The 144,179-nt window shown below is 45.6% G+C and overlaps 1 protein-coding gene across 1 annotated transcript; it reads right to left on the reverse strand.

Annotated features, from left to right (window-relative positions):
• Positions 1-3,562: 3,562 nt before the first annotated feature.
• LOC146797732 (uncharacterized) lies at positions 3,563-101,106 on the reverse strand. Its single transcript, XM_085627641.1, has 3 exons — positions 100,997-101,106; positions 93,041-96,180; positions 3,563-3,593 (listed from the first exon to the last, which is right to left on the reverse strand). The coding sequence occupies exons 2-3, from the start codon at positions 96,136-96,138 to the stop codon at positions 3,563-3,565; spliced, it is 3,129 nt and encodes a 1,042-aa protein (XP_085483767.1). The 5' UTR covers positions 96,139-96,180; positions 100,997-101,106.
• Positions 101,107-144,179: the final 43,073 nt, after the last annotated feature.

The following is a 144,179-nucleotide window of genomic DNA, read 5'->3' on the forward strand; positions in this document are numbered from 1 at the left end:
ATGCTGCTTCCCTTCCCAAATGAGTCAGATAAACTGGGATCTCATGCTATGAAGGAATGTGCGATCTGGGTTCCAAGGGATGTTTCTGAATAGATATAGCAGCCGAGCTAGGACCACCATTTTCTGGGGGTCTCTGAAGTATAGTGTGATGTCGTCTGCGTATAACAACACTAGGACTTGCCTGGAGGGGTGCATATTCCCAATGATGTTGCCTAAGTAGAGCCGCCAATGGTTCTATCGCAAGGGCGAAGAGAAGAGGGGACAATGGGCAGCCCTGTCTAGTTCCTTGGGTGATGTTAAGGGCAGGGACTGCTCTCCATTGATAGATAGCTTCGCTGATGGTTTATGATATAACAGTCAAACCCATTCCCTGAATCACAGGGGAAAACCCATGCGTTGCAATAACGACATCGAAAATCCCATTCCAGGGAATCAAAGGCTTTGGTAGCATCCAAAAAGACCGCCACAGCATTAGGTTCTGGGTCTATATCTTGTCAATATTGAAAACAAAGTCCGTAGATTATATGAGGTGGCCCTGCCTGGAATGAACCCAGCCTGGTTCGGCCGCACTAGTCTATCCATCAATAGGCTGAGGCAGTTCGCCATTAGTTTTTCCAGTATTTTTACCTCCCAGTTTATTAAGGACAGCGGCCTGTATGACTCGCTATCTTTGGGGGGCTTGCCTGGTTTTGGGATGGATATGATCAGCGCCTCTCTCATGGGGGGGTGGGGGGTGGAGTGTACCAAGTTGCAACGCCTCTTTGTATACATTTTTCAAGAAGGGCACCAGAGTATCAATATACGTTTTATAGAATTCTGCAAGGAGTCCGTCTGGTCCTGAGGCCTTTCCTGAGCCCAGCAGCATGATATCAGCTCTGATTTCATTTTCTTCAAAGTTCATTGTGAGAAACTATCTTTGTGAATCACTTAGCCTTCCCAGCTCTACATTCGCTAAGAAGGAGAATGCATTTATTGGGGGCAGTTCTCCTGGTAGCATATATCGATGAGTAGTGCTCCCAGAAGGTCTGCAGTATCGCCTTGGTATCTTTTTGGGGCTGCCCTGTCGAGTTTTGAACCTCCAACACATTGTTGGCAAATCTGGGCGTCCTAGTCCATTCCGCCAGTGCCTTTTCTGCCTCTCCCGTTCTCCGTATTTTCTCTCTATACAATATTTACCACGGAAGAGGCATTCCCTCTCTGCTGTGTTTTGATACTCGGGAATCATTTCCCTTATTTTTGCCCTTACCTTCCCTCCATTAGTTGTGGCTAATTCTGCTTCTAAGTCTCGGATATTCTTCTCCAGGTTTTCCAATATGTGTTGTATGTCTCTAAGTATACCCCCGGCTTTTGCAATGAATATGCCCCATACGGTCACTTTTAGAGCTTCCCATACCGTTGCCAATGTGGAGACTGTATCTATGTTGCGTTCTAGGATTTCCGCCAGCTCTAGCTCTAGTTCTGCTCTAAAAGGGGCATCCAACAGCGACTGCATGGGAAGTCTCCAGGTCAAATAGCAGGGGGATCCCATGGTGGAGACAGCTGCATGAGTCCTAGTATGTGCGCGCCAAGTGCTGTGCATATGTTATCCAGGTCCCAAGACCTCTGGAGACCAAACAGTAATCTATACAAGACCAACTGGAGTGTGCAGAGGAGTGGTGGGTGTCTTTCCTGGCTGTATGATGTGTATCTCGCCATACATCAATTAGTCAGTGTTCGTCCATGATCTGTTGTATTTGATGTTGGGCCTTCGTGAAGTGCTGTGGCTGTGGGTGGGAACGATCGAGAGAGCTGGTCGGATCAAGAGATTGAAATCCCCTCCCCAAATGACATGCATTGAGCCGATGCTTATAAACAGCCCCCATAGCCCAACATAGAATGCCTCGTCATCTACATTAGGGCCATAGCAGTTTACTAGTGTGACAGGATGTGACACTAGTCTTCCCCAGGTCACGCTATATCTTCCCTGCAAATCATTCAGGGATCCCTCCTCTATATAGGGGGTATTTTTTCAGATAAGGATGGCAGTTCCCATTGAGTAGGAGGAATACGAGGAAAATTATCTGTGTGATCCCAGCGCATTGTATAGGTAGGAGTTGAGGCCGTAGTTGTGTGTGTTTCCTGTATCATGGCTATGTGTATATTGTGCCCGTCTAGGTAGGCAAGAAGGTGTCGTTTCTTGCGCAGGTCTCCTAATCCACGTTAGGAAGTTTAAACTTAATTGCCAGCTATCATTCTTGCATGCTTGGGCATGATGGGTTGTTGCTATTCCTGGGTTCTAAGGTCCTCTGTCTAGATGCCTTGAATAGTGTACTGTGTCCTTGCTCTGTTTTCCTGTGTTGTGTTGTCTGTTTGCCACCCTCCCTCCCTCTCACACCGGCTTCCCCCAGCTTGCCGTGAGAATTCCCTCCAATCCTCCCACCCCCAGGCAAGTCCCAACTGTCCCCACCATGGACCAAAAACCCAGCAAAATATGACAACTACAATTGTGCTCTATCTCTGTAGGCATCTTGGTTTCTGGGGTTTGCAACTTTGAATTAAAGTGGGAACGTAACTTAGAAAGAAGAGAGAGACCAGCGGAGAAAAGAGAAAGAAAGAACAGCTCTGACAGAAGACCTTCAAAGAAATCAGGTCTAGCATTTAGTCCGTTTCACCGCCATCTCAAAGCACTTTTCCGCCCGCCATATTACAATGGCAGGCGGTGTACTAGCGGGCGCAAAGTCCGTCCGCCACAGGTCCGCCACAGGCAATCGTTACGATTGCCTGGCAAATGCTCCAAGCATCTCTAAAATGGTGGTGGCGCCTAGCAGGCACCATCCACCAAATTACGATGCAGTATCCATGCCAGCCAAAAGGCTGGCGGGAATTGCACTTGGGGGCCCGTTGCGGGCCCCCCTTGTGTTGGGTGAGGTGGGTGTGCACTGGGGATACTTATGCTACCCCCCTACATTTCCCTGCACCATGTGGCAGGCATAGCATGTTGCCTTCCACGTAGTGCAGGGAAACGCACAACTTGCATTTTTAGCTTTGCGGCAGGTGCTGCAGCCAATAGCACCAGCCGCAATGTTAACCATGCATGAAGCAACCACCGCGGTGGCGGTCGCATCGTAATCGGATGTGCGGGACCACCGCCTTACAGGCGAGCGGTACCACTCCCTGCATCGATGGCGGACAGACGTAAGTCCATCTGCCATTGTAATGAGCCCCTTAGTTCTGAATTAGAAGTGGTGTTAGAAGGTAATGCCTCTTTGAAGAAACTTTCTATGGTGACACGGGTGGTTAAAGGCAGTGAGAGCAGTTTGACAGATACAAAGATTGAATCCTTATCAATAACTGTCTTGGCTGAAATAAACCTTAAACCTTGCCAAAAATACCTAGCTCATACTTTGAGTAGCAGCATGGCAGAAATTGAAGAGAAAATTGAGACTTTTCGGGTACAATTGAAAGGAATGACTACTAGAATATTGGATCTTGAAGATACCTAAAGTCATTTGTCTAAAAAGAACTCTATTCTACAAAAGGAACTAATCTCTGTGAAACAACAGTTGGAGGACCAAACAAATCACTAAGGTCTATCCTTAGATTTGTTGGCATACCTGAAAGGGAGGAGGGAAAATTTGTGACAACAGTTGAATACATGAAGGATTTGATTCTCACTCATCTCATGATGGGCAGTAAAGAGGACCTGACGATAACTCGTGGACATCAAACACTGTTTCAAGAGTGTCTGGATAGATCCCGTACTCTGTATGATGCTGGTGAATTTTGGGGACTGTAGGATGAGTGAGAAGGTGTCCAATAGTGCCATAAAACACAGAAGTACCAAAATTAGAGATCAGTTTGAAATGCAGGTTTATTGTGGCATTTCATATGAGACCTCAAAGCGACGAAGGGAATTTTGGGAAATGCTACCTCTATTCCAAGCTGCCCGCGGACAAGCTGAGATTTTACAACCGACTAGACTCAGAACTTTGTTTAAGGGGGAATTTAAGACGTTTAATGATACTCAGACGGCACAAAACGTTTTGTATGAAATTCAGACGTAGGTCAACTAATGGGTTATTTTTTAAATCTGTCTGCTGAAATTATGAAACTTTTTTTTTCTTTATACTTTTGTTTTTTAGTTTAAAAGCTGGATGTATTTCTTGCGGTAAAAAATTCAAGCTACCATAATGTCGAGTTAAAAATATTGTGCAATGGAAATATCAAGTGCAAGAATATCATTGTCAAGAATATTGATTTGGATGTAAATATTATCGATTAAAAAAATATAAAAGTTATTAATAACGTTTGCAAAAATATAGTTGTTTCAAATATCGATTTTTCAATTAGTGTAATGTATTTTAGTATATATTTTAAATGTATTGTTAATGTTTTTTAATATATGTGTTAAATGTTTAGCAGTAATTAATTTCATTTTAATTAAGTTTTGCATTTCTTAGTTCTGTAGCGGGTTGTGGGTTTATGGGGGAAAAGGGTGGGAAGTATTTTCATTATAATATATTAATGAATATTTGTTATTTAATAATACTTAATTGAGATTTTATAATGTTAATTGTGTTGCTAGGTTTTTTTGGTTAATTTTAGGTGCGGGTTGTGGGGTTTATAGGGGTAAAGGGTGGTAAGTAATTTATTTTTAATTAATTAACAAATAGGGGTCTATTAGGATGGTGGTCAGATGGACGCTGCCGGGCCAGCGGTGGCAACCGCTGGGCTGCTGGCGGTCATCCGCCCTGTGATCGCAACCCAGAAAACCGTCGATCCCATTAGCATGACAGTGATGACCGCGGCGGTGAGATGGGGCCGGTGCAGGGTCAGGCTCCGCTGGCATGATTATGATGCCGGAGGTAGCCAGCTTTTCCGCGGCAGTGGAACCGCCATGGAAAGGCATGCGGAGAATGTCTCAGGGAGCCCATTGCGGGCCCCAAATGTGTTTGGGGAGGTGTGGGTGCATATCCCTCTACCAGGTGGCAGGCACTGTGCAGTGCCAGCCACGAAGTGCAGGGATATGCTGGACATGCTTTTTTGGACATCGCGGCGGTGCTGCTGGCAGCAGCAACCGCTGCAATGTTAAATGCCGCGGTCGTACCGCCGCGGTCGGATTTTGTCTGCGGAGCATACTAATTGGACCGGTGGTTATGCCGCGGTCCTAGCGGGCGGTGTTTTCCCGCTACCATGGCGGTCGGAGTGATTTTCCGACCGCCATCCTAATAGACCCCTTAGTTGTTAATTAACATTAATTAATCAATTGACAATTAATCATGGTAATTGTGTAATTATTTTAGGTGCGGGTCATGCGGTTTATAGGGGTAAAGAGTGGGAAGTAATTTATTTTTAATGAATTAATAAATAGTCATTAATTAATATACATTAATTAATTGACAATTAAATATGGAATTTGTGCAATTAATTATAGTTGCGGGTTTTGTTTTTTTGGGGGGTTTTTTGGTTTAAAGGGTGGGAAGTAATTTATTTCTAATTAATTATTAATTAGTGATAGTTCATATTAATTCATTGATAATTAATTAGGGTAATTGTTTAAATGTTATTTTTTATCTGTGGGTTTTGGGTTTATAGGGGTGAAGGTGGGGAGTACATTATATTAGGTACTTTATAATTAGTTGTTAAACACTATTAGTTATTTTATCTTTTAATTGCGCAATTAATTCTTTTACAGTTTCATTTTAGGTATGGATTGTAGGGATTATAGGAGTAAAGGCTTGGAAGTTAATTACATTTTATGTATTTGTATTTGTTTTTTAATTAATAATATTTGTTAATTATGCAAATATTTGTTTTATTTTCAGTGTGTATTGTGAGTTGTGTGGTGTTACAGGGTAGGAAGCAAATAGACAAAATGTATGTAATGTTTAATGTTTTTGTTAATAAATAATTTTAAATACAAAATGTATGTAATGTTTAATGTTTTTGTTAATAAATAATTTTAAATACATATATTTCTTTGTTTGAAAATTATTTTTTATTTTATTTAATATAATATTTTTAGGTATTTGTGATATGTATTTAACATTATAATACGTATTTATTTTTTAATATTAAAATATTTTTCTTTTAAACACATTTATATATTTTTTAATTTACTTAAAAATATATTTTATTATGTTGACAATTTTTGCTTATTTTAAATTTTTTTACTAACTCGAGTGAGAATAGTAAATTTTACCCCTCCGTAAATCGACACTTTCCCTATTGATGCACTGACTGGAGTGGGAATAATACATTTTATTCCTCCACTAGCCAACACTATCACTAATGTTGCACTCACTGGAGTGGGAATAGTAAATGTTATCCCTCTGCTATCCAACACTTTCCCTACTGTTGCACTCACTGGAGTGGGAAAAGTAATTTTTACCCCTCTGCTATCCAACACTCTCCGTATTGTTGCACTCACTGGAGAGGGAATAGTATTTTTTACCCCTCGGCTATCAAACACTTTTCCTACTGTTGCACTCATTGGAGTGGGAATATTAATTTTTACCCCTCTGCACTCCAACACTTTCCCTACTGTTGCACTCACTGGAGTGGAAATCATAATTTTTACCCCTCTGCTATCCAACACTTTCTCTACTGTTGCACTCACTGGAATGGGAATAGTAATTTTTACCCCTCCGCTATCCAACACTTTCCCTACTGTTGCACTCATTGAAGTGGGAATAGTAATGTTTACCCCTCCGCTATCTAATACTTTCCCTACTGTTGCACTCACTGGAGTGGGAATAGTAATTTTTACCCCTCCGCTATCCAATTCTTTCCCTACTGTTGCACTGATTTGAGTGGGAATAGTAATTTGTACCCCTCTGCACTCCAACACTTTCCCTACTGTTGCACTGACTGGAGTGGGAATAGCATTTTTTTTTGTTAATTATAAATGTTATTGTTGTGTTAAGTGTAGTGGGAATAGTCCATTGTAATATTTTGTAATGTTATATTTTATGTAATTTTATATTTATTGTAGTTAGAATAATACATCTTATTTTTGTGTGGTGTAAAATATTGTGTTACTGTTGTGCTGTGTTAGGTGGGAGTAATTATTTGTATATGTATTTAGTAGAATTTATTTTTCTTTTTAATGTGGTGAGAAATGTATATGTATTTATTTTATTTGTAATAATGTATTTTATGTTGTAATTTATATAATTTAGGGGGTCATTAGTATGGCGGGTGGATACCCCCGGGAAACGGGACCGCCCGCAATGCATGCGGCGGTCCCACAACTATAATTAGGATGCGCCCGACATACTGGCGGGCGCATCCTGCATTCATGACATTGCGGCGGGCGGTGCTGAAAGCACCGCCCGCCGCAATGCCACAAAAGCAAGTTGTGCCTTTCAATGCACAACGTGACAGGCACCGCGCGGTGCCTGACACGTTGTACATTGAAATGCAGGGGGTTACCATGGGTACCACCCATGTGCACCCCCCAGAATACCTGGGGACCCGCTACGGGTCCCCAATGTCGAAGTCCGCATGCGGGCGGATTGCCTATCTGCGGAAAACCGGCGGACGGTCTTTCCGTCTGCCGGGGTCCCCCGCCATAGTAATATGGCGGGGGGGAATTGGCATGCGGGCAGGAAAGAATGTCGGGCGGATCGCCACGCCATGCGGACGGTGGCGATCCACCCGACATTCTAATGAGCCACTATGTGTTTGATTTATTATAATAATATTATAATTTGCAATATTGTTTGTTTGTAACTTATTTTTAATTAAGTTGTAAAATATGTGTGTTGTTTAATTTTTATTTTAAATTGAACTGATTCCCTTTTTTAATATGTTATGTTATTGGTATATTTAAATATGTTTACATATATGTTTGATAATATTGTGCTATTTAAGATTTTTTAAATTATATATTAATTAAAATATTAGTTTATATTTTACATGTTACATACATTTAAGTATAAAAAAATTATATATTAAAGTTAGTATTTAAATTTGGTTTATTTTAATATTTTAAAAATCGATATTCAATAGAACTATATTATTGTAAACAATAATTATTTTCCGATATTTTTGTACTTACCTGTTTAAATATAAAAAGTCAATATTTTTGTATCCTATATTTTTGACTCGATAATTTTTACATCGATATTTTCATTGTCTATGTTCTGTCAGTGAAACATTTCTTGCTTTTAGAGAATGAATTTAAGTGTAAGCCTGGTTTAGTATAAAGATCGGGGGGGTCGTCAGGGAAACTAAGGTCCAAAGCAAGGTGCTTGCAGCGCAGCGTTTGCAGGTAGGAGGTGATGTAGTTGAAGGGCGACATGGTCGCAAAAGCGGGTTTCAGGACACAGGGGTGTGGATGAGTGATAGTAGTAATGGGCACAGGTTTGTGGAGTTGGGGAAGTGTGGCACTACACTAGTACTTAAGCGGGCCGGTGCGAGCATTTACTGGGGGAAAAATTGTTTCTTTCAGTGATGGGCTAAACCAAATGAATCAAGCAGGGAGAGTAATGGTGATCGTTTGCCAAAGTTTCAAGGATCCCTAGCACGGACTACGTTAAGTAACGTTGGCCGAGGTCTGCGCACGCGCATAACGGACTATGTCAAGTTGCCAGGACATAATTGCGGCCGCTATTATTAAGAGGTTTTAGGCAAATGTATCACATAGTTGGATAGATGTGATGAACATAACTGGAATCAATTAATGATTATTGAGTCCAAAGGACGGTGATTAGTACCGTTAGGATGTGCTGCTAACGTTACTTAACGTAGTCTGTGCTAGGCGTCCTCAATACAGGACTTGGCCCGACAACGATGCGTCGCACGAGCATCGAGTAAGTAATACTATGGTGCCGATCAAGATCCTGCAAAAACCGGGTACGAACCGTCGGACGGAGCACATTCTCCGTCCGACGCGTACCCGGTCGACAAAATATACAAACATGGAATTACGAATCGCACGGAAACACAATTTCCGTATGAATCGTACAAACCCCCGACCGACGAAAAGAAACATACAAATGCGATCCAGGAAAGCGCCGACGTGACGTCGGGACGCACGCAGCCTGCCATTCACGAACCAGGAATTACGATTCGAACCGACGTCATCCCGCACGGACAATATTTTCCGGCTGCCAAAAACGGGAAATCAGGACGACGCGAACAAGGAGAACCTGTACGCGACGGACAGACATGGACCCGAACCTACGTGTCATCCCGGCCCTCATAGCAGTCGACCTCCTCTACAGGTTCCGACGCAGACGCCGCAGAAGGTCAGAACAACTAAGGGAGGGGGGGAAAGGGGGGGGGCAAGACCAGGGGCAGGCCACAAAACCACCACCAAAGTCACACAGCACACATGCCCTGGACATACCTGACCCCCATGCCCTGGTCACCACGAGGGGGTGGGGGCGTGTCCAGCAAAGCCAGCGTCCACTGCAACGGAAGTGCCTGACGACGCGAACCGGCAACACAACTATACAGGTACGTCCCGTACCCACGCCTTAAGAGTGTGGGTACGAGTCGTACCACGCCCACACCCACGTCACCCCAACAATGGCGGGACGGCTCGTACCCACGTGGCAAAGGCCTGGGTACGGCCCACACAAGCATTCCACAGCATGGGTACGGATATGTACGGACCGTACCCCCACCCGCGTTTGCATGGAGCGTACCCCCCATGCCAACAGTGTACGTACGGACCGTAACCCCACCCGCGTATGCATGGAGCGTACCCCCCATGCCAACAGTGTACGTACGGACCGTACCCTCACCCCCGTACGTATGGAGCGTACCCCCCCACCCCAACCGTGTATGTACGGACCGTACACCCACCCCAACAGTGTAAGTACGACCCGTACCCTCACCCGCGTACGTATGGAGCGTACCCCCCACCCCAACCGTGTATGTACGGACCGTACCCCCACCCGCGTATGCATGGAGCGTACCCCCATGCCAACAGTGTACGTACGGACCGTAACCCCACCCGCGTATGCATGGAGCGTACCCCCCATGCCAACAGTGTACGTACGGACCGTAACCCCACCCGCGTATGCATGGAGCGTACCCCCACCCCAACAGTGTAAGTACGACCCGTACCCTCACCCGCGTACCTATGGAGCATACCCCCCACCCCAACCGTGTATGTACGGACCGTACCCCCACCCGCGTATGCATGGAGCGTACCCCCCATGCCAACAGTGTACGTACAGACCGTAACCCCACCCGCGTATGCATGGAGCGTACCCCCCATGCCAACAGTGTACGTACGGACCGTAACCCTACCCGCGTATGCATGGAGCGTACCCCCACCCCAACAGTGTAAGTACGACCCGTACCCTCACCCGCATACGTATACGTCCCACCCCAACAGTGTAAGTACAACCCGTACCCTCACCCGCGTATGCATGGAGCGTACCCCAACAGTGTAAGTACGACCCGTACCCCCATCTCATATGCATGGAGCGTACCCCAACCCCAACAGTGTATGTACATACCGTACCCCCACCCCAACAGTGTAAGTACGACCCGTACCCCACCCGCGTAAGTATGGAGCGTACTCCCACTCCAACAGTGTAAGTACGACCCGTACCCCACCCGCGTACGTATGGAGCGTACTCCCACCCCAACAGTGTAAGTACGACCCGTACCCCACCCGCGTACGTATGGAGCCTACTCCCACCCCAACAGTGTAAGTACGAACCGTACCCCCATGGAGCGAACCCACACACGTGTATGTGCTAAGCGGACATATTGTTAAATAGGAGGGGTGTGTGCCTATCACTCCCAGCAGTGCCCAGACATAAGAGGGGTGGGTGCCTAACACTCCCAGCAGTGCCCAGTCACAGGAGGGGTGGGTGCAGAGTCCTCCCAGCAGTGCCCAGAGTCAGGAGGGGTGGGTGCAGAGTGTTCCCAGCAGTGCCCAGAGACAGGAGGGGTGGGTGCAGAGTCCTCCCAGCAGTGGCCAGAGTCAGGAGGGGTGGGTGCAGAGTCCTCCCAGCAGTGGCCAGAGTCAGGAGGGGTGGGTGCAGAGTCCTCCCAGCAGTGCCCAGACACAGGAGGGGTGGGTGCCTAACACTCCCAGCAGTGCCCAGAGTCAGGAGGGGTGGGTGCAGAGTCCTCCCAGCAGTGGCCAGAGTCAGGAGGGGTGGGTGCAGAGTCCTCCCAGCAGTGCCCAGAGTCAGGAGGGGTGGGTGCAGAGTCCTCCCAGCAGTGCCCAGACACAGGAGGGGTGTGTGCAGAGTCCTCCCAGCAGTGCCCAGTCACAGGAGGGGTGGGTGCAGAGTCCTCCCAGCAGTGCCCAGAGTCAGGAGGGGTGGGTGCAGAGTCCTCCCAGCAGTGCCCAGTCACAAGAGGGGTGTGTGCCTAACACTCACAGCAGTGCCCATGGAACGCAAAGGGTGGAGTAGCCACAGATACCATGCCCACAAATTTCAGTCAGGTGCACAAAGACCCTGCAGTACATGTACCACATGTGTGCGAGGCTGGGAGTATACGCATGCATAGCGCAGAAAAGAAAACATGTCCACATGAAGTCATGTCAATAGTCCACATACACAAGTACAATGACTACCAAGAATGCCACGAATGATGCAGGTGGAGACATCGCTCAGCATGCATGTGCAAAGTAGAAGGAGTCCGTCACACACCCAGCTAATGTACACACAGCTCAGCGCTAAATATTGGGAACACCCTGCAGGGAAGATGTCAGGGTACACAGACGAAGGAATACACCTTTGGAAAATTTCACCATGCAGCAACTGCTTACATGAACACAGAAACCTAGCTAACACCGTGTGATGGCACACAGATCCCAGGGTCCCCCCTATGAGCAGCACACTACTACATTTCCCACACACCCAACACATGAACACCACCCAAAACCATGTAGCAGCCCCACCAACAGCAATACCAGCAAAGCAGAAGTGTTCCAAGGGGAAAAAAATAAATTGCTTTATTCAGCATGAACCAAAAAATCTTGTTTGTAGGAAGTTCAATATTTACAAAGCCCATAGGGCAGTCCAGAAGTCACAGCTGGATGGGGGACACAGTGGGATGCGTGTCCCCTAGCTTGCCTGAACAGTTACATTCCGTCGTCTTCCACAGGGGTGAGGGCATCATGTGGGGGGGAAGAACCAGGCACCACAGGGACAGGAGGGTGAAGGGTAGGCGTCGTGGGTGCAGGGATGGAGGACTCCACCACAGGGGGTGGGGCAGGGCCAAAGGCGGAGGCCAGGATCTCGCTGCACACCTTAGCAAGGTCCTCCAGGGAATCCCCTGCACCCGAAGGAACCACAGGCCCCAAGGAGGGGGGGGGGTCAGAGGGATGGGTCGCAGCGCCACTGGGGGAGGGTGTAGACAGGGGGGGGGAATCAACCACCCTGACCGGGGACTTCCTTGACCGCTTGCGTGGTGGTGTCACTGTGGGGCTCAGGGACAGAGCGGCCATGAAGGAGTCTTTGGGGGAAATGTGGCCAGGAGAGCTGAGGGGAGGGGATTTGGAGGGAGTGGATTGGGTGGAATGCGGACTCCCACTCTGGCTGCGTGTCACACGTTTGCCCCCCGACCCAGTGGGTGTGCCTACTTCACCCTGTGTGTGCGTGTCAGGACAGGAGGTGTGCGGTGGACCTTCCCTGCTGGTGTGGTGCCTGTGTGTGTTGTGGTGGGTGCATGCTGACGTCTGGGTGTACGTGGGACAGGCATGGGAGTGGGAAGTGTGGATGGGGCAGGGGTAGGGGGTGGGACGTAGCGCTGCAGGAGACCCACTGCTGCAGTCAGTGTTGAGTCTATCGACCTCAGCAAGCTGCGTTGGTCAGCCTGCGATGAATGAATGCCCTCCAAGTATGCCTCCATGTTGTTGAGGACCTGGCTGTGGCTATGGAAGACATTAAGGATCGCAGCCTGACCAATCTGCAACTGCCGCTGGATGTCCACAGACTCGGCATTGGCGGCAGCAGTGGAGACAGGGGCAGGGGGTGCGGTGCCTGGCAGGAAGGAGACATGTGGTGACCGGGCACGTTGGGAAGGGACACGAGCAAGTGGGAGGCGTCTGATGGCAATGGAGGGGGCGGGGTGCGATGTTGTGCCGCTGTCAGATGGTGGTGCAGCCTCCGCCCACTCGGAGAGATCATCCTCGGACCCGTCAGCTTCATACTCTGTTGTGCCAGTCGACAGGTCCCCGGCTTCACTCTCCTCCGCCTCAGTCCCACTTGATGTGCCAGCCCCGATGTCACCGCTGGCACTGGTGCTCGGTCCCTCTGCTCCGTCTGTGCCCATGTCTCCCTCCGTGTCCCCCGACGATGCTGTGGGCAGGGTGAAGAGACAGAAATTAATCATACACCTGTATACATATGTCACATGAGTCCAATCTACATAGGTCACAGTGCATAGCCTGAAACAAAAGAAGAGTCACATCTACAAAACAAGGTACATATGTAGGGCATGCAAGACACAGTTGTTTGACCCACCATGCCACTGAAAAACTATGGAGAGCATGACACAATAGCAAATGAGATGGAATGGAATTTTGACTGAGGAGCAAGGCCCTGGGGACAATCCAGCACTGCAACTGCACCACACAGCGTGGCAGGAAATAGGGATGAGCAGGGACCATATCCAGGAACAAGAGGCACATGCAGCATAGGTTATACTGAAAACATGCCCACCATGACTGGCCCACTGCACCTTGAGTGCATGTCCAGACATACATCACACACTGGCCAGTCCTAGCAAGGAGATATCAGGTTGTGACATGAAGGCAATGCCCGCACCACCCACCCCCTACATGAGACAATTATTTGGAGACACAGGAAGCACTTACATCCCTTAGTCTGGGATGCAACAATTCAAGATTGCAAACAAAATACCCAAGGTGCGCCTGTCCAAATAATCATGTACAAATGGGCATCATCAGATGATTGTAACAAGACACACAGGCAATGTCCACCGTGAGTATGAACAAGGAAAATCAGGTCAGGCTGTACAGTGGACACTTGTACTACATTTCATGTCAATATACATTTGGCCAGGGGACAATGGCACAGAACACAACCTATGCTGTAGACACAGAGATTGTCGACATATTCGGATTACACACATGATACCTAGGAAAATATGCCCCTGGGGACAGTAGTGGCCACACAACTCCATGCTCCTGAATGGGAATGACTGCAACACACGCTACCATCCCCGCACTATGCGTACCGCACACTCATGCACATCATGTCACAGGCCACCACATAGGACATGCGTGCTGTAAGGCCTCACACTTGAGAGACTAACTCCCATGTCTGGACTCAGCATTAGTGCCAACTGACATGGAACCCACAAGACCAGAACTGGACAGGGCACAGGCAAGGTCCCAAAACCTGTTACACACCACCCCCACACATGATGCTGCAGGCATTGTACACGTGGAGAAGGTGCCAGGCTACATAACCTTGTGACGGAGTGACTTCACACAGACCAGGGAACACATTGCAAGGAGAGGAAGGGAGGCAGGAGAGCACTGCAATACAGTGGGTAACAGGATCTTCACAGCACCATTAAACCCTGGCAGTGTATCCATGGAACAGTGCACTTACAAATGCTGGTGAAACACAACAAACACACATGTACCTACCCCCTTCCTGCTGCTGCATCTCCTGTAAGCGCCTGTCCAAGTCTGGAAATACCCCCGCCAGCACACGCTTGTGGATGTGGGAGAGACGGCGGCGCCCGCGGTTCTTATGGCTCTCAGGTGAGTCCCCCAGCAGGACCCGTGCGATCCTCCGCGTCCAGCACCGGATATCCTGCCAGCGTTTCCTCACCTGGGACAGGCGCCGCTTGCGACCATCCGCACTCCTCACGGCACTGACGGCGGTCAGCCAGATCTGCTCCTTGGCAGAGGCGCCTACCTGTGAGGATGAACAAGTGACACTACATCAATACACCTGCAACATGTCACAGAGACACATATGAGAACAAATTAGCTGGTTACAACAAGGCATGTCATGCAGCCAACGCATTGCACCTTTGCCATAGGGACATACTCATCTGGGGAAGGGCAAAAGCAGTACGTGCCAGTGAAAGTACACAGGTGGAATGAGGACAAAGACACAACCAATTATCAAGGCTCACACTGTGCATCACACCCACCCCTCCTGCGTCTGGGCACTGCTGGGAGGACTCTGCACCCACCCCTCCTGTCTCTGGGCACTGCTGGAGGACTCTGCACCCACCCCTCCTGACTCTGGGCACTGCTGGGAGTGATAGGCACCCACCCCTCCTGCGTCTGGGCACTGCTGGGAGGACTCTGCACCCACCCCTCCTGTCTCTGGGCACTGCTGGGAGGACTCTGCACCCACCCCTCCTCACTCTGGGCACTGCTGGGAGTGATAGGCACCCACCCCTCCTGCGTCTGGGCACTGCTGGGAGGACTCTGCACCCACCCCTCCTGTCTCTGGGCACTGCTGGGAGGACTCTGCACCCACCCCTCCTGTCTCTAGGCACTGCTGAGAGGACTCTGCACCCACCCCTCCTGCGTCTGGGCCCTGCTGGGAGGACTCTGCACCCACCCCTCCTGTCTCTGGGCACTGCTGGGAGGACTCTGCACCCACCCCTCCTGTCTCTGGGCACTGCTGGGAGGACTCTGCACCCACCCCTCCTGTCTCTGGGCACTGCTGGGAGGACTCTGCACCCACCCCTCCTGCGTCTGGGCACTGCTGGGAGGACTCTGCACCCACCCCTCCTGTCTCTGGGCACTGCTGGGAGGACTCTGCACCCACCCCTCCTGTCTCTGGGCACTGCTGGGAGGACTCTGCACCCACCCCTCCTGACTCTGAGCACTGCTGGGAGTGATAGGCACCTACCCCTCCTGCGTCTGGGCACTGCTGGGAGGACTCTGCACCCACCCCTCCTGTCTTTGGGCACTGCTGGGAGGACTCTGCACCCACCCCTCCTGTCTCTGGGCACTGCTGGGAGGACTCTGCACCCACCCCTCCTGCGTCTGGGCACTGCTGGGAGGACTCTGCACCCACCCCTCCTGTCTCTGGGCACTGCTGGGAGGACTCTGCACCCACCCCTCCTGTCTCTGGGCACTGGCTGGGAGACATCAGGCATTCCCCCCCCTGGGACCCCCCCTACAGTACATAGCATGTGTGTCACACCTGGACACAATGGCAGAAGTCACAGTCACAAAAAAGGGACACAGTCTGTGCTAGTAGCCTCTGCACTCACCTGATACCCTGGTCGCCCATACAGCAGGGGGTACTGTGGGAGGATCACATCCAGCAATGCCAGGTTCTCCTCCAGGGTGAATGGCTGTGACCTCTCCACAGACCTTGACATGGTTCCAGGGAATCAGGAGCAGCAGCAGTGTGGTGGAATCGAAATATGTGCAGGCAAGTGATCCCTCATGGGACCTGGCTGCCTTATATCTGCCTTGCTGTCCTGTTTCATGCACAGGAGTACAGAGTGATTGGTCACTCACATTTGCATCCTATGTTTCCTCCAATCCCTTCAAACCTAGCACAGTCAGTGGGTTCTTATTGTGTTTTTTTCTTCAGCATGATGTCAACCCCACAAACACATTGCAACAAAGTAGATTCATTCCAACTGACTTCTGCTGTGCACCTTCCAGAACAAATTCAAACTTAAAACTTGGTCTCCATGACAACCAGCATGCATGTAGGCCTTAATACTTGTCCCTCATGTGTCCCCTATGTGAATTTGAGCTTCACACACACGTACGGTGCGTTCCGGGGCCCTAGGGCACCCCAAATGCATAGCAACGGCCCGTACAGGCATGTGTACGGGCCTTACCACTATGAGTACGCATACGCAAGAACACCCATAGTGGTACGGCCCGTACACGCGTGCGTACGTTCACTATCACTATGGGTGTCCTCGCGTATGCGTACTCGCAGTGGTACGGCCCGTACACACGCCTGTACGTTCACTATCACCATGGGTGTCCTCGCGTATGCGTACTCATAGTGATAGTGAGCGTACAGGCGTGTGTACGGGCCGTCTCACCATGGGTGTCCTCGCGTATGCGTACTCGCAGTGGTACGGCCCGTACACACGCCTGTACGTTCACTATCACCGTGGGTGTCCTCGCGTATGCGTACTCGCAGTGGTACGGCCCGTACACACGCCTGTACGTTCACCATCACCATGGGTGTCCTCGCGTATGCGTACTCGCAGTGGTACGGCCCGTACACACGCCTGTACATTCACTATCTCCATGGGTGTCCTCGCGTATGCGTACTCGTAGTGATAGTGAGCGTACAGGCGTGTGTACGGGCCGTACCACTGCGAGTACGCATACGCGAGGACACCCATGGTGATAGTGAACGTACAGGCATGTGTACGGTCAGTAAGTACGCATACGCGAGGACACCCATAGTGATAGTGAACGTACGCACGCGTGTACGGGCCGTACCACTATGGGTGTTCTTGCGTATGCGTACTTACTGACCGTACACATGCCTGTACGCTCACCATCACTATGGGTACACATACGGCAGCACTCCCATAGTGATATGGGAACGTACACAGGCCCTCTTAGCAGCAGTACGGTGGTTTTCACACATCACAGTGGTGACAGGCAGCACACAGGAAGGAATAGGGCTGACATACTTGTCCATGGATGGACATCAAGGCATTGTCTGGGCAGTACTACATGTGTGGGGCACAGGTGTGAAAGGCTGTGATGTGGCACATGACTCCTGAGTCGAGAAGGCACCAGATGTATGATGAGATGTGTACACATGTAATGTGTGACGGTGCGATGTGTGCCAGGCATGCCCTTGACTCCTTTGACATGTGTGCATGTCGTACTGCACACTTGTGATGAGCGTCACTGGCATGGCACAGACACCAACACACGGAAGTGTCCCCTGAGGCCCGGTACAGGGGTGACCACACCTGACATGTCACTACCCACGGTGCACGATGTGACTATGTCATGTATGTGTGGGGGGTTCAAATTAGGTTGATGTTGGAGCTCCCTCAAAAGCTGCAGCTGTTGCAGCAACCAACATGTGTCTGTGTGTAGATTGACATTGCACACTGTTCCGCACACCATGACACATGTGGTATCGGATGTGAGGTGCGTATGTATGAATGGGACATGGAGTAGCGTAACAAGGACATGTCTGCATCCTCTCTATGAATGTGTGGTGAGTCATCACATGTACACCTTCATGGCAAGGTGTGTGGGCTGTCCTAGTGTAATGTCATGTGACCTGTGGCTCTAGTGTTCCGCTACCAGTCTCTGCAATCTACATCCTACTTCTGCTGATGTGTGGATGTATGTCACTCCTGTCTTGCGTCTGGCTGTTCACTTGCACTGGGACACAGCTAATCCCATGCCATGGCATGTGGAGGTTCACAATCTCCGTGTGTAGCTGGGTCTTGGTAGGAGTGTCACCTGGCAGCCATACGTGTCCAGGGCATGTGGCACATACCTGACTCCGTATGTAGCATATGTGTATAGACAGATTAACATGTGCTCAGTACTAATTAATTGTTGTTGTGGTGCACTCACTCTTCCTTGTCACTTCCAAATTACTGCAGAGCGCCGCCTCTTGCCCGACCAATTCCGGACTTGGCTGCCATGCGGGAGAATGACTGTATCCGGTGCTACCGCTTCCCCCAACGGTTGATTCTGGATTTGACGGCGAGACTGGCACCACACCTGCAACCGCTGCACAGGTATCCTACGGCACTGACACCCAAGCTGAAGGTAATGGCAGCCCTACATTTTCTAGCCACGGGTACCTTTCAAAATACCATAGCTCATGTTGGTGGCATGTCCCAGAGCATGTTCTGCCGTGTGCTGCATGATTTCTTAGAGGCCATGTTGATTCACCTGGATGACTTCATCCATTTTCCTACCCCTGAAATGTTGACTGGGGTCAAGCGTGGGTTCTATGCCCTGGGAGGGATGCCCCATGTCATTGGGTCCATAGATGGGACACATGTGGCTTTGGTACCACCACAGGCACAGGAGGTAGCGTACCGGAATCGCAAGCACTACCACTTCATCAATGCCCTTGTGGTGTGTCTGTCCAACATGGTGATTTCACATGTCTGTGCTCGTTTTCCAGGATCAGCACACGATGCTTACATCATGAGGCGTAGCAGGGTGCCTGAAATGATGACGCAGCTGCGCAACGAACGAGCATGTGTTGTTGGTGGGTACAGTCTGTCTGTCCTGTATTTTGCGTAGACTTCCAGCACGACCGCTTCTCCTGTCCTGCTTATGTCCATGTGCTTTCCATGTAGGGGACGCTGGCTATCCCAACATGCCATGGCTGATCACACCTCTCCGCAACCCCATCACGCCGGCCCAGCTCCGCTACAACACCGCCCATGGCCGGACAAGGCGAGTGATAGAGAGGACGTTTGGCCTCCTGAAGAGCCGATTCCGATGCCTTCACAAGACCGGCGACGCCCTCCCATATGCCCCGGCGAAGGTCTGCAAAATCTTCATGGTCTGCTGCATGCTGCACAACATGGCAGTTGAGAAAGCTGTGCCACTCATCATGGATCAAGATGACCAGGACCATCCACCCGTGGAGGACGAAGGGCTTGGCAATGGGGCTAGTGATGTGGAGGATGTGGAGCCGCAAGAGGACATCCGGACTCGGCTCATACGCGACTTCTTTGCTTAGTGGTGAGTACCAGTGTCTGAGTGTGCACGCATTGGTCCCCGTGTGGCATGTGTTGCGATGTGTGTCTCCACCTGCATGTATGGCACGTGAGTCAGAGGTGTGTGTGGGTGTGTCACTGGAGTGATGGTGCCAGTGATGGTTGTATTTCCCCAGTCATAATTGTGACCTAGCATGTTGTCATCCATCCATGTGTCGAGTACATGCACATGCAAGTGGCTGTGCTTTTTGTGGCTGACTTCTTGTGTGTCTCTCTTCCCCAGGTACTTGCGCATGCCGTCTGCTGGTTGCATTGTTGTGGCACTGCTATTCCTCATGGACACGTCATCGTGTGCTGACTCTGCGTTACAGGCACGGACACGTTTGGAAGTCACCTTAGGGTAAGGGATGCATCAGGGGTGTATTGGGTGTGGCAGTTGTTCACGATGTATGCACACTGCCCCTGTCGATGTTTGGTTCCTCTGCAGACATGTAGCATCACCATGGTACACATTACATGCAGCTGGGTACACCTGAATAGATGGTCAGACTTGTTGACAGTCATCAGTGATGGGATTGTGGAATGTGATGATGGCATCAATGTGTGTAACACTGCCCTCGGACACATACGGTTTGCATTGGCTTGACATGCTGTGGGACTTCCACATCAGCGGATCAATGGTGTATGGCAGGCTCTCCGTGAGCAGCTGGGGGTGTTTAGCTGTTAGCCGACACTTGTGTGCCAGTTCCATGGCTATCACGCATTTGTGGTGCAGAAGGGGGGTGCCAGTGTTGGACCCACATGTTACTCCACATGAACTGTTCATGTGTACTTCGAGTTGCCTCTGCAATCCCGAATACATGACTAATAAAGGTGTCCCTATGCCTCCAAGGTGCCTCTTCTCAGTCAATGCTGGTGTGTTGCCACGGTGCATCCGGCATGTCTGGCATGGTTTTCCGTGATAGTGGCTATGTGTCTATGTGTAGAGTAGCAAGATGCAAGCTGTTTGTGTGGGATTAGACTGTGTATTGTGCATGATGTCCATGACTGTGTGGGTATTGTGACATGTGCCATCCCCATGCATCCAACGTTGGCCAGGCCATCATTCTCTGCATCCACTGGACTCAAGCTTGCAGGACATGGTTCTGCCACCTGTCTACACATACCTGGGTGCCCCCCAGGACACTCCACATGATCCCTGACCTCTGCGCATGACTGTTGCTGTACTCAATATGTCTGTCGGCACGGTTGTGCGGCCACCCCCTCAGCTGGTTGGCCACATCACAGGTGTGTATGGTGCTCCATGTCTGTCTTGCCTAATACACTGTGACCCATGTGTGTCCTGTGCCAGACTCAGGCCCCAGGGTGTGGATGGTTGAAGTCAAAAGAGAACTCAGGCATGGTTAGACTTTACAAGACACATGTAAGGTAATAATGCAACCAGCAGGCATCTTCTCTTCATGGTGTGACTTTTTATTTTAGTGGGGGGGGGGGGGGGGTTGACATGAGGGGCTCTCCGGGTGTGTGGAATCCAAAGTTCACTAGGGGAGTTGGTGTCCTTGCCATTTGAAATCCTCAGAGTCCATGCCACAGTCTTTGTCAACATTGGTCAGACAGTGACCAGCAAGGCCATGTGGCAGAAAATGTCTTTTGATGCTGTGATGCTGTTGCTCCAGTGGGCCAGGTGCCAGGCCAGGTGTCCTGGGAGATGGTGCTGTAGCGCCGACCCTCACGGTTGTTTCCGTGGACGACCCGGCCTCCTGCGGGGACCCTCAGAAGCAGGCCGTGACGATGCTTGGGATGCTCCATCGGATGTTTCCTCCTCCTCCTCCTGATCCCTCCCTGTGGGTGGTGATGTTCTACGCCTTCTGGCACAGGGAGGGTTGGCCATGTTGTCGGCCATCCGACGGAGTGTAGTGTGAATTCCCGTGAACACCGTCACGAGCTCAGCCTGTCTGTCCTCCATCCTCCGTTGGTGTTGCAGTAGACAGGCATGTAGCTCCGCATGTTGCTGGGCCTGCTGGGTCTTGATCCCCTCGAGGACGGTCACAACCTGGGCCATGCCCGTGGTGTCCTGCCGGTATGTGTCCAGGATGTTTCGGACATGGGCATATACCGGTTCCCCAGCCAACTGGTCAGGCTGGCGCCTCCACCGTCCTCCACTCCCACCACCCCTGCCCACTTGCGCCTGGCCTGCCGTTGTGGGCACATCGGGTCTCCGGGACCCCTGAGGGATGGCATTTGCGGTGTTGCCTGCCTCCTCCTGGGTGCCCGGAGAACCTTGTCCCTCCTGGACAGACTGGCTGCTTTGTGGTGGTGGGGCAGGGATCCTGGGTGTCTCCTGGGATGTGGCAGGAGTGGGGGTGGTGGTTGGCCCCGTTGTACCTGACGCAGGTGCTGCAGGTCGTTGGACACCAGAGGGGCCAGGTTGGTCGGGGTCGTCCACAGAGTGGTGAGAGTCGTCGCTGCCGGTGGGATCGGCCTCCCGCAGAGCAGGGTCCTGTGAGTCTTCCCCCCAGTGTTGGGGGGTGAACCACGACGTTGACCTGTGTGTGAGAGAGACAATGTTAATTTTGTTCCATGCAACATCCATATTTCATTAGTTTCAAAGTTGGAACATTTCCTCTGGGAATTTGGATCTGTCTAGCATTCCACTCACAGTGCACTTGTGCATGGGTATGTCCCTTGGGCACAGCTTTGGCGACTTTAACTATGTGTGGCACAGTCTTACTTGCTGCGTCAAGTGGGACTGCAGTCAGCAGTGGAGTGGGCAGGTGTGGCGAGCCGTGCATTGGCGCCTTCCGTGTTGCACTGTATGTGGGCACATGAAGTTGTTCCACACACTTCAGTGATGCAGGTAGCTGTCGTTGTGCTCGTGCACAGGTTGTGACATGGCCCTGTGTTTTTCCATGGAGGAGAGGGGGGGGTGCTGGCACTGGCCACCCTTGTCTACATGCACGCAGTCCACCTGCTGATGAGCAGACATTCCCACACACCACAAGGCTGATTTGCTCTCCCTGTGTCTCCCTCCCTCTCTGTCCCCCTCTCCCTCCCTCTGTGTGTCGGCCTCCTCCCTCTGTCCGTCTCCCTGTGTCTCCCTCCCTCTCTGTCCCCCTCTCCCTCCCTCTGTGTGTCGGCCTCCTCCCTCTGTCCGTCTCCCTGTTTCTCCCTCCCTCTCTGTCCCCCTCTCCCTCCCTCTGTGTGTCGGCCTCCTCCCTCTGTCCGTCTCCCTGTGTCTCCCTCCCTCTCTGTCCCCCTCTCCCTCCCTCTGTGTGTCGGCCTCCTCCCTCTGTCCGTCTCCCTGTGTCTCCCTCCCTCTCTGTCCCCCTCTCCCTCCCTCTGTGTTTCGGCCTCCTCCCTCTGTCCGTCTCCCTGTGTCTCCCTCCCTCTCTGTCCCCCTCTCCCTCCCTCTGTGTGTCGGCCTCCTCTCTCTGTCCGTCTCCCTGTGTCTCCCTCCCTCTCTGTCACCCTCTCCCTCCCTCTGTGTGTCACCCTCTGTCACCTCAGCTCAGCTTCCTGGGCACACACTGTTAGCAGTTCTTTGAATGGCCCTTGGATTGTTGCTGTGAGTTTGTTTCTGATCTCCAGGCACCCATTGGGTGTAGTGTCTGTGTCTGCGCTGCTGCTGTGGTGGTGTGTGCTGCCACTCTTTCACAGTGTTGGCTGTTCATTAGCTGCTGTCATGTGCAAAAACGTGCCTTCACCCCCATGTGTTAATGCAAGGCGTCCGCCATTTGCTGGCAAGTCTTTCCTGTGTGGGGACACACTGTTTGTCTGGCTGTGACCTAGGACATATGGGCAGAGGGCATTGTTGTCTGCTTCTGAGTTGCACTATGTGATTTTCGGGGCCCACCCTCCCGCCATCCGGGTTACCGTGTCATGTGTTGGTGTCTTCTGTGGCCTGTGACTTGACATTGTTCAGCTGGGTGCATGGGGCATGGTGGCGGCAGTGGCATGTGCGTGTTCATGGAGTGTGGTTGAGTCATGCGATAGCTTGGGGTGGTTGCGTGCCTGTTTGTGAGTTTGGTTGTGGATGACGTTCCCCCCATGTGAGGTGCGTTGTTTGTGTACTCACCCGGGTCTCGGAGTCCTCCTTAATCCCTCCACTGTCTCCACCGGCAGTATGGCCATCACCCTCTCCTCCCAGGGATGGTAGTGTACGGGTCTGCGGGACGGCCCTCCTCCAGTGACGTTGGCCTGGTTGTGTTCATCCGTCATCTTGGCTCGGACCCTCCTCCGCAGATCGTACCACCTGGCTTGGCATTCCTGCTTGTTCCTTCTGGTGTCCGCAACAGCATTCACAGCATCGACGATGGTCTGCCACATGGCTGTTTTTGCTGATATGCTGGTCTGTCTGACCAATGTTCCAAAGAGGTGTGGCTCGACTCTGAGGATTTCATCGACAAGGACCTCCAACTCTCAGCTAGTGAACTTTGGATTCTTGTTAGTGGGCATGGTGAGGGGTGTGGGTGTGGATGGTGGGGGGGTGTGTGTGGATGGTTGTGGGTGTGTGGGTGTGGTTGTGCACGTGTGTGTGTGAATGTGATGAGGGGGTGTTTGTGAAGGTGTGTGTGTGAAGGTGTGCAAGTGTAAGGTGTGGTGAAGCTTCTAATATGGTGCTGTAGGTTGTCTGTGGGGTCTGGCAGCAGTGAGTCTGTTGCAAAGGCTCATGGTTTGTGTGTTTTGGCCCTTTTTATCGGTCCATTGGTGGGTGTGGCTGTGTTTGAACTTTGGGTGGGTGTGTTATAAGGAGTGGTGGTATTTTGGGCCTCTGTTTGTTTTTGGCAGTTGCAGGTCAGTGAATGTGTTGTTTTAGTGGTTGTTGGACATGTTTAGTGGCTTTGTGCCATTCGAATGGTGTATTCTTGTGTCGTTTTGGTTTGTCCTGGTTGTGTACGTGCGATTTTAGCGTGTGTACGGTGTGTACATGGGCCATTTTGTTGTACAGTGCTGTCCTTGTGTGTGGCTTGGTACGACTCGTACATGCGGTTGTGATGTTGGGGCCTGGGGTGCGCTCCGTACTTAGAATTTTGTGGTGGGGGTACGTTCCATGCATACGCTGGTGGGGGTACGACTCTAACGTACACGGGTGTAGATACACGGGGGTATGACACGAACGTAGAGGGGGGGTAGGACACGTACAGGGGTGTACATACACGGGGGGTACGACACGTACACGGGTGTACATACGGGGGGGTACGACACGTACAGGGGTGTACATATGGGGGGGTATGACACGTACACGGGTGTACATACACGGGGGGTACGACATGTACACGGGTGTACATACAGGGGGGGGTACGACACGTACACAGGTGTACATACACGGGGGGTACGACACGCACACGGGTGTACATACACGGGGGTACGACACGTACAGGGGTGTACATACACGGGGGGTACGACACGTACACGGGTGTACATACACGGGGGTACGACACGTACACGGGTGTACATACACGGGGTGTACGACATGTACACGGCTGTCCATACCCGGGGGGACGACACGAACGTACACGGGTGTAAATACGGGGGAGGTACGACACGAACGTACACGGGGGGACGACACGTACACGGGTGTACATACACGGGTGGGGGTGTACATACACGGGGGTACGACACGTACACGGGTGTACATACAGGGGGGGTACGACACGTACATGGGTGTACATACACGGGGGTACGACACGTACACGGGTGTACATACACAGGGGTACGAAACGTACACGGGTGTACATACACGGGGGGTACGACACGTACACAGGTGTACATACATGGGGGTACGACACGTACACGGGTGTACATACACGGGGGGTACGACACGTACACGGCTGTCCATACCCGGGGGGACGACACAAACGTACACGGGTGTAAATACGGGGGAGGTACGACACGAACGTACACGGGGGGACGACACGTACACGGGTGTACATACACGGGTGGGGGTGTACATACACGGGGGGTACGACTCTAAGGTACGGGGGCTGGGGGGAGTGTTGGGCGTGTATGCGGGCACATGTCTCCATGGTTGCTATGGGAGTTCGGTGCGGACGGTGTTTTTTCCATACGTTTGTAAAATCGGACGCACGGGATGGATCGTGATTCCGCGGTCGGACTTCACTTTTCACATTTGTACGGCAAATCGTCCGAGGACGTGTCGGACACATTTTCCGACCCGAGGACGTGTGGGAAATAATTCCCAATGCGATTCGTATGGTCTTTTTCCCATGCGAATTGTAATTGGCAGTTTGTACGGCACTTGTACGATTCGTACGGTAAAAAGACCGGATACGAGTCGTACGGGCTACTTTTTTTACCGGATCGTGATCGGCACCTATGTGTATGTCCACAACTTGTGTACTATGCCAGGATATACCCCTTTCTTTACACCGCTTCCCACTTATCCTACCCAGCTCGTGTTGGCCAAATACCTCGTAACTGATTTACGGACTGCCGTGAGTCCAACTCAGGTGAGTCAATTACTTATTCCTCCTTCGCCCTATATAATTGTTTTGACGTGATAGTGTTGATGATACTGACACTGCCTTTTTAATTTAGATCCCAGAGGATACTTTATTTCAATTCACATGCCTAAGCAGTTCGGTGGTCCTGTTAATTGAGTAGAGCGGAGCGGCCAAGACTCTCTTATTATCGCATAATTCCCTGCTCCACACTATGGAACTCGCGCCCATGGACATGCCTTAGTTGGTTCTTCGGGTAAGCATGTGCCTTTGCATCCTGAATATAATTATTTTTAATAGGTATACCCCTTCTCACGGACTACATGGGAATTGATACCAACTTCCAGAAGACCCTCACTGTTCTCCATTCGTGTTTAACATATGGTAAGCCTCCGCTCACCATTGCCTCTAGCATCATTAGTTAAATTCTCTTACAGTACCACAGCCTTACACTACATTTCTTCCATTAGACCCCAGCACTCCTGTCCTGAAGAGACCCCGTATCGAGAGAGAATCGAAACGTCGTTGACTTCATAAAGAGAGAGCCTGAGAATAACACAAATGCTATCCACTGTTTTACAAATGCCAAGCTCCTCTTTTTGTTACTTCCAATAACTGTCTCCTTTTCCAAAGTCACCTTAGAAACACTCCTCGCACCACAGTTAGGTTATGGTCACTCCACTGGGGCTCGTTAAAATCACCTTAAACTGTACATAATGTATATACATTGAAAAGTTTCTTCCTCTTTATTTACTTTGTGGTACATTTTGATTAGGGCTCCTGCAGCACTGATTGTGCCACCAACTGAAGTAGCACTTTAAACATGTCTCTGGTCTGCCATTGCATCCTACATATGCTGTTTTAAACTGCTATTTTGACCTGGCAAAATAAACCTTCTGCTACGCTGAAACCTTCCTCTTTAATACATATAGGTCACCCCTAAAGGTAGGAAATAGACAGCCCAGAGGGCAGCGTGCAGTGTATTAAAAAATGTGGACAAGTACTTTTAAATTTTACATGTCCTGGTTGTGGAAAATTCTTGTATTCATTTTCCACTACTGCAAGGCCTACCTTCCCATAGAAGAGCATTGGAGTTACCTTATTACATTTAATAAACTGTCATTTCCAAATGCGAACAGGTAACTAGTTCATTTTTGATGTCTTTTGAATTGGAAGGAAAAATCCTAACTTATGGTGAAGACAGATTTTTAATGACAAATTTGAAGATGCCACTTTTAGAATGATCACATACAAAATAAGGGGAGGTTGGGCCTATTTTTTGTCAGCAAGGCTAGACCACTATAAATTGAACAATCATCAAAAAAGCGCCAATACTGACACTACTCCTAAGAGATTAATTTTTTTATATTTTTTGTTGTTGTCTGGTCACGACACTAAATCACCAAGATCACAGTTTTTATTCACCAGTAATTCAAACACATTTAAAACAATCTTGTGGAGAAGACTGCCATAAACAATCAAGCAGTACAAAATGATGGCATTAACATTGAAATACAGGTTTAACCCTTTTATGCGACGAAACACGTGTTGGCTTTGTGGCCAAGGACCAATGAAGCTTGCTTTGTGGCTAAGGACTAAAGAACTGACCACAAAGATCATAAGAATAAAGGGATCTGTGAAAATTTCGAACATATATTAAAGAATTTATCGCATTTTGATAATAGTGTGTGCTGGAGGACAAAAGTGTACTGTATTGGTGACTTGTTAGGCCACATGTCGGGAAGTGGGGTGTATCTCCCTACCTCTTTAGCATCACACTACACCAAAGTACAATAACTCTATTTTGTAAGCTTTACAAAAAGGGACCTTCAGAAAAAGTAAATCTCAGTACAAATAATGGTTTCCATAAAGGCAACCTATGGGGCCGATTACGATGGTGGGCGAATCGCCCCCGCCAGCCCGACGGGGGCGATCCGCCCGCCATCCACACAGAAAAGACCCCCTACCATATTATGACGGCTGGGGGGTCCGCGGTGGACGGATAGACTGTCAACCGCTTTTCCGCCAGTCGACTCTTCGACCAGCGGAAAACGTGCCTGCATATGGTTGCAGTGTCTGAGAGACACCGCCATCCATATTACAATGCTGGCGGTCAATGGCTTTGTGGAAATGCATACAGTCTTTGCTTTGGGGGCCTGTTGCGGGACCCCAGGATGAAGGGGGGTGGGGGGTGCTCATGGAGGTACCTATGGTACCACCCCTCATTGCCATGCACTATGTGGCAGGCACCACGTGGTGCCTGCATTTAGTGCATGGCAGTGCCGTGCACAGTCCTTTTCCCTTGCGGGCGGGTCTACAGCCAGCAGATCCACCCGCAATGGAAAAGACACAGGATGCGCCTTCTAATGGGCATGGCAGGACCGCCGCAGCATCGGCGGGCGTTCCTGTGCTCTGTTACGGTGGCGGGCGGACTATGTCTGTCCGCCATCGTAATAGGCCCCTACGTTTTTTAAAACAAGGCCTCCCTGGTGGTTTTTAAATTGTTGATGTATTTCGAAACCTGATACATTTGAGGGTTCTCTTCAGGATATCAAACTGAGGTACACTGTAATGAGAAAGAATGGGGATGACCACTTTTGTGTTATAATTTTTTATTGACATTTTGAGAAAATGTCATCATAAGTACAATAAAGTTAATAATAACTTACAATTTGAATGATATGAATATATATCCGGAATATATAGAAAAGAAAAAGAGAAAATGTATATATGATAAATACTATGCACCAATAAATAACACTTACAACTATAAAGATAAATAGTAAGGTATACAGTTGAAAAAATATGGTGTGAGAAACGTTAATATTTAAATAATGCAAACAACATATATGAGATATAAAAGTCTTAAAGAATCAACCATAGGTTAACTCAATAGATATATACATTGAGTATATAGATTAAACATTATATATAACTATAAATATAGAAAATAGTAACATAACAAATCTCCTCAGCCCTCGAGGAGTAATTTATTTGTAAAATTGAGAATTGTAAAATATATCGAGAAAAGAGTATTGAATAGAATATAGAAAAATAGTTGATATAAGAACTAACAAAGCATATCAATAGAAGGTATATGAAGAGAAATGAGAAATGAGATGTCAATAAGATATAGTAAGAGTAAAAGAATAGAAGAAAATTAGAAAAGAGAGAATAATAAAATAATAGAATAGTAAAATAATAATACAACAAAACTATAAGTTAATATAATTCTAGGATAGCATGAAAACCAGGGGTGGAAGGAGGGAGGGGAGGGAAGAAGAAAGAAAGTATATTGTCAAATGTCAGATCAAGGGGTATTAGTTTACACTCCTGGAGTGTTATCATCAATATCCATGCCACTATTCAGGTTCAGGAAAGGTGACCAAACACGAAGAAATATGTCAGTTTGATTTTAAAGATTATAAATTATTTTCTCATGTGATGCTGTTTGGAACATAGTTGTCAACCATTCTTCTTGCGAATGAGGAGATGAAGATTTCCAATGGCGTAGAATACATATTTTTGCTGTGGCCATTGCTGTGTGAAAAAGATGACATTGGGGTTTGGTGAGTTTTGGAGATAACTGAAGGTCATGAAGGATAATAACAGCAGGAGTGAACGGAAGATGTAAAGGCATAGTAGAAGATAAGATTTTTCCCACATATGCCCAGAAAGGTTGAATCAACGGACAGTCACGTATAATGTGTGCTGAGTCACAGTTGGTGTTATCACATCTCCAGCAATTGGCATGGGGTTCAGGTTATCTGTAATCATACCTTCCATACCCTTATTCACTAAGATACCCAAATATTTAAGACGTGAGGGTTGCAAATGAAAGGGGAAGTTCTGTATAGCCGCTTTAGTGGTTCCATCAGAAATAGGTAAGGCTTCACTCTTGTCCCAATTTATTTTATAACCCGAGAATGAAGAAAAAGTGTCTATAATTTGAAGCAATGAATTAGGGAGGTCTGTTAAGGTGAGTAATATGTCATCTGCGTATAGATAACGTTTTGATTCACTTATAGGGAGGGGTATGCCTGTAAATGCTTCTGATTGACGAATCGTGGCTGCTAAAGACTTCATTGCTAAAAGAAAAAGAGGTGAGGATAGAGGACATCCCTGACGTGTTCCTCTTCGGATCAGAAATTATCCTGATATGAAGCCTCCACAATTAACTTGTGCAGAAGGATTATCATATAGTAGTTGTACTTTCTGAATAAACTGGTTTCCAAGTCCAAAACGTTCGAGCACTTTAAAAAGATATTCCCTTTCTATGCGGTCAAAGACCTTTTCAGCATCTAGTGATAAAGCTAATGCGTCTTGTGGGAGGTTTTTAGCATAACATAGGGTATGCGCCAGTGTACGTAAGTGATTCCTAGAGGAATGTCCTTGAATGAATCCTAATTGAGTTGAGTGAATTAAGGAAGGTAATACCTTTTAAAGACGAGAAGCCAAAATGTTAGCAAATATTTTGATATCGCAATTCAGGAGTTAAATGGGACGGTAACTGGTGCAAAACAGAGGGTCCTTTCCAGGTTTAGGGAGTACTGCGATTATTGCCTTGTTAGAAAGAGGATTTAAGGAGTTATCTCGCTCTGCCTCTTGAAAAGCAGCATATAGGGAATCAATTATATTATGTCCAGCCCAACCATAGAATTCAGCCGGAAAACAATCTTACCCAGGGGCTTTATGGTATGGCAATTTAGATATTGCTTGCGCAATTTCATCCCTGCTAATTTCTTCCTCAAGAAAAGCCCTTCCATCATCGGAAAGGTATGGAAGATCTACTTTTGAAAGAAAGTCGTTTACTCTATCTGTGTTTACTTGTGTGTCTGGTGGGACGTATAAAAGGAAGCAAACTCATTCACTATGTCCTAATGGTCTAGTAAGAATTGGACCGTGAGATGATTTAATAGCTGGGATAGCCATGGCTGCTTCTCTTTGCCTTAGTTGTGCCACTAATAATCTACCTGCCTTTTCACCTTGTCATAATGTCTTGTTTTCATTTTTTGAAGGGCATACTCCACCTTGGATGTGAAAAGCCCATATAGTGCCATTCGAGCTTGCTCTAGAGATTTACGATTTTGTAGTGTTGGTGCTATGGTATATTGACGAGTATACGACTGAATGTTCTGTTCTAATTCTTGTTGACGTGCAACATTTCGTTTGTTGGCTAATGCCGCCTTGCGCATCAATTGACCTCTGATTGTATCTTTAGCCGCAGCCCATATCACTTTACTTGAGGTTACCCAACCCTGATTCATAGAAATATAGTCTTGAAAAAAAATTGTAATTGATGTTACCCCTCTGGAGACTTGTGTCGTTGTATGTTCATGCGCCAGGGTTTACGCCCTGGTCTGGGTATGCCAACTTCAATGGCTAAGAGGACCGGGGAATGGTCAGATAATGCTGCTTCCAAAATACAAGGTTCTTGAATGGATTGAACTAATCTTTGTGATACTAAAAAATAATCCAAACGAGAGAAGGTATCTTGCATTGGAGATGAAAATGTGTACTCAGTATCTGACGGATGTGAAAGACGCCAGTGATCATTTAATCCATTATCAGCTAAGATGTCATCCATTAATGCCCTGTCCGCATTATTATTTTTATCTAAGGGTCCTGTTCTATCTAATATTAGTTCCCTTACAAAGTTCCAGTCGCCACCCATGAGATATTGTGATGCACCTATCTCAACAAAAAAACGATTTAGATAAAGAAAAAATTATTTTTTTGATCCCGTTGGAGCATAAACAGAGCCATAACCACTTTTAATACGTTCTGAAAATGTGATCTACCCTTCTAAATAAATACGCTTGGCAAATTTTGCCTGCATATTTACTTATTTCTTGAAGGCCATCGCGGTTGGCTTAGAACTTGACATCTTGATACACAATTGGTTCAGCCAATTGAGGCTCTTTGGTTCTGCAAAACCTGTGAACTGGGACATTCTTTTGTATTGTTGTTTTTTAATGTTGTCGTGGCATTTCTTGTCCTGTTTTAAACATTTTATTGTTATTAGTTTTGTTAGGTATTTTTGTATTATCTGTTTGAAAAAATGTATTCAAATGTCTATCACAACTTTTTGTACTGTTTATGATAGTCCCCTCCACACAGATAGATTCAAATATTTTTGAATTACTAGTGAATAAAAAACTGTGATCACATTGATTAAGTGTCATGGCCAGACAACTTAAAGAAAATGAACACATCTATTAAGGGTAGTGTCAGTATTGGATGTTTTGGTGATTGTTCAGCCTTTAGAATGTTGGCGTTTTTCTGCCAAAGCCATTTACTGCCTACAGTCTTTATTTGGGTTACATGACTGGGTGTAGTTGACAGCAGACTTTGTGTATTCCTCTTAGACAGCCACACACAATCAGGAGCTTAGGTGTGCCTAGATGGGCCATGACTGGCAGGCTAGAAGAGAGGAGCTGGGCACAGCCACACTTACACTTGGATAGGCTGGGTCCTGCCTCCACACAAAGGGTTGCATACAGCCTGTAGTTAGTCTAGAGCCAGGGCAGGGAAGGCTGGGCACCAGTGCACTTCAAAGGCAGCCTCTAAAAGCTTCTTCCCACTTCAAAGGCACAACTGGATATACATTTTAGACCTCAGTCACCAACTCTTCAGTACACTACTGGATCTGTGGATACTCTGCCAGGAAGAATGACTGCTGTGCCGCTGAAAAGACTGGTGTGCTGCTGGACTGCTGCTCTGAAGGACTGTTGCCCTGCTGCCCTATTGCCTTTGTGAGAAGTACTGGGCCTGAACCTGTTGCAACCCAGAACCCCAAAGTGACTCCAAGGGCTAGTTTTCTGGACTCCTGCCTAGAGCCTCGAGGACGGAAGGCTCCAAAAACCTTGAACCCAGCACCTGGACTCCATACGTGAGTCTACCCTGCCAAGTGGTGCCACCCCAGTCCTGGATGCTTGGAAGTGGGCCTAAGGGGCTCTGTCAGCCTCTGTCGAAACAGCAGAACTGACGCATCTCCTCTGTTGCGCTGTGCAACCCTAAGCAGAACTGATGAACTATTGAGTGGATTGGTATACCCTCAAAGACCCGTGTCACATCGAAGCCCGTCACCTCATTGGGACCGCCACTGCATGACACATCCTTGGCACGGCCCTCGCATGCCTTGTCGATGGCAGCCTCAATGATGACGCTGTATTACGCACCACAACGTCTCAGCTCCTCGGAACCAAAGCATTGCCCGACTGTGCGACGCATGATGGACTTTGTATCGTAAGACACCATCAATGGGATCCTCGATAATGATGCAAGACTTTGCACCGCAGTCTCGCCGCAACTTGGAACCGATGATCACTTCGGCTGGTCAACACATCTTTGATGAGGATCCTCCCAACGCTCCGCAAACCAGGATTTAAGGTACTTTGTTCAGCTAGCCTAACTGAGCACCTGTATATGGCCGGGGATCCATTGCGGTCGGCCTGAACTTGTGACTTTGTCCCAGTACATCGCAAGCAGATATCCACAGTCGGTGCTTTGCACTTTTTGGCATTATTTTCACTGAAATCTTTAAACTTGTAAATCTCCAATTTTACTGAGTGGCGTTTTGTCATTTTGGTCTGTTTTTATTTATTAAACAGTACTCTATATTTTTAACTTGGTGTGGGATCGTTTTTGTGTGGTGTTTTTCACTTTATTACTGTTAGAAGTGTTGCACAAATACTTGAAACATTGCCTCTAAGTTAAGCCTGATTGCTCTGTGCCAAGTCCCCACAGGGTTGAGCACAGGTTAATTTAAGGTTGGCTTGTGCCTCACCCTGAAAAGGATTGTGGTTGCTGCTTGATCAGGGCTCACACCACAGTCAACCGACAACCCAGTTTCTTACAATAGGCAATAATGGAACACTGAACAGTGACATATTAGAACAGCTAGACCTCTAACCACTGCAAGGGTGGGACTTCTGTTGTGAGAGTCTCGTCCGTGTCAGGGGTGGAAGAGCCTATTTAACTTGACTTTAGCTCTGTGCCTACCAACATCTTGTTGCATTGGCTTCACTGCTCTCATTAGTTTGTGCACTTAGCTTATTAGCTTCCCATTCATTTTGTACTCTCTATTAATTTCCCTCCTGCCTTTGTAAATTGCTGACTATCATCTTTGTCCCTTTATGTTGTTCTGTCCTGTTTGCAATATATGTTCTGCAAAACCTGCTCTGTGGTGCCCTGGGGATCAAAACTGGTATCCAGGTTGATAGTTGGTCTCATCACAGCAAAATCCATTCAGAGCATGGTAAGCAGACTACTCACCTGTTATCTATCATATATTCATGTACCCGCTTAGCTTGATAATAATTATTGGCTACTTACTATTTTGATTCAGAGCACACATTTTGAATCACCATTCCCTGAGGGTACTATTCCACTCTTTAGAAGATGACATCAATCCAGTCCCTAGTTTACCATCACCATTCTACTACTGCAAGAGTGCTCTAGTGTCTCTTCTCCCTTTTCCCCAGCTTTCCCTGTTCAGCTGTATGAGTTGTCAGGACTCCTAGAGAGATTTGGGGAAGGTCAGGATTCACAGCAAGTCCACACCTCATCCTCCAAGCTTGACCCTGGCATCTGAGCATTGGCTCTTTCGAGATGAGAAAGTACCAGAGTCCGGTTGGAATTTCTGAAGCCTACTTTCACTTAACACAACATAATTCTGCCAGGCAAGGGCCAATTGATACCAGGCAGCCTTTGTCTTCTTTGTGATGTGAGCTCTGAAGGTGAGGTTAGTGTCATTATAGAAGCCCAGGAATTTGAAGTTGTCAATGAGACAAGAAGTGAAGCAAACAGCATTAGTCTCAAAGACTTAGCCTTGTAAATGTTTTTGTTTACAGCCACTGGCAATGAGTACACGTTCTGACTTGGCTGGCATTTAAGATAGATAGATGTTTTTGTTCTTGGAAGCAAGCAGGACTCCCAGGAGGTCCACATATGTGTTGCAGATCACTAAAGATCGCCCTAAGTGTGACTGGTATGCCTAGGCATGTGTTTCATGCTCACTGTACCACTGGAACAAAGCTGCACCTGACTGATAAGCCCCAGTCAGGGTGAAACCAGTGTTGGGATGCTGGTATTCTGGATCAGGCTGGACTAATCCCATTGTAGCAGGGTCGAGACTGATTTGTATATGGCTGGGTCCCTTCTGAGCTGGCATGGTGTGCAAATTAACGATATACGATACTGCCCGAGTAATTACCAATGGCTAAGAATATTTTAAACATTGGATCCATCACTTTTTTGTTTACTTATATGGTTCTATGCAAACAAGAGGTTGCACTGAGGCCGGAATAACATGTTCTGTAGCGGTGGAGCAAATAATAAATATATCTGGATAGGGATGGATATGTGTACCATTTATGATATTTGATAGGTGTTGTTGAGAGACCCATGATGATATACTAAATGGCTTATATGAGATGATTTTGATGAATTTCTAGGGTTTGATTGGTTGATGAATCTGACTAGGGTGTTCTGTTGGACGCTTGTGTAGTGTTCGACCTTTACGTTGCCCCCTTTACTTCATCTGACATTTACTTCTCTGACTTCACTTAGCCAAAACCATGCATTCATCTGTATTTACTGAGCTATACCATCACGTCACCCAAAGCATTGGGAAAATTACTTGAAATCTAGCATTAGAGTTATAGAAATGTCACTATCTTTAATTTTAAATAATTTTAATAATGAACATTTGTTTCATAAAAAATAATGGTAAGTAATATTTGGATACCTTAAAAAAGGCATTAGTTAAAAGTATGTAAGGTTTAGGGTTAGTATTGCAATACCGTTACTTATTATTGTATCAAGAACATGCTTGTCCTTGAGAAGAAATCACTTGTCATGAAGACGTTGGCCACAGAAAGAGATTTTTCAAAATGGTGTTGATGTTTAGCATGCATCTTTGAGTAAAGTCTATATTTGGTGGCCATCTTGAAACTGGAGTTTCACTAAAGAAGAATTTAGGAGAATTGGAATGTAGCTTCCTACTAACACTTGTACCTGTTGCTGGACCAGAACCAAACTAGTATTCAACCTGTTTGGGCTGCAAGTTTTTGATGATGGTAAAAATCAGGGAATATAGGAGCTGGCTTTAAGTAAATTGAATGAGATGACACTTTATAGTAATTCATGCCTAGATAGATATCTACTCAAGGCTGGACTGTCAGCAGTGCAAGGGACAATTGGTCAATAAACTGTTGCTTTTCTCCTGATCGTCCTATGTTTGGCTATTCAGGTCAGGTGGGTCAGTAAGCTTTCTAGGTGGTCTAGGTGGCTGTTTCTACATGCAGAGCTTCAATGGTTAGGATATACTCGTCAGAAGTTTTCACAGCTTCTAAATTTAATGCTGTGGAATCGGAAAGAGACGGGTTGCTCCATCACAAGTATGAGGAATATCTCATCCACTTTATTACAAGAGCATTATATACAAATACACTTCTATAAAGGCAGACAGGATATCCATCACGTTTGTGACGAAGTTACCAATCCACCAAAGGCTAAATAAGGTTCTTTGGGGCTCATTATGATAACATCAGTCCACCCGCCACCATAATTGTGATGGGACCGACCGCCAGACGTGCGGCGGTCCCACTGGCCTGATTAGGATGTGCCCGCCATACTGGCGGGCGCATCCTGGCCTTTTATCATTGCGGACGGTGCTGCTGGCTGCAGCACCATCCGCAATGGTAAAAGGGCATGCACAGCATTTCCCTGCACCACGTGGCAGGCACCACGCAGTGCCTGCCACTTGGTGCAGGGAACTGCAGGGGGTACCATGGGTACCCCCCAAGTGCATGGGGGGGCCCGCAATGGGCCCCAAAGCCAATCCCCACCAGCCCTTACATGGTGCCGCCGCCGCCATGGAAGGGTCTGTATACCACCCAAATCGTAATATGGCTGGCGGTGCCTGCTAGGCATCGCCACCATGTTACTGGCCCAGCACCGCCCGGCCGGCAATCGGAACGATTGCCGACCGGCGGAAAAGCAGCGGACAGACTTTGCGTTCGCCGCAATACCCCCGCCATCATAATATGGCGGATGGTATTTCTCGTTACGATGGCGTAACGGTTGCCACCACCGGCTCGTCGGTGGCGATCGTTACGCCATCGTAATGAGCCCCTATGTTTTTACATGTAATGTACCTAAAGCCAACAGTGTATCATCCACTGCCAATACCATGTCTGCTTGTTTTTTTCTGATAGTAGGAATGGACTGTGGTTTCACATATGTGCTTGATATGTTAGTAGCTCCTGAGTACAGAAGTGCTGGCACATGCAAACTGCGCCCAGAATCACTTGATTAAACATGCTAAGAAATAGAGTACAAGTGGCAGTAACATAGACATAGTCTCACCCAACATGTTTTCTGGATGGTTTCAAGTGTCACTGTTCTCACCTAAATCACCCCCGAAGGAGAATCATGGAAAAAGCGCAAACACCCCCACTCTCCTACCTGAGTCTCCAGCAGTTCACTCCAATACACAAATGAACTTAAGGACATCCAAGGGGGAAAGGAGTAAAGGGAAAGAGAAACACATTCTGGCAGTTTATCAGACCAAAACCTTTAAAAGAAATTGGGAACCTCGAGTAACAAAATGACAGAAGGAAGGCCATGAAATTGTACAATATATTATAAAAAGAATGTACTTGACTCTACAGCAGTTGGAAAACCTTTGGTAGGAATAAAATGGGCCATTTTAGTAAAGGCACAGAGCCACCATGATCCTATCATAGCCATGATTCGGAGGCAGATCCACAATAAAGTCAACAGTAACCATGTGCCAAGTTCTTAGGGGAGTCTGCAATGGATGTAACAATCCCATCGACTTAGTCTTGTCACTTTTAGCCCGTGCACAAATATCACATGTCTTTACATACTTTTGTACATTCTGTCATAGATGCTATCACCAATAATTTCTCTTGATCAATTGTTCAGTTGTTGTCACCCCAGGATGCCCTGCGGTCTTGGAGTCCTGTGTCACTTGCATAAGTTGTAACCTCAGTTCTTGATTTGGTAAATATAGAAGATTATTGTACCATAGTAACCCTTGATTGTACCTTCGAGATGTTCCTTGAGATTCCAATGATTGTATCATTTGTGGTGTACTAGTAGACCTATTTTTTTAATGTTTGTAATCTCTGTTTCTTTAATGCACCTATTATTTTTCTGATGGTATTGTTGGCACAGGAAGTCCTGGATCAGAACCATCATTGTCTATATAATGTGAAAATGCATCTGCTTTGCCATTTCGTTTACCAGGAAGATAGGTAATAACAAAATCATAATCTGTAATAAAGAATGACCATCTTAATTGCCTTGCTGATAATGCGTTTGCTGAATGAAGAAACACCAAATTAATGCGATCAGTGTATACTGTGACTGGATTTGACGTACTGAGCAGATGATGTCTCCATTTCCTATATGCTGCCTTAATTGCCAGCAATTCCTTATCAATGATGGTGTAGTTACATTCAGTTGGACTCCACTTTGTAGATAAAAAGGCCACAGAATGTAATTGCCCAGTAGTAGGATGCCACTGTGATAGAATAGCACCTAGTGATTAGTCACAGGCATCAGCTTCTACATAGAAGGCCTGTGTGGTATCTGGATGCCTTAATATTGGAGCTGTAGTAAAACACTATTTACATTTCTTAAATGCACCTTCTGCTTCAACTGTCCAATGATACGGTGTACCTTACTTCAATGATAGATTGATGGGTGTTATGATGTTTTAGAAACCTTTTATGAAGCAGCGAAAACAAATTGCAAAACCCAGAAAACAGTGCATTGCAAAAATTGTCTTTGAGGTGGGCCAATCTACTACTGCTTTAACCAAGTTCATATCCATTTGAAGACCACATGGGGAGATGATGAATCCCAGAAATTCCACAGATGGTACATAAAAGCTACACTTTGTGACCATGATGGATATGTTCATAAAAGATATTATAAAAATAAGTATGTCATTAATGTAAACAACAACAAACACATCTATGCCTTCAGTACATAATTTATACAAACCTGGATGGCAGCTGGGGTGATACAAATACCAAAATGCATAGCTTGGTATTCAAATAGGTCACATTTTCTCTGGAAGGCTGTCTTTAATTTGTCACCTTCACAGACTCGAACTAGATGATATGCTCCCTTTGAATCAATCTTTGAGAAAATTGAAGCGTGCTTAACCTGAACTAGCCAAACTATAATTAACTGCAAGGCGTCTTTGTTTTTTTTATGGTAATACGGTTTAATACTCTATAATCTCTGCACATGCACCCTCCTTCTTGGGTATGAAAAAGAGTGGAGAAACCACAATAGATTGAGATGGTCTGATAAATCCATTGGCTAAGTAGGTATCAAGATATTGCTGCAAATTCTTTTTTTTTTTATCAGTTAACGGGAAGAAGAAGCTACATGGTACTTGTGCCCCTGGTTCCAAATCAATCATGCAATCATCAGGGGCGTAACAAACACCCCCGCAGCCCCCGCGGTGCGGGGGGCCCCCAGTCTTCGGTTAGGTGAAGGGGGCCCCCTCAGCTCTTCGGTAAAGAGCTGGGAGAGAAATGCTTGCTGTAGAAAGCAGGTGCAGTCTGCAGCCTGCTCAGAGCCCCTGCGCTGACCCAGGGCAGGACTGAAGAGAAACAAAGTAACAAGTTACATTGTTTCTCTTCAGTCAGAGCCCGGACAGAAAAGGGATGGGGTTGGGGGCCCCAGAGAGAGCACTCCCCACAAGGCACAGCCTCTGAGAAGGGACGAGGCAACAGAGAGTTGGCAGAGAAGGTTTGCAGCTCCAGGGACAGGACTCTGCTGGGACACATTGGAAGGTAAGCAAGCATTGGAAATGCAATTGGCTTCGCAGTCTCCCTGGATGGCACAGAGTGTTTCCTCTGTGGCCTGCAGTGTCCCCGATGCTGATAGTGAACATGGAAACGTTCCCAGATCTCCATAGAAGAGAGAAAAAAAAATGGCTCAAGAATGTTTGAAAATGGATGTACGTGTAGAAAATGACAGAGAATACTTTTTTAAATAGTTCAATATAGCGTAAGCTCGCCCCCTAGGTATTGGAGCGCTTTACACGAGCACCAGTTACATTACATGGATATTTATTTTTCTATGCAGCGCAGGAAAAAATAAGTTTGTTTATTCCTATCACCTTTCCTGACCCCTGCAGCTGCTTATCACATCAGGCTGTGACACAAAGTTTGACTAATGGAGTAGGTAAGAGAATGTGTTACCATTTGTTTTTCTTTTTAAAATATGCACAGGCCCAGCAGGACACATACTTTGTGTGTGCTTCATTTAAACAGTTTTTATCATTATCATGGCTAATGCAGGACAACAATAAGACAATGCAAAATGCCCAGATAACGCTGGTGCTAAATGATCCTGCTGGAGAGAAATCATTTGTCTGTTAGTAGTTTTTAAATGCAGATGAGCTGTATTTTATGTGGAAGCTCAGTGGGTTACTGCCTTTGTCACAGAGATCCTTGTGCTACTTGCAGTTCAGTAGTTACAATCCTAACATAGGACAGTGACCAATGACCTGTCATCAAACAGCTGCAGACAAACATGAATGGTATAGTTAGAACTTCGCTTTCTTTTTTTGTGATATAGTTAGAACTTATCCAGTCTTTCATTATTCTAATGTTGCTAAAATGAGTAAGTGTGGGCAGATATACATTTTTATCAGTAAAGCTGACCCCCATGGAATACTCTTTAAATCCTGAGCTTGTGTTTCCCCAGACCAAACCCTCTTAAAATATACTGCCCACCAGTATGGATGACATGTGATTCCTACACCTTGTAATCCTCATTGGCTTATGTGACATTCCCTGTAGACTGATTTACATACTTGTATGATTCACTGTCTCTGTATAATGTGTGCGTGGTGCAAAGTACTGACACACACTACACTGATATGAGTAGCGCTACACAACAAATGAAATGCATATGAGAGAGGCGCTACGTAAAGATGAGGAGCACTGTTGGAGGGTTACACAAGGCTACACTTATTTTTTAAGCACGGGGTTATTAAGTGATTTGCCCAGAATCACAGGATGTTGAACCAATGCTGAGACTCGAGCATGATCCCCCAGTTCCAAAGCCAGCATCTCTGGCTGTTATGCCACATTCCATTTGTATCAGTGGTCTTCCCAGCTGCAAAGGAAGGGAGAACATGTCTGTGGTTGTTGCACATTTTTGAGCGACATTTGAGACCAAGTGCAAAACTATCTGGAGCCTTCAGCAAAATTCTATTTTTATGTTTTTTGCTCCCTCCTTAGAATTAATTGGTAATATTTGATGCTTTTGGTGTCAATTTGGCACTGTCTGGTGCTGGCACCATCGGCACCTGCCTAGTATTATTAACTCGCTTTATCATCAGCCCTTTATTTACTTTTAGACTCTGGCCATGGGCGTACATACCAATGGTTCAGCATGTGCAGTGGCATCGGGTCCTAGGAATGGGAGGCGCACACAGACTATAGCTTTCTTTCACTACCCAACCAGGAGCCAGGGAGAAATTTTCACCTCCTTAAATAAGGGCGCGTGAGGCTCGTGCTACGCCACTGACTCCAGCTTCACTCAAAAACTCACATTTTAGGGGCCTCCAGAGTACTATAGAGTTGGGGAAAGTCATTCCCAGGTTCCACAGCACAGAACCTTTATTTTCTTTTTTTTAAATACATTTTAGGTATCCAGTTTCTGCCCATGCTGTGCACTTTTTATTTTATGTTTGTTTTGCTATGAATTCTATTTCTTGTTATTCACATTGGTAATATTTTTTATTGAAGAATCCAATAAAGAGCAGGTTATGAATTGGTACTTAAAGTCTAATGATGCATAGAATGAGCCCAGAACAGCAACAAAATGCTAAAAATAATAGAGATATATTCAGGGAAATGAATGGGACTGGAGTGTAGCAAACTATCACCAGAGTCATATGGGAGAGAGTAGGACACACATAAGAATGGAAGGACATTGTGGGTCGGAAGGGGAGAATCCATGTAAGATGTCATATTCTAATAAGCGTTGGCAAAGCCAATAGGTCTGACGTTGGTTGGAGGACTATTGGCTGTACCATTGTATGTTTCTTTTGCTGTAGTTTATTATGAATTTATTGTTCCAAGATGGCTAATGGATGCTGAGAGAAGAAAGACATGAAGGAATCATTGAAAGACAAAAGGGTGTAAATACAGCGGGTGGACAGCGGTGTATGAGAGACAATGAAATACTACAGGGCGTAAATACAGTAGGTGGACAGTGGTGTATGAGAGACAATGAAATGCGAAAGGGTGTAAATACTGTAAGTGGACAGTGGTGTATGAGATACAATGAAATATTACAGGGTGTAAATACAGTGGGTGAACAGCGGTGTATGAGAGACAATGAAATACAGGGTGTAAATACAGTGGGTGCGACAGCAGTGTATGAGAGACAATGAATTACAGGGTGTAAATACAGTAGGTGGACAGTGGTGTATGAGAGACAATGAATTACAGGGTGTAAATACAGTAGGTGGACAGTGGTGAATGAGAGACAATGAACTACTACAGGGTGTAAATACAGTAGGTGGACAGTGGTGAATAAAAGACAATGAAATACTACAGGGTGTAAAAACAGTAGGTGGACAGCGGTGTATGAGAGACAATGAAATACAGGGTGTAAATACAGTGGGTGCGACAGCGGTGTATGAGAGACAATGAATTACAGGGTGTAAATACAGTAGGTGGACAGCGGTGAATAAGAGACAATAAAATACTGGGTGTAAATACAGTAGGTGGACAGTGGTGCATAAGACAATGAAATACTGGGTGTAAATACAGAAGGTGGACAAGGGTGAATGACAGACAATGAAATACTACAGGGTGTAAATACAGTAGGTGGACAGTGGTGAATAAGAGACAATGAAATACTAAAGGGTGTAAATACAGTAGGTGGACAGTGGTGCATAAGACAATGAAATACTGGGTGTAAATACAGAAGGTGGACAGTGGTGAATAAGAGACAATGAAATACTACATGGTGTAAATACAGTGGGTGGACAGTGGTGAATGAGAACCAATGAAATACTACAGGGTGTAAATACAGTGGGTGGACAGCAGTGTATGAGAGACAATGAATTACAGGGTGTAAATACAGTAGGTGGACAGTGGTGTATGAGAGACAATGAAATACTAAAGGGTGTAAATACAGTAGGTGGACAGTGGTGAATAAGATACAATGAAATACTGGGTGTAAATACAGAAGGTGGACAGTGGTGAATGAGAGACAATGAAATACTACAGGGTGTAAATACAGTGGGTGGACAGTGGTGTATGAGAGACAATGAAATACTGGGTGTAAATACAGAAGGTGGACAGTGGTGAATGAGAGACAATGAAATACTACAGGGTGTAAATACAGTGGGTGGACAGTGGTGTATGAGAGACAATGAAATACAGGGTGTAAATACAGTAGGTGGACAGTGGTGCATAAGACAATGAAATACTGGGTGTAAATACAGAAGGGGGACAGTGGTGAATAAGAGACAATGAAATACTGGGTGTAAATACAGTAGGTGGACAGCGGTGAATAAGAGACAATGAAATACTGGGTGTAAATACAGTAGGTGGACAGTGGTGCATAAGACAATGAAATACTGGGTGTAAATACAGAAGGTGGACAAGGGTGAATGAGAGATAATGAAATACTACAAGGTGTAAATACAGTAGGTGGACAGTGGTGAATAAGAGACAATGAAATACTAAAGGGTGTAAATACAGTAGGTGGACAGTGGTGAATAAGAGACAATGAAATACTACAGGGTGTAAATACAGTGGGTGGACAGTGGTGAATGAGAACCAATGAAATACTACAGGGTGTAAATACAGTGGGTGGACAGCGGTGTATGAGAGACAATGAATTACAGGGTGTAAATACAGTAGGTGGACAGTGGTGTATGAGAGACAATGAAATACTAAAGGGTGTAAATACAGTAGGTGGACAGTGGTGAATATGAGACAATGAAATACTACAGGGTGTAAATACAGTGGGTGGACAGTGGTGAATGAGAACCAATGAAATACTACAGGGTGTAAATACAGTGGGTGGACAGCGGTGTATGAGAGACAATGAATTACAGGGTGTAAATACAGTAGGTGGACAGTGGTGTATGAGAGACAATGAAATACTAAAGGGTGTAAATACAGTGGGTGGACAGTGGTGAATGAGAACCAGTGAAATACTACAGGGTGTAAATACAGTGGGTGGACAGCGGTGTATGAGAGACAATGAATTACAGGGTGTAAATACAGTAGGTGGACAGTGGTGTATGAGAGACAATGAAATACTAAAGGGTGTAAATACAGTAGGTGGACAGTGGTGAATAAGAGACAATGAAATACTGGGTGTAAATACAGTAGGTGGACAGCGGTGAATAAGAGACAATGAGATACTAAAGGGTGTAAATACAGTGGGTGGACAGTGGTGTATGAGAGACAATGAAATACAGGGTGTAAATACAGTAGGTGGACAGTGGTGAATAAGAGACTATGAAATACTGGGTGTAAATGCAGTAGGTGGACTGTGGTGAAGAAGACAATGAAATACTGGGTGTAAGTACAGTAGGTGGACAGTGGTGTATGAGAGACAAATAAATACTACTGGGTGTAAATACAGTAGGTGGACAGTGGTGTATGAGAGACAATGAAATACTACAGGGTGTAAATACAGTAGGTGGACAGTGGTGAATGAGAGACAATGAAATACTACAGGGCGTAAATAAGGTTGCACAACATAGACTTGAATTAACACAGGGCAGGGAGTAAACACAGTGGGCTCTGAAGTCGTGACCCTCAGCTGTCCTGCAGAGAACTGTACTCAAGTGCCCCATAGTCAATTTCATACCCCGCATCACGCATAAAGGTCAAGCTATTTGTATTCTCTAAAATTTCTCCCCATACTTCCCTAAATAGGTAACCATTCCAGGATGGTTGATATGCATTTGACCTGTAGAAGGGTACAGGGGACATATGGGTGTCCTTGTGTACTGTGGGAAGGGCTGTGACGAGAGGGGGTGGACTGTTAAAGACAAACAAGGAAGCCGTTCATATCTTTCTCTCTCTTTTCCATTGTGCCTGCGACATGCCTTTGTGTAGAAAAAACTATCACTAGGTAAAGACCGGAGCTTGTCACAGCCACTAGTGAGATTCTACAGAGCTACCCCATTTCAACACCAGCAATGTTCCATGATTGTGTACTTAATAAATAAAATAACATGACATAATGTTGGCCCTGCCATAATGGTGGCACATATCGGCCCAATGTGCTCACCCATGGTATAATGGAGCCCAAACCAGGTAAAATGCGGGCGCTGGCATAATAGTGGTAATTCCTGTCTGATTGCGTGGTGCACAGTCCTCATACTTGCTTCGGCATAATGGCGGTAATTCTTGGCATAAGATTGGCGCATATGACATGCAACTATGACACATAGATATTCAAGGTGGAATCCAAAACTGTCTGTACGCACCGCGGTGCCCGAGCAACTTTGGGTGATGCCCGGAGGAGCTGTCCTATGCAGCTATAGAGGAGTTTGGCTCTGGTTCACCCCTTGGCCGCCACCTACCCAGCCGGACATCGGACATTGTTTTCCTCGTCTCCACGTTGTGTTTCTGTTCCCTCCCCCACCTCCTCCCTCCGTGATTCTTTGTCTGCCTTCCCTTTTCCAGCCTGACTCTCCTGTGTCACCTGAAGTACTTTCCCCGTTACCGTTTTTTTTTCTAATGTTATGCTATGCTTTTGTAATTCATGTAACTTTTGTAACTCCAACAACTGATGTAACAATGTTCTGAAACAATGTCCTACTTCATGTAAAGCGCTCTGATACCTCCGGGTCTAGCCAGCGCTATATAAAACTTTTCAAACAAACAAACAAACAAGGCGGAATCTTTCATGTGTTTTAGTGGTTCATGACAATAATTGAACTTTTTCACAAAAAAGATAACTTCTTGATTTATGTAAATTTAAATTATTTTTCAAGAAGGCAAAGCTGGTATTTAATAGCAAAACGTGTCTGCTTTCATAAACTGACAAGCTGATATTTTGGAGACAAATGACTGAATTTATTTAAAGCTGAAATTTGAGTGGTTAAAGGGCCCACTTGGGAAAGCCAACCCCGAACACACCTCTTTCACTTTGGTGTGCTTGCTGTACTCACTTCCTTCTTCAACTTGGTTCTCAGCTTTTCGTTCCACCACTTTTAGAATTCACCAGCTGCCACTGGTGCATGCGCAGCAGGCCCCCGACCTGAGAACTCCTGACTGAATCCGGAGCGTGGGGGGCCCCCTCCATATTCTTTGCAGGGGGGCCCCCTCAAGTTTCGTTACGCCACTGGCAATCATATGAGCGAGGAAGAGGCAAGGTCTCTGCTTTATTCTTGCTGAAAACATCCAGAAAATAATAGTACACCACAGGAATAATTCCCTGAAGAGTCAATGATGTCTGTTGCAGAGTATTTTCTGTGGTTGTAGCCAAAAGAAAACAAGTACTCACTACAGGATTGTGTTTTGCCAGCCAAGGTATGCCAAAGATTAACTGAAATTGTGGGGCATCTATTAAATCCAATTCTGTGAATGTCTTATACGTTTGGAAGCAAACCATTAGAATGGGAAGAGTACAATGTTTTATAGGCCCAGTGGTAAGAGAAGTTCAATCCACTGCTCAGTCCTTTCTTTCTGTCTAGTCTCAATTCCCAAAAGAGTTAACAAATGCCCAATCGGCAACATTATCAGTGGCTCCTGACTCAATTATTGCAGATGAATCAGAATATGCCATCTCTTGACTAAGTAAGGATGCATTTAAAGTAATATGTGCAGTTCCAGGTTGCAATGAGTTTATCAAGATCTTTTTCATTGGGGTCTGGCTAACGACTGCTCAGTGGATTGAACCCCCCCATCCCTGTCCCTCTCCCCGCTGAGCTTTCTTGTTTTCCACAAATTACCTTTCAGATTTTTTAGGGCATTGCTAATGAAATGTTTGTCTGAGCCATAATAGAGAGAGAGGTTTCTGACTCTACTCAAATCTTGTTCTTCTTAGGAAAGAGGAGGGTGCACTGTCACAATTTGCATAAGATAGGGAGAGCCTTTAATAGATTTTTCACAAAGCTAATCTACTCTTCCTCCTTCTCAAGCCCTATATCTGGAGTCTGATTCTCTTTTCTCCCCATTACTTTCTGCCAATCCGTGATCCATTTAAAGCACCAAATCATTTAATACATCACGTCTGTAGGCCGGCTGGGGACCTGGGACTTGACTTTCAATTCGTCATTTGGGGCCTCATGTAGGTAGCATACCAGTTACCACTTCTAAAATACCGAACGATACCGAATCGGTATTTTAGAAGTGGTAACTCGTATGTAGGTAATGAGTCGGTATTTTTTACCGATTCGTTACTATTCGGTAATTACCGAATCGGTATTTACCGATTCGGTAATGAGGCATACCTTCCCATTGATGGGAAGGTATGCCTCATTACCGAATCGGTAAATACCGATTCGGTAATGGGGGGAACACTTGCATGGGTGGCAGGGTGTCACATTGACACCCTGTTGCACCCCTGATTCGGCCATGTGTGCACATGTGGCACACATACATGCCCTAAGGGCATGTATGTATGCCACATTGCACACTGCTACGCGCGTAAAAATGCATTAATACATACTTTAATTATTTACCACCAACTAAAAGTTGGTGGTAAATACCGACTCTAAAACACACCCACACACTCCCCCTACATCTCGATTTTGGTGTCGGAATTTACCGAATCGGTAAAATTACCGATTCGGAAAAGTTACCGATTCGGTAACATTACCGATTCGGTATTATTACCGATTCGGTAATTTTAACGATTCGGTAAATTCCGACACCAAAAATTGTCCCCCTACATACCATTAGCCAAAATACCGGTCGGTAACGGTAAAATTACCGAAATTCGCCCGTTACCGACCGGTATTTGGCTACCTACATGAGGCCCTAAGTCCTTAATAAAACAAGACTCAGTACTTAATTTGTGCTGGTGGTTTCCGGTGCTCAGCACCAAAACTTTTTTGACAGGGCCAGGGCTATAAATTTCTTTTACGCGGCAGTGTTGGTGAATGTAATGTTTTCAAAAATATATGTACAAGACTCTTCCTACGTCGTCTGTGCTGCTCTCACTCTCACACATTTGTCAATGCAGGCACCCCTGCCTGGCACACCGGTGACTGGGTTTCATTTACAAGCTTTCTTAAAAAATAAAAAAGCAAACAGGCTCTCCATGAGCCATCTATAGTTCTGCAGTTAAAATCCTTCCCCCTCCAAGTAAGTTAGATAGCCTCTTGAGGAAGTAAGGATCGGAAGTACGTTGGAATCTTCGTGTCTGTTACCTGTCACGTAGGCCTTCAGCAGCTCCCTATTGGTTACTGAAGGTCTAGGGGGCTGACGGTGTGGGTGTTTGTGTTTGCTCGATTTGTACGTCATCAGATGCAGATGGAGGGAAATTATACAAATTACACGTGCTTCACATATACAGCCTCCTGAACGTGCCAGTTTTAAATGGGAACCAGATTTGCAGCAAGTAGCCATTGAAACAATGCATGCATCTAAAGGTAGATACTTTTGAAGCTACTGTAGAAAATTAACCTATATTACTTGACGATGTCACCACGGCGGGGTAGCTGGGGTTTAATGCTTTGGGTCGGGCATGAGACAAACTGGCACATACATCAACAATGCCATTTGCGATTCCTTAATAGCGAAAAATAAGGATTCGCTAATAAGGAATAGCAAAAGGCTATGCATGTAGAAATCGCTTACAAAATAGCGATTTCTAAACATTCCTTAATTGCTACTCGCAAATTGCGAGTCGCAATTAATGAATACCTCCCCATTGATTCCTATGGGCCTAGAGGCCCATAGGAATGAATGGGAAGACTTTCTCAATTTGCTAATCTCAATTAGAGAATCGCAAATTGCTCATGCTATTTCAAGGGTGCCAGGGCATCAAAAAGACACCCTGTTGCACCCCTGAAATCTGCATATGAATACATCTTGCACACACACATAACCCAAGGGCATGTGTGTGTGTAAAATGGAACTCTGAAAAATGCACTTTAGTGCATTTTTCAAAGTTTTTGCAAATTACCATGAAGTTCAACTTCATGGTAATTTGCTCCCCCTATTAGCGAAATCGCTAATTTTTAAACTTTCATGCATTGCATTTAAGGAATCTCAATTTGGGATTCCTTAAATGCAATAGCAATTTAAGGAATCGCAATTTAGAGATTCCTTAAATTGCGATTTTTGCATTTGGGATGATGCATCCCAAATGCAAAAATCCCAGTCGCAAAGGGGCAGATTCGGAGAATCTGCCCGTTTGCGACTGGCTTTTGCCTTGATGCATGTGGGCCAAAGTGCAGGAAAAATTTTAAATGCTACCATTATGAAAAGGGAGCCTTCTGAGGGCTCCAAATAAGCCTGACGATCCAAGGTAGATTCATCAGTCAACACGTGGCTTGTGAATATGCACGACTATTGGAGTACAGTGGGCTGAGACCTGTAGAATGAAAGGCGAGGAGAATTCTTTCAGCATTCTCCAGATTTTCAGGACACCAAAGCATGCGAGAGCCGGATATTTTGCTTGGCAAAGCACACCTCAAGGAAGTCTGAATGGCAAACCAAGGATCATATGTGTATTTTGGGCAAATAAAACACACGGGTGATTTGATCTGCTTGAAAAGGCTCCCTATAACTCTTTACTCTGCACGAGAAGGGCATCCTGATGGGGTTATGTTTATTGCACGTGCACCACAACTGAATACTCCACAGGCTAAGCGGCTGCCTGCAAGCTTTTGAGAAAACTTTGAGCCCCGACACTTATTATTTTACAAATTAAGCACTGACAAGACTGTTCTTTTCTCAACCGGCCAGTTAGCTTCCACTACTATTCTCTGAAACTGAGATAAATATGCTAAGAGTTCCTTTTTACCCTGTCTTAAATCCAACAGCTCTGAATCAATGCACCGAGTTCCTGTCCTCCTATCAAAAATATGCCTCAATTCATTCTTGAATAATCCCACATTTTACAACAATGGACTGCCTTCAGTCACCAAAGTAACTGATCAGGCAGCTGTATCACCAGTTCAATTTGATAGCATGAAGGCTACCTTTGAGGCATGGTGTCTAAAATGCTGTAGGCCGACATAAAAATGCAAACTGCACGGATTAATAAATATGCCTAAATTTTGTGGATCACCTACATAGAGTTCTGGAGCAGCTAAAGGAATCTGTTACGGTAAGACTACTGGTAAAGTGAGGGTGAGAGTAGCTCCTCCTCCTCGGACACTAGCCGGCACTGAAAACGCAGGTGCTTAAAAAAATGAAGTGGTTGACGTAGAAGGTATGGCACCTGGTACTGTTGTTTTGGAGGCATGTAAATGATCCAATCTGTCTGCCATATCGATAATTTGCTGCTTTAAACACTGGTTTTCTGCTCTTCTCACTGCCACTTCTTTCTGAAGGTTTTCTATTGCATGCCCTAAAACAGTTTGGGGACTATTAGGATGGCGGTCGGAACCACCCCTACCACCATGGTAGCAGAAATCAACCGCCCACCGGTACTGCAGCAAAACCGGCGATACAATTAGGATCAACAGCCCAAAAAATCCGACCGCGGCGGAACGAGGCCACAATAAACTGCCCATAGCGGGCGGTAAAGGTGAAAATTCGTCCGCGGCGGTCGCCTTCGCAGCGAAAACACACCAAACCGCCGCCAGGACAGGGGAGACACCGCATAGAAAATTAGGATATCCCCGATATGACCACGGTACGTTCCGCTGTTTCTGACCGCCGTGGTCACAAACATTGATGAATGGGAGATCTGGCTGAAGGACTGTAGCATAGCCATCACTGCGGACGCTCCGTGAAAAAAAGGACGGTCGACTAAAAAAACCCACAACAAGGCCACCAAGTGCACACAGCAAAATAGTCCTGCCCCCAAAAACACCCAACACATCCCAAAGACACACCCCCACGGCAAAGTCAACAGGTACAAATCCCAGGACAACCCACACAATACACCTGACAGCCATACCCCATCTTGACACACCCACATAGCTGAGCATAAAACCAGCAGCTTCCCTCACCAGAATCCTTTGCAATACTCCACACCTGAAGGGCCCAACACCAGAGCACAAAGGAGAGGCAAACCTGCACACATCACACCAGCACAACAACACACACACTCCACCTACACTACCCCAACCACCATCACAACTGCACCCCAAACATTAGCACATCACACACCATGGCACCACAGAAAATGCCCAAATTCACAGAGAGTGAGTTATCAGTCATGGTAGATGAGTTAATCAGAGTAGAACCACAGGTGTTTGGTAGCCTGGTCCAACAGAGACCATTAGCCACAAGTGCACAAATGTGGGCAAGCATAGTCGACAAGGTCAATGCAGTAGGGACCACCCCGCGCTCAAAAAATGAAATCATGAAGCGGTGGCATGACCTGAAGAGGGTTGTCAAAGAAAAGAGGAACAATAACCGTGAGCTGGCTCAGAGGACTGGCGGTTGCCCTCCCATTGCACCCAAAACATTCACTGCATGGGAGGAGAAGGTGCTTGCCATACTGCATCCAGAGAGCCTCACAGGAATAGCCGGGGGAGTGCAGGCTGGTACGGACAAACAAATGTAAACAATTACACTGCCATGTACTGTCTTGCACAACTACAAAGCTACACATCCTAGGCCCAAGTACATTCATATGCACCACAATACCCGACACAGGTCCCACAGATGTAACATCCACTCTATCTAAATCCCCCCAAAGGTAGGCAACTATTACAGGGTTGTATGTTTCTAGGCAACCAGCACTACAACTCCCTCCAGGCCTCCCTGTCCCACCCCTGAGTAGGATGCAGCACTCCCCCCCACCAGAAGCATGTGGCAGCCATTGTATAGTTCACTCTCACCTAACAGGTAGGTACATCTTCCCAGGGAGGGCTGTTTGGGGGTGGGAGGCCTACACTACAACCCACACCAGGCAAGCCTGTCCCACCCCTGAGCAGGATGCAGCACTCCAAACCCACCCAGAAGCACATGGCAGCCTTTGTCTCAACACAAACAAACTAACAGGTAGGTAGCCACCTTCAGAGGGAGGGGTGTTATGGGGGTGGGAGGCCTGCACTACTACTCCCACCATGCCCCCTTGTTCCCCAGCTCTTCAAGATGGAGCACTCCCTCCCACCCAGATGCACGTGTCAGTCATTGCATTGTATACTTCCAACTAACAGGGAGGTAGCCATCTTATGCTCTCTTGTCCCACACCTGAACATGATGGAGACCTCCACCACACACACACACACACAGATGTGTCACAAATTCCACCCAAATGTGAAAACAGAACAGATAAGTAGACAGTACATGCACCCAGCCATCCCTCTCAAAAAGCATGGTGCCATATGATAACACCAGCCCTCTCATCACACAAAAATACACACAGATCCTATAGCCACTTACAGAGTGCAGACAGCTATGCGAATGTGACTGTTACAGCTACCAAAGTGTGACACACCAATTCACATGTTGAAGAAAGTCTGTGCACAATCAGGCACAGCACTGAATGTCATGTGTAAGTGCCATGGGGAAGGACCATATGAAATCAAAGCAAGCATGGTCGGTAGTACCAATTGAGATTTGCACATGACATGACAAAGGTATGCCTGAGATAACAATGGCCAGTTCATGCTCAGATGTAACATCTGCCAGGCAGAGTAATCAACAAAGATGCTTCACATAAATTTGTCGTTGCGCTAGTCGTTGTAGGAGAGTAGGATCTTCTTCACATGTTTACCCCCACTTTTTGCTGGTGTTACACTGTTTTTCGACTTTAGTCTGGCTGGGATCCTGCTATTCAGGGCCCCAGCCAAGCTGCTTCCTCTCTAAATTGATTGCATGTACTTTAGGTACACCACAGATTGGATCCTGAGGTACCCTTGTGAGTCCATATTATATGGTACACTATGTACCCAGGGCATAGGTATCCCAGAGGCCTACCAGGGGCTGAAGCATGTATTATGCCACCCCTGGAATGCCACACAAAATGACGCCACAGGTCTGCTACTGCAGCTTGGGTAAGGTGGTGCATGCACCCCTTACTGAGGTATAGGTTCACTATTACTGAGGTATAGGTTCACTATACCTCACCTATCACTGCACATACAAACCTATCAGTCACCCCTATGGCAGGCCTTAATCAATCCTGAAGGCAGGGTGCTTGGTTATATGTGAGAGGGGGCCCAGGCATGAGCTGAGCCCCTCTGCAGCCTTCGGAATCTCTTCTCCGGGGTTGTCAGTGGTGCAGCCTGACCATATACTCTTAAGTCCATTACATCTTAAACGGTTAATGCTAACTTTGGACTGGCTACACGGAAACATGTTGTGTTTGGTGTCAAACACCTTGGAATCATACCCCCACATCAGTTCTTGATGTGAGGATATGATCCCACCCTTCTAGAGGGAGAGACATGGCAGTACTGGTATACCCGGTAGAAATCTAATAGAGCCCTAGTATCACAAAATGGATGCTGCCGCCACAGACACCGGTCTGGCCTCCTGCTGCTGACCGAAACTCTGGCAGGGGAGGCCTGGACAATAGGTTTCCTGTCACAGGTAGGTGTAATCACCTCCCAGACAGGTATATGTGTATTGGGGCTGGGTGGGAGCACTCTCTGAGTGCTTTGAAGTACTGCACTGGGGGCACATGTGGTGTCTCAGTGCATAGTCCAGCTCAAACCGGTTCAGGGGCTTCCAGCCCCTGCTCTGGTGCAAAACTGGACAAAGGAAATGGGTGTAGACACCCCTCTTTCCAAACCCTCCCATAGGTGGGTCCCCAGAGCTAGTCCAACCCCTTCCTTAGGTATAAGTAAGGAACCTCTGTAACCAGAACTTTAGATATCCCTGTACAAAACTCTGAAAATGAATCCTGGAACTTCGACGCTCTACTCAAGACTAGAGGACTGAAGAAATCTCCCTTGGGGTCAAAGAGTGACTCCCCTGCTTGGCAGGCACCAACAAAGTAATTTGCTGGTCTGCATTTCCGAAGCTGCCGCCGTACTCCAAAGTATTTGCAGCTCAGGAAGAGGATTTCTAGACATCTCAGAGGCTGACCCGAGTCCCCAGCAAAGCTGAGACCCGCAGCCCTCGTGAGTAGCGTGGAACCGGAACTCCTGGTCGCCGTGCACTTTTGCAAGTGCATTGACTTCTCAACGTATCCTGAAGTCGTGCTTGGGCTGACTTGTAGCACCCACCTCGAGCACAGAATCAACTGAAGATTGTCGGCCTAGTCACCCTGAGTGACCCGTGGGCCGCCATTTTGTGTTTCATCGTGAGGTCCCTTTGCGATCCCTGGTCTGTCAACTGGTGGGTCCATAAGGGGGTAACTTTGATCTTCTTTGGGCTTCCCTGGTTGCTCCAGACGTGCCCCGACTCCCTACCAAGTGGTGAGTCCCACAGACCTTGCTGGTCTGCACCGAAGCATCTTTCTCGTTTCTGCGTGAGTTGCTGTTGCCAAGGCTTGTTGTGTCCAATACGGGCACCGACGTTGCAGCACTCAACATACTTTGTGGGACAGCTCGAATCCAGCTCCTGGTTGTCCTCGACGCCTTCTGGTCCTCGTGGCTGAAGAGTCAAGCTTCACCTCCTTCACCTTAAATCACCCGACATCGGTGGGCATCTGCCTATCGCATCTGCCTATCGCCTTCCTGGTCACTGCTTTCAGGTTCTTCTCATCTTCGATCCAGGCTTGGATCTCTTCGGACACTTCGCATCTTCCCGGCAGCAGCACTTCTGCCCCAGCTCCCATTGAAGTCGACAACGCGACCCGACCCGACACCATTTGACACCTAATCACCCGGCTTCCCTAGGTGAGGTAACACGAGTACTCCGGTGCTCTCATGGGTGTTGACCCTAGAACTTCCTAAGTCCCAAAGGGTTTGGTCCTGACTCAATTCTAAGTGTCCCTAATCTTTAAAAATCTAACCGTGACTTTCCCCATCGAAGCTAACGGGAGCTCGCGGCTGTGTTCTCACACTGCACACGGCCCCCGTGGGTCCCCTGTGTCACTACCTTGGGTAGTTCCTTGGGGTCCCAGCGATTCTACAGGCTCTAGGTCGTGGTTCTTATACCACTATTTTAGTAAATGGTTTGGCTCGCCCCTAGGGCCTGACGTGTATTTGTGCTTATTACTGTCCTATTTGAAGTGTAACTTATGTGTCTTGACCTATAGCCTCACAAAGAGTCTAGGAGGGTGTGTTTAGAAATAAATACATATATTTTATATATATACCTGGTGTGGTTGTCTTTCATTTAGGCACTCAAGAGATTATAGACTGGTAAAACAAGCTGCTTTACATTCCTTCAAGACTTAGCCTGAAGGCTGCTCTCCATAGCTACCACTAGGATAGCTTTCAATAAAGGTTGTCTTTAACCTATAACCAATAAAGGGTTGTTTGGACTGGTACAGGGTGCCCACTATAACTAGTGGACAGCATATACCAAGCCAACTTCTCACAGTCGGTAGATGACAACATGCCCTTGTAATCACAAAATATGCACGTGGCACATGGTATGTATTGACAAGTCACACCATGGACAAGTAATGCATGTACCTAAACATCATGTCAGGATGCACTGTAGTGTGCATACAAACAATGTGATAACTAGTCAACTGTGTGGTGTATAAACAGTGAATAAGATACATCTAACACCAAGCTTGAGGGGTGCACTTCAATGACCATTTCCCATCTGTCCCACAGGTGACCAAGAACTGACTGCAGAGGACAACAGCAACCTGCAGAGCCAGTCCCTCCCCTCCCCCCCCCCCCCCCCCCCACCGGAACATGGACTCTCGGATGTTGACTCCCGGGATTCTGAGGATGAGGAGCTCGAAGCCAGCCCATCTGGTGTGCCAGGCTGCCACAGGTCCCAGGACCCCATCGTCCCCCCACCACATCTGCAGCAACACAGACTCATCCACAGACCCCTGCTGTAACGGCCTGTGCGTCCTCCACCACCACCACCACCAGTGCTGCCTGCAACACTCTCTCTGTCCCAGAGGATGACCATCCCACACCACTAACTGAGGAGGGCAGGGAGAGGATGTGGGTGCCTACAGTGGTGAGGCAACATGTCTGTGGCAGCAGGGCAGGTGGGAGGGCAAGGTTAAGTCAAAGACAACCGGACACTGGGACCGAAGCCCTGCACAACATCAACAGAGTCCTTGGGGCCTATGAACAGGCCCAGGGACGAAGGGACCGGGTTGAGGAAGATTCACGCAAGCTCCTCCTGCTGATGAGGTTTATGGACACCCGCATGGGCCAAATTGTGGACCTCTTGGGCCAGCTAGTGGCAGTACTGAGGGACAGGCCTGCGCCACAACCAACACCTCCACCTTCTTCTGGTGGGCCGCAGGATGACAGTTCACCATCCTCCCCTGCCGACACAGAGGGGGGCGAGTCTTCAGACCCCACTGGCCCAGCACAGAGAACCCCCTGCCAAATGACGAAGAGGCCATCCTAAGAAATCCCTGGGAGTATCCCGTGGCAAAGCACCTGCCAAACGCCAATCACGGAGCCAGCCATGTTGGCAAGCCTCTTCAATACTGCATTGAATGTTATGGACTGTCCTTACCCACACTGCCTTGTGAATGGCATCTGTCTGTTGGACTGGGTCACCACATCAATGTGGTGACTACTCGATTGTCTCATGTACCATAACTGACAACTCACTGCTTCACTAATCACCTTATTGTAAATATTCACCCCCACACGTCACCATTGTAAATAAACACTCCTTACACACACGTCGTTGTGTCTGCTCCGTGTTTATTCCAGGATGTGCAGTCTTCATCATGGTTACAATGTACCTGGAGTATGGAATGTATGTAGGCAAGGAGAGGCTGAAGGGACCTAGGAAAACACAACAGAACAATATTCACTAGTCAGGAGTTGTCACTCACCTTCAGTAGCGGTTGATGAGCTGTTGACGCAGGTCGACACCTTCCTCCTCTCCACTATCCTCGTCACTGGACACGGGTTGGTTTGCAGGCGGGGGCCTTGGCTGCTCATCAGCATCCTGGAGCAGGGGGATCTCCTTGCGCAAGGCCAGGTTGTGGAGCATGCAGCATGCAACTACAATCTGACACACCTTCCTGGGTGAGTACATCAGTGCACCTCCAGTCTTGTCCAGGCAGCAAAATCGTGACTTCAGGAGACCGAAAGTACGCTCCACCACATGACGTGTCCTCCCATGGGCATCATTGTAGCAGACTTCAGCTGGTGTCCTGGAATTCCGCAGTGGGCTTAGCAACCATGGATGGTTGGGATATGCAGAGTCACCTAAGTGTGAGAAACACAGAGAAACCTTGTAAAGTAACTGTGGCAGAGGACAGCATGTCTCACACACAGCACGCTAATTGACTCATCCACAATCCATGCACGCTCAGGAAGCAGATTAGCCATCAGCTGTGGTACAATGCTGTTACACATGATGTACGAGTCATGGGCCGAGCCTGAAAATTTGGCACACACGTGTGAGATGATCATGTTCGCCTGGCACACCACTTGCACATTCATGGACTGGAAATGTTTCTGATTCCTGTGAATGTGATCACGTGCATGTGGTGGAACGTGTCCAAAATGTGTCAAATCAATGGCACAAACAACATGGGGATGTGCCCAAGGGCATAAAAATCACTGTTAACACCCGCCAATTCATGCCTTCTGGGGAAATGGATATATCTGTCCTTGTAGATCATCATAGTGGACAGGACATCCCGTAGCACCATGCTGAACATAGGTTGCGACATCCCTCCTGCGCTGGACACCATGTGCTGGAATGATCCAGTAGCAAAGGAAATGCAGGGCCGCCATTACCTTAGACCACAGGTCTTCAAACTGTGGGGCGCGCCCCCCTGAGGGAACGTGGATGGGTTCCCAGAGGGGGCGCAAAGGCCTCTGCAAGCACATGTAAATGAAGATGCCTGGAAGTGCAGCGATGTTTATTTGCTGCATTTCCAGGCTGTGTTCATTTACTCCGAAGCCCTCAGAGTGCCGTGGGGCCAGAGGTCAGTGGGTGTGCTGCTTGGGGCCCGGTTGGGCAGTGTCTGGAGTCTTATTAAGACTCCAGCACGCCCGGTTTTTCACAGGTCTTTAAAGACCATTGGCACATTTACATACCTTTGGAAACTGGTTACGGAGGCTGTTTTTATTTTCCTTTTCCAGTACCCCCTGGGCCCTGACTCTGCCCATTCCTCCTTACATTTGTATTTTAAATATACTGCTGTAGTGTGAAAATGCATTTCATGAAAAGGAATATAAAAAAGGGTTGCCAATAGAAAAAATGCCAGGCATGTATGTTTAAAGAGCCTGCAAAGACCTTCCTTTGACACTAAATAGGGTGTATTCATTTGTAATTTGACTTTCTGTCTGTTCCTTTTATTTTCAGTCATGAAACATTCAGGCAGCCCTAGAACACATTTAAAAGTGCTTTATATTTGCTTTTCGAAGTACTCATAGATAGGTGCTGAAAATAGGGATTTAGGTGACTGTTTATTTTTGTACAGTCTGCAACAACAAAATAATGAGCTGGCAACCCTAATCATAAGACTGGAAGTTTGTTGCAGGATCAGCAAATTATTTATTTCCTTCACCCTCGATTCCCTGATTTAATTCCATAGTAGCAATAGTTTAACTTATATCTGAAACCCTACGCCCCGTCAATAACATGCTGATTAACTTCAAGTGTCTGGGAATTTGCCCTGCATTCAGACAACTCACTCCTCATACTCACCCTTCACTTTCACACTCACCCTGCACTCACATTGCATAGTTATGGTTTTCCCGCATTTGCAACCCAATCCATCGTCTGCTGTATAATTTGCAGATTGAAAAATGCAGCAACACATGTTACCTCACAGTGGAAGGCCCTTTCTAAAGGTTGATTGGTCACCTTTCTGTTGCTTATTGCTATATGTGGGTGTTAATGTGGTACGTATGAGGGGCAATAAAGGCCAAGACAATGTTAACAAGTGTAAAAATAGCAAAATAGTGCAGTAGTGCTATCACAAAATATACAGCATAATTTGCCTTTGCTTGCTGCAGAATTTAGTCAACCATGCTGCATAATGTAGATTTTCCACAGCCTGATGAGCAGAAAATCTGGATTTTATTAAGGACACAGAGGCTAAAATGATCCCACCACTATTTCCCACCCAGGTGGATTAATCTATCTTATATTTTTATTTCAGAATTACGGAAATTCGATTTGGAAAGTTCCTCCTGGTGACTCGTTCTTTTGCTCTTCAGAAAATTCATTGCTCTTCAGAAAATCGTTTGAAATTTACCTTGTTCGCAGCGCACATAAAAGAAGGAAGATGGCTGCCTGTTGCTGGACTACATTAATGTTCAGAATGTTTTCAATGTTCTAAATTCTTCTCTGTTGTTGCTGCTATGAGCTGGCAATAAAAGGAGATTGCATAATATTGGCCTCTGTGTTGTGCCATAAAATTTGGTCTTCTCCTGCTGCATAGTTCCAATGGCCCTGTTTATAGTGCTATGAGGTCCCAGCCTGTGGCAGAAAGCACTGAGAATATGTAAGTCATTATTTTAAAACAGTATTTACATACTCTAAACTAGGCTGCTGCAACATGATGCAGTGATTGAGTTAAAACAAGTTCTTACAAAACATACTTTTTAGTAATAAGTAATCAAACTGTATCAAATGCAGACATTTTTGCAAGTGTCTCCACTAGTCCAGATCCCAGCTGATAACTCCTTTACATTACATCTTGAAAAGAATAGGTCTTTGCCACCATAAAGCTTTAAGCAGATCCACTGGAATTATTCAGCAGAAGAGGACAACATTATGCGGAAGGTTTGACTAAATTATGCAGCAAGAAAATGTAAATTATGCGGCACAATGCGCCACATTTTGTAGTTAGAATTACTTCATTATTTTGTCATTTTAACTCACGGTAACACTGTCAGGGGAAATATTTCACCTCATTAGTACCAGAGTAGCACCCAAATACAGCAGTAAGCAACTACAAGATTACCAGTCAATCTTTGCAAAGGGCCTTCCACTGCTCCGGAACTCTTTGTCACGCTTTAAGTAACTTTTGTTCCGTTTGAGCTAGAATCAAGTTTTTTTGTTGAAATCTACAGATTATGTAGCAAATGCAGTACACTGATAATTATGTGGAAAACGCTGCTGCAGAAACTCATAATTCTATGGTTTCTTTTTTAACTTTCTGCACTACCACCCACACTTCAATTTCAGGCAGAGGCATCTCAAAGTCAGTATTAACCATTCAGGGGCAGCTTTTTTGTGAAAGCTGAGTCCATGGGGTAGCAGGTAGAAGGCCAGCAGGGTTGCATTCAGATGCAGAGCCCTAATTCTCTTGATCCTTGGGGCCTCACAGTAATGGTCTAGGAGACAGAGGAAAGGAGCGAGATTCATAGATATTGTCAAAGAGAAGGCCCAGAATAGGGAGCACTGTATGCAGACTCATTTTTATGTTTACAAATGGCCAGAGACCGCTTCTTCAGCGAGATACCCCAAAGAAGGAGACAATATAAGTGTTTTTGTTTTTTTAAAAGGGACATTCATTAGTGAAGCTGGTACTGCTACCAAGTGTGTAAGTGGCCACTGCTGGTTATCATAAAGGAGCAGATGCAGCAGGACTGGGGCCCAGGGATTTGGGGGGCCCACTGCATCACAATTATGACTGTCTACCTTTAAAAAAAGGGGCATCAGAGCTTATTGTCCTTTCAAGCATTAGGACAGAGGTGATGATCCATCATGGAGGGGAAGATGTGAAAAAGGCAAAGGAGATAGCCTGCTACTCAGGATTGCAGTTATCATTAGTGCAGCAGGTATAGTTGCATTGGGGTCAAAGAGTGTGAGGGGCTTCCAACACCCCAATTAATGGGGAGCAGTTTGTTTGGGATATCTGTTTTTGTTTGATGCATTTGCTGTTTTATAAGTCTCATATTTGGTGCAGTTCATAAGCTATAGAAAAAGTATTCCTGAAATCATCTCATAAGCCCCGCTCCCTGCACGCAGCCATGTCCCTCCTGCTCCCCCATTCCTGGTCATAAAGTTTTGGAGGGGGCCTGACCTCAAAACATTTTGCTTAGGGGGGGCTCAGAGTAAAAACGTTTGAAGACCTCTGCCTTAGACGTTGGGGTGAAAGCAGTCAGATATGTCCTGCGAGGTTACAGGTGGGGCTCCAACATGGCACATAGGTCTCTATCCAGATGGAATTTCCGTATGACCTCCTCATCCTCCATGTCTGCCAGCACTGTGAAGAGACGATGCACATTTGGTCTCCTGCCAGGGGAGATGAAAGGGGACACATGTCAATGCAATACACCATGAGATGTGTACAACATCTTACGTTTTGACTGACACAATGCCAACAATCACTGTCATCACAGTTGAGCTTACAGCACACCTTACATGTAGGGACACCTTCAGCTACACTACTCATACACTTGTTCACTTTTCACACAGCAAGTACCTCTAAAACAATATCTGACTATGAGAATGCCCAAAGGGATATGGCCACATCTTGCATGAGCAGCCCTGAGAGTATTTCATACAGCATATGTGTGCAACTGCAACACTACTGTCTCATACCTAGCTGCAGTACCTGCCACACCTTCAGGCGTAAGTCAAACAGGGCACACATCAACAACATAATGAGCACAGTCTGTGCGAAAACAACAAGTGTGTGCATGAGCCTAGAAAAGTAGACAGTCAAATCAGCACATTGTTCAGTAAGTCATTCATCACTGTGAGTTGCTCATCCCTTGCACACATTGACATGTGTACCCATTGGAGGGTCCATCACAGCACAGTTCTGAGGGCATTGCCAGCAATATCACAAGTGACATGTGAGGGAGTACATGCCAATATTCAAAATCATAAACACAAACATGGCATGTATAGTCTGCAGTGGGGTGACTGTAACATTGGCATTGTGTGTACAATCATGTGGCCACTGGGCACTGTGGAGAACTGCACATTGGCCATTCACACAGCATGAAGTGTCCATAGGTGCTGTCAAAGTGCTCCGCCACCCAAATCACGGTCAGTTAAGCAATGTATGTAACACATATCATGGTAGCTACCGCCCAGCCCCTGTGGTGTGTCACCGCCAATGGCCAAAACACAATTGCGGTAGTGATAGGCATATACACATGGTCAAATGGTGGTTGGCATGCTCCGCCACCCAAATCACGGTCAGTCAAGCAATGTATGGCACACATATCGCGGTAACTACCGCCCGGCTCCTGCGGTGTGTCACCGTCAATGCCCAAAACACAATCGCGGTAGTAATAGGCATATACACATGGTCAAATAGCGGTTGGCCTGCTCCGCCACCCAAATCACGGTCAGTCAAGCAATGTATGGCACACATATCGTGGTAGCTACCGCCCAGCCCCTGCAGTGTGTCACCGCCAATGCCCAAAACACAATTGCGGTAGTGATAGGCATATACACATGGTCAAATTGCGGTTGGCATGCTCCACCACCCAAATCAGGGTCAGTCAAGCAATGTATGGCACACATATTGCGGTAGCTACCGCCCGGCCCCTGCAGTGTGTCACTGCCAATGCCCAAAACACAATTGCGGTAGTGATAGGCATATACACATGGTCAAATGGTGGTTGGTATGCTCCGCCACCCAAATCACGGCCTGGCCCATGCAGTGTGTCACCGCCATGGACCATGCCCATACAGCCAAAGGGACCCGCAATCGTGGTAGCCTAATGCAATTTTGAAAATCGCAGTAGGCGTCCTCCACCGCCGCGGGGCCGGTCATTGGATGCAATTGAAAGATACACAACTGCGGTAGCGCCCGCCTGGCCCCTGCAGTGTGTCACCGCCATGGAACATGCCCTTACAGCCAATGGGAACTGCAATCGCGGTAGCCTAATGCAATTTTGAAAATCGCGGAAGGCATGCTCCGCCACCGCGGGCCGGTCATTGGATGCAATTGAAAGATGCACCACCACGGTAGCGCCCGCCTGGCCCCTGCAGTGTGTCACCGCCATGGACCATGCTCTTACAGCGAATGGGAACTGCAATCGCGGTAGCCTAATGCAATTTAAAAAAATCGCGGTAGGCGTGATCCGCCACCGTGGAGCCGGTCATTGGATGCATTTGAAAAAGGCTGACCTGGATCACCAATTGCAGCAGCTCAGAACCACTGAAATGACCCCAGGGGGCTATATATGTGTGGGAGAGAGCCTCACATATCTGCAGCTCACAGAGCCTGCTGCCTGCCACCCCTCACCACCAACTGCTGCTGCTGTCTCCAGGTGCTGCTGCCTGCCACCCCTCACCACCAACTGCTGCTGTCTCCAGGGCCTGCTGCCTGCCACCCCTCACCACCAACTGCTGCTGCTGCTGTCTCCTGGCCACAGTGATGGTGAGGACTGAGATGATCCGGGCCAGTCCCTTCACCACCAAGGAGCTGGAGGTCCTGGTGGACGAGGGGCTCACACAGTATCCAAGGCTATATGGTGCTCCAAATGTCATGGTAAGTCTTCCAGAGTGGGAGTGAGAGTGCAGGGGGGGCACACATGAAGTTGATCTGCTGCAGTATGTGCCTGAGAGTGTGGGGTTGTGTCATGCACTGCCTAGCATGCTGTCTCCATGGGGAAGGGGTGTGTAGCCTATTTCACACGTTTCCATGCCTGCACATCAAGATTGAAGGGACATGCATTGTCTTGTCAGCCATGCAGTGATGCGGAAAGTTGGTAATGCAGGAATCAGGACAGTAATTGCTTGTGTGAATGGCTGTGTGGGTCCCTGATGTCCTTCACAGGCCCATCTGTGGCCTTAGCAAGGGTTTTCGTCCAGAGGGTAGTGATGGCATTGTGTCTGACTCAAAATGTGCCTCATCTCCAGTTCAGAACTATGCTCAGGACTTCAATACCCGAGGGTGACACTCTTGGTGGTCATTCACCTATGACACAGCAGATTGCCGTACTATGACAAGGACACATCACTGAATGTACAGAGTGTTACATGTTTGTTAATTGCTGGACTCTCCATCAATGAGCCATCTCAGCCCTGTAGATTGCACACGACAGGCCTTGTGAGGAGGGTGTGGGTTTGTCAGATCATGTCCCTCAATGTGACCTCCATGACACAGTGAGACATTCACAGGGCAAGGACATTGAGGGCTGCACAGTGTTGGACACAGTGAGTCTTCCCCCGAACATATATTGAAATGTAATGTATGACTTGCTCACCCTCAAAACAGACAGTAGATGTGGGCAGCCTACACATAGCTGTCTGTGCTGGCATCCTGCATGTGTATGAGATGGGCAGGTAGTGTGTCCACCCTCATACCTGCATGCATTTTCGTATGATTCTCCCATGCTGATGTACCATGTGAGATGCATTATTGTCTCTCCTAGACATATCGGTGAAGTGTGGATGAGTTATTATCATGCTCCTGTACTGAGAGATAGTGGTACATAACACTGTGTCACTGATTTTTTTCACCCTCTTGTCTCCCATGCCTCAAGGTCCACCAGCCTAAGGCCGTGTGGAGGGCCATTGCATGCAAGGTGCGGACTCTGGGTGTCTCCAACCAACGGCGCACACACTGTCACAAGAGGTGGGATGACATCTGCCGGCTGAGCAAGAATGTGGCAGAGATGACGCTGGGGCTGCTCCCTCGTACTGACAGGTTGGTGCGCAGGAGCATGACACTACTAATGGCCCGCCTCTCAGCTGTGACACAGCCTGAGCTGGATGCACGTTTGAAGGACCATCAGCAGCAAGCTGGGGGTGAGTATTCTGGGAAGGGTGACTTTGGTTGTGAGTGGCTGCATGTGTTCACAGCCTGTACCAGCGCTGGGCTCCGTGATGTTGGTAGTGTGATGCAGTGGTTTGTAAGTGGCCTCTGTGTTGGGTGCAGCTGTAATGCATTTTCCCTAACTGTACTTTCTCATGTCATTGGAGTAATGGGCCTTGACATTGCATTCTGAGTCGTGGGCATCTGGCATCGCCTGCATTGGGGTAGTCAGGGACATCCCATGGAAGGGAACGGCAGTGTGCATCATCTGAGTGTGCTTTCATCAATGTGTGCATTGCCTGGCCTCAGAATTGTGAGCACCAACGTGCAACAGTATTTGTGCCTGAAAGTACAACATGGTGGATGGCATGAGCTCATGGCCATTGTGAACTGTTATGTTGTAGTCTGTATCTGTGTTGTCCCCTTCTGCTCCCTCCAGATGTGACAGTGGCAACATGTTGTGAGGTACATCTTTTCCCCCATCAGGGCCCTAGGTGTGCTCAGAGATATTAGTGTGTCTGGTTAAACGGAGCCACTGGCAGGCAATTTGGCTGTGTGGTAATCACATGGCTCACTTATGCCACGTTTGCTTGATAACACCCACAATTCCTATTCAGAATTGAGGGTGCACAATGTTACTGCACAGGGTTGTGTGCAACCTGGTGATAGAATCATCTTGTTTAATACTTTGCTTGCATATGATGGTTGTGTTGATGCCAATGAACTGACCCTACATCTCTCGCTCTCATGCAGCATCTCCCGTGGGCACGGAAGGACAGGGGACGGACACCAGTGGTGAGGCATCAAGCACGACTGCAGCACACGAGCACAGTGACACTGATGTGACCAGCGCCTCGGAGGGGGACAGGAGCCTGCTTGAGGAATCAAAGCCAGAGACACCAACCTCTACGTCATCTGACGCCAGCGGTGACACATCTATGTTGGCGGGCACAGGGATCAGGAATTCTGCCTCCTCTTCCACCACACAGCGTCCAGTGCCCACCCTCCCACCTACTTCCACTTGTGCTGGCCGTGTTCGCACCAGTAAGAAGGGAAGAGTGTCCTTCACCCCAGGCACCGCTGCCCCAGTCTCCCCTGCTGCCATCAGTGCTGAGTCTGTGGACCTTTTGCGCCAGCTGTGTGTGGGCCAGACAACTCTCTTCAACGCCTTCCTAGGCCACGACAAAACATTTGCACAGGTCGTAGCTTTCATGTAGGGCATTCATTCAGACGTCGGTGGTCTACACCGGACTGTTCAGTCTCTGTCCTCCGTAGTGACGGCAGCCATTCAGCTGGCACAGTCACAGAGTCCCGCTCCAGTCCCTTTGGTCACTCCCCTGCCAGTGGCTAACTCTGACGATAGTGACCACACACCACAGACCTCAAGGGCAAGATACAGCACACGCAGCACACAGCAGCAGCAGCCAAGTGGTCCAGGGCACAGACACCATCCCCACAGAAAATTAAAGCACCCCAGAGCGCAAAGGCAAAAGCCTGTCAGGCGACACCAAGGGCCATAAAGCCAAGAAGCAGGCCACAGGCTCACAAGCCTCAGAGGCATACCCAGCCAAGAACTCTCCTGTCCCAAAAGCATATCGCAAAGACAAGCAGACAGTTTCCGTGCCCTGAGAAGCTGGTGCCTGCTAAGAGTACACATAAAAAGAGCTCCAAGGGTGATTCCCCCACAACCTCAACTCCCATCCAGAGCCCTGTGAAGCAGGGGAAGGAGGGCACTCTAGGGGGGACACCTTGTAAACAGGGGATGGAGGGGCAAAGGCAAGGCCAGGCTTAGTGTTCCGTTGGATCCAGCATGTCTCCAGAGGGAGGACCACCGTCTGCACCTGATGCAGCTTTGGTGGTGAGTGTGCCTGTTGTGTCCACACCACTTGACACTAATCCCAAGACAGGGAAGCCATTTAGAATCCCCAAGAAGTGGAAAGGCACCCCTCCATAATCTCCCACACACACTGTGTCTCACGGCAGCATGACTCCACCTCCACGCGCCACCACCCCACCTGGTCCAAGCAGCCCTCCCGCTTCCCACGCCAGGGATGGCTGTACCTCAGCTGGGCCTCTCTCTCCCCAGTCCAGTCCTCCAACTGTCCCTGACATAGAGCCACCTCCCAGTCTGACTGACAGCCAAGTCTGAGAGGAAGTCGCCCTCACACGCCTGTATCTCCCACAGCGGTGCCTGAACTGCCCATTGTTACCCCCCTGACTGTGTTGCTGACCATGGCAGGGTACAGTCACACACATTCCCTGCGCAGCTTCTCATGTACTTACTCTGCACCTTGGACTGGCCACTGGCCTTGATGTTCACTGCTGTTTGCCCCTTGCCTGTGCAGGATCTCATGTGACTACTATGCACCTTGGACTGGCCACTGGCCTTGCTGTTTGCCCCTTTCCTGTGCAGCTTCTCATGTACTTACTCTGCACCTTGGACTGACCACTGGCCTTGATGTTCACTGCTGTTTGCCCCTTCCCTGTGCAGGATCTCATGCACCTCATCTGCACTTTGTGCTGGCCATTGGCCTTGCTCTTGTCTACTATTGGTGCCTATCTGTGTAATATGTGAATAAAGACACTTACTCCTGTTGTCTGCATTGTCAGTGTCCTTGCTGAATAAAGGGTTTTCTGTGTGGGTATGTTTTACTGTGACACATGCTCTGTATGCCACTTCAACATTGCCAATGGCTCGTCTCACTTTTTCTTGGTTTTTCAGAGGTGACAGGCACTCCAGTTCTTCTTGACTCTGAGGCTTGGGGGTGCAATGATGGTGTTTTTGATGAACTACTGTTATCATTATCATTATTTTGTCAGGTTAGCTATATTGTATACATGTCATGTTTGTTTGCACTGCCAGCACAGAGTGGGATTCTATCCACGGGATTGGAGGCAGGCTGGCCAGGGTCATCATGTATGTGTGATCTTACATGATGTGTGCACAGCAGTTTTGGTGTATGGTCATCTTGTGATGGGCAATCATCCTAGTCCCATGTGTTTATTTCAATGTGTGCATTTGGGTGGTCGAGAAGTGTGCAGTGTTGAGGGGGTGACTTTGTCGGTAGTGTTGATGTGTGTGTGCCCCTGCAATGTCAACTGCACACATGTGTCACCCATAAGTTGAGTGCCTGTTAGTTTGATTGGTCAGCCCTGTGCTTGTGATTGTGTGCACATGTGGCAGTTGTAGGTTGGGCACTGTGCAGTGTGTTGGTGTGTCCTTGCACTTCTGGCGGACTCCTACTTGTGTGTGTGACTGTCAACTCAGTGTTGTGTTTTGTTAATCAGCCATGTGCCTTGATACTGTTTGTGGTCACTGTGCAGACCTGCTCAGCCACACTGACATTGTGGGTGTGTTTTCTCATGCATTGCTGTCACATGGGGCTTATTTGACTTCAGTATGGCATGTGGGGTGTGGAGTCATACCATCCCCTATCTGTGCTTCTGATGCCTACCCATTGTGAGTCTGCACTCCATCTATTTGTGTATGGTGCACTCCTGCCATGTCCACTACTGACGTACACACCACTTCACTTTCATGTCAGCTGTCCCCTTGGGTTGCCAGTGTGTGTGCCTCCCTATCACTTCATTTGTTACACTATGCTTTGTGGTGCTGATCTGTGCCCAGAAGCAAGGTGCCACTCAGGAAATTTTCCCAATTGGTTATATGTGATTTTCTTGTACTGTTTTCCAGTCATGGTTGCTCATATGCAGTTCAACTGTTTGTCCTGCACATTCCTCTGGTCATGTTGTTTACACCTGGGGGTCCCAGACTTGTTCATCTGTGGGTGTTGGGTTAGCTGTATGTGTGTTTTGCTGAGGTACTGCTTCACTTCCTGAGGGTGATGTTGTCTGCGTGCTGTGCTGATTGTTGTTTTGGATGTTCATGGTGTGTCACTCATATCTGTGTGGAACTGGTATGTTTGGTGTGCACACACTGCTTGTTGTGCATGCAGTGCTCTGAGTATATGTTGCCTTGTCCTTGCCTGGTGTGCATCCCGTGAGGTCCTGCTGTGTTTGCAATGTGATGTATTGGCATGTGCATCTGTTGTGTGTTTGATGTGGATGTGTGCAGTGTTTGGGCTGTGTTTGTCTCTTGCAGCTGACAGATGCTCTGTGTGTGGTCTATTTGCATGTCAGTGTGTGTGTTTTGTTGGTGTGTTGTGTTTCATTTAGATGTGTGTTGCCAGTGTAGTGTGCCTTAATTGTGTGTCTGTCACATGCACTTAGGGCTGTTCTTGTTCCTGGGCTTGTTTTTGGTGCGTCCTTGGTGTTTCCCCCTCTCATATTTGAGCTGTCACTTGTCAATGTTGTGCATGTGCAGGCATGTTGTACACTATGAAACCATGTTGACTTGATGGGTGGTGTGGTATGTCTGTCTGTGTGTCATTGTAGGCCCATTTCTCCCAGTTTGTGTTCATGATTGTTTTGTGATGATGCACTTTTTGTCTGTGTTGGGGCATGTTGTCTGTGCATTGCTCCTGACTGATGAGGTTGTGTACTCCTGTTCTGTCTGGACTCCGATTGCCTTTCCACAGTTTTGCTGCACAGGTCCGGTCTGGTCTTGTTGTAGTTCTGTGTATGTTGTTAGTGAGTTTTGTGTTTGGCTGTTGTTTTTATGCAAGCATTGTTTCAGGCATCCCTGAGTGTGTGATGTTTGTGGATACCCCCCAGGGAGTGTGATTGTTTGTCAGTGTATTTACTGGACATTATTGGCACCCTTCTGTGTGTTTGACACTGGTGTTGGATCTTGCAGGTGTAAGGGGGTGGGGTATGTGTGGGGTTCCTACTTGTGTTTGACAGTCATGGAGTGTTGCGATGAGCACTGTGTGTTGTGCTGCTGACATACACCTGTCAAGTAGTTGGATACAGATGTGTGGCTGTTCACTGTTTGACTTCAGGGCCTTCCTTTCATCCCTGTGCCTATATATGGGTTGCTTTGCTGTCTCCCTGAGTTGTTGCACTGAGGTGACTGTGGTTTGACTTCACTCACTGTGCCAGCCATGTGTGATTTGATGGACTGAGGGTATTGTTATATGCTCCTTCACTTGCATGTGATGTACACATGCTTAGTGGTTAGCTCCTTGGCCTTCCATTTGTGTACACCTCACTTTAGATTTCCTATTTGTTGTCCTCCATTGCTGCTGACATGGGGTCTGTGTATGTGGCTGTTTGTCAGTGTGGGGTATGTCTCTGTGACTTGGCAGGCTGTGTGTCCAGCTGAGTGATTGTTCATTATCTGTGTGGGTGTTCATTTTGTGCTTGGACTCAGTTTTCTTGCAATGAGTGTGGTGTAGGTGTGGTGTGTGGGTTGCCCTGGCCCTGTGCTTCTGTGCTGTGTGTTCCTCTGCAGCCCCACCTGCTGAGGCTGTCTCCCTAGTTGTTTGGTGTGTGGTGCATGGTGTGGGTTCACCTGGCTGGTTATTGAGCATGGGGGGGGGCACAGGAGGGGCACATGGCATGACCCTTCATGTTTGGGGTGCCTGGTGTGTGTAGGGTGGAGGTGTGGCCCTATGATCTTTGTGCACTGCCCATGCCTGGCTTGCACTGCCTTCTGCATTGTTCGCATGTTTTCTCATGTCTTCACCACTGAGGTGACGTGGCTGGAACATTACATCGATATCGCGGTTGGTGGGTGACCTGGATGCAGAGGGGCGATTTAGTGACAGGTAGGACATGTGTGGGTACACTTGTGGATGTGTTCCTGTCCCCACCAGGGTGTCTGGTGTGGACAGGAACCCATATCTGCCCAAGAATTGTGTGTTGTTGTTGTGTGCGGAGTTGTGTTATTGCGTACCTGCGGCAGCGTCCGCGATGGTCCATGAGTTGCTGGTAGTGTATCCGGTACAGCACCGGGAAGACGTGTAGAGCTGGATCTATTGCGGTCGGGACTGGGCGGAAAGGACCGTGACTCAGGTTTCGCACGGCAGTGGGTCTCCATTGGCTCCCACCTCCGCGGTGGTGGGCACATTTTTATGGCAGTTCACGTTGCACCGCGGCGGACAGAAATGGGCTGTGTTTGCCCATACTAATATGGCGGGCGTGAGGACCGCTGCTGGCGGCGGAAAATGTCACTTTCCGCCAGCACCGCGGTGGTGCCTCCGCCCGCCATCCTACTGGGCCCCTTAAAGTGAAGGCATCAGCACCCATGATACTCGGTGGAGAGTCTACTTGGGCTTTCTAAACTGTCATGGTTCTACCTGATTCACCTCCATAGGAGTATCATGGAAAAAGCACAAACACCTCATCTCTCCTACCATAAGCTCCAGCAGTTTACTCCAATACACAGATGAACTATAGGACACTCCAGGGGGAAAGGAGTAGAGAGCAAGAGAAACACATGCTTGCAGTTGTGTGGATTCTGATGTACTTCTGATTGTGGCTCACCCAGGACATCTCATTGACGACCACCATGGAAGCTGTAACATATACACAAAATATTATAAGCTTTCTAATTAGAATCAGATTAAATATTCAAATAGTGTTTATAATAATTGGACCCTATTTGAATACCTTTCTGAAATTTTTTTCTAGCCCAGCATGGGTTTCTCTGACATCTGATGTCTTTTAAAAAATGCTCCTAAAAAAAGATTACAAATGTTAAGTCTGTATAAATGCATGTTACTTTGAGTTTAGAAATGACTTTATAACATGTAAAAATAAACACTGACCAAGCACACAGGAGTGGCAGCAGAAACAAACCAAACCTTCTACAATAACAAAGAGTTAATCTTTGAAAAATATAAGGAATCCAATTAAGTCTTTGAAAAAAATAAGGAATCCAAATATGAAAAGTAATGTTTGCAACTTGCCTCAAAGCGAATTTTACTCTGTGTAAACAAAATTATTTATAGCCTTTCTCCTTAGAGTTCTAGGAGCACAATTCTTGCTTCCCATTAGAAAACCAATTCAACAAATAAAATGGTTTGATCGTCTTGAAGAAAAATACATCAGGAACTTGTGAATGTTTGGGAAGCAAGAAATGTTTGTCTCCAAGCTGCTTAAATATCCGGAAGCGCAGAAGTGACCCATTACATATGTCTACTTGGAAGTTGGCTCATCAGTTCGTTTTCACAGTGCATTAAAGACACCATGTGATGATTCGAACTCTGCCTTGTTTATTTAATTGAATGAGTGTAAGATAAGGTTTGCAACTTCAATTATTATTTCGAAGCCTGATCTGTGACAAAACGGTAGGCTGCATTGTATATGTGTTAAATGCTGTAATGCCTTCTCTTTTAACCTGCTTAACATTATTTTGCCATTTTGTCTATTTCTTCCTGTGACACTATATTTTACTAAAGGCTCCTTTCTGTCCGTTCCATTCTAGTGTAAAGCAGGGAATTGATGCAAATGACTTTATTATCGTGACAGACAGTGGTTCGAGGACATGAGTAAAAATATATTTTTGCTGAGCCAATTTAGCCAAAGCTCTAAAAAAAGCCTACAAGCTTGCTCTTCAACTGATATACTTTCCCTAGCATTTCTAATTTCCATACATTCTTCAGGTGAAGCAGCAGGAACGTCAGAGGCCCTATTCACAAAGGTAAACTGAGACGAAAGTCTAACTTTACGACTTTCAGTATTCACAAAGGGCATTCACGAGTAGTAAAGTTAGACTTTTGTCTCCGTTTTTGGTCATAAGTTTAACTGCGAGCAAAACTGAGAAAAATGTCTTACTTTAACTTTACTACTCCTAAATGCCCTTTGTGAATACCAGAAGTCGTCAAGTTAGATTTTCATCCCAGTTTATTTTTGTGAATCGGACCCAGTGACTTTTGGCTGGTTAATGAGAATCGAGGTGGTGTGAGGCAGCACTCTATTGATTCACTCTTTTTTAGGTATCCGCTCTAGACGGCACGCATGCGCTGTCTCGAGAAGAGACCTATTGTATGTACTCTGGGGGCTTCAGCCGCCCATTGGCTTGCCATTTCCGGACTCCCTTGTCGCTCCATTATTTGTTCTCCCCATTTGCCCATGGCATGCAAGTGTCATGCCTCTTCCCGTCTTTAGCCCTCCCCGAGAGCAGCAATCAATTACTGCTAAACGTATGCATTTAAAGGCGTTATTTCTGGACTACTTTTTTTATTATTTTAAGAGCGCTTTTCACAGCACTACTGTTTTTACTTGCTGTTCTATGTTTCCTGCTTGTGCTGGCTCATTATTTCTTTATCTCTCTTTGCTTCTCGCAATCCCTGTATATTGCTCTCTCACTCCCCGTTATTTCACTGCTTGTTATTGCATCCTTTCTGTGTCTTCCGCTATTTAATTTTTTTTGCACTTTCTCTATAGCAGTAGCTCAACAAGAAGGCATTAGAGCACTTTACATGAACACCGGATACATTACACGAGGATACATTGATTTCTTGGTAGCTCCGAAAAGATTAAAGTGATTTGCCCAGAATCACAGGATGCTGACCCGGTGCCGAGACTGGAACCTGATTCCCCAGCTCGGAAGGCAGTAGCTCTGGGTGTTATGCCACATCATCTCTCCAGCAGTTGGACAATGATCAGTACAGACCTAGAGGCAGCGCGCCCTGCTCTGTTTAATAAACTGTGCCCCAGTACAGAGGTCACTCCATGGGCCCCAGGTGAGAGCACCGCTGCTTGTCTAGGGTGATGGCGACACTTGCTCCTCAATGATGTGGGTCCTGTAATGCTAGGTGAGGCCTTCGGTTCCCTGCTGTTAATGTGGCACAGAGGACAGCTCAGAGGGGCTCCCAGCTCTTCACCAAGTGGTTAATGCAGGATCTCTATCAAGGCAGTACATACTTACAGGGCAGAAAGTGAAGGGGTTCTGTGGGCACTGTGTCCCATTTGGCACACTCCACCCACCTTTGCACAATTTTTCATGAGTGGTCAAACAACGCAACCTGGTGTAAAAGGTAGCGCCTATTTAACACTGTAAAGGCCGCGTACTCAGCACTAAAGTGCTGCGCAAACAGGAGTAAATGTGATCCCCTTGTAACCGTTGGGTCTCAAACTTTACCTTCGTACATCAGGCTCTTCAACATGCTCTGCATTGAGCTTATAAGCCTGCCCTACATGCCCTGCAGTGAGCTTCTATGAATGCCCCATAATTCTCTTGTAAATGTAGTGGCCTGCTGAACCCTGCTATATGGCCTAGTACTACCTATACCCCCTCCTCCCTTGTCCAGACCCACACAATATCAAGAACAAGAGTTTAGTTGGAAAAGGGGGTCGTAGATAACCCCCGGCCGTATTTATTAACAAAATTAATCAAACAATGAATATTAACAATAAAAATTTACGCGACAATCATATAATTGACATTTGATTACATTTGATATGTACAGATATCAGATGGCTATCCTTAACATAACTCCAATACAAGTTATTCCTATCCGAATCTAAGCATAACATCATTCATAATCAAAACGGCAATCATTTTCTGCGTATCCATGTTGGAGCCTACAGCAAGGTCAATAACTGGTGTCAGATCCTTATCAATTAAACCCCGCCCTCCCACCTGAGTGCGCATGCGCAGAGGGCCCGTTCACCGTGAGGGTACTCCCCCCCCAGTTACCCCCATACGCTCTGTATACTATCTCCATCAGGGGCCCTTGCAGTTCTGCGCCCTTTACTGGCGCCATTGTGCACGTGCGGGGTGGACAACCAGCCTAGGAAAAGTGTAACTCCCCCCTCCCCCGCACCCATACAGCCAAAAAGGCTGTAACTGCCCCTGGAGTTCTAGGAGGGACGACTTGTCCCTCCCCCTTGGGCGACCCCATTCAAGAATGGCGCACCCCCTAAGGACCTTACATTTACTGCTCACCAATCATGACCTTACCGCCTGACCACGGAATCGCACTAAAATACGACACTTTTTACCTTAAAAAATGGGAAAAATAAGTTATTTACACATCACAACCTAAAATGAAAAGAGAAGACAATCGTACACTACACAACCTTTGCTTTAGGGGATGGTGGGTGGGCAAATAGTAAATTACAACCTCCTAGTGAGGTCGCACTACAGGCTGGGGAGCACGGAAGGCAAAGAGAAAGATTCCTCTGCTCCCCAGCCTTTTATCGGCAACTACTAGCCCCCAGACCAGTTCTGTCCGGCCTGGGGGGGGGGGGGCTGGCAACTTGCGTGAACCGGAAGTGATTCCTTTCACTTCCGAGTCACGACCCGACTTGCCAATGAAAGAGGGGGCGCGCCTGTCGCGTCACTACTGTGCGCGACAGGCCCGCCTCCCCGGTCGTCGGGGGCCGGCAGGGCCGCCATATTATCGGCAGGTCCGATGCCGGCCCCGCCTTTTCTAAATGAGTTCTACAATGTGTTCGTAAGTATGGTCTGCAGCGTACTCTGTAGTGAGCCTGCAGTGTGCCTGTAAGTGTGAGTGGAAGTGTGCTCTGCATTGTGCTCGGCAGTGAACCTGCAGTGTGCGTGTGTTCTGCAGTGAACTTGTAAGTGTCTTTTGCACCTTACTCTGCAGTGAGCCTCCTGTTCTTTCATGTCTGTGGTTGCATCCTCTCTCTGTCTCCTACTAGGGTTTTTTGCACTTTTTTTCATAGTGCTAACTCAACCCACAGGGATTGGAGCGCTTTACATGAGCACTAGTTACATTACACAAGGACACACTTATTTCTTGGTTGCCCCGATTGTATCTTTGGTTGTCAGTTATGTCGTTCTTTCACATGAACAGAAAGTCTTTCCAGTCACAGATGACCGCTACATTCAGTAATAGCTGTGTCGCACTTTTGTCAGCTGCCCAAAGCTTGTTGGGGCTGATGTGAGTCTCACAGCGCATTCTACCAAGGCGGTTACATTATACAAACAAACTGTGAGATAGGGGTCTGCGCTCTTAAGGTAAAGTGGTGCTAATGCACATCCACACTGGCAACACAAAGTGAAATCACTGGGATGTGCAGAATAAAAGAGTGCACCTTTTATTGCTAGAAGGGCAAACACTTGCTGGATTCAGTGTATATTTTACACAAACTATCTTACTCTGAGAGCTAGAGGCCAGGGGTGGTGTAAATAGAATGCCCTTATGTGTTCAAGCAAGACAACACCTTTATATGTGGTGAATAACCATCTTAACTGGATTTGGCGAACGTCTGTCCTTTCATTTCACAATCAAAGTTTGCATTTTGTATGAGGCTGGTATCCCTTTTGTATCAGTGTGTGTTAATACTGCTGCCACAGAATCTGCCTCACAGCGCTGCGTAAAGCAATGTGTGTTAATAGCACTGCCAACGAATCGGCCTTGCAGCACTTCCTAAACAGTGTGTGTTAATAGCGCTGCCACAGAATCTGCCTCACAGCATTGCCTAAACAGTGTGTGTTAATAGCGCTGCCACAGAGTTTGCCTCTCAGTGCTCCATAAGAGGCCTTTTCTTGCCACATAATTTAGGCAACCCAGTGGCATTATTTGATCCTTTCCTGCAGCATTATTCCAGTGATCCCTCTCTCCTCCCCCATGCTTGGTTCAGTGATCTGCAGTTCATAAGATGAAATCCCAGCTGGCTCAGGCTTTCATCGGTCTGAGGTTAGTAAAATAACACCTGTTATTTACAGTGCTTAGAGACAGCAGACGTGTAATATGAAGCGCTACATAAAAACAAGTCCTTCCTCTGAGTAGGGTAGAGTGAGGAGGGCAGAAGTCGCCCAAGAGTGAGGTGCATGTGCTTAGTGCCTAGTGCCTACTCCGTACCTCTCCCAGATATCTCTCTGGTGTGTCAGGAAATGCCTGCACAGATGTGCCGGTATAGAGTAAACTGCAGCCCGATCAGTGGCCCCAGTGCAGGAGCCACTCCATGGGCCCCAATTGAGAGTGCCGCTGCTTGTCCAGGTTGATGGCGAGACTCGCTCCTCGATGACATGGGCCTTGTGATGCTTTGGCGAAGCCTTCGGTTCCCTGCTTTTAATGTGGCACAGGGGATAGTGCAGGGGGCTCCCAGCTCTTCACCCTGTGGTTAGGGCAGAATCTCTACCAGAGAAGTATGTAATTACAGAGCAGGAGGCGAAGGGTTTCTGTGGGCACTGTGTCCCATTCGGCACACTCCACACACCTTTGCAGATGTTTTCATGAGTATTCAAACAACGCAATGTGATGCAAAAGGTAGCACATATTTATGCATTGTGCTGCTAAGAATGCCCCGTTATTCCCTTGTAAATGTAGTGCCCTGCTGCACACTGGTAAATGTGTTCTACAGCGTGCATGTAAGTGTGCTCTGCAGCGTACTCTGTAATACGCCTGCAATATGCTTGTAAGTGTGCTCTGCAGTAAGCCTGCAGTGTGCTTAAAAGTGTGATTGTACGTGTGCTATGCATTGTGCTCTGCAGTGAGCCTGCAGTGTGCGTGTACGTGTGCTCTGCAGTGAGCTTATAAATGTACTCTGCATTGTGCTCTGCAGTGTGCTTGCAGTTTCTTTATATAACGCAAACTGAACCCAAAGCTGTTGGAGCGCTTTATATGAGCGCCAGTAACATTACACAAGGACAAATTTTTTTTAGGTATAGACTGTAGACAGCGCATGTGCTTTCTCAAAGGGACATGTTGTATATACGTTGTGGGCTTCAGCCCACCCATAGGCTTCCTATTTGCTGGTTCTCATTTTCTTTCTTCCCATTTGTCCAAGGCTTGTATGCCTCATGTCTCTTCCTGTGTTTAGCCCTCTATACATCCCCAACTCCCATTTAAGCAAATGTGTTCTACGATTTGGAGCACTTTACAAGAGTGCTTATTTTTTTTTAATCGCTCCGAGCTCCGAGCTACGTTTCTGTAAACAGGGTTGTAAATCTTGTTCTTATCTCATCACAAATACAGCAGTGATCGGAGATCTGAAGTCGCAACAGGTTTGTGCCAGATGTCTGTTCTGTTTTCCTGTAATCGTAAAAAATAAAGTGGCTTAGTATTTCTTTTCTACGCTTTCAACAAGATATTGAGATAACACAGACCAAATTGTCTTGTATCCAGCAGTGACTGAACGAACGTAGCCACCATCTTATACCTGGATGATTTTCATTCTTCGGTACTACAGTCACAGTGGAAACAAAAATACAGTCTGCATTTTACAGGAAGGCTATTTAGTTGCAGAAATGACCCTCAGTGCTGACATTCACATTATATGACAGCAGTGCTTTAAATGGAACTTTAGAAGCAGACCCTGTATTTTCACTGCTATGGTTTCTGCACAATATGCTGTCGGCATCACAGTATTTCTCAGTAGTGCTCCGAGTAGGCACGTTACCTACACCCTGCGGCCTCACACTCCCTGCTCACTTACGTTTTCACTTCAATGCAATTTCCCCACATAATCACATCTGCCATAACCAGAGAGCTCAGTAATACCAGCATTTGTGTGTGGTCTCTGATTTGTAAAATAATGCTTTGTGAGTTATGATGTGCAGTGCTGAAGACAAATTGGGGAGAGGAGTTGGCCTAACGGCTTGGGCGCTCGACCTCGGACCTGGGGAACTGGGTTCGAGTTTCGGTAATGACGCTGAACATCCTGTGATTCTGGGCAAATCACTTAATCTCCCCGTTCCTAACAAAAAATGAATCTGTGTCCTCATGTAACGTAACTGGTGCCATGTAAAGTGCTCTAATACCTGATTGGATTCGGTTCAAGTTCACGCTATATAAAACTCTGCAAAAACAAAAAACCAGGAACAGTGCACTTCCGCCATAATGATCGACTCCTTGCAGGACTCTTTGTGACTTCCTTTCTGGGCTTGCCTATTTAGTTCACCCTCCCCGGAATAAATACACAATCATGGGCAGATCACATGAGCATTTGTAAAAGCACACATGCACAGGCACCCTGATGAAACCCAATCGCGCACTAGAACTGCTATAGTATGCAACCATGTGTGTCTGTAAACATGCACACATTACACACAGCCACAGGCACCTCCTCAAAAGTAATAGCACACACATTTGAACACAGGCACACATGACACACCCACAACCCACAACCTCGCACACATTATTTGATGGAAGTGTCCTTCAGTGACAAGACCCAGAATAAACCGTGTGGATCCCTCGCCGTCTGCAGTATCTCGCAATCAGGTGTCAAACAGAATCACAACAAGGCACTTATAACAACTTGCAAACACAGTTATTTACCACAACACTCCGCGCAACTTGTGCAGTAAATAACGACCCGTTGACTTATGTGAGGTAAAACAGGGAGAACACTGTGCCCAGGGGGCCGAATGCTTTCCCAGCTCATCACTCTTGTTCTCTTGTTTTTCTCACCCTGACGCCGCTCCCTAATATACTCTGTTCTGCAGGGTACCTCAAAGCTACTAACTGCCACCCATTGTGTTGAATCCAGGAGCACAGCTATCAAAAGTGTGGCAGGTGCACTGGCAACAGGGCCAGATGTCTTGAGGGGCCCACTGCACCCCAGTTTGGCCTCTTTTACTACCCTACCATGCAAGAGGGGGTCATGGGTATTTTACTTGCTTGCATTAATGCCCTTGCTTTCCCAGTGGGTGAATCTGTACCATGTTGCTTAGAGCTTCCTGTTTTGTATGCCTCGAGACAGCAACTAGCTATCGCTTTACCTTGATTGACACCGATGGTGTCTAAGGCTACATGTGCACTTCACAGATCCATGATCAATAATCTAATACTGGCCAGAGGACAGCTAGTGCAAGGAACAAGAAAAGTCACAAACTTTTTCTTTTTGGGTTAATTGAAGTGATGCCCAAAGGAGTCCACGTCAGTCACAAAAAAAAAAACCCTACACAGGCAGACAAGTCGATAACTTGGTGTGTACCAATGATTGCTTAAGCCTTTTTGTCTTGTCATCAAAGGTTTGACGCTATAGGACTTGGGTGTATACTCTAGTTTGAATACTGAGAAGAAAACTGTCATGCTCGAAGTATGATATTAAGCTGTTGCACAATCAGTTATATTAAGCTTATTATGTGAAATTCAATGCTCTGCCAAAACCCTGCCGCCAGGCAACGAACAGCTCACAGAGCAGAGAGAGGGTGCAAGTAGGCATGAAAAAGAAATGGTGGCAAAGCCAATTGGTCTCCCCTATGTGAGCTATCAAACTTGTAAATGTTTGAGCCATGTTGTACAGCAGCGTTCAAACATTAAAAAAGTCAATACCTCCCATCGGAGAGACCTATTGCCTTTTTGTCCATCGTTCCTTTAAGTCAGCCTTAGTCACGTACTGTTCGCCTCTGTGTTTTTCATATTTCTAAGCTTGTTTCATTTGCTTAGTTGTCATTTTACACCCTAAAAAAGACATATCTATCTCTTTCAGTGTAATTCAACCAAATAGTTTCACTTGACCAATTCCTTGCTCCTAAGATTTGTGTCTCTCAGTTACTTTCTTTTTGCAGTTCAATGTTTGATGTTTTTGCCCACGCATGTTCTTTTTCACATTTGTTCTTAATTAAGACCCAACACTATCACAGTAACATCACTTCAGGGACCAAATGCGGCTAAATGACATTCACATTGACAATGCCAATAGTTCGGAGCTCGGGCATTGCCGAGAGCTATTGGCTTTGCCAGTGCTTGTTGTTTCTTTCATTGATTCTATTCTCTCTCCTTAAAATGAGGTATGTTCATTCGGTCAAGGACCTAGGATCGGTAGCATGTGCTAATTCATCCTGATGTCTTCTCGACGATCTCTTCTGAGAAGTGTCATCTGAGTCATTTCAACCCAAATGATCTTTGTGGCTTCTTGCTGGAACTGGGAAACATATGTTAGGGGATCCATAGTCTCTTGTCAGCAATTACAAATTGCTTCTGCAGAAACCTCTGCATAAGGATGACCAAAGGTGTTTAACAGTGCCAAGAAGATAGCATAATTATTCAGATGTGGTTTCATCAGCATTCACAAGTGGTGTAGCCCAGGATAAGGCTGAATCTGTAAGGCTAATTATAAAATAACCAACTTGGAACAATCAAAGTAAAATTAGACTGAGTAGGCAAGTTCCCTTTTTGAACATGGTCACCCCACTTTTTGCCTGGTACAACCTGTGACAAAGATTTATGTTTTAAAGGATTCTGTGATTGGTGTGTATATTTGATACAACTAGTGATATTATCCTTCATTACCTTGTGTAGAAGACAATTATTTGAAGATGGATTTGTAATAAATTCTGATTTTTAATAGTTGTGATTTTACCTATGCAGTGTTTTTTAAAGTAATGTAGTTCAAAGAAAGTTTTTCCTATGCATATCAATTTGCAATAAATGTGACATTTTTACACAATACAGTGGTCGGTGTTTAGAAACAGTGTAGTCAGAAATATAAATTGTTTTCTTAGTTTTTAAATATTGAGAGTGACAGTAATGAATGATATAAATTAATGTGTGTGTAACAAAATGGATATCTATTTGTTTTTATTAATATCCAGACCCTGTCTGTTTTTGTTAGAGAAGGGTACCTCTCCCAATTGTTGTGGATTTTGACAGGAAGTACACTGGGTTCCTGCTAACCAGGTCCCCAGTTCCAGATCTCTTTCCCTAAACGGTACAATTGTGTCCCCCACTGATCATACCTTAAGCCCTCTTTATAAGTTCCTACTAAATGGTACCGCTGGTACCTTGGGCCTAAGGTACTAAAGAGGGTCCCCAAGGACTGCAGCATGAATTGTGCCACCCTAAGGGACCCCTCACCAAACTCACGCAGGGCTGCCATCGCAGCTGAATGTTTTGGTATAGACAAAAGTGAAAACACGACATGACACACATCCCTCTGGGCCATGTCCTCTAACATTGCATGTAATATTCGCAATTCACCCCTACAGCATACCTTACAGCCCTAAGGCAGGGTGCCTTGTATTACATGTGAGGACATATCTGCATGAGCAGATATGCCCATGTGCTGGTCAGTTCTATGAAAACGAGTTCCCCAGCTGCGTGATAGCTTCACTGAAAATAGGGATGCTTGGTATCAACATCTCGTATTTACAAACGCACCTTGAGTCCAATGGTGGATTTGGGAATACATGCACACAGAGGGCACCACAGAGGTGCCTTTTGAAAACCTACCAGCCTCTGGTGTGTTGGCAAACTGGTCTCTGCCAGCCTCACTAACCGAGACAGATTTCTGAACTCCCAGGGGGTAAGAGTCTTTGCTCTGAGGAGGCTAAAAACAAAGCCTGCACGGGAAGAGGGTGTTCACATTCCTTCACTCAGGATGACCTGCTGATTAGAATTCCAAGACACGGGAGCTTCAAAGAAGCCACCGCCTTTGAAATGTGAATGAGGCTCTCCTCAATGAAGGGGAAGCCAACCCCCTTTGTCCAGAGCCCTTTGGTTCCTGGACAGGCGGGAAAATTAGTCAGTCAGGTAGGTGTGCCCATCCCCCAGGGTAGTACCACCCATAAGGTGGGCTAACTGAAGTGGACACAACTTTTCAGAGTTGGACATCTTTGTGATGGCAAACTTAGGAATTCTGGGACAGGGTTATACCCACTTCCCACAGGAAGTGGTCATATAGAGAGCGTTGTGACCCCAAGGATCAGTAGCCATTAGCTACTATCCTACACTCCCACAACACCCCTAAATTCAGAATTTAGGGTAGCTCCCGGCACCAGAAAAACAGATCCTCACGACCTGAAAGAAGAGTCACAAAGAGCAAGAACTGAAGCCCCAGCAACTGACTTGGCGCCAACCCTGCCAGCCTGCTTTCTGCCTTTGACAATTGCACCAAAAGACAACTTGTCCTGCAGCTGCTGAGTCCCCAAAGCCTGTGAGACCTGCCAGCACTTCAACCAGGAACCAAGAACTTTCAAGAAGTAGCTGACCTGCTTCCCTGCATCCTGCAGGCACCCAAAGACTCCTAATAGGACTTTGTGACTGCCGAAACCCGACGCCTGAATACCCCACTGCACCCATCGCTCCAAGCCCGAGTTAAGTGGGCCTACAGTGTCGGAAGGAACGGAGCTAGCGGTAACCCTCTGGGACAGCACCGGATTATCAATTACCCTTTGTATTGGTAGGTGATAAGTTCAAATTCACCCTATGTGTGCGCTCTCGATTGGTACCCGCTAACACAATACCTCCCCAACCACTGGGGCAAGATAGGAACATAAACTGCAAAAGGCGCACCACAATCTCAAATTTAAACCAAAATTAGTCCATGTACATCCAATTTTTCTTTTCCAAAATGATCTTCTTTATTTTTCATATATTAAAATGACATTTAAGAACAGCCAGAGCAGCCGACGCGTTTCGTCCTCTTGGGACTTCTTCAGGGCGTAAAAAGTAATGCGTCTGTTTATGTAATTCTTTCTTTAGAATTCTGGGATGTCATTCAGAGTCAATACATAGTGAATACGTTGAATCCTCGACAGTAATCCTCAGGTTTTCCGTGAAAACCTGAGGATTACTGTCGAGGATTTGAAGGATGCGGAATCGGGCATTCTAAAGATTCGGAATCCTACCTTATCATTGGATTTTAACTTGACTGGACACTCCATCTTTTAAAAAACGGGACGTTCACTCGCTACCTGTTGACATCAGATCGCTATACTATTCAACATATTCACTATGTATTGACTCTGAATGACATCCCAGAATTCTAAAGAAAGAATTACATAAACAGACGCATTACTTTTTACGCCCTGAAGAAGTCCCAAGAGGACGAAACGCGTCGGCTGCTCTGGCTGTTCTTAAATGTCATTTTAATATATGAAAAATAAAGAAGATCATTTTGGAAAAGAAAAATTGGATGTACATGGACTAATTTTGGTTTAAATTTGGGCCTACAGTGTCATCGTGGTCCCACAGCCCTCTAGAGACCGAGTCCACCGTGGTTTAGCCCTCAGTGAATTATCAGACGCCGCCTGCAGCCTCTGCACACAAGGCCCCTCTACCACGACTGCTCCCGGTAAGAAAAACCTGACGCCTAATGACACCTCTGCACCTGTTGCCCCTGGGCTGAGGAGAAGAGGACCAAAGATGTCCCTATGTCCCAGAGCATCATGAGGCCTGAGTCCCCCTGTTGCTTCAGCCTGACTGCCCCCCCAGTCAAAGCCTGCAGCCTCTTTACCCTGCAACCTGTCCCCATAAGGTGAAATTGGGCATCCAACGCTGTTGCGCACCCATGCACCCAGCCGCCTTAGTGCCGCTAGTTGTGTTCTGCTGGTGCTGCCTTGACCCGTGCCCACCAATCACCTTTACTTCCGGACACTGGTCCCGTAAGTCGCTGTACTGTACCTGAATGCTGCCCTTGCTTTTCCTTCAATATTATAACATTGCAGCTTTTGAAAATTGCACTTTCTACACCTTAAATACAAAAATATTTATTTTGAAAAATGTACTTACTTCAGCAAATTGCTTCTGGTGCCTCAATATATATATATATATATATATATATATATTCACTGAAAAAACCATAGGTTTCACACACGTTATAGTTAGGAATTAGCATTTAAAAAACCTTGCTAATTCACTGAAAAAACCATAGGTTTCACACATGTTATAGTTAGCTGGACATTTTACTGATAAAAAACCAATGAAATTCCCCCGTTATAGTTACTGTAGGCAACTATAACTCACGCGACCGCAATCCTCTGCTGATGCTAATACTGTATTTAGACACTTATTTGCCCGTCTTCTTCCATTAAATTTTAGCTATACATATATTACAAATATTTTTTTTTCATAAAGACACATATGTCATCAGCAGAGGATTACGGTCGCGTGAGTTATAGTTGCCTACAGTAACTATAACGGGGGAATTTCATTGGTTTTTTATCAGTAAAATGTCCAGCTAACTATAACATGTGTGAAACCTATGGTTTTTTCAGTGAATTAGCAAGGTTTTTTAAATGCTAATTCCTAACTATAACGTGTGTGAAACCTATGGTTTTTTCAGTGAATTTGTACGGTTTTTTAAATGCTAATTTATTTATGTATTATTTTTTATATATTTATTTTACAATAAACTACGTATTAAAAATTATTATTATTTTTTTTTTTGGTTTTCACCCTGCGAATTATTATTTTTTTTTTGCAAAAAAAAAAATTTTTTTTTTGTGTTTTTCAGGGTGCGCGCACTGTGCGCGCACCCCCGCGATTTTTAAAAAAAAAATTTTTTTTTTTGCCTTCGGGGTCCTTCAGGGACCCCCTGACAAAGGCTAGGGGGTCAGGAACTCTCTACCCTGCCCCCTTTTCACGTTCGCCACCTTCCTTTTTCACTCTCGCACTGAAAACAAACAAAATGGCGGCCGACACTTCCTGATTTCGACTGATTCGAACGTTGACTAACATGTAACCACCAATCAGAATTACGCTCGCGCACGTTAGGGTGCTCGCACGGTGCTCGCACGGTGCGCGCACCCTGCGCGCATATATATATATATATGCTTTTAAATGCTATTTTCTCCGGAAATACTGAACAGATTTACACCAGACCTACAAAAGGCACTTCCTTGACCTAGGGACTACCTCTCTGCCAAATTTTGAGTAATTCTGTTCAGCCGTTCGGGCTGTAGCTCGTTCTAAAGGTCCTATGGAAAAATGCATGGGAAAAACGCGTTTTGGGACCCCCCTTTTATCTCAGCCCCCGCTTGACGGATCCCCCCGAGACTTTCAGGGTAGGAGCGGAGCGTAGCGCCCCACCTATTTTGAGAAATTCGCGAGGATTCGTCGACCGGCGCCAAAGTTATTCAAAATAGAATGTTGAGGTTTTCCTATGGAAACGTGGTCCTAACTATAACTACCTACTGGCGACCGCCAGTAGGTAATATATATATATATATATATATATATATATATATATATATATATATATATATATATATATATATATTCAGTGAAAAAACCATAGGTTTCACACACGTTATAGTTAGGAATTAGCATTTAAAAAACCTTAGAAATTCAGTGAAAAAACCATAGGTTTCACACATGTTATAGTTAGCTGGACATTTTACTCGTAAAAAACCAATGAAATTGCCCCGTTATAGTTAGTTCAGCTAACTATAACTCGCGCGCCCGCAATGCACTGCTGATGACGTCACATATTACATCACTCATGACATGGTCAGTGACATCACTCATGACATCACTGATGACATCTCAAATGACATCACTGATGACATCACTGATGACATCATCCAGTGAATGTGTGTTATTCTGAAAATTACATATGTTTTATATATGTATATCTCAAGGTCGATGGAAGAATAAATGGGTATATAAGTATCTAAATGGATGATTTGTTTTTGAAAAATTGATTGTGTAACTGACTGATTAAGTGTATCTCTCACTTTGTGTATAAGTGGCTGCATGGGTTGGTGAGTAGCTACATGGGTGTCTATATAGGTTATTAGTTGTTTTTTTGAGTATCAGTCTGAGTGTCTGTATGGTACGGTGGGGGGTATTACGTAGTGCATAGATGCATGAATGAGTGACTCACTGTTTGTATGTGTTGAAGACAGCATGTGTGCAGGACTGTATGGGTGGATGAGTGTGTGTATGGGTGTGTTAGTGAGTGAATGACTGTCTCAATAGTGTCTTCAGGAGTAACTACATATGTTTTAAACTAGTATATGTGAGTATTGGTGTATATATGTGAGTATATATGAGAGGGAGAGATTGAAAGAGTTCCTGTATGAATAAGTATGTGTTTCTATAAGTGATTGTTTAAAAGACTAAGTATGTGTTAGTTTCCGTAGAAGTAAGTATGGTGGTGTGTGTATTACTGTATATGCAAGTAAATGTATGTTTTATTCTTTATTAGCATGAGTGACTATGTGTGTGAGTAACTCTATGGATGAGTGGCATTGTGTAACAGGATGTATAGATGTATGAGTACATATGATGAGTGAGTACATGTATGAGTGACTGTATAGGACTGTTGGTGAATGAGTGGATGAGTATGTGGATCTTAGAATTACTGAAGAGGTTGTTGTAACTGGTATTGGTATGTCCATTGTTTTGAAATTTTTAGTCTCTATTTTTGAATGTGTGTATCAAAGCTTATATTAAGGTGAGAGGAGGTCTGCCACTCTTTCACAAGGATGATGTCATCAGTGATGTCATCAGTGATGTCATTTGAGATGTCATCAGTGATGTCATGAGTGATGTCACTGACCATGTCATGAGTGATGTAATATGTGACGTCATCAGCAGTGCATTGCGGGCGCGCGAGTTATAGTTAGCTGAACTAACTATAACGGGGCAATTTCATTGGTTTTTTACGAGTAAAATGTCCAGCTAACTATAACATGTGTGAAACCTATGGTTTTTTCACTGAATTTCTAAGGTTTTTTAAATGCTAATTCCTAACTATAACGTGTGTGAAACCTATGGTTTTTTCACTGAATTTCTAAGGTTTTTTAAATGCTAATTCCTAACTATAACGTGTGTGAAACCTATGGTTTTTTCAGTGAATTTCTAAGGTTTTTTAAATGCTAATTCCTAACTATAACGTGTGTGAAACCCATGTTTTTTTCAGTGAATTTGCAAGGTTTTTTAAATGCTATTTTTTGTTTTTTTTCTTCATTTTTTTCAAACATATTTTTAATTTAATTTTTTACCTTTTATAAAGACTATGCTTAATTTTTTAAAATCATTAAATATTTATTTTATATAAATTTTTTAAAATAAACAAGTGACATTTATTTCCAGATTTTTTTTTTTTTTTTTTTTTTTTTATAGTACGCGTACCGTAAGCTCACGGTAAGCGTACGGTTTACGCACCGTCCGTAATCTATCTACGCTGCTTGCATATAGTTACGTACTTTGCGTAGCGCGCGTACTGCGCGTGGGACGCGTGCGCGCTTACGCAACACGCGCACGTTACGCGGAAGTGCCGGGAAATGACTGTTATGCGCATGCGCGCAAGCGCGTGTCTTTTTTACGCGCACGCGTACTTTTTGCCGTAAGCGTACCGTAAGCGTACCGTAAGCGTACGGTAGGTCATGTGATCTTGAAACACAACTTTTGATTGGTTGAAACTACTTTCAGTTCTAGAACTCTCCTACACCACACCCATTCCCCTCATTTCTGCTTGTGATCCCTTGGGAGAAGGAGCTGGTTTGTCTTTGGGATACGATGGCAGAACAGCAGAGCTCTTCTGAGAGTGAGGCTAGCACCAGCAGCACTGTCTTGAGGCAGAGAGCGAGGAAAGTAAAACCTTCTTATGTTTGGGATTATTTTACTTTTCCAGAAGGCCAGCAAAAGGTGAATGCACCCTTAGTTACTTGCAAGCTGTGTCAGCGTGTACTTTCTAGAGGTAATCCTGACAGGAAGTATTCCTTTGGGAATCACACCATGATGAGGCACCTCAAGGATGTACACAAAAGGACACATGCTCAACTTTTTGGAGGTAACTCTTCAGAAAGACGAGCCAGTACATCCACAGCAGCTCAGCCTGGACCATCACCTGCAGAGCTTACTCCTTCTTCTGCAGCTCAGGTGAGCCCTTCATCTGTGGGGGGAGAATCTCCTTTTGCTGGCCCTCTGGAAATGAACCCTCGATTTCGGAAGGTTGATATTCATTGCACATTTTGTAAAGCTCTAATTTGTTATAGGGAGACCAGTGTTTCCCTAGTGAATAACAAAATAGATCAGCACATTTGTAGCTTTGAATGATTTTCCCATGGTTCCTTTCCTCTGTCCCTGCATGAACACAACGGTTCTTTTAAGAGCCAACCTTATCTTTCATCTTTTTTTTACATTTTTTTTAAAAAACTTTTTTTTTTTTTTTTACCGTACGCGTACGGTAAGCGTACCTTTTTTTTTATTTTTAAAAAAAAACACTAAAAATCATTTTTCACATTACAAGGTCCTTGAAAGACTACAATTATTACTATTGACTTACCATACTCACTGAAAAAAATATTTATTCATTTGTTTTTTTAAAAAATAGTTTTTAAAATGGTTGTAGTTTACGAAAATTTTCTATATCGATCTGAAAAAAAAGAAAAAAGTATTAATATCTTTAAACCATTTTATAATACAGTACACATATTTACATTTTTTACCAAAAAATATTTTTGCCTTATTTTTGCTGTTTTCAGAATATATTGCATTTCACTATAAATTGTGAAAGCAATTGCATTCATCATTTTACAGCGGGCAAAAAAAAATAACAATCTCAAAGATTGTATTAAAAAAGCCCAGAATCTCTTCTCACTTAAACTTATCATTACAGAAATGCATATTATTCTAAAAAAATATCATCTAAAAACAATACTTTTTTCTTTAAAATACCGTCTGATATTTTTGTTTCAGGAGTATAATCACAATATTATATCTCAAATAACTCCAAAATACATCTGATTTTATTTCCTTTAGGCCAAATTGTATTTTTTTTTTTCCCTGGAATACATTTCCAAGGGAAAACCATTAAAATTCTAAAGTTTAATCTGTCCAGATCTCACCGATTCTCTGTAACATTTTGGTTCACAAAAATTTTTTGAATAATTTATTTAGTCCACAATAGAATTGCTTACTTTTCCACATGGCCAAATAGTAATTTTTTAAATCATTTTTGTAAAAATTTCCAATGGCAGTCCAATAGCATTCCAAAATTTAAAATGTGCAGAAGTTACCGATTATCTCTAAATTATTGGTTTTTCAAAATTGCATTAAAAATTTAAAAAGTCCACATTACAATTGGTTATCTTTCCTTTAGGCCAAATGATAATTTTAAAAAATATTTTTTCTACAAAATTGCAATGGTAATCCAGTAAAATGGTAAAATTATTTTGTCCACATCTTGCCAAGTCTCTCTAAAATTTAGGTTTCAGAAAGATTAGATAGGAATTTGCTAAATCAAAAGGCAAACGTTGTTTGAAAATCAATTGGGAATCATTACACAGTGTCCAGCCTTTTTCACATTTAAGATAAACTGTGTAATGTCCAGAAGTAACAGTAGGTCCATCATGGAAAATTATTGCAACAGTTACAAAAGTTTTTCCTGAAATTGATAATTGCTGTCCTGTAAACTTCTTTATTAAAGTATCCAATTTTGAACCATCAGCTCTACATCGTTGCATCATTAAAATTACATACTGTCCGTATTCCCTTAAAATTAATGTTGAAAACATGTCAGAATTACACTCACCACATTTCATGCTATGATTAGCATCTTTAACTAATTTTGCAAAAGTGACTGTTTTACTCTCTGGCAATGTCAAATAAATAAACCTTTCATTATCAACAATAGAGCCACATATATTATAACAATTTTCACAACTATGTTCCCATTTATAAGAGAGACCAAAAAAAATGTCAATGGGAACTCCTTCTTCTTCCACTACCTGAAGAAAAAACAACAAGAATTCCTGTGCGTCTTGCTGTACATTTTGAGAAAACTGTGTTCGTCCTGAACATACATCTAAAAGTTTTCTAATGTCAGTAGCACTTTCTATTTGAGTTTTATCTTTACTCAGCTTTTGAAAAAGGAGACTGAGCTCTGAACAGAATCTTTTTCCCTGATTTACTATTATCTGCTCTTGCAAACTTTCCAGATAAAATACAACATTCAGCACTACATTAGCGTAGCAGTTGACACCAGAGCTATTTTCAAAATGACATCCTACAACCTGTTCTTCATTTTCCTTATTCTTTTTGCTTGCAATTACATCACTCCTCTTTTTTTTCCTCTTCTCTACATCTTCATTACAGATATTCTCATTTCTCCTTTTACGAGAAACTACACGTTTCTCCAACACAGGATACTGACCTAAATGAGGAGCATAGGTTCTTCTTAATCTATTATACTCCTTTACACAGTTTGTATCAGCACTAACTTTTGAATCATCAAAGTCAATCATGAATAAACCTGATAATGTTTTGACTCGTGACAAAGCTACATATGCCATACCTTCTTTGAACACAGTTGAACCAATGTTCACAAATGCACAATCTACAGTCAATCCTTGAGACTTGTGGATAGTTACAGCATATGCTAGTGAAAACGGAAACTGCTTCCTACGTACATATAAGTCTTTCACAAGCATGAAACGAACTGAACAACGACAAATGTCTTTAACTTCCTCTATCTGATCAAATTTTATTTTTAAACATTCAATTCCATCTTTTTTCTGATAATTAATAAAACCCACAACTCTTCCCATCGCTCCATTCACTAAGCCTTTTTCAACATCCAAATTTCTCCTTAAAAACACTCTACAGTTCATGCAAACATATAGATTTTTTTCTAATCCTGCTGTTTTGGAGATATTCTTCTCTAGTGAGTCCAATTTATTTTTCAGTTTGCCTGTTACTGTGACAGTAATTCTTCCATCCTCAATTTTGTCCACTGCTTCCAATTTCATGATGTCTTCATTTTCCAATTTCAAAAGCTCCTCATTAAATATTGAGCATTCACGTAGAGTTGGCATTAAGCAGATGACACTTTTGTTTTCTGCAATATTCTTGTATATTTTCTCTGCAACTATTTCTTCCTTTGGAAATAAGTTATGTAGCAGCCGACTCTGTAATGCTTTTTTGCCAACTTCTGTGAGTAGTCCAATTCTGATATCTTTCAGAATACTTCCATATTCTTCATCGTTTGCTTGCCTCATATTAGTTGTAAGTTCCTTGTACTCAAAGAAGGACCAAATATTTGTATTTCCAATGCTTCCCAATGACTTCTTCGTGTCTTCATGTGTCACAGTATTAAACACTGGTTGTCCTTTAACTGGAGTAAGTTGCAAAAGATCCCCAAAAACTATGACGTGTTTTCCACCAAATAACACGTCATAGTCTGTCTTCAAAATTTGCTGCATTCTTAAATGCACAAAGGCAAGCATTAAGTTTGATACCATGCTCACCTCATCAATAATGAGAACTTGCATCTTCTTCAATACTCTTGACACTTCTAAGGATGCTTCTCCAGTTAGCTTGTTGAATTGTATTTTGTTCTCATGCTCCACTGGTAACATTAGCAAACGATGTAAGGTGATTCCTTTTATGTTATATGCTGCTAACCCAGTTGGAGCAGTAACCACACAAGACAAAGTAGAATCCGTTTTTTGCTTTAGGTAGCTTCTGATGACTTTAATTAGGAAACTTTTTCCAGTGCCAGCTTGTCCGCTTACATACATCCTGATTGGATGAAATGATGTGCATGAGCACTCTTTTTTGATATGTAGAAATCCGTGATCAATTTTGTTTTTGATCTCTTCATAAATTTGTTGCTGCTCTTGATTCAGTTGTCTTTCCAAATTTTCTAAGTCTATAAATTCTTCTTGAGCTTGATTCATAGCCGTTTCCACTTCATTCATGGCTATTGATGCTTCATTTTCAACGATTGGTTGTCCTAGGGGATCTTGACTGTATGTTCCTGAACTTTGGCTGTCCTGAGAACTGTCTCTAGCTATTTCTGCTGCAATTGTAGTTTCCTGTTCAATTTCTTCATTTAACATTTGCAGATAAGTTGAGAATGTACTGCATTGTATGCTGTCTTTGCAAGCATTAAAAGAATCTTCATAGCTCTGGAATTCTCCCAGTAGTTCATCCTCTGTACGCCATGGTTTAAACAACTGTAAAAGAGCCAAGTAGTAAAATTCTTTCTTGTCGGTAGTGTCGCAACTCAGCTTCCGGTGATTTATCAAACTTCCTTTGGTTTGCTTCACCAAACATCCTTCTTCACCAACAACTTTATATTTTCCACTGTTGATGTCTTCTGCAGCTTTCCGTGAATAAATGTAGTTCTGCAGCACTTCATAGAGACACATGTTCTCCAGATGATGACTTCTCTTGGGATAATATGTGTCCAACATGTTTGTTTTCAATATGTCTGTACTTTCTGGGTCATTCTCAGCCAAATATTCAATTTCTCCAACAGATTTCAGTACCCGATTTCTCATTGCTGCAAGGCCTAAACTTGCCCAAATTATTCTTCTTGACTTCGAGTAGAGACTTGCAGAAGATAACCTATCTGAACATTCGTAGGATCCAATTTCTCGATGCGATAACATCTTCAAACTAAAACTGTACAGCTTCTTACTGACAGTCTTCTCGTGAGAAATCTCTTCCCACATTTCCTTCAATTCTGTTTTTTCTGATTTCGTAATGTAAGACGTTACATATCGAGCAACAGCAATGGAATTGTCAGCAACATACTGTATATCCATGTTAGCGTTCCACATGGATAAAATGACTGGGTTGTAGTCATTTATATTTTTTGATTCTTCTTTTCTTTTAAGGTTGTAGGTATTCTTATGTGATTTTCTTGTGATAGTATGTCTCACAGCTGACATAAAACTGTTGACTCTTCCATTTGTAAGAACAGGTCTAGGAAATCCAAATCGACATTTAGTGTAGTATTTTTCTTTGCTCTTGTATTTCCGTCGACAGTATTTTCCACACCGATGACTTTGGAAACGTAGAACTTGCTCCTTTAACTTGTTCTCTTCTGTGTTTTTAGGTATAGCACATGTTGCATATTCTTCAATGTAAGATAACACTGCTTCATCAGTATCTGTTCCAAACTTTGGGGCATCCTTGATCCACAGCAGCATATGAATATGAGGAGCACCTCTTGCCTGGTACTCTTTTCTCCAAAAGAAATCCACTACTTCTCCAAGGGGTGGATTTTTTTTATTGCAGATGAAGGACATCATAGCCTCAAATCTATGATTGAAATATCTGCAAACATTAACCGGATCCAATGAGCACAGTTCTCCTGCTGTCTTGTATTCGATGTTTTCAATGTTTGAATTGGCCTCTCGTAGAAAATCCAGTAAATCATCCCAAGCGTACTCGGCGCAGCTTAGGGTAAGGAACCATGTTGGTGTTCCTAAGTTGCGTAACATGCATTTTAGTTCACCATGGCGTCGGTACCAATATTCATTTGTCCCACGCTGACAAGCCATCAGATTGATCAGTTGTGTTTCCAAATGATCATCTCGGTGCTGCACTTTCTCCATAAAATCCTTAGCAGACACATTTTGTAAATGTACTCCACTTTTTAAAATGTGATTTACTGCATAAGACAGTGCAGACAAGTCGCTTTCAAATAAAAGATGGAACAAATAAGGGATACTTTGTCGAAATCTGGGATCTTCAGCATATAGTCTTGTAGTCCGATACTCAGAAGCTGGAATCTGTTCCGGACGTTCATCGTATCGTCCTCCTTTTCCTTTAGGAAACAGCTGGGGAAAACATCGAGCTTCCAAGCTCTCCTCCCATACACTCACGGGATTTCCTTTTGCTTTCTTCATCTGAAAGAGATCAATATTGTCTCCCATAACTTCTTTCGAATGGAGAGGATGTATGCTAAAATGTTCATAAATTTCTTCTTCCTTTGACTTGTCCACTTTTTCAATTTGTCCAGTTGGTGTTTCTGTGTCTCCTTGTAAATCTTCTTCTTCTTCTTCTTCTTCTATATAAATTGATTCATACCATTTGTTATTTTTTTTCAAATACAAATTTGCTCTTTGTACTTTCCGCACATCTACCAGCTCCTGCCAAATCTTCTTATTCTTTGTAGGGACACCATTAACCAGAATAATTAATGGTTCAGTTTCCAAAGTATCCGCATCAATAGTTTCCATATTTTTTTTCAAATCCAAGGGCAAATACACCACTCTACCTTTTAAACCTCTCAGTAAATCTGAAGGAGGTAATTTACCAGTTTTGGGCTCCATACGTACTATGGTCTGGAACGGATGAACACATTGAATGAGTATAGACTCATATGTATTTAATTCAGAAAGTTCAGCAGGAATAGCATCCAATTCTAAATTATTATGTACAGCTCTGGTCGGCATTCTATTTTCCTCTAACTTGTTGTAGCAGTATTTGCAAATACGCTGATCTTCACCCAATTCAAAACAATTTTCAAGAAATATATATGTGGCAAAATCCATCCACTTATAATTATCTTCATTTTCACTCTTTCTGTAGAGATCAACATTCCTAGTTTGTTTTCTATAATGAGTTCTGCGGCAACAAATACAAGTAACATTTGGTCTTTCATTAGAGACTATTGCAAATTTTGTTATGTGATCATTAAATGTGTTACTTACAGAGGGTTCTACATTCTCTTCCACTTCTGCCTCATTTATTGTGTCCTTCTCTGCACTGTTTTGTTCAGGACCAAAGTAACAAAACTGAATTTCATCAACAACCTTCTCTACATCTGATACCGTTCCTCGGAACAGAGCCCTATTCAATTCATTTAACTTTATTGCTGGACTTTTGGCAAAATACAACCGTCTCACAAACTTTCTCATTTCAGTATGATGAACAGCCAGCATCCTAAAATGATGGAAAACACTATTGCACACTTTTCTAGATAGACAAGCAAGAGAATGACCCTGCAAACCAGTATTCTCTCTCACTCTGCATGGATCCAGACTTTGAAGCACCTTAATCTTTTGTTTTACACTTTTTTTACTATATTCTCTTAGAAACTCTCGAAATCTGTCAATAGATTCCTGACGCACAGTGCAAATACTACTACAATTCCAAGTGTACACTGGGGCTTTAGGACGTCTCCCCATTGCCTCATCTGCCATCACTTGTACCTCATCTCTTGGAACCATTATCTCCTTCTCCATTATGCAACCATTTTTTACTTCGTATGAACGACCTCTGGTGTCAACTGCATGCAGCAAACTATTACTTTGAAAATAGCTTTCTTCATTAAAAAAAGGTTCACTACTTGAACTATGCATCCACTTTCCTAAAAACACTTTACAAAAGTTTGTTCTGTTCACTACTCTTTTGCTTTTGCTTTGTGATTTCAGTACATTAACCATTTTATCTAATGTACGCATCCTATTCAAAATTAATATGAATAGTTTCCTTTTTAATTCTAATGCTTTTGCTGCAATGGCTTCAATTTCTTTTTTTCTCTTATAATATTTAGCCTTTTGCTTATATTTCTTTATATCCTTTATCAAATTGGACATAACTCTTCTCTGAAACATTTTTCTACGTATCTCTTTAAATGCTGTTTTTCTGTTTATGTTAAACTTTTCAATTGCAGAAGGTATATTTGCATTAACTAAATCCTCAATTTTTTGCTGTTCTGTAGGTTTTGTTACATTTTTCCGAGAACAGACATTTTGTACATTTTTGTTTGTTTTCAATATTTTGTTTAGGAATTGTCTTTTTTGCTTACCAGAAGATTTTTTCTTTTTCCCAACATCAGCATCTTCTACTAACTTTGGTCCTCCAGTTGTCCTCAAATATAGTTTTTTTTTTAGCGTTTTTTGAACTCGAGATTTTGTAGGCATCTTAAATTTTGTTCACTGTTCTTCAGCAATACCTGAAAAAAACTAAAAAAAAAATCCTTTATTGTATTTAAATATATTACTACATTTCTTTTCACAATAGTCACAAAACGAAATTTCTTTGCCATTTTCAATGCACACAAACTGCTCTTTTTTTAAAATTTATTTAAATGCACATGTCCAAGCTTTTTTTTTTTTTCAGATCACCACCGTGTGTATTCTCTGTGACTGCCTACACTCCAGCAGGGGCCACCAGCCTTAGTGATGCTGAATGTATTTGCATTACAGACTTAAACCTGAAAACCCCACTCGCTTCTAATTACTGTGCATGACTATACATGGCAAGCACATGGGTGTGTGCTAAGCCTCTGCTTCTTCCCCCAAAAATTCGCTCCTCTTTTCCATCTACTGCAACTGTGAAATCACCAGAGCAAGACGCAATAAATTTCTGCCTATAATTCTTCTATGCACACAGAGTCATGTTTTCACATAAGTGCCAAAACGAAATTTCTTTGCCAATTTGAAAGCACACTTACTGCTCTTTTTTTTTTGGGCCAAGTGAAAATCTCTTTTTACACTTTGAAATCACTTTTACAGACTGACACATTCTGAAACCTTTTTTTTAAATTTATTTAAATGCACATGTCCAAGCTGTTTTTTTTTCAGACCACCACCGTGTGTATTCTCTGTGACTGCCTACACTCCAGCAGGGGCAACCAGCCTTAGTGATGCTGAATGTATTTGCATTACAGACTTAAACCTGAAAACCCCACTCGCTTCTAATTACTGTGCATGACTATACATGGCAAGCACATGGGTGTGTGCTAAGCCTCTGCTTCTTCCCCCAAAAATTCGCTCCTCTTTTCCATCTACTGCAACTGTGAAATCACCAGAGCAAGACGCAATAAATTTCTGCCTATAATTCTTCTATGCACACAGAGTCATGTTTTCACATTAGTGCCAAAACGAAATTTCTTTGCCAATTTGAAAGCACACTTACTGCTCTTTTTTTTTCGGGCCAAGTGAAAATCTCTTTTTACACTTTGAAATCACTTTTACAGACTGACACATTCTGAAACCTTTTTTTTAAATTTATTTAAATGCACATGTCCAAGCTGTTTTTTTTTCAGACCACCACCGTGTGTATTCTCTGTGACTGCCTACACTCCAGCAGGGGCAACCAGCCTTAGTGATGCTGAATGTATTTGCATTACAGACTTAAACCTGAAAACCCCACTCGCTTCTAATTACTGTGCATGACTATACATGGCAAGCACATGGGTGTGTGCTAAGCCTCTGCTTCTTCCCCCAAAAATTCGCTCCTCTTTTCCATCTACTGCAACTGTGAAATCACCAGAGCAAGACGCAATAAATTTCTGCCTATAATTCTTCTATGCACACAGAGTCATGTTTTCACATTAGTGCCAAAACGAAATTTCTTTGCCAATTTGAAAGCACACTTACTGCTCTTTTTTTTTCGGGCCAAGTGAAAATCTCTTTTTACACTTTGAAATCACTTTTACAGACTGACACATTCTGAAACCTTTTTTTTAAATTTATTTAAATGCACATGTCCAAGCTGGTTTTTTTTCAGACCACCACCGTGTGTATTCTCTGTGACTGCCTACACTCCAGCAGGGGCAACCAGCCTTAGTGATGCTGAATGTATTTGCATTACAGACTTAAACCTGAAAACCCCACTCGCTTCTAATTACTGTGCATGACTATACATGGCAAGCACATGGGTGTGTGCTAAGCCTCTGCTTCTTCCCCCAAAAATTCGCTCCTCTTTTCCATCTACTGCAACTGTGAAATCACCAGAGCAAGACGCAATAAATTTCTGCCTATAATTCTTCTATGCACACAGAGTCATGTTTTCACATTAGTGCCAAAACGAAATTTCTTTGCCAATTTGAAAGCACACTTACTGCTCTTTTTTTTTTGGGCCAAGTGAAAATCTCTTTTTACACTTTGAAATCACTTTTACAGACTGACACATTCTGAAACCTTTTTTTTAAATTTATTTAAATGCACATGTCCAAGCTGTTTTTTTTTCAGACCACCACCGTGTGTATTCTCTGTGACTGCCTACACTCCAGCAGGGGCAACCAGCCTTAGTGATGCTGAATGTATTTGCATTACAGACTTAAACCTGAAAACCCCACTCGCTTCTAATTACTGTGCATGACTATACATGGCAAGCACATGGGTGTGTGCTAAGCCTCTGCTTCTTCCCCCAAAAATTCGCTCCTCTTTTCCATCTACTGCAACTGTGAAATCACCAGAGCAAGACGCAATAAATTTCTGCCTATAATTCTTCTATGCACACAGAGTCATGTTTTCACATTAGTGCCAAAACGAAATTTCTTTGCCAATTTGAAAGCACACTTACTGCTCTTTTTTTTTCGGGCCAAGTGAAAATCTCTTTTTACACTTTGAAATCACTTTTACAGACTGACACATTCTGAAACCTTTTTTTAAATTTATTTAAATGCACATGTCCAAGCTGTTTTTTTTTCAGACCACCACCGTGTGTATTCTCTGTGACTGCCTACACTCCAGCAGGGGCAACCAGCCTTAGTGATGCTGAATGTATTTGCATTACAGACTTAAACCTGAAAACCCCACTCGCTTCTAATTACTGTGCATGACTATACATGGCAAGCACATGGGTGTGTGCTAAGCCTCTGCTTCTTCCCCCAAAAATTCGCTCCTCTTTTCCATCTACTGCAACTGTGAAATCACCAGAGCAAGACGCAATAAATTTCTGCCTATAATTCTTCTATGCACACAGAGTCATGTTTTCACTTTATTGCCAAAACGAAATTTCTTTGCCAATTTGAAAGCACACTTACTGCTCTTTTTTTTTTGGGCCAAGTGAAAATCTCTTTTTACACTTTGAAATCACTTTTACAGACTGACACATTCTGAAACCTTTTTTTTAAATTTATTTAAATGCACATGTCCAAGCTGTTTTTTTTTCAGACCACCACCGTGTGTATTCTCTGTGACTGCCTACACTCCAGCAGGGGCAACCAGCCTTAGTGATGCTGAATGTATTTGCATTACAGACTTAAACCTGAAAACCCCACTCGCTTCTAATTACTGTGCATGACTATACATGGCAAGCACATGGGTGTGTGCTAAGCCTCTGCTTCTTCCCCCAAAAATTTGCTCCTCTTTTCCATCTACTGCAACTGTGAAATCACCAGAGCAAGACGCAATAAATTTCTGCCTATAATTCTTCTATGCACACAGAGTCATGTTTTCACATAAGTGCCAAAACGAAATTTCTTTGCCAATTTGAAAGCACACTTACTGCTCTTTTTTTTTTGGGCCAAGTGAAAATCTCTTTTTACACTTTGAAATCACTTTTACAGACTGACACATTCTGAAACCTTTTTTTTAAATTTATTTAAATGCACATGTCCAAGCTGTTTTTTTTTCAGACCACCACCGTGTGTATTCTCTGTGACTGCCTACACTCCAGCAGGGGCAACCAGCCTTAGTGATGCTGAATGTATTTGCATTACAGACTTAAACCTGAAAACCCCACTCGCTTCTAATTACTGTGCATGACTATACATGGCAAGCACATGGGTGTGTGCTAAGCCTCTGCTTCTTCCCCCAAAAATTCGCTCCTCTTTTCCATCTACTGCAACTGTGAAATCACCAGAGCAAGACGCAATAAATTTCTGCCTATAATTCTTCTATGCACACAGAGTCATGTTTTCACATAAGTGCCAAAACGAAATTTCTTTGCCAATTTGAAAGCACACTTACTGCTCTTTTTTTTTTGGGCCAAGTGAAAATCTCTTTTTACACTTTGAAATCACTTTTACAGACTGACACATTCTGAAACCTTTTTTTTAAATTTATTTAAATGCACATGTCCAAGCTGTTTTTTTTTCAGACCACCACCGTGTGTATTCTCTGTGACTGCCTACACTCCAGCAGGAGCAACCAGCCTTAGTGATGCTGAATGTATTTGCATTACAGACTTAAACCTGAAAACCCCACTCGCTTCTAATTACTGTGCATGACTATACATGGCAAGCACATGGGTGTGTGCTAAGCCTCTGCTTCTTCCCCCAAAAATTCGCTCCTCTTTTCCATCTACTGCAACTGTGAAATCACCAGAGCAAGACGCAATAAATTTCTGCCTATAATTCTTCTATGGACACAGAGTCATGTTTTCACATTAGTGCCAAAACGAAATTTCTTTGCCAATTTGAAAGCACACTTACTGCTCTTTTTTTTTTGGGCCAAGTAAAAATCTCTTTTTACACTTTGAAATCACTTTTACAGACTGACACATTCTGAAACCTTTTTTTTAAATTTATTTAAATGCACATGTCCAAGCTGTTTTTTTTTCAGACCACCACCGTGTGTATTCTCTGTGACTGCCTACACTCCAGCAGGGGCAACCAGCCTTAGTGATGCTGAATGTATTTGCATTACAGACTTAAACCTGAAAACCCCACTCGCTTCTAATTACTGTGCATGACTATACATGGCAAGCACATGGGTGTGTGCTAACCCTCTGCTTCTTCCCCCAAAAATTCGCTCCTCTTTTCCATCTACTGCAACTGTGAAATCACCAGAGCAAGACGCAATAAATTTCTGCCTATAATTCTTCTATGGACACAGAGTCATGTTTTCACATTAGTCCCAAAACGAAATTTCTTTGCCAATTTGAAAGCACACTTACTGCTCTTTTTTTTTCGGGCCAAGTGAAAATCTCTTTTACAGACTGACACATTATGAATCCACCATGTGTAACTACAACAAAAACAATTCCCATTTCTATTATTCATTTCTTAAGTTACCACATACATCCCCTCTCAAACTGTAAACTCACCTTTAAATTTAGTTAGTTGTGAAAGAAATGTGTCACTCAAACAGCAGATTATCAGAGCCAGGATCTCTGTTCTGTACACCTCTCTCCTCTCAGCAGAACCAGATAATGGCAAACTTTCCCTCTATTTTTCCACACATATACATGTAAGTTTCAAATCTCAGTGCTTCCCCCTTTTTTTCAAATGTAATGACACATTTCTATTGGTTGAAAACCAACCCTTTTCCAAAAGTACCCTGCCCCCAACTTGACTTCTGCCTAGTACCCTTCCCCCAACTTGACTTCTGCCTGCTACCATAGCAACAGCTCATGGAACACTGCTGTGTGCAGTTAGGTCAGAAGTTCGACACACAATGTTTCAATTCCACAGAGCAAGAGTGCTTGACTTTTCAATCCTAACTGCAAATCCATAGTACTGTTCTTTGGTTACACATTTTTTTGTACCAATACAAAACATGCTTCTATTAATTTTCACATACAGCCTAGTTTTTTTTCTAGAATGGTATGAAACAGCCAATCAGTTCTTTTTGTTTTGTAAAAAATATGTATGCCTCCATTTCCAAACTGTCTTTATTTTCATATTGCCATTCTACTGAAAGACACCTCCTGAGTGCATCCAGTTCTCCTTTGAAGATGTTCACAGTGTGGATTGTAGGGCACAGCTATGTCTTCTGGAGTGAAAAGTTTGCAGAGAAAACAGATATGGTGAGAGACCTTGCTTTGCCAAATGTAGACATTAAATGGATTGGTCAGAGAGGGTTAAAGTGGCACAAATTGATGCCATTGGTGAAATCCTTCATGCAAATCCAACACCCTGACCTCATAATAGTGCACTGTGGTGGCAATGACCTAGGCACTTTGACTGGGGTAGGTCTGGAAATGCTTATGAAGGACACCTTTGCACAACTGTTTACACTTTTCCCTAAAACTGCCTTTGTGTTTTCCAACATATGCCAAAGGCAAAAATGGAACTGGTCCAATCATTTCTGTCCACAGATTGACAAAGCAAGAAAGCACGTCAACAAATCTGTTTCTGCTTTCCTCCGTGACTATGGTATGGGTGCCATTTACCACAACAACTTGCGTTACGACATGCAAGACATTTATAGAGGAGATGGTGTGCACTTCAATGATGAAGGGAACAGAGTCTTCCTCTTGAACCTTAGACTCTGCATCGGTACTTACTTGTAAATACCACTAAAAAAATGACTCCATAAACACAACAGCTCTTTTTAGAGCTCCCTAATTTCTAAACTCTTAAATCTGATTTTCATTTATTTATTTTTATTTTTTTTACCGTACGCTTACCGTGAGCTTACCGTACGCGTACCCCGTGATTTTTTTTAAAATCAATAAATGTTTTTTTTGTACTTTTCTGTCCTTCTTTGACCCCCTTACAATTGTTAGGGGGTCTGTAACTCTCCTCATTGCCCCCTTTCTTTGTTTTCACTCTTTTTTTTCAGAGTGAAATACACAAAATGGCGGCCGCCGCTTCCTGGTTTCGGCCGATTCGAATGTTTACTAAGATCTAAGAGCCAATCAGAAACTCGCTCGCGCACGCCACCGTACGCTTACCGTAAGCGTACGGTAAGCGTACCGTAAGCTGGCTCAGATATATATATTGATTTAAAGGCTATTTTCTCAGAATCTACTGAACAGATTTACACCAAACCTACAAAAGGCACTTCCTTGACCTAGGGACTACCTCTCTGCCAAATTTCTAGTAATTCTGTTCAGCCGTTCGGGCTGTAGCTCGTTCTAAAGGTCCTATGGAAAAATGCATGGGAAAAACGCGTTTTGGGACCCCCCTTTTATCTCAGCCCCCGCTTGACGGATCCCCCCGAGACTTTCAGGGTAGGAGCGGAGCGTAGCGCCCCACCTATTTTGAGAAATTCGCGAGGATTCGTCGACCGGCGCCAAAGTTATTCAAAATAGAATGTTGAGGTTTTCCTATGGAAACGTGGTCCTAACTATAACTACCTACTGGCGACCGCCAGTAGGTAATATATATATAGAGAGAGAGAGAGAGAGAGAGAGATATGTGCAATTTTAGAAAATTGGTGTGGATCTCCTTATTGATGCATGTGTCCCACTTATTGACTATTGTGTGTATTTTTGAATGTCTAACACTCCCCTCTGAAAAGCCTATGGCTGCTCGACCATACTACCCCCGTAAAGAGCACCTTGGGATTGCTACAGCAAACCCCTGTCCACTCAGAAGGGAACCCAAGGACTTGTTGCACGATATATCTAATTTTGATATATCATATAAGTCAGTCCCGCTGCAGCGCCTTGACGCCCTTGGGCTAAGTTAGCGCTTTATAAAAATAATATTCATTCATTCATATAAAGAGCCAGCATCCTACAGACTGTCCATAAGGTAACATGTACCCAGATGCTCTCCAGAGTTTCTCTCACCTTTAGGGAACCCCATTGATGGTGGACCACTCTGGACTAGTTAAGGGAGCAGCCAAAAGTGTTGTGGGTCTAAGGTTTGCCATAAAGCAACATTTTCATTCAGTATTACCTGAATCTGAGTTTGACACTGCTGGGTAGTAGGCAACAAACCCTGGAGTTGTTGATCTATGGACTCAAAGAAACCAGACACTCAGGCCTTGCAACCTGGTGAGGGCTGGCTGTGGGGGTCAGTTCTTACCTCTTTCTTAGAGGTGCCGTTGCTGGTCCAGAAGCATAACAGCCATGCACGCCAACAGTTGGCTCACCAGGGGGACAATTATGGCATTAAAACAATGGTCTGTTTAATAAGAGCACATGATACTGAAAACTGTTTAGGAGTATACAGCCACTGCAGAAGGAAAAACACTACATATTCAGGGGAATAAATGGGGGCCTTGGCAGTAAGACTGATTTCCACTCATTGGTGCCATTTCTGATGTTAGATATGATGTCATCAGAAAAGATGATGGTGGCGGCTTCTGATTTTATGATATAAATGTCCCTAATTTCTGAGAACCATAACATGCTGTACTACTGCTCTGATTCTATTCACAGGGATTTATTTCATCAATGCAAGAGCGGGCACATTATATTTCTTTGCCTTTCTTTTCAGTGCACAAACAAGGGGAACAATTATGATTTAATTTGGTTAGCTTTTAGAAAGTTGGAAAAATGGCGATCATATTTCTCATGTGTTTCTGATACTAAATATCACTAAATGGGAGTTGTCATCATTCCTATGAGTGACCTAGAGGACATCAAATTTATAGATAATGTCAACTGTGCTCTCTCATACTTGTATGCCCTTTGCCAGTCTTCATTTACATGGGGGAGCTAAATGCGGCAATGTTATTATGTGATGCAATAGAGACATTCCCACAGTCAGGAGGTGTGTTATTAGCCCTGGGCTTATTGTCTCAGCACAAACATGCGATTCAGCATAGAGAACAGAGGCTGAGTACTGCACCAGCTGTCCTACACATTTTATCACATTGCTTTATATTCTGTGTGGGGTTGGTTTTGTTATACTCTAATGGCACAAATACTTTGCTGGTGGTAAATTCTGTGGCGTAATTGAGAAAACGATTAACCACATGTTTGCCTGGTTCACAAAGGCAAACTTACACTGTTGTATAAGTTTGAAACATTTTGCAAAATGAATTTTACGAGTAGTATATTTATGACTGCCTATCATTTTATGTGTAAAGGTACTACTTTTAAGATTCCTTTGTGAATTGCAAAAAATCATAAATTTACACAGAAGTGTACATTTACGTTTGTGAATCAGACCCTGAATATTCCACACTTAAATCCCAAGATGCTTATTTTTAGATCTGTTTTAGACAACATTAGCTTGCGCTCTTTATTCACTAATATACAACAGATACAGAGCACTTTAGATGTTGCAAATGCCATTTACATTTTTGCTCATCCATCATTACAGCAATTAAATATTGTAAAGTTAATTCTGACACATGTAGTTTATTCTCTTTACAGGAATCAACTGTTTCACTGGAAATATAGCTGTATGCATGTGCATAGGAAGGAGACAACATTTGTACCTGTCCCCATGCTACAGTAATATAAAATGTCTTTGTAAAGCACACGTTCACCCTGTGGAGTATGTTGCCAATGAATAATAGAACTTTGTTACCCAACTTAATGCTACTTGTTTTATTGGCCATGCAGGGGCGTAACACAGGCCCCCACTCCCCTGTTGTGCAGGGAGACCCCAGCTGCAGGGGGCCCCCTCAGCACAGTACTCAGGTCTAAAATCCGGATCGGGGCCCCTCCGTGTACATGGCAGGGGGGCCCCTTAAACTTTCATTACGCCACTGTGGCCATGGAAGCGAGAAAGTCTAAGTAGACCCACCATGATTCAAACCTGTGACAATGAGGTCAAACACAGATTCCTGCAGTGAATACATCAGTCCCCTGAGCCAACAGACCTATTAGTGTGTGCAGATCAAAAGGGAAGGTTCCTGTGTTGAGGTGTTTGTTGCACTCGCTGTAACCCCACGGCAAGGGGAAAGTCACGTATGTGGAACTCTTACCAGTCTTCTATGTGGCTGCTCGTGTGCTGCATAGGGTTGCATGAGGATAGGCTGTTCGCAGCGGTATCTATGCTTGAAGGGATCGCTGTTGAAGCTAGACTGTGTACATGAGCTGAAGAGTGTCATATTTAAATGAACTAATCAAATTGGACAGTGTAACTATCTCCCTAAACCAGATACCAGGAAGCATATCCAGGTCCAAAGGCGGTGGTTGGAGGAACTTCAGCACAGCCAGATCAAGCTGCAACATACTCGACAGCACTAACTCCTGACAATACTTATTGCTTGCACCATTCATTCAGTGTCGGTCTCACTCACAACACCTCACAATATACCTTTTTCACTTGACACACTGCACATTCACCCATCCATCCATGAGATCTGCAAAACCTCAATGTTTCTTTGCCTTGTGAGGACCGAGCCAGTAATCCAGTTTGCTTACCTCATGGGGTATAGCTCTGCTTTTGGTGGCCAATGCCTTTTGATCTATGTGTATTGGAGAGAATCTGCTGACTAGCTGCCCGAATTAGAGTTTAGCGGACAAGGTACCCCACCACAAACATGGTGAAGTAAACCTGGCTGTCAAACACTTGATCCTCCCACACTATTACGAGTCTGCCGGACCCTCATCTTTCTAAAGGCGGCAGAAAGGGGCTGTTGAGCACAAGAGCTATTTAGTGCACATGGTCTGATGTATTTTTCTCTCTCTGCAAATGCAAGGAAAAACCTGGTGGTTTCAAACTGAAAAAAAAGAAAAAAGAAAAATCTCGGGGTGTGGGGAGCATTCGTTTTTTGTTTTAAAATAACAAACTCCAACTTTAGGAGTTTGTTTTAAAAAAACAGTTGGTGTGCAGCCACCTGAAAGATGTTGGCCATGAACCAAACTTGCTGTGCCAGCAGAGGATCCACAGGGACGGCACAGAGATCACTGCTGAGCTGTCAGTGATCTCTAGGTTTTGCAGGTGGTGGTCCGGTAGGGAGAACATCCCCCACCACACTGACCGCCCGAAGGCCGCCTGCCAGCGATCGTGCTAGTCACCGCCACAGAGGCAATTATCTTGGATTGTCAAGCTGCCCCCGGCACGGACGCCTGTACCCTTTCCGGCGCCGTCCCCCGTCCTTGCTTTTAATTGAAGCGTGGTTAACTCTACATTGATCGAAACCCATAGCACGCCTGGAATTCCATTGGCGTCGGTCCTCCTACCGGTTCCTCGCTCGGAGTTGGATTAATCCCTTACCTTGTGGAATCCCCTTTACCGGTCTCCTCTTGCTCCAATTGTAAAATCTGTGGTCAGCTCCTCGCCTTGCGAGGTAATGCGTTCTCAGGCTTTCTAATTATTTTAGTCCTGATGATGATCTATGTATTCTTGAAATAGATCGAAACGTCGTTGACATGTTGTACAGCATGCATGTTAAAAACATGAGTTAAGAATTGTGCATGACTGTTAACTTTCTTCAAAGCTTGCCCTTCCATTTTTATCGGCGATAAGCTTGTTTGGTTAGCCTGAAAAAATGTTTTTCTTCTGAACAACTGTATTTGTCCTTAATTGTTTTGTATGTTGAAGGTTCACAGGACTGTGGCCTATTCCAATTTGTCGGTTGCATATTCATTAATTATGTTTATCATTAAATCTACATGTCCGGCTGGACATTTGTATTAATATAGAGCCGATCCTGCTCTATATTTATTGTTCACCTTAAACCTTTTTTTGAAGGACCAATTGTTTTTCTAAATAGTAAGCACCCTAGGTCCTTCTAAACTTATGGGTTTCCCCTTGTTTTAATTCATAGAGTCTTTAAATCCAGGTCCCAAGATGTCAGACTGGCAGATCTGATTTACCTCAGGTAGAGCATCCACCTTTGTCTACTTGTGCGCATTATTTGTGCCACCACTCGTATGACATGAGATATAAATATTACAACAAAGAACAATCTACGAAAAGGCCGAGACCTATTGGCTCTGTCAATGCTTGTTTCCAGCTGCATGTTGCAGAAAAACATGTCCTGCTGTAGGAGAAACTCATTAACCCCTTGCCCGCTCATGACGGAACCGTTCCGTCATGAGCCACGGTTGCCGTGTGCTCATGACGGAACGGTTCCGTCATGCCACGACCGTTGGCGGCCGCTCCGCCCACGCGGCGCTGTTTCCCCGCCTGTGCGGGGGGACAACGCAACTGGGCGGAGTCATGACGGAACCGTTCCGTCATGAGCACAGCTCAACCGTGGCTCATGAGGGAGCGGCTCCGTCATGAGCACAGCGCCACCGCGCTGCCCCCCCACACCCCCCAGCGCCGCGGCGGAATTCCCGCCGCGGCGAAGGGGTTAAAGAAAATGTTGCTTATAGACCAAATAAGACATGCTGTTTAACATCAGAAGTAAAAGGGCCAGTCCTCATGGGAGGTTACAAATGAAGACAATGTGGTACTAAGGAGGGACTAACAAGCCTATTAACGACACAGAAGCCAGCATTTACGAAGGACAATGTCACAAGCCAATGACAAATATGGGTGGTAAGTGGGCAGGGCTTCAAGTCCATACTTGAATACGGCATGCCACGCAGAGCAGCACATGCTCTGCCCAGGCTCGACCTAAAAAAAGTCTTTGAACAGGGGAAGTAACCCCAGTGGCGTAATGAAACTTGAGAGGGCTCCCTGCAAAGTACATAAAGGAGTCCACCGCCAGGACCCAGTCAGGAGCTCTCAGGCCAGAGGGCCACTGCCCATGCACAATTCAAGAAGGGGCCTCTTGGAGCTCGGGCACTGCGGGGGCAAATGCTACGCCACCGACTAACCCCTTATCGCGACTCCGTTTGTTAAAAGAGGCGTGTTTCCGTTTTCAATGAGACCCAAAAATCACATGTATTGAATTTCACAACTGCTATTTCTATGCTAAATATTGGCTACTTGCAATGTATACATGTGCGTGTAAGTATGTGCGGAGACTACCTCTGGCACCGAACGTACTGAATCACATGCCTTCCGTCTATTGACAGTTATCAGCTTGCTTTGAGCAGCACAGTTAGTATGGGTCACTGCTTCCCCATTTTTGTCTTTGACCTGAGTGAGTAAAGGCAAGTAAAGTTCATTTAGACGAGTGCGGCGTCCATCTTAAATCGCCAGGCATGTCCGCCATGTCAAACAAAAACGTCTCCCGTTAAAGCGCGCTCCTACTTTAGTCCACTAAGAGTGGAAATACATTTTTCAAACTCTTCTGAAATATCCAATCACACTTCTACCGACATGTAAGTATATACATCTTAATGAGAGGCAACAGAGGATTATCAATGCCTATAAGTCTGAAGTGGCTCAAAAGTCTTTTAGCAAACACTTGCAAAGACAACCAAAGATTGACAAAGTCTATAAAACAGTCTTTAGATAATAAAAGTGCGTCTTCATTAATTGGGGATTGTGTGCATATGGTTGTGTGAATCTGTAAGTTTGTAATGACAGAATAGGTCAAATAGGTTAATGGGTGGATGAGGGAGTGCCGGGATGAATGGATGAGTATGGGACTAAGTGCATGAATGAATGAGTGAGTGATTGGGTGAATCAGGGTGCATTTTCAGCAATGTAAACATTCTGTAGGGTTAGGAACCAAAGGTGTATGCCAGGAAAGGTGCATACATACTACTTTTCCCTCCCACACACCTGAAGATTTTGTAAGTCGAGAAGTATGTTGCACATCTTTTCAATATACAGGTGTGTACTACACATCCAGATGTCTACAGTATTTTGAAGCCACGGGCCCTTGATGTTCAAATTTAAGGGATTTTTGAAAAGACCAATTCTCCTAAACACCAATTAATACAATTGATGCCATGTGATTATGATGGGACTGGGGTTGTTTTCAGCATGATCGTCTATCGAACAGAAGCAGAGAAACCTAACACAACCTGAATAAAGCAATCCAAATACTCGCATCCTTTCTTAGATCTCAACAATGCTTTCCAAAAACTGAGTGCATTCTCACACGCTGTACATTAGAATAGATGTGGCTGTTAAACATTTGATGAGGATGCTGCTGTGTTATGATACTTTGCTTAAGTGGCTTGTGGATCCCCTCTGCATATTTTATTTAAACTGTACTTAATCTATGCCTCTCCTGTTACCAGTGGATGCCTGCTGAGCCTTTTATCAGCCTCCGAGTCTCTCTGCAAGATTTCTACTCTTTGTTCGACCTATTATTTCTTAGTGGTAAGCTAAGGGTGTAGGGTGAATAATTTAAATAATTAAAACATTTAAGGCCTCATTACAATGGCGGTCGGATGAGCATACAACCGCCATCATAGCAGGATGGAGACCGGTCGACAAGTAGTCGGCGACTGCACCTGCCATATTATGATGTGACTGTCGTGTAGGCGGTCAGAATTATGCCTTTCACTATTGTGGAAAAGGGCCGCAGGATAAGCCGCAGTAGTAAAAGGCATGTTTTTAAACATCCATGCACCGTGTGCCAGGTACCATATGGTGTCTGGCACATGGTGCATGGATGATTGGGGAGGGCCACAGGGGCCCTTCTAGAGACCCCCAAAGTCCCTTTCCATGGCGGCGGGACCACCATGAAAAGGCTGTGGGAAATGGACATTGTAATCCATACAGTGATGCCTGCACAGGGCCCACCTTCATTATAGGTATTACTGCCTGACCACTGCCCTGACGCACTACTTGAGCCTGTCAGAGGTGGCTGTCTTTCCCCCTGCCAACTGCGCTCCGACCGCCGGTATCTTAATCCAACGAATGGACCATTTCTCTTGATGTCGGGCGGACGACCACCGACGGCCTTTCGGTGGCGCGCCGCCCAACATCCTAATGAGGCCCTTCATGTGCAATGTCTCCTTACTTTAAAAAGTAATTGTTAAAGTGAGTGACTCTGTGCCGTTTCTCGGTTTTTGAACAAGTCCTAACCTAAGCATAAATCCTACCTTTAGAAATCATATCAAATGTTACTGTTGACAGTCAGTCATCTACTTCTGTAAAATTATTTGAACGTTTTTAGAGCAGAAAATGGGATCTGCAGCGTCATCATGATGCACATTGGTTAAACATGCCCTCATTTTACGTAGTCACGCTGGCTGGGGCTGGGTGGAGGCCCAATGGGGCATTCTGATCCTGTGTATAAATATAACAAACAATAAAGTAGTACCTCATTGGCCATAAATCATAGGATATTGCTTCGAAAAACAAGAAACATGGTTTAGCCTTGACCTTTTGTAGGCATAGTCTTATATTATGTATTGAATTTCAAAAAGTGCCTCATATATAAATTTAACACAAACACTAAATTTAAAATTGAATTAACTATCGGTAGGACATAAAGTAGGAGATTTTGAATAACTACAATTCATGTAATAACTGTAATAAGATACAGGTCTTGAAATTCAAAACAAGTATAGAAGACTATGCATACAGCAGGGCATGGCTAAACTGTGTTTTCTGTTTGCCTTAATTAATTTTCTATGATTTATGGTCAATGAGTTACTACTTTATTGTTTGTCTAATTTTAAATGGTCCGTGAAAAAGACAGCAAAGAAAGACTGCTGGAGAAAATGCTACTTATGATGAGTCCATCTCTTTGGAAGTAATAACAAAATAGCAAGGAAAATGAAGGAAGGAGTCAAACAGGGATGCTTGCTAGCTGTCAGTTTTCTGTCCATACAACCCCTCCAGATCAGACACTGACAAATGTTCAGCTCACAGTGGAGTGATTCTTTGCACCTGGAGTATTTTCAGATTCCAGGACACCACTCTTGTTGGACTGCATAAGGGTGCCCAGGAGCAAGAGCTGGGCCATCAAATATGCAAACATGTTCCCGGCTCCTATAGTGAATAGACCCAATACCTCCAAGAACTCGAACAGAGAGGGGTAGTAGTCTGCTCAGAAGGGCGGCTGATAACGGCTCACAGCATGGTCGTGGCAGATCTGGTTACTTTGCTTCCTCTTCTCAACATGATGGCCAAAGACCCCACAGAAGAAGGGAGCCACACCCAACACTTTCATCATAAACATTGCATCTAAAAATAGCTGCGATATATGGGAAGCCGCTTCTTAGCAATTATCCCTAGAAGATATTGAGAGAGTGTCTGGAGTACTAAGATCAAGAAACCTGCACTTTCGTATAACTGGACCGATAGAGCCACTGGAATTAAACATCAGAGGAGAGCCAAATTTTGTGGCAGGTTGACTGTATTATGCTGCAAGAAACAGCACATAATTTGGTACTATGTGGCATATACTATAACAGTGCTATCTCCCTATTTGAAACACATTGATGCGAATGGGATCACAATGCTGAGAAAGAGAAATATACACATTGACTGGATCCTATTAAAATGTTGTTCACCAGCAAATAATGATTTTGGCTTGCACGGAAGCACAGGAGCACAATTTTCTTTAAATTGTCTATAACATCTCCCAAGTCGTAATATTTTGTTTAAAACATACAGTGTTTCACTTAGAGAGTTGCTTCCTCAAACACTCCTCAACATATATGCTCCAAGACACCTTCCTATGCAACCTCTTCATGGAACACCTGAAAGACGCTAATGGGGACATAACAGCAGTGGCGACTTTAACCTGGTGTGGGATGGGTCCCAGGACAGAAGCCAAAACTCATACAAGGGAATGGGAGTGATGTCGGTCATCCTTAAAAAAGAAATCACCAAACTCGGCCTAGTTGATGCTTGGTGCTATTTCCACCTGGGAATCAGGGACTACTCTTACTACTCACATGTGCACACCTCATACTCCTGAATCGACCACCTCCTGGTGTCTCCCACTCGCTCCTGCAACACATAGTCTCGGTGGGGATATAGGATATGTCAATATCCGACCATACCCATTTGAAACTGAATTGGTCAGCCTGGGCATGATTGCTCCTAAAACCTGACACCCTGCAGGACCCTGTCTATAGAGAAACTGTGCAAACAGCTATCACAGACTACTTTGCCAATAACACGCTCTCTGACACCCCCCCTCACATAATATGGGACACATTTAGGGCAGCAATATGAATCACACTCAAAATTGATAAGCTAGAGAATCTGGCCTGTAGAGACCACTCTAACTGCTGGTGGTCGAGGTGCTCGGGCACCACGACCACCTGCACTCCCCCAAGGCGACATGGAGGAAGCTTGCAACACCCCACGGACAACTTAGAGCACACAGGATAAACCAGATATAGTGCTCACTTCTATATTTGAAGCAACGCTTCGAGGGCAAGGGAGACAAAGTGGGAACCCTCCTTGCACATAAGCTATGCATTCAGCATGAGACAATGCCCGTATTAACAAGTGGGAAGGAACCTGAGCGGCCAAGGAGCCAGAGAAACCGAGGGAGTTTCAGGAATACTATGAAGGCCTTTACCAGAAGGGAATTGAAACCATCCAAGACATTCAGACATATCTGTCCGTATGCGAATTGGTCCCCCTGTCTTCTACCCAGCGTGATCTCCTTGAAGCCCGATTGACTTAACTAAGATTAGAGAAACCCTTCTGGTTCTCCCAACAGTAAAAATCCCAGGGCCTGATGGCCTTCCTGCACATTTTATAAAATATTCCTACCCTTATTCCTGGACCATCTCACTCCACTCTTCAATGTGGCCACAAGCCTAACCTCCACAATCTGTGAGGCCGAGCTCACCCTTATCCCGAGACCCAGGAAAGGCCCTATCAAATGTGTGTCATGTCGGTCCGTAGCTCTGCTTAACATGGACGCCAAGTTCTACACCAAAGTCCTCTCCCACCGCTTGAAACCTCTGTTGCCCACCTTGATCGACTCTGTCCAAGAGGGGTTAATCTGTAATCGCCAGAGTATGGATAACATCAGACGACTTGCCCACCTGATAGAAAAAGAGCACAAAAATCAGATATCAACGGTGCTCCTCTCCTTAGACGTGAAGAAGGTGTTTAACTGTGTCAGCTGGGCCTTCTTGAGGGCATTCCCACACAAAATCACTTAATAGCCAGTGATCCCCCCTCCTTTAAGATGGAATGGGGCACAATGCCAGGATGCCCACTATCCCCTCCCCTCTTCGCCTATGAAGTGAAGCCCCTGGCCATCCGGATTAGGGACACCCTGGAAATCTCTGGAATCCCGTTCAGGGCTATATCCCCAAGACAAGCTTATTTGCAGATGACCTAAACCTTATCCTGACTGACCCCGCGGGCTTTCTCCCAGCAGTAGTCCAGGCTCTGAACGGCTTTGAGAGGGCCTTGGGTTTCAAAATAAATAAGTAGAAGTCCCAGGCCCTAAACTTCACCATCACTGAGGCCCCCCTCAGACACCCTCAAATTCTAGCAACATTCCAGTGGGCATCCAGATCCATCCACTACCTGGGTCTTTCCATTACTGCCCACATGAATGACCGGGCAGCCTGCAATTGGCCAGCCCTACAATGCACCCTTCAGGAGGACCTTTGAAGATAGAGACCCCTCTACATCTCCTGGTTGGGCTGCATCGGCATCATCGAAATTGACGTGCTCCCACAGGTACTATACCTATTCTAATCCCTCCCAACCCAAATATCCTAGGCAGACATCCTCACTTTCCAAAGCGAGCTGTGTGCCTTCATCTGGGGGGGGGGGGAGCAAAAATATGCATATCGAACAAACTGCTGCTTCTACTGGTGGCAAAGGGAGGGCATGCCTAAACCTACGCGAATACTACTGGGCCACGCACCTTCGATTTATCTTGGAGTGGGCATCACTTGAACATTAGTAAAACATAGTTACACTTGGACCGTGCTATGGCATGTAGGACCTGAACTGGCTACCAAAACACCACCGCCCCAACAGTGCATGCATAGCCACACCTACACATACAGCCCTTGAGATATTGGATCGTGTAGTCACCAAGAAGGGACTCACATCCTTTTCCTCACCCAACACCCCCATCGTCTGCAACCCGGATGTCTCCTCAGCCATCACCCGGAGACCCTTCAGCGCCTGGTCCAAGGGAGATTGCAAGACACTTACTAACCTTTTTTAGGGCCCCCTTATCAAGTCCTTTATAAAATGCAAACACAACTATTGGATCCCAGAGTCAGCCACCTCCAATACTGTCAGCTGTGGCATTGGGCCCTCCAGCCTCTGAACACTCAAGCAGCAACACGCTAACTCAGCCTCTTTGAAAAGATGATGGCACAAAAGGCTTTATCTTGCAAATCTATGCCACAATACAATAATTTAAGCCCCCACACCTGACACACATAACAGACTTGCTGGAAGAGAGACCTAGTTAGTTTAAACTGAATTTTATTAGCATTTATAATAAAACATTGAAGTAACTAATTCACTAACCCCCCTGCCTCCCTCCGGGCCCAAAAGTCCAGTCCCCATCACATCATGTATACATACTGGTTTACAAAGAACATTTCAAATCTGTAAATTCATGTACCCTAATCCTTCCCTTCCAGAAGTTATAATTCTACTTCTATATGCTTTCTTACCCGGATTCATCCACCATATCAAGATTTTTAAGACTTTCTAATAAATGATCCCATGCTCGTACTCTGTCAATTGAGCCACTTCCTTTCCTTACTTCATCTTACAACACTGCACTCTTATAGCCTGCCCACCGAATTAGCTGTTCCTTCCATTTTGCTACCCTGGACGGCCTAGCCACCTTCCAATGCATGGTTATCTCCCGTCTGGCAACTACCAAGGCCAAGTCAATAAACCCTGTTGCGTTTTTCCACCCAACTGGTCTTGGAAATTCCCCTAGAAGACAGATCACAGGCGCACACTCAATAAATCTGTGAGTCACGTCATTAGTACAGGACACTATTTCCCTCCAATATCCCACCAATGATGGACATGGAATCAGCTCAAATTGAATCCCGATAAAACCGAGCTGATTCTTACTGGGGGCTCAACCAACCCCTGGAATTCCAACTTCTGGCCTCAATCATTGGGTTGTCCCCCTCCCCAGTCAGCTTGGTTAAAAGCCTGGGAATCTTGATCAGCAACGATCTCACCATGAAGGCCCAGATAAATTCAGTGGTCTCTGCTTGCTTCTTCCACTTGCGAAGAATTCGGAAAATAAGCAGATTTCTAACCACTGAGGCTTTGATCCAAGTCATTCTTGCCCTGGTAATGTCTCGTATTGATTACGCTAACTCTTTGTATACAGACATTCCAGCCTACCAACTACGCCGGCTACAGCTGGTGCAGAACCAAGCCGCAAGGCTTGTCTATGGCCAGCCAAAATCCCACCACGTGAAACCATTGTTGAAGAGCCTCCATTGGCTCCCCATGACCCAACGCTGTCTTTTCAAACTAGGCTGCACGATCTACAAATCCCTTTCGGATCGTGGCCCGGCCTTTATCGCCACCAAACTACAGCACTATATGTCCCCTCCCGTGATCTTCGCTCGTCAAACATGAACTTACTGACCCCCTGCCCATTCGAACGTAAAAAACACGGCGGCCTAGGATTCTCGACTCTTGCACCCCAATTCTGGAACTCCCTTCCTCCTAAATTGCGTCTGGCCACCTCCTACCCCAAGTTCAGGAAATCCCTCAAAACATGGCTATTTGCCCAGGCTTACAATTAATTCCACTGTTTCTGTCCGAGCAACTTACCCCGCTCAGCGCCAAGAAACCGTCTGGTGAACGTGCGCTTAATAAACTTAATACATTATTTTAACATAACATAACATGACCACATCATATGAATCATTTCCACTCATGAATCATTTCCACTCCTCGTTCACCGCATCTAGGGCACGCTTCCGCTGTGCCCTAATAAATCCGAGCTATTTTCTCTAGCGTCAGATACGCCCTATGCAAGTAAAAAGAAGTAATTAGTTTAAAGCTCGCATTCCTAGACACAGTATTCGAACTTGCCAGAATTTTTCGCCCTGTCCATCATATCTGTTCCCATTACTGAAGGATATGCCGCAACCTGGGGATCTAAGGGAACTTGCTTAAAATATTTGGGGGTTCGATTATACCATGCACCCTCTGATTTATTAGAGGGTAACATTGGCGTGATAACTAGAAACCTATGTGTGGAGTTCTGGAGGACACTGACGCTTTCGGTGGCAGGACAAATAGTGATAGTAAAAATGGTGGCGTTGCCCTGATTACTTTACTTTTTCATGCTGGAGAGAGACCAAGACCACACGTACATGGACAAGCAATGGTATGACCTCTGAAAGGAAATCCCTAAGCCTCACATAAGCACCCCACACCGAGAATCAGCCTTGAAAATAATGTTCCAGTGGTACCTCACACCTGACAGATTATCCCATGTGTACCGCACAGCACCCAAGACATGCTGGTGGTGTCACAGGAAAACAGGCACATTCATTCAGATCTTGTGGTCCTGCTCCATGATTCAAACATATTGGAAGTAGATTCTCGGCTATATCAAGCGGGTTATGTATTACCCCTTACAGCAGATCCCACAACCCTTCACTTAGGGATAAAACCCACCACCTTTGAAGACATGACACATTCTGAATGGACTCTAGCATGCCACATGACAGGAGCGCCCGAGCAGCTCCTAGCTATGTAACAGATTAAACAGGCACAAATAGCATCCAGGTTTCGCAAACTGTGGCAGGTGCTGGCCATTGAATATCTATCACACAAGCTCGCCTACATGGAAAATCAATTCTCTAGCCGGTGTTGCCCCTTGATCACCCACCTTTCTATACAGTAACACACATGCTTTCAGCCCCCAACCCTCAGAGCACTTCACCTCTTGAATAAATAAGGAGCTAAACACACCCCGTACCGCCCCCCATTGGCCGCATCACATCAGCCCCCCTACCGTCCTCCTTACTCAGAGTCCCCCAAAAATGTTTTGGTTTTGACTCTCATATTCTCCATCTCACTCTAGGTTAATAGGATTTGTCTGTCTACTGAGCAATCCATGAGATTGACCCACCTGAACATGCAAACACCCCCCCCCCCCCACCACAATGCCCACTCCTTGATAAAGCTATGTTGGCCACACGTTGCATTTTCTTGTTGTTTAGGGAAAACAATAATAAAGATATTTCAATTAAAAAAAATAATTGCAATTAAAAAAACTACACTAGAGTAAGTGTTGGACTCTAAAGGTGTCAGATTTAGTATTCAAACTCCAATGTCACCAAACGTAGAGAAAAGGTTGGACTTTGGCCGGTTTAAATGTATTATTCCCTCTCCAGAGTAAGTCAAAGTAAGGACAGCACTAGATTTTGGAGGGGTTAAATTTACTATTCCTACACCAATCTAAGCAATAATAGGGGACGTGTTGGACTTTGGAGGGGTTAGATTTACTATTCCCACTCCAGCATTAGCAAACAGAGGAAGAGTTTTGGACTTTGGAGGGGTTACAGTTACTATTCCCACTCCAATCTCAGCAACAGTTAGAAAAGTGTTAGACTTTGAGGGAGGTTACAGTTTCTATGTCCATTCCATAGCACCAGTAGGGATAATATTGTACTTTGGAGAGTTTAGATTAGCCACTCATTCCTAAAAAAATGTTAAACAAAATATGTAAATGAAATGAAAATATATAAATATATTAAAGATATATGTATTATATACCCTCTTGTTTTCTCAGGCTTACTCCTGTTAATCTCTCTGGGTTATTTCTGTGATTGCTGGCCGGAGCTCTCAGCGCCAGGAAGCCGCGTGGCCACAGTGCGCTTTATTAAATATTTTTTTCATTCATTCATTCATTCATTATACATAATTACAAATAGATGTAAAGGAAAAAATCATACTATAAAATATATTTTTAAAACTATAAAACAAAATAAAAAATATTTACAATAAATGCTCTTTCCGCCCTAACAGCCACAAAATATCACCAGCAAACATTTTTTTAAATGTTATAAATAAACATTACTAATATTAATGAATTGTTAAATAACCAAAAAATAAAACAAATAATAAATATAAAACTCTTTTTCAAAATATTATATTATTGTTAAATACACTGATCAACAAAATAACAATTAATTAAAACACAAATAATATAATAATCAATTAAATAATTTACATAATTGTTGTTCTCCATTTATTTATTGATAATACCAGTATACAACAGACAGTTAACAAGGAAAGGGGGTAAAGTCACATAGTGAACAGAGACCTGATCACATTAAACAGCATTTCCAGTGCCTGTACCCTTTGTGTGCATGACTCTAGAATCATGGTGGTACACAGCAATTCAAGGGTGGTGTATGAGATCAGTTGATTTAGTAAAGGCCACATCTCTCATCAGGCATCAACGGCGTTTATGAGGGTTCTCTGTCCTGAAAATATTTTATATAATTATTTACTTTTTTTTTTTGTCCTCATTGCTACCATGGTTCCAATGCCAAGCCAGATTAGCTTGCACACAGCTGACTCAGTTCATAAGAACTGGCGGGGATAATGAAAACGAGATGGAAGGTACACAATATCCTTCAGCCATTGCAGTATCAATCTTGGAAGGCGAAGAGGCAAGCGATTCTCATTTTATAAACCACCAAGGTGAGCCCGGGCTAGGACCAGGTAGAGGCAAATCACATGGTGTAGACGGCAATGGGAGCACCATAATAGAATAATCATCGGACCCGGGGAAAAAAAAAAAAAAACCCGGAGAGATCAGTGAACCCATGATAACAAATGCCAGAAAGCTCTCTTATTCTGATTGCCAGCTCTAACAAGGTCCATACGTGATGTGTACAAAACGGAGGTCTGCCATTCACTGAAGGAGGGTGGAATCGGGTCTTTCCACTTCTTGCAGATCTCCCTTCTTGCCAACAGCACCGCGTAGAACACCAATGTTTTGGCTGCAAGTTGTACTCCTTCCAATACCCCGAAGATCACTAGAGGTAAGTCGATCTTAACATGGACACCCAATGAAATGGTTAGAGTATTACTGATAGCTGCCCAGTATGGCTGTAGAGTGGGGCAGTCAAAAAACATATGGGTGTCCGATGCAGCCAGAAGACCACACCTTGAGCACGCTATAGAGTTGCCCTCGGAGAATTTAGATAATTTAAGGGGAGAATAATATGCCCTATGCAGAGTAAACAAATGGTTCCTGCGTAACCAAGATGGCTTCACTATGGTATACAAAAGGTCGAATGATGCTGACCAGAGTTCTTGTACTTTGGGACCAGAAATTAAAGGGCTCCACAGCAGGTCCGGCAGATTAAAGACGCCATCCGTTTCCTCCAATAGTAGTCTATACCACTGTGAAGTCTCTTTCTTACCCAAGGGGTTGTTAACCAGGTTATTTATAAGTGGGCTACATCCTCCAAGTAGAAACCTGTTTCTTCCGAGGGGTTGAGTTTTATAGGCCTGAGTCCAGCTATGCATTTGAAAGTATTTAAACCTTGAAAGATTAGGGCCGATCTTAGCCTGAAGCTGTTCCCATACAAGCAACTCCCCTTCAAAAAAGAGATCTCCCCAGACCTCTAGGCCTGCGTCTCTTATAGGTGCCGCTAAGATATCTCCGAGCCAGTCGGGGTTTTCAGGTAGCCCCCATAACGGAGTCTTATCACAATAGTAACCTTGTTTAATAGATCTTGTGACTTCGGCCCACAACTTTGCCAAACCCTGTAATACTTTCAGTTGAATTTTTTTAAAGTACTTGGTGTTGCCAAATTTGAATAAAAAAGCAGATTGGCTAACTTCTTCCCCTTCTAGCATGGCTGAAAACATCCTCCGATTGGACCACACTCTGTGATTTCCACCGTGAAGAATTTAATTCACCTGTTTTTCATTGATTCTCGTCCCCTGGGCCTAATAACGAGGTATTTCCTGCCACTGGGCATTCCTTCATTTTCTTGGAGTTCATCCATTTGTAGTATAAGCATGACCGACTAATACCAGACTGTATCTGTCGTTCTCTCCCTTCCAGTGTATCCTTCCCCTGAAATCCTGCAAGGGTACCAGCCCTTTTTCTGGGTAAGTTCAGTCTCAAATGAGGCGTTTGGGGTTAGCTGCACTCCCTTTTTCGAGTAATTCACTTACCTATGCCTTTCTCTTCCTTTTTCAGTGCTATGGTCCTGATGAGAACCCCATCCTAAAACCAACGGGGTTCGAAACGCGTAGACCTTCTTTCTTTTATTCTCCAGTCTGTTGTACTTCAAGTCCGCTCTAGGTGTTTTGATTCTTTGTAACTTTCGAATGATGTCAAACTTAACAAATTGATTTCTCTTTTGTGTACACCTTTTGTAGCGGGTCTTACTTTAAGTTATTATAGACGGAGATATCTTTGGTGGGTTTAATTAGAACCAAAGGTTTATTAAATTCATTCGAGTGTATGAGTGGTGTGTGTGCATGAGGAATGGTGTAAGAGTGATTGTCAAGAGTTTTACTTCTTTCTAGTATTAGGGCAGTAGAATTCTAGCATTGTATATGTCAATTGTTGTCGCTAAACCTTCTTTCTTTTGTGTACATTTGTTTTCATTACGTATGTGTGTCCATGTTAGATCTGGGGGTCTCTAGTTGGCAGGGTAGGTTCCACTGTCCAAGTAGGGACCCTTGCTTCTAGTCAGGGAAAGGGGGATACACTGTTAAGATAACCCCTGCTCACCCTCTAGGTAGCTTGGCCTGAGCAGTCTAGGCTATCAAAGGCAATGTGTAAAGTATTTGTACCAACACTCACAGTAACACAGTGAAAACACCACAGATTTACTCCACACCAGTTTTAGAAAAATAAGGTATCTTTACTAAAAACTTCACAAGACCAAATACTACAGACAAACCAACATATAATTCAAAAAGGTTACTTTAAAGATAGTTCAAGAGTTTGCAGAAAGTACTCCAGGATGTAAAAGTCAGTGTCCTGCACAATGCGACACTCAATGCACAAAATGCGACACTCTCGTGCCCAACAGTACCTGTAGTTGCGATAAGGTTCCCAAAAGCTATAACAAGGAAGATGGCAAAGGCGATGCGATGCTCCTGAGATCCTGGGGAGGCTTTGCAGCAGCCCTGCTTCACGCAGCAGAGGTGGATGCGCCGGCTCCGATCTGTAGGGGGAGGATGCGATACCTTTGGCTTTCGTTGCGTAGGTTTCTTGGGGGGGAAGCTTCACGCACAGGTTCGATGCGACACTCTTCGATGTGGTGCGATGCGTGGCGCAGCGTTGCCTTCCGGCGCCACAACTCTCGATGCGCCACGGAACGGGACTCTGCGTCGACGCACGCAGCGACTGGAGACTTTTCACGCACCGGCAGTGGTGCGGCCCGCAAACTGGTTCTGCGACGACCCTCGCAGCGTCAGGAATCTTCTCGCACCGGGACGATGCTCGACGCACTCGGCGATGCGGGGACCCTGCGTGTTGCGATGGTGCCGCGATGAAATTTTCCTCGCACTCTCGTCTTGCGACACGCAATCGGATGATGCGTTGGGTACCAGTCACTCTTGTTCACGCTTCTGCTTCCCAGCTCCCAAACACAGCAAAACGACCTCCTGAGGCCCCAAGACTGGGCAAGCACTCCAAGGCAGGTCAGAACTCTCTCAGCAGAGTTCCAGGGGAGCTGGTGGTGAAGTCCTTTTGTTCCTGGGACTTCTTAACAGGGAGCCAGCTCTTCTCAGGCCCTTGGAGATCAGAATCAAAAGAAGGGGACACAGCAAAGTCCTTCCCCTCTCCTTGGCAGCAAAGCAAAACAGCAAGCAGGCAGTCTTCTCCTCTTCAGTTTCTTCCAGCTTTCTCCTTGGCAGAGGTTTCTTCTTAGTTCCAAAGTGATCTAAAGTTTTAGGTGTCTGGGGTCCTCTTCTTATACCCCTCCAAGTCTTTGTCTCTCTTTGTTCCAGTGGGGGGATTCCCCTGCTCAAACCGGTTCCTGGGTGTGCTCTGCTCTGGAGCACCTGGTTCCTTTCAGAGTGAGGGGCAGGGTCGTTAGACGCTCAGCAGGAGGTGGAGCCTTCTTTGTGCCAGCAGAGGCAGAGTCCTCAGCCTGGCCAGCAGGGGGTGGAGCCAGCTTTGTGTTTGGCAGGGACAGCCCTATTCAAACCCAGGGACTACTCCTCCCACCCATCTAAAGCAGATCTCCCTATTCACCCTGCTGCTGACTCATCCAGGCTCCTGGTGCCACCTGGCCCATCACATGACACCCTTCAGCCAACCAGCACACAGGCACACAGGAAGGTTAAACAGGAGAATAGCTACTTTCTAAAAAGTGCTACTCCCACACAGTGAATTTAAAAACCATCTTGCTAAAAAGATGTATAATTAAATTCTGAACACAGAGATACCAAACTTGGATTTTCTATCTTGCCCCTATGGGAAGATAGGCATGTAAACAGCCTTCCCCATTCTATCCTATGGGCAAGATAGCCTCTCAGCAGTGAAAAATGAAAATGGCTGTAATTCACTACCAGGGCATGTTACACACCTCAGTACATGCCCTACCTTTCAGATACACTGCACCCAGCCCAGGGGGGTACCTAGGGCCACCATAGGGATGCCTGACATGTACAGAAAGGGAAGGATAAGGCCTGGTCAGTGGGTGCACTGGCCAGGTCGACATGGCAGTCCTGGACTGCACATAGGCACTGCAAGCAGGCCTAAGACATCATTTTAGCGCTACTCCTGTGGGTGGCACAATCAGTGCTGCAGCCCACTAGTAGCATTTGAATCACCAGCCCTGGCACACGCAGTGCACTTTACTAGGGGCTAACAGGTGAAACAAATATACCAATCATGGATAACCAATCAATATAACAATTTATACAGAGAGCATATGCACTTTAGCACTGATCAGCAGTGGTAAAGTGCCCAGAGTCCTATTGCCAACAACCACGGGTCAGAAAAAATAAAGGAGGAAGAAGCAAAAAGTTTGGGGATAACCCTGCAAAAAGGGCCGTTTCCAACACGACCCCCTTCCAGCCTAAAGCCAGGGTAGACCAAGCGATACCTCGATGGGATTCCCTGCTTAGGGCGATAGAACACGGAAACTGGCCCAAACAGCAGGGCACTATTCCTGTTCTACGCCTTCCTGAACCCGGTTGGATCTCTCCATCCATACTCTCAGGGTCCACCACGCCAACCCATGTGGAACCCTTCTCTTCACCTGTGGACACCACCTGTGCAGCACCTAGCCTTAACTTGCTCACAGGTGTGTCCCAACAGACAGACAGCAAGCCGCAGTGACCAGTGACAGTGGTCAGGGTTGAGACCCAGGCCTTATGCCTCTCAGGGCCCTCAAACCCCTGTGGCGGCAGAAGGTGGGGGGCCGTAGCCCCAGGTGCTCGGCACCCTTTGTCCACCTCCTTTCCTGTCAGGTCGGGTCTGACAACCTGGCACTGACCGACCAGCCCCGGGCCTGTATCCGGCGGCTGGACAGGAGACTGGGATGGGCCGTTCCATACCCGTTCCTCCTCTTCCTTGGGGCTCTGTACCCTCCCACCTGGAGCGGTACCCCCTTCTAGAATAGTCAGGGCACCTGTGGCAAGTGTCCTGCACCATTCGCCCACCAGTTCAGGGGTTCTATCCTGCAACTGGGATTCCAGGTCAGGGGGGACACCCCGGACCTGGCCCTCCAACCTAGGGTCTAAACCCTCCAGGTGAACCGGGGTCAGAGGCGAGGACTCCCTCCCTCTGCACCCCCTTCCAGAGTTTTGCACCCTCCCACTCGGAGTGGTACACCTCAAAGACAACTTGGTAGAAACACTGCTTACAGATGTCCCTCCCTCCAGTTCAGGACCTCTCTCCAGCAACTGGTCTCCCAACCTAGGGATTAAACCCTGCGGTTGCACACCTGCCTGGCATGCCAGGACTTCTGGGGACTCACACAGTATCTCCCCGAGGGTGACACATGACTCATGTGTCTCGTGACAGTCTGCCTGGCGCAGATCTCCCGGCCCCTGTCCACCTGACAGTGCAGGAAGATCCCCCAGGACAGAAGTGGTGTCACCATGGTCCCTCTTAGGGGACTCAGCCCTTCTGGCTGGTCCCTGACCCACTGGTTCTCCCACTGGGGAACACATCCCCCTCTCACCCCTCAGTCTGGACTTCTGCACCCTCCCAACTGGAGCGGTACCGCCAGACACCAGAACCACTGGAGCTCTGTTTACAGAGGCTCCAGGTTCTCCTGACACTAGGAGATCCTCCTCAAATGGCCTACTAGCACCGTCTAGGCCCCCAACCTGGTGTTCCCTTAAGGAACCCTCCAGGCCCTGAGACTGGGTTTCGGGCACCTTGGGACCCACAGTCCCACACTCACCCCTTCTCCACTGAGACAAGACGTGAGCCCCTACACCCCTCCCACTACACTGGGACCTAACCGGGCTACACTGAACCTCTTCCACCTCACAGGTCTGGAAGATATCTGGGCCACTCCTTTTGGGATCACTCCCCAATGCCTCTCCAGACCTTTTGGCATCCAACCAAAGGTCTGCCTCCAACGTAAGCTCTCTGGAACCAGAGAACTCACACTCCACCAGGTGTTGGCATAGCTCTGGAAAACAAGGACTTAAAATATGCTCTCCAACAAATGAATCACACAGCCCCCCACAGTTGTTAACCAAGCTACCTTTTGCCTCACCCTCCAGTGCCTCACACAAGTACCCCACACCACTCTCCTGAGATTGGCAAGACAGTACCTGACTGTCTCTGTCACACAACTCACACTCTTCTGGGCGGTCACCACACTCACACACCAAGGTTTCTACCATGGGGGAACCCACCTCCCTGTACCTCTCATCTAGGGTCAGTAGAGTGTCCCTCCCACCACTAGGAATATGGTCCCCTGTGCCAGTTCCCCAATCTACTTCAGGGACACTGCACTCCACTGGAACTACATCATAAACCTGAACCCCCTGGTGTATGTCAACCCCCTCCCTCAAGTTAGGCGCCACATCTCTGGGTGTTGGTACCTCTCTCTCAGCACTGGATATTACAATCTTGCTGCCACCATCTGAGCTGGACTCCACCTCCAACTCAGCAAAGCTCACTTCTTGAGCTACCCATTTTTCTTCTTTAGCTGAGACACTCATGGCCTCAAGCCTCTCGAGCTCCAAATCAAGCTCCCTCATCCTCAACTCATGAGCCAGAAGCAACTTCTTCTCTTCCAAGGCACGGGCATTCTTGCTCTCCTCCGCCGCCTTTTCTACTTCCAATTGCTTCATTTTCATTTTCATTATTTCCAATTCATGGTTTCTCACCCTTTGATTCTCCTCCAACTCCTCTGGAGTGAGCCCCCTACTGGAATGGGAGCTGCCAGCCCTTGAGACTGGTCCGACCACGGGCAGATCTTGGGGAATAAAACCATTCTCTTCATTTGCATCACTTTCCTCTCGGGCCTCCCACCAGGCCTTCAAGACTCTTTGTAGCACATCCTTTCTAGCTCCGCTTTTCACAGGGCAACCAAGGTCTTTGCAGAATTGCCTGAGCTCCTCAGCTTTGTACGAATACAGATCCGCAATGGAAAACTCCAATTCTGCCCTCTCACTTGTTGCCACCTGAGACATGATGCTCTTGAAGAGTTACTCAAAAATAGAATCAAAAATATAGTACGTGGTTGTCTATTGGTCTGCACTTAAACTAGTGATGTACACCAATTACTGTGGGTCAAGTACAAATACAAGTTCAATCCTCACCGCTGACCACCAATGTTAGATCTGGGGGTCTCTAGTTGGCAGGGTAGGTTCCACTGTCCAAGTAGGGACCCTTGCTTCTAGTCAGGGAAAGGGGGATACACTGTTAAGATAACCCCTGCTCACCCTCTAGGTAGCTTGGCCTGAGCAGTCTAGGCTATCAAAGGCAATGTGTAAAGTATTTGTACCAACACTCACAGTAACACAGTGAAAACACCACAGATTTACTCCACACCAGTTTTAGAAAAATAAGGTATCTTTACTAAAAACTTCACAAGACCAAATACTACAGACAAACCAACATATAATTCAAAAAGGTTACTTTAAAGATAGTTCAAGAGTTTGCAGAAAGTACTCCAGGATGTAAAAGTCAGTGTCCTGCACAATGCGACACTCAATGCACAAAATGCGACACTCTCGTGCCCAACAGTACCTGTAGTTGCGATAAGGTTCCCAAAAGCTATAACAAGGAAGATGGCAAAGGCGATGCGATGCTCCTGAGATCCTGGGGAGGCTTTGCAGCAGCCCTGCTTCACGCAGCAGAGGTGGATGCGCCGGCTCCGATCTGTAGGGGGAGGATGCGATACCTTTGGCTTTCGTTGCGTAGGTTTCTTGGGGGGGAAGCTTCACGCACAGGTTCGATGCGACACTCTTCAATGTGGTGCGATGCGTGGCGCAGCGTTGCCTTCCGGCGCCACAACTCTCGATGCGCCACGGAACGGGACTCTTCGTCGACGCACGCAGCGACTGGAGACTTTTCACGCACCGGCAGTGGTGCGGCCCGCAAACTGGTTCTGCGACGACCCTCGCAGCGTCAGGAATCTTCTCGCACCGGGACGATGCTCGACGCACTCGGCGATGCGGGGACCCTGCGTGTTGCGATGGTGCCGCGATGAAATTTTCCTCGCACTCTCGTCTTGCGACACGCAATCGGATGATGCGTTGGGTACCAGTCACTCTTGTTCACGCTTCTGCTTCCCAGCTCCCAAACACAGCAAAACGACCTCCTGAGGCCCCAAGACTGGGCAAGCACTCCAAGGCAGGTCAGAACTCTCTCAGCAGAGTTCCAGGGGAGCTGGTGGTGAAGTCCTTTTGTTCCTGGGACTTCTTAACAGGGAGCCAGCTCTTCTCAGGCCCTTGGAGATCAGAATCAAAAGAAGGGGACACAGCAAAGTCCTTCCCCTCTCCTTGGCAGCAAAGCAAAACAGCAAGCAGGCAGTCTTCTCCTCTTCAGTTTCTTCCAGCTTTCTCCTTGGCAGAGGTTTCTTCTTAGTTCCAAAGTGATCTAAAGTTTTAGGTGTCTGGGGTCCTCTTCTTATACCCCTCCAAGTCTTTGTCTCTCTTTGTTCCAGTGGGGGGATTCCCCTGCTCAAACCGGTTCCTGGGTGTGCTCTGCTCTGGAGCACCTGGTTCCTTTCAGAGTGAGGGGCAGGGTCGTTAGACGCTCAGCAGGAGGTGGAGCCTTCTTTGTGCCAGCAGAGGCAGAGTCCTCAGCCTGGCCAGCAGGGGGTGGAGCCAGCTTTGTGTTTGGCAGGGACAGCCCTATTCAAACCCAGGGACTACTCCTCCCACCCATCTAAAGCAGATCTCCCTATTCACCCTGCTGCTGACTCATCCAGGCTCCTGGTGCCACCTGGCCCATCACATGACACCCTTCAGCCAACCAGCACACAGGCACACAGGAAGGTTAAACAGGAGAATAGCTACTTTCTAAAAAGTGCTACTCCCACACAGTGAATTTAAAAACCATCTTGCTAAAAAGATGTATAATTAAATTCTGAACACAGAGATACCAAACTTGGATTTTCTATCTTGCCCCTATGGGAAGATAGGCATGTAAACAGCCTTCCCCATTCTATCCTATGGGCAAGATAGCCTCTCAGCAGTGAAAAATGAAAATGGCTGTAATTCACTACCAGGGCATGTTACACACCTCAGTACATGCCCTACCTTTCAGATACACTGCACCCAGCCCAGGGGGGTACCTAGGGCCACCATAGGGATGCCTGACATGTACAGAAAGGGAAGGATAAGGCCTGGTCAGTGGGTGCACTGGCCAGGTCGACATGGCAGTCCTGGACTGCACATAGGCACTGCAAGCAGGCCTAAGACATCATTTTAGCGCTACTCCTGTGGGTGGCACAATCAGTGCTGCAGCCCACTAGTAGCATTTGAATCACCAGCCCTGGCACACGCAGTGCACTTTACTAGGGGCTAACAGGTGAAACAAATATACCAATCATGGATAACCAATCAATATAACAATTTATACAGAGAGCATATGCACTTTAGCACTGATCAGCAGTGGTAAAGTGCCCAGAGTCCTATTGCCAACAACCACGGGTCAGAAAAAATAAAGGAGGAAGAAGCAAAAAGTTTGGGGATAACCCTGCAAAAAGGGCCGTTTCCAACAGTCCAGATTATATCTTTGGGATTAATTAATCCATTGTGTTATAAATAGATCTGGTTGATTAAAAATTTGTACGTCCGTAGTTGTTTCTTTTTTCTTCTACGGCTTTAGAGTTCAAATCATTTGTCAGCATTGGCGCTTCTGTTAGTTCTAATTGTGGAGTGGTATTCAGCAGAGTTTAATTATGTGGTGTGCTGCTGAATTTTGTGGCATGATGTGGAATTCTGTGGTGTGGATTGGATGTATGTGGTGTGTTGTGTAATAGTGTTGTTGAGTTGAATTATGGGGTTTGGTGTCGATTTTATGTGGTGTGGATTGGAAATGTGTGGAGGTGAAATGTGTGGGCTGAAACTGTGTAGATAGCTTTGCCTTTTTGGTGACAAAATAACAAAGAGGTAGGAGCTAATCTCTAGATCTGTGTCTTTGGGAGTTGGAAAAAATAAAGAACAAGCTCCCTTGGAAGACAGAGCCTGATATTTCACTTCTTTCTTTGAATGCACAGCAAGTGTGTCAAGATGAGAAGAAGATGTAATTATTTTTTTACAAAAAGCAAGCACTCGTGGCAGAATACAGTAAATAGTCTATGCTCCACGGGAGAAACAAACTCGAGCTGAATTGGTTAAAACAAATAATGTCAGCAACTAGAGAGCAAGCAAATGTAAAGTACAAAACACAAAGCCAATGGAACGCAGTTTTTCAAAGTTTGGCATTCATGAGACAGACTCATCTGCGAGGAGTAGTGGAGATTGCAGTACTGGCTGTCTTTGCATTGTGCTGGTCCGAGTTGCAAGGGCAGGAGACCTTGTGGACAGGGCAACTACCTCTAATTGTGGCAGATTTACTTTGGTGATTTAACGGAGGTGGAATTTCCGATCTACCCAAGCAAGCTGTATGTCAGAATAGCTTTGAAGAAATATTGTCTGACATAGATATTGTCTCCTAAATTTCATTTAGAAAATTATAGGCCACCTTGGTGTAGATTTTTCATTACTAACTCCTGTGGGTAGATATTTTTTTAATTGTAATTTAGGATACAATATTTGTGTTCAATGGTATTTAATGTATAATATTCTTCTAACAGATGATCTATTCTATGCTGTGTAATCAAACAGTTAGCATTTTCTGAATCACCCTTAAGAGGATAATAAACTGTACTGAAATTAAAAGCAGCAGCTTGCATGTGTCGCTTAAATGTTTGCAACAGTTCTATTAACCCATCATGCTATCTTTCTAGCTTTGAATGTTATGATGTAGTAGGTCACAAAGCTGGTCGGAGTTAAATCATTATTTATTCATTGTTGCCAGCTCATATTTGGGAAAACAACACTGTGTGAGCATAAACGAGTACAAGTACAAGTAAGTAGCTTTGTTCCTTTTGAAGGAAAGTCAAAGAGGAACACAGGTTTATGAATGTTCATTACAGGAATTCAAAAAGTCCACTTATATCGATTGGAAATAAAGTTGTGGCTATTAACGAATCCAAGAGAATGACTGGCTGACATCTATCAAACGAAAGTACACACACAGGGCTTTGGAGAACAGGCTGTGGATCGTCATACATACACTAGGGCATACACCAGGGGCTCAGTGTCAGGAACCAGGACGGGTAGCGCCTTCCTCAACGCTAGCGGCAAAGACTACTACTCCCAGGAGTCATTGGGCCAGAGGAGTGACCTTATATACAGCCTGACGCACGCTAGCCGGAGTGCGTAATTCTTGTTTCCGGTTTTCGCTCGCTCGGCTGAGAGAGTCCTGCGGCTGCTTGGAGGCAGTTAGGTGTTGCTTCATTTTTGCGCATTTGGATGCTCGAGGGAGGATTGTGGCTTGGAGTCCGATTCTCCAGTGAGCAAGAACCAGTCCCTGTGACTATATTTTGAGCGTAGAGTGGCGAAGCATTCCCGCTGTTACGCCGCACTACTTCGGCATTGGCTATTGTAATAGCTCGGTGGGTACAGAGCATTTGGATTTCCAGAGCCGAATGCGGTGGTGATTCCCTAACCAAGCATTACCGTTCTGTGCTGCATGGAGCAGTCCTCTACAGTTGTTTTTCCTTTTTCATCATTTATGTTTGGCTCTAAGAGCCAGGGGTCAGTAGCTCCATAGCTATGAGTGAATAGCGATTTGCTGGAGTTTCTTCTTTTCTGTTTGTGGAGGAAATAGAACATAAGGACTTTCTTTGTGTTGCTCGTTTCATTATTCCTGGGAACAGAGTATTAGGGATCTGAAACTACCCTTTTTGGATTAAGACTCTGCTTATCTACCATTTTTTTTTTCCTTTTTGTTGGACGTCTTCTCTTTACTACTTGTGTTATCAGGAACCGGTATGTAAGGGGTTGGCATGAAGTATTATTGTTTGGTGAGGTGTTGCCCTAAGATGCTGGTTTAATCTGTTGCCTTATGCCTTCTAAAATAATGTTCATAACGTAAGAGAGATTCCCAGTTGGACGAAGAATGTGAGGGGCTTCCGTCATATGATCAAGGTAGAGCGGATTATCTAGCAAGACCATATGAGAGTAGTCTTCATGTGTTCATGTATTCATGGTGTTGTTCTTTGTTTTACAGGTTCCTTTTCCCCACTGTTCCTTTCCTACCCTTCCCTCACTTGATCGCCCTAACACTCTGGGGCCGATTCCGATCTGGGTCGGAAAGCACTCTGACCGAGTCAGATCCGGAGTATTTTCCGACCGAGCCGGACCCCTACAGTCCGACCGAGCGAGCACGATGCGCACGTATGCTGTCGGACTCGGTTCGGTCGGACTCCCATAGAAGTCAATGGGAGCCAGTTGTACGACGTGTACATGCGCTCCCATTGACTGAATGGGTAAGTCTCGAACAAGTGCGCCCCCTACAGTGGGTACGCGTCGGTGCCATCCGCACCGTACATGCCTGTGTTGGGGAGACCCATAGGTCTCCCCCTGTGTGCGAGTCGTACGGCTGCGGGTGTCGGGGGTCCGACGCGGACCCCCGAAGTCCGACTCCGGGAGCTTTTGCGAGCCGGACACTCTGGCTCGCACAGGCTGTCTGACGCGTGCATCGTACTGGGTCGGTCATGAATCGCATCCATTGCACGCCACGGTTAGCTTACGAGTCCGCCGGAAAACACGCGTACGTCTCGTAGATTTTCCTGCCGGATCGCGTTTGGTGCCTTTCCGACCCGGATCGGAATCGAACCCTCTGTGTTTATATTCAAATTTGGGGATGTCAGGATGTGGACCCATTATTGCTGCACCTGGATTCTGCGGAGTTCTTATCTCATAGGAAAGAGATTTCCGACACTCAGCTTACTGCAACAACACAAAGAGCAAATTTAGCAAAATAGACATACTCTCTTTCAAATGTGAGAATGTTTACAAAAAAGGAGAGCAAAATACTCTTCAAAACAGGTGTGAAAATGCAGTGGACAGTTGATATGTGCTTTCACCTTTCTGGAACTCTCACAATTCCTGCAGCAATATTTCACACCAAACACCAAGCACTCCCAATATCTGCATTCACTTCAAGGCCCCTTTCTGTACACTGGTATATTACAACAGAAATCAACAAGGGGGACAGAGAGGGTAGGAAACTCTACCAGTCCTAAACAGTAGTGTATGGTTAGGGCAAAAATTGTGACTTTGGCTCATAAGCTGGGGAAACAGGCATGGAATGTTAGCAGAGAGAAACGGAGGGTACCACAAAGGCATGGCCAACCTAAATACAAAACCAAAGATTATCAATAAACTTTATATCACTACAGAACAATGCACTTGAGTTTTGATACTTACAAAATGCTTAAAGCAAGGGTTTGAAGCGTTGTTATCATTAGCTAAGTCAAAGACATATTTACTAACCTCAAAATGGTAAAAGGATAAGTATACCTGCTTGATTTGAACACGGGGCTTTTGGTTTTGCTGACAGATTTAAGGAGCAGGTGCTCAAGCAACCAAGCTGCCAGACCAGTATGTCTTAAATTTTATTGCGCATTTCTGTAAAGCACTGAAGTGAATCTGGATTCATGAGTTGTGATTAAGAATTGCAAATGCTAACTTCCTTTGCAACAGCCTCTCCTAAAGAAAATGAGTTTTTGTGAGGGCAGGGACAGACAGAGCTTTTCTGAATTCTGCAACTGAGAACAACAATGTGGCAGGTGTGAGGTGACAGGGTGGCTCAGTGTTGGCAAGAGTGGATGAAGGAGTGAAGGGGAGATTGAGATAGGGGATGGGACTTTATGTGCAAAATGTCGGATTAAAAGGCATTCACTCTGCGGTTTGATTTATCAGGCTGATGAATAAAGGAGCTGTGGGTAGAGGTGTGTGTAGTTGCCATGCTCTCAAGCCCAGAAAAGTCTTCAAGTAAGCATCAGATCGCCTCAGACTTGCTTTCCGCTCTTCAATACTTCAACAAGCCCAATCCCCCCCTAAAATAAAGACCAAACGAATATCCTACCAAAAGAGCCCCAACTGCCAGTCGACATCCACAATTGCAAAAAGGCTAAAAAAATATAAGCAATGAGCAGGAGGCACGGAGCGGGAGGCAGCTTCAACACAACTGTGGTGTAAAGAGGAGGTGGGAAGGAGGAATGCTATATTAAAATGTAAGCAGCTATTGGCAACAAAGCTGAACACAGGCAAACAGTAACGGAGCAAGAAACCTAGAAAAAATATTGCCCCTCAAAGGACAGATAAACAGCCATAGCATAATGATACAGTATTTACTCCCTGCTCTGTGGGAGAAAGAGAAAAAGGACCGGACAAAGAGGCAGGACTGACCACTAGCAAGCAAGGAGTTTTAAAGGACACTGAGATGATATAGACAAATGAAAAGCAATGGTCGGAGTTCAACTCCACAAAGCATATACAACAGGTCCCTAAACAACAGCACATGTGCTGTCTAACCTCGACCTTAAAAATAAAAACCAATTGTTATCATAATAATAACACCTAAAAATAATATATATTAACTAGCATATATTAAATTAATTAAAAACAACAGTTAATGCAACTATAATAAAGTTTAAGGTATTATACATAAGTACATTAATATTATTACCTTCTTTAATCTGTTCCATGATATTTTTGAGTTGAAGATGTTTTTGAGACAATATTGTATCACAATGTTTTTGTCCACGGTCTGCAAAGTTTGTAGCAAAGTATAATTAAAGAAAAAAGAACCAAAACAGTCTCCTGTATCCAAAAAACAAAACTGTAATAACAAATAGGCACAATGATGTGACCTTGTTTGTGTTTCTGTACCTAATCACACCTAAATATGAACAAAATATATGTTTACTCAGGGACGTGACATGAACGTATAAATTGTATCTGTACATTTCCGCTTTCATTTTCCAGTGCTTCCTGACACACCCTCTAGCTACTTAGGGCCTTTCTCCAGTCATACCAGTAATCCCAATTCGGGCACAAACTGTAGTTTGCATCTAAAATAGAACTAATACTTCTGCAGTAATACTGCACATATTCAGACAGGTAAAAGTTGTAGGAATTTGTGCATGGAAGCACTGCGGCATTTCACGTTTTTCAGCTAAAAAATGGGTAAATCGTGTTATTGCCACATTTTACAGCTATGTGTTTTTTATTTGCCACAAAATCTAATTATGTCAGACTCCCAGCATGTCTCATTTGTTCAGTGGTGGCGCCTCCACTATGACGTTGGATTATCACCCCAAGGCCAGAGGACATAAAGTTTTAAAAAGAAAACGATAATAAAACATGTTTATTATTATTTTATGTTTCCTTTCCTGTTGGGTCTTGTGGGCAGGACCATCAGGGGGCAGTCACAGGAGGAGTGGTGGCACTGCACTCAGTGCATATGACAGTTTGGTCAACTGTCTCTTGACGGCCAAACCGTCATGTGCACTGACATCTCCCCAACCCGAGCTCCATTGCAGGGTGGAGAGAATAGCAAGCGTAGGCTCCCAGTCTCCTTTGGAGTGGAAAACAAGCCCGCTCAGGCCAATCCCAGTGCTTCTCTCATGCATGAAAGAAGCGCTGGGATTGGCAGCAGGGGAGTCTGGGAGCCTCAGCAGAAAGGAGAAGAGTGGCGATTGGCAAGAAGGCAAGTTCTATTTTTTTAGGTCGAGCTTAGAGTCTTCTAGGGAAGATCTGGGATAGTTCAGTATGTGAGGGCACTTCACTGGTCTTTAAAAGACCATTTGCATGTTAATGAGGCCTTCCTGTTGTTTCGCCCCTTCTAAGAGGCCCTGCAGCTCCACTCTGCCTATTGCTTAAAGATTCAGCCCCCCCCCCCCCCCGAAATTTGCCTCTAGTTGCGCCTCTGGTGTTTACATATACATGTACGCCTTGCTGCTTTTGTTTCTGCCCGTTTGGAATCGCCTGTTGCCAGCCTACTTCTTGCGGAACCCGCTCCGCGGGTCCCGCTGCGTGAGGAGTGTTGACCGCAGCGCCTTGAAGGGGACACCGAGGGAAGTACTTGCACGGGGCTGCGAGCGAGTGCGTGAGCTCCTTGGGACTGCATTTCCCAGGAGCACCCGCCTGCCCTGATCAGCTACACCTGGGCCGCTCTCCCCGACCCCTCCTACCCTTCCACCGAGCCCTTATCATCTGCTCTCGCTGAGACGGCGAGTGGGACGCCTTGCTGCTTTTGTTTCTGCCCGTTTGGAATCGCCTGTTGCCAGCCTACTTCTTGCGGAACCCGCTCCGCGGGTCCCGCTGCGTGAGGAGTGTTGACCGCAGCGCCTTGAAGGGGACACCGAGGGAAGTACTTGCACGGGGCTGCGAGCGAGTGCGTGAGCTCCTTGGGACTGCATTTCCCAGGAGCACCCGCCTGCCCTGATCAGCTACACCTGGGCCGCTCTCCCCGACCCCTCCTACCCTTCCACCGAGCCCTTATCATCTGCTCTCGCTGAGACGGCGAGTGGGACGCCTTGCTGCTTTTGTTTCTGCCCGTTTGGAATCGCCTGTTGCCAGCCTACTTCTTGCGGAACCCGCTCCGCGGGTCCCGCTGCGTGAGGAGTGTTGACCGCAGCGCCTTGAAGGGGACACCGAGGGAAGTACTTGCACGGGGCTGCGAGCGAGTGCGTGAGCTCCTTGGGACTGCATTTCCCAGGAGCACCCGCCTGCCCTGATCAGCTACACCTGGGCCGCTCTCCCCGACCCCTCCTACCCTTCCACCGAGCCCTTATCATCTGCTCTCGCTGAGACGGCGAGTGGGACGCCTTGCTGCTTTTGTTTCTGCCCGTTTGGAATCGCCTGTTGCCAGCCTACTTCTTGCGGAACCCGCTCCGCGGGTCCCGCTGCGTGAGGAGTGTTGACCGCAGCGCCTTGAAGGGGACACCGAGGGAAGTACTTGCACGGGGCTGCGAGCGAGTGCGTGAGCTCCTTGGGACTGCATTTCCCAGGAGCACCCGCCTGCCCTGATCAGCTACACCTGGGCCGCTCTCCCCGACCCCTCCTACCCTTCCACCGAGCCCTTATCATCTGCTCTCGCTGAGACGGCGAGTGGGACGCCTTGCTGCTTTTGTTTCTGCCCGTTTGGAATCGCCTGTTGCCAGCCTACTTCTTGCGGAACCCGCTCCGCGGGTCCCGCTGCGTGAGGAGTGTTGACCGCAGCGCCTTGAAGGGGACACCGAGGGAAGTACTTGCACGGGGCTGCGAGCGAGTGCGTGAGCTCCTTGGGACTGCATTTCCCAGGAGCACCCGCCTGCCCTGATCAGCTACACCTGGGCCGCTCTCCCCGACCCCTCCTACCCTTCCACCGAGCCCTTATCATCTGCTCTCGCTGAGACGGCGAGTGGGACGCCTTGCTGCTTTTGTTTCTGCCCGTTTGGAATCGCCTGTTGCCAGCCTACTTCTTGCGGAACCCGCTCCGCGGGTCCCGCTGCGTGAGGAGTGTTGACCGCAGCGCCTTGAAGGGGACACCGAGGGAAGTACTTGCACGGGGCTGCGAGCGAGTGCGTGAGCTCCTTGGGACTGCATTTCCCAGGAGCACCCGCCTGCCCTGATCAGCTACACCTGGGCCGCTCTCCCCGACCCCTCCTACCCTTCCACCGAGCCCTTATCATCTGCTCTCGCTGAGACGGCGAGTGGGACGCCTTGCTGCTTTTGTTTCTGCCCATTTGGAATCGCCTGTTGCCAGCCTACTTCTTGCGGAACCCGCTCCGCGGGTCCCGCTGCGTGAGGAGTGTTGACCGCAGCGCCTTGAAGGGGACACCGAGGGAAGTACTTGCACGGGGCTGCGAGCGAGTGCGTGAGCTCCTTGGGACTGCATTTCCCAGGAGCACCCGCCTGCCCTGATCAGCTACACCTGGGCCGCTCTCCCCGACCCCTCCTACCCTTCCACCGAGCCCTTATCATCTGCTCTCGCTGAGACGGCGAGTGGGACGCCTTGCTGCTTTTGTTTCTGCCCGTTTGGAATCGCCTGTTGCCAGCCTACTTCTTGCGGAACCCGCTCCGCGGGTCCCGCTGCGTGAGGAGTGTTGACCGCAGCGCCTTGAAGGGGATACCGAGGGAAGTACTTGCACGGGGCTGCGAGCGAGTGCGTGAGCTCCTTGGGACTGCATTTCCCAGGAGCACCCGCCTGCCCTGATCAGCTACACCTGGGCCGCTCTCCCCGACCCCTCCTACCCCTTCCACCTATTGTGTTCAGACTCCTTATTAAGCCACAAGTACTCCCGCAGCGCGGGAGAGCGCGCGGGAGAAGCCCGGGACAAGGGCGGGACCGTCTGTGGCCGTCCGGGGCCGAAGGAGGCCGGGTTGGGCCACCCCCCTTACCAGTGACATATAGTATCACCTCCAGTAAGTGGCTTAGGAAAGTTGGATTTGTTTAGTGTTTAACATGGCAACGTCTACATCAACAAACTCTGTAAATAGCCATCAAATAACTCCTCTTGTAGAGTCTGGTCCACTGGCCATTGGCCCCTTAGATAAATTTTTCTTTAATCGTTCACTGGTAATAGACAAAGAGTTGACCTTGGCAGAGAAGCGCGCAGAGCGTAGGCTGTCAATCGAAATACTTAAGAATTCAACGGATAAGTTTTCAAATCTAGCTTACCCCACCTTGGCAACTCCTCTGTCATCAGTGAACTTGCCAGTTGTAAACGACCATTTTGAGGTCCAGGCCCAAAAACCAAACAAGGATGTTGTGATAGAACTAAATAATCCTTGTGGCGGTAAAATCCTACCAGCACCGCTCACTGATTCTGGCGCCCAGGTTACATTGGCCCAACCCAAAATCGGGTCCAAACGGAAACGACCAGCATCTGTAAGAAAATGTAAAAGGGTGGTCAAACCCCCTCAAAAACTCAGGAAGTTACATAAACTCGTGAACACAGGAGAGGTAGCTACTAACGAAACTCAAAGCACAGAAAGTGTTACACCTACTAATCTTGTCTCCTTGAACAGCCAGGACGGAGATGACAATCCTTGTACCGACTCCACTGTACCATGTAAAGATAAGGAGCAATCACTTGTAATTGTTCTCCCTGAACTGGAAAAATTGTTTAGATCACTACTCACCCCCATTGAGGATAGAATTGCAAAGCTTGTAGATAGGCTAAACCATTTTGAACAGACTACCTTAGACAATTTTTATTCCACAAAATCACTGATTAAAGCAAATAGGGTGGAAGTAAGCACAAACTCTCAGGTCCTAAACAACCCTGTTATTCAGGATAAGGGAAGAAATCCCCGAAATAGCTCTCCTTTACCTCCCAAACTGAGCAAACCTACAGTTAAAGCCATTACAAAATCCTCAGACAGAACAGAGAGAGCAAACATTGGCCCTGATTTACCTCAGTCGACCATAATACACCCTACACAGCCCACAATCCCCCCGACACAAAATCCACCAATCGCAACGAGTGCTGAGGCTACAGTGCGTCACCAAGCGGGAATAGTACCAACAAGCGCAAACGTAACTAATAGTACGCAGAAAGCTCAGAATATTCCGGTGGGAGGGAATAGGGCTAACACAGGTTTGTTGGTAGGTAAAACTTCAGTACCGTCCCAAATAAATAACAAACAGGCGCTGAAGCCTGTCCCCCAATATGTCCCCCAAGTTCCCAAATCTATCCCACCGCCCGTGGCAAAACAACCCTACAGAAAACCACCAATTAATCTCACCCCAGACTCCTTTCCCTACGTAGCAGTTCTTATAAACGTTCCACCATTACCCCCAGGACAGAGAGAAACTTTCCAGATGCTCAAAAATAAGATCATGCACTGGCTAAAGGAAAACCGTCCTCTGCCTGGTGACATCGACGGGCTAATCATAGGGGTAAGGAGAATAGATTGGATGGGATATACATCGAAAACCTTGGGTGGGGATTGCATAGTGGTCAATTTCCAAGACCCAAGGGTGGCGGGATGGATAACAAGGCAGGGATGGGGAACAAATAAGGGAGGTATCGGAATTGTAGACCTTACCTTTTTTTACCCCCGACCGACTAGTGTAACGACTAGTTTACTCAATGAACCCCTTATTCACCCTACTGTATCATGGCCAGTCAATCCCTTACCACCTCCTCCTGTAGGTCATAATCATACCACTTACACATATTACAACCCTCATGTAGGATGGCAGGAGCCGGGATGGGGATATTGACAAACCAGTACTGACAGTTTAGGAGGGAACACTAACGAGCCAGAAGGGCAATGTGATGTTCATGGTAATACAACTGTTACAAACTTATTGGTCAATTACATCGAGACGGGGGGTTTGGTCGAAGAAGGTGGTTTTAGACTGGGAACCCTAAATACAAATGCCAAGATAACATACCCAGCCAATACGACAGTGGATCCGACAGATGACCAAGAAGGGCAGACTAATTCTACTGAAAGCCCTATGCTAGCCCAAGTATTTCCATTGACTAACACCCGAGATGGGCTAGATGCTAGCATTGGTACGCTTTTATCTTGGAATGTCGCTGGGCTGGCAAGTAAATTGGATTCCCAATCCTGGGTGGATTTTATAAGTGGGTATGACATCTGTTGCTTCCAAGAAACCTGGGCTTGTGATCCCCTTTTCTGTCTTGGTTATTTGAACTATTGTATACCAGCGTCAAAAGGGGGAAGAGGGCGGCCCAAGGGAGGCTTAACTGTTTGGGTTAGACAGGACCTGCAGGTCAACATCAAAATGTTGGACCTGGGAAATTGTGATTTGCAATTATTAAGAATCTCCGTAGCAAAGGGTCAACTAATAGATTTGTACAATGTCTACGTGAGAGGTAGCAACGTAACCAATTTACCCACCATTGAGCTGTTGTCTACTGCCATTGAGACCAAGTCCCAGGAAAATGTAACGATAATTGTAGGGGACCTCAACAGGACTTTTGAACCTCTGGGCTGTACAAATGACCTCTTGGAGAGCGAAGAGGACAATCTCTGGGGAGTACCACCTCTATGCCTAAAACCTGTAAGGAGATGGACAAAAGAGATCTTATCACTGAATGGAATTTGTATGGAACATGGCTTAAGAGCACTGAACGGGAGGACACCTGGGGACAAGGAGGGCAGCTACACTTTCGACAATGGCATCAACAGGAGCCGAATCGATTACATTTTGTGCAGTCTCCAACTGTGGAAAGGGGTTGTTGACATGACAGTTAGGCCCCGGGTTGAAAGTGACCACAACCCCCTCTGTGTGACTCATAGGTGGTGGAATACTGGTGCGGGCAACCCTCTAGTGATATACGATGAAACCCCTGTTATGAGTAATGATGAACGCAGGTTAAAATGGCCCAAGGTACTGGCAAACGAGGCCACTATGACTTACATCAATAATGCTGTTGATTGTGCAATTTCCGCGATGGAAACAGCGGTTCCAGTGGTTCCAGGGGATAGTGGAATCACCGAAATCCACAATAAGTTATTCTCCCTCCTGAGACCATGCTTCTTCATTAAAAAAAGGAAAGGGAAGAAATCTAAAGAAGTGGGAAGGTGGTTTGATAGTCATTGTAGATCAGCACGATTAGCCCTGGGACAAGCCATAAGGAATAGGGACCGCGCGGCTGTGACAAAGAATAGGGAACTGTACAAGATGGCCATCTATCGTGCAAAAAAGAACTGGGATGAAGGCCACTGGGCCGAACTAAAAGAGGCTTCTGATAGTAAAGACTCCAGGGCATTCTGGAAAATCATCAAGTGGGGTAGCGGAGCCGGTCCTGCGAAGCCAGACAACAATGTAGCAGAGGAAGCTTGGGTTGATTACTTCAGACCTCAGTACGCGGAAGTTAACCATCCTGTGGCAGCTGATAGTATAACACCGGTTTATGCAACCGACGATTTGTTCTCCCTTAGAGAAGTGGAAATTGCCATTGGTTCCGCGAAATGTGGGAGGGCGCCAGGTCCAGATGGCATTCCACCTGATATTTTTAAACACGATATGACCAGATGGGCGAGATATACCCTCCTTGTAGCGAATGCCCTAGCCAAGGGGGAAGTGGTCCCAGACCTCTGGAAAGGCGCAACCATTATCCCCATCCACAAGAAGGGAGATCGTTCACTGCCTGCAAACTATAGGCCCATAAGCTTAATAGCCACCTTACAGAAAGTAGTTGGGAGAATGGTAACAAACCAGCTTATGGACTGGGTTGAAGACAACAACGCCCTTTCTCCATACCAAGCGGGATTCAGGCGAGCAACCAGTACCATCGATCAGGTCTTCCGCTTTACCATATTAAGGTGGAAGACCGTTGTACTGGGAAGGGGCTGCCTGTACGTCGCGTTCGTCGACCTGCGGACGGCGTTCGACCTAGTCCCCCGGTTTAAGTTATGGTTGGTTTTGCAAAAGTTGGGGATCCCTGCTGATCTGCTAACATTAATTATGCGACTGCACGAATCCAACTTCGCTAGAGTCCAGTGGGGTGGAAGTGGAGAGACATCAGAGGATTTCCCAGTGGAAAGGGGTGTCCGACAGGGCTGTTCCATGGCCCCTTTACTTTTCTCGTTATTTATTAACGGAATCGTTGAGAGGATGCTGAAGGCTAGTGTTGATGCCCCATCGTTAGCGGACACCAGGGTTCCGATCCTGATGTTCGCTGACGACACTCTTATCTTGTCTAAGACCCCCATGGGGCTGCAACGTGCATTAAACATTTTTGATGCTTTTTGCACTGAGCATGGGCTAGAGGTAAATGTGGGAAAAACAAAACTAATGGCTTTTTCCCCCGGACGCAGGAACTACCCCAAGGTAACCCTAAACAGCAGTAGGTTAGACATTGTCAAAGAATTTACGTACCTGGGTGTACAGATCGCAGAGGGCATTGGCTGGACGCATCATGTAGATAAAGTGGTCTTAAAGCACCAGCAGCTTTCTGGTGCTTTAAGGGGGGAACACCGCAAATCCAAAACAAAACCCATAAAACCCGCATTAATAGTGTATGACGCGAAGGTTTTGGGTGCCACATTATATGGCGCGGAGCTATGGGCCTGGGATGGTTTAGCGGCTCTTCAGACTTCAGAGAACAAGTTTATGCGAGGGATTACAAGACTCCCACAGAGTACCCCCTTAACCCCACTGTTTTTGGAGTTAGGTAGACGCACCATTGTAGATAGAGCCCGATTGCGCCCAGTCCTTTACTGGAGACGTCTCTGGACGACTCCAGAAATAAGACAATATGCGGAGGGTTTTCAATGGATTATCAAGGAAGATACCTTCCATAAGATAAAATGGCTAAAACATCTGAAGTCCATGTTAGTAAACTTAGGGTTTTCAAATCTTTGGAATAACCCTGAGGGAGAGATCTTCCCTAGCAAAGAAGCCCTTAAAGAACAATACTGGGATTGGGTTGGCGGTAAGATGCTGAATGACACCAGGGCCGACTCTATGACTGGTCGCTTCCTGGAGATAAAAATTTTTCCTGCCCTGGAAAATTACTGGGACAACATCACGGTACCAATGGACAGGAAACTTGTATTTCAGCTAAGATCAGGATCTATCCCCCTCAAGAAACTGACATCTGGCTGGCACAGACCCACCAATAACTTATGTCCAGCATGCGAAAATGCCGAGGAGAGCATAGGCCATTTTCTTTTCGTATGCCACGCTTATGTGAATCCGAGGAGAAAATGGCTCTCGCCGGTATGCAAAAACTTGGGGACACGAGACAGCACAGTGGCTCTAAGAATCCTACGTACAACAACTCAGGATTCGATAGTCATAGGGGTAGCTAAATACCTGGGTTGGGCATGGGCAATTAGAAGACGGTCCCTGGGGGGAAGCAGGTAACAAGGTATTCCTCTCAACAATGATTAATGTAATACTATTTGTAAATATGGTTTTTATATGCAAATGTTGTATGAGCTGTACTCTATGTTTAATGAATTTTTAATCCGTAATAATGTATTATTGTATAACTGTGTTGATTTTATGTGCTTTTATGAGAATTGTCTCGAATAAAGCTTATACAATAAACATATACATGAATGCATAAATCAATTAATGTATGGATCTATTAAGTACATACACATGTGGCGCTTTTGTATTTATTCAGAAGTTTCGTTTCCCTGCACTTTGAGTAGCAGCGAACATCTTATTGCGGTTGAAAAGAGGCAGGAAAAATAGAACGCCTTTTCAGGATGCATGGGATTAAACAAAACCACAGTGCACAAAACAATTTACAATTACGGCGCTTATTTTTTTTCATTTTAATGAGATGTGCCTGGTATGGTAGTTGAATCACGGAAATAGATCGGGATACTTACCGAGGCAATCCTAAATGTTTTTAGCTGTGTGTACAATGTGTGTTACAGTGCGTTATGTGCCCCCCCCCCCCCCGCCCCCCCCCCCCCCCACGCCAATCATCGGAGATCTAATGTGCCGGTTTATGTCCTGTTCTGGCTTAACTAGTTTCAAATTATGAATCTGTCCTTCAAATAAACGGCTCAGATTCCAGGAGTGAACGAATAAGCATAGAGAAAGTTTAAAGTTATATTTAGCTCAGAGAAAGAAAAGATATGGGCGCTGGTCAGCCTGAAATAATATCGGGGCCAATATTAGTAGCTATGGTCACAGTATGATTTATGCGCAGATACTAATTTCCAATCAATGCCAAGCAAATGCCAGCCTTATGTTCAATGATAATTGTAAGCTTAAAAGTCAAACTGGGATAGCCAGGGGTGACACCTGCCACCCTGGTTAGCGCGTTGGTATCCCTGGCACTTGCCTTTCCATTCTTATTCTAAAGGGCCATGAAGGTAGTGGCATAAAGTAAACGGGCCAGGAGAAGCAATGTATGCCCATGGTACCCTTAACTGGGAACACATCATAACTGTTCTTCCTGAAAAAGTCATTACTCCCCAAAATATTATCAGGAGCAATCCTAGACTAAAATGTAACTCAACTATTAAGAGACATCATTCTTATCGGAAAAGGACTCTGAATTTGAGTTAAAATAGTGATTTCAAAGGTGGAAGGAATTGTAACAACTTAAAAATATTGGCTCTTTTGAGAAGGACAGCTTCCCTACTAAACAGAGAACAAACAAGCATTTGTAATGCAATAGGTCTCGCATTACTAAAAGTTTGACCTATTGCTGTTGCAAATAATAATGCAACGCCAATAGCTCACACATTCAGTAATGCGAGACCTGTGGCATTGCAAATGCTTGTCTTTGTTTTTGTGATCCTACCGTCCCTCCCACCTCACACGCCTCCCCCGCCCCGCCACTCTGCCATTAGAGCAGCCAATACAGCATTTGTTTCATAGCTTACATATTTTTCAACACTGTTTGTTTTCAATGTTGAGGGTCAATCAGGCAACCTCAAAAAGAGATT

Source organism: Triturus cristatus, chromosome 9 (genome assembly GCF_964204655.1).
Source record: "Triturus cristatus chromosome 9, aTriCri1.1, whole genome shotgun sequence".
NCBI classification, from domain to species: domain Eukaryota; kingdom Metazoa; phylum Chordata; class Amphibia; order Caudata; family Salamandridae; genus Triturus; species Triturus cristatus.

What these genes read in the sequence shown, in the direction of transcription:
- LOC146797732 (XM_085627641.1), bottom strand. Translation starts at nt 96,138, where the DNA reads ATGCCTACAAAATCTCGAGTTCAAAAAACGCTAAAAAAAAAACTATAT. An exon ending in AACCCAGTCATTTTATCCAT is followed by an intron (nt 3,594 to 93,040) that starts GTGGAACGCTAA and finishes CCTCCCTTTCAG; the next exon opens with GTATGCCAACAAATCTAAGG.